Source organism: Tachyglossus aculeatus, chromosome 10 (assembly GCF_015852505.1).
Source record: "Tachyglossus aculeatus isolate mTacAcu1 chromosome 10, mTacAcu1.pri, whole genome shotgun sequence".
NCBI lineage: Eukaryota > Metazoa > Chordata > Mammalia > Monotremata > Tachyglossidae > Tachyglossus > Tachyglossus aculeatus.
In genome coordinates this window covers 53,158,415-53,294,601 of record NC_052075.1, presented here as the reverse complement: position 1 = coordinate 53,294,601, position 136,187 = coordinate 53,158,415, and the positions used below count along the sequence as shown (strand labels likewise).

The 136,187-nt window shown below is 52.2% G+C and overlaps 6 protein-coding genes across 7 annotated transcripts; 4 read left to right on the top strand and 2 right to left on the bottom strand.

The window, feature by feature from the left end:
* Positions 1-21,872: 21,872 nt before the first annotated feature.
* WNT1 (Wnt family member 1) lies at positions 21,873-25,928 on the bottom strand. Its single transcript, XM_038752036.1, has 4 exons — positions 25,804-25,928; positions 24,337-24,593; positions 23,025-23,290; positions 21,873-22,361 (listed from the first exon to the last, which is right to left on the bottom strand). Exons 1-4 carry the CDS (start codon positions 25,926-25,928, stop codon positions 21,873-21,875), a joined length of 1,137 nt encoding a protein of 378 aa, XP_038607964.1.
* Positions 25,929-43,136: 17,208 nt separating this feature from the next.
* On the top strand, positions 43,137-50,302 carry WNT10B (Wnt family member 10B). The gene is made up of 4 exons (XM_038752909.1): positions 43,137-43,233; positions 44,204-44,469; positions 47,157-47,503; positions 49,321-50,302. The coding sequence occupies exons 1-4, from the start codon at positions 43,148-43,150 to the stop codon at positions 49,777-49,779; spliced, it is 1,158 nt and encodes a 385-aa protein (XP_038608837.1). The 5' UTR covers positions 43,137-43,147; the 3' UTR covers positions 49,780-50,302.
* Positions 50,303-56,875: 6,573 nt separating this feature from the next.
* On the top strand, positions 56,876-65,663 carry ARF3 (ADP ribosylation factor 3). 2 transcript variants are annotated; one of them, XM_038752585.1, is made up of 5 exons: positions 56,876-56,935; positions 63,155-63,403; positions 64,395-64,505; positions 64,895-65,019; positions 65,502-65,663. In XM_038752585.1, exons 2-5 carry the CDS (start codon positions 63,256-63,258, stop codon positions 65,661-65,663), a joined length of 546 nt encoding a protein of 181 aa, XP_038608513.1. In that variant the 5' UTR covers positions 56,876-56,935; positions 63,155-63,255. The 2 variants fall into 2 exon arrangements, with proteins under 2 accessions (XP_038608513.1, XP_038608514.1); XM_038752586.1 differs by lacking the exon at positions 56,876-56,935 and adding an exon at positions 58,660-58,707.
* A 13,299-nt stretch (positions 65,664-78,962) lies between these two features.
* On the top strand, positions 78,963-83,161 carry FKBP11 (FKBP prolyl isomerase 11). Its single transcript, XM_038752990.1, has 6 exons — positions 78,963-79,162; positions 79,568-79,633; positions 79,860-79,947; positions 80,155-80,188; positions 81,472-81,542; positions 82,923-83,161. Exons 1-6 carry the CDS (start codon positions 79,007-79,009, stop codon positions 83,138-83,140), a joined length of 633 nt encoding a protein of 210 aa, XP_038608918.1. The 5' UTR covers positions 78,963-79,006; the 3' UTR covers positions 83,141-83,161.
* A 467-nt stretch (positions 83,162-83,628) lies between these two features.
* Positions 83,629-102,296, bottom strand: CCDC65 (coiled-coil domain containing 65). The gene is made up of 8 exons (XM_038752984.1): positions 102,063-102,296; positions 96,702-96,869; positions 93,328-93,497; positions 90,166-90,304; positions 88,051-88,248; positions 86,145-86,363; positions 85,196-85,348; positions 83,629-84,004 (listed from the first exon to the last, which is right to left on the bottom strand). The coding sequence occupies exons 1-8, from the start codon at positions 102,192-102,194 to the stop codon at positions 83,702-83,704; spliced, it is 1,482 nt and encodes a 493-aa protein (XP_038608912.1). The 5' UTR covers positions 102,195-102,296; the 3' UTR covers positions 83,629-83,701.
* Positions 102,297-123,783: 21,487 nt separating this feature from the next.
* On the top strand, positions 123,784-134,056 carry RND1 (Rho family GTPase 1). The gene is made up of 5 exons (XM_038752840.1): positions 123,784-124,020; positions 124,414-124,501; positions 126,656-126,765; positions 129,059-129,193; positions 133,137-134,056. Exons 1-5 carry the CDS (start codon positions 123,901-123,903, stop codon positions 133,380-133,382), a joined length of 699 nt encoding a protein of 232 aa, XP_038608768.1. The 5' UTR covers positions 123,784-123,900; the 3' UTR covers positions 133,383-134,056.
* Positions 134,057-136,187: the final 2,131 nt, after the last annotated feature.

The window sequence follows — 136,187 nt, the reverse complement described above, 5'->3', positions numbered from 1 at the left end:
AGCTAGAGGGAGGAGACGGCAGTGGGAGGCGGGGATCTGAGGTAAACTGGAGGGGAGGGAGAGAGGGTACAGTACTCGGGGAAGGCTACCCTCCTAAGGCCGAGCATGGAGGAGGGTAGGCGAGGGCAGAGGGAGCATTAGTACCGTGGCCTAGGGGAAAGATTAAGAACCTGGATTCTAATCCTGAATCCACCATTTGTCCGCCGAGTGACCCTGGGTAAATCACTTCTCTGTGCCTCAGTTACCTCATCTGCAAAATGGGGATTAAGGTTGTAGCCCAAGGTGGGACAGGGACCGTTTCCGACCCGATTATCTTGTATCTACCCAGGCGCTTGGTGTAGTGCCTAGCACATAATAAAGGCCTAACAAATACCGTAAATTATCAGCGGCCCAGTGCAGCACCCAATACTAGCCACCCTGGGGCCTTTGGGAAGAGGTAGGGAGCTAGGGGTGAGGTCCTCTCTGCCCTCAAGGGCAGACGTACACGGGACGCGAGAAGAGTGAAAACGCAAAACGCTGGAGAAATACATCGCTTCCAAATAAATAGAGAAGTAAGACTGGTGGGGTGACAGGGTGGCAAGACCAGCGTAGTCAGAGAAGACCTCCTGGAAGAGGTTCAGCATTGAGGGTAGGGGGGAGCGTTCGTTCATTAATTTAATCGTATTTAATGAGCGCTTACTGTATGCAGAGTACTGTGCTAAGCGCTCGGGAAGTACAAGTCGGCAACACACAGAGATGGTCCCTACCGGACAACGGGCTCATTCGAGACCTAGAAGTGAGGGACGAGGAAAAGCCATAAGAGAAGGAGGAAAGAGACAAGGTTGGGGTCAGAGAGATGTTGGGAGGGCTTAGGGTCAGAAGGGGGAAGTTGTGGACCGGAAAGTGGAAAGGGATTAATGTCTTAATGCGGGCTAAACTGGAAAGCGGAAGAGGAAGAGAAGCGGAGAGAAAGTAGGCGTTACTCAAGCTCGGGGATCGGACTCGATACACTGAGAAGGGGCCAGGGGAGGGCTAGAGCTGGAGGGGGAGCCAGGCAGACTCAGAGAAAGTTTTTCAGGCAAAGGAGGGCCTGGCCGGGAGACGCGGAAGAAGCCTGAGCTGGGAAAAGGGGCAAGGGAGAGGGCGGGGATAGATTAGGGGTTTGGAAAAGAGGGTTAGGGCGGGCCCGGTGATTTGGGAGAACAGAGAGGATGAAGTAGCAGAAAATCGGAAAATAGGGATTCAGCGCGACAGATGCAAGAGGGAAGAGGCCTTGGGGGCGCGTAGTCTCAGCTGGACCCTCTTCCCGGGGGCCGAATTAGGACTCAGGTGTCCAGGCTCCGAAAAAGGCCCACCCCGCCACCGTCAGAGCCTCCCTGGTGTTGCTGAGCGGCTGCCGAGCCCCCCCATTCCTCCCCACATATCGGGCTGCAGGTCCCGACACCCTCTCTCTTCCCAGGTCTGCAGGTCCCGGCCCCCTCTGTTCCCATTCCCTCGTGGAGCTGAACCCAGGGCGGGGAGGGGAAACCACAAACCAACCGAAAGCCAAAGGTTAGAGAGGTCGGGTGCGCTTCCCCTGGGTGGCCACAGGAGGGCGCGCCCGCACCGTGCATGTCAGCGGCGCCGAGCCGAGCTGGAGACCGGCGACCGCTGGCCAGGCCCGAGCTGGCCAGGCCCAAATCGTCCCGGTCCAAACTGTCCCCATCCGTGCTGTCCCTGCCCGAGCTGTCCCGACCCGTCAGCTCCTCTCTCTTCTTCCCAAACTGGCAGGGCCAGTGACAGCACGGGATCAGGGCACCTGGATTCCTGATCCTCTTTTGACCCCCGTGTTGTCCTTAAGGATAGGTGGGAGGGGTCAGTGCCCCTAAGGTTTTTCGGGGAGGGGGGGAAATGACCGGAGACTGACCTATGATCCCTCCCGGTATTGTACTTGTCAATCCGGGCTCCTGCGGGGTCGGGCCACTTCTTGGGGGAATCAGAAAGCAGAGGGGAGGGGGCGCCGAGGGGGACTCCTGTGGAGGGCTTCAGGCCTAAGGCCCTAACACCCACTTCCCGTCCTTTTTTTTTTTTTTAATGGTATTTGTTAAGCTCTTATTAGGTGCCAGGTACTGTTCTAAGTGCTGAAGTAGATTCATTCATTCATTCAATCGTATTTATTGAGCGCTTACTGTGTGCAGAGCACTGTACTAAGCGCTTGAGAAGTACAAGTTAGCAACATATAGAGATGGTCCCTACCCAACAGTGGGCTCACAGTCCAGAAGGGGGAGCTCAGTTATCTGCCAGAGCCTGAATCTAGTAATCAGGGTGGACACAGTGCCAGGTACTGTTCTAAGCGCTGAAGTAGATACAAAGTAATCAGGGTGGACACAGTCCAGGACCCATATGGGGCTCGCGGTCTCAATCCCCATTTTACAGATGAGGTCACTGAGGCCCAGAGAAGTTACGTGACTTGCCCAAGATCACACAACAGACAAGTGGCCGATTCAGGATTAGAACTCAGGTCCCTCTGACTCCCAAGCCTGTGCTTTCTCCACAAGGCCACACTGGTTCACTGTCCTCTCCCCAAAGAGCTCACCAGCCCCTGCCCTTCTCACCGGTCCCTGCCCCTGATAATAACAATAATAAATGTAGTATTTGTTAAGTTCTTACTATGTGCCTGGCAGGTAAGTTCACTAAACTCCGAGGTAGATACAAGGTAATTGAGTTAGACACAGTCCTACACAGGGCTCCCAGTCTTAATCTCCATTTTACAGATGAGGTAACTGAGTCCCAGAGAAGTTAAGTGACTTGCCCAAGGTCACACGGCAAAAAAGGGGCAGACTCGGGAATAGAACCCAGGTCCTTCTGACTCCCAAGCTTGTGGTGTCTCCATAAGGTCATGCTGCTTCACTGTCCTCCTCTCCCCCAGTGCCCCCGGCCCCTTCCCCTATGTTCATTCATTCATTCATTCATTCATTCATTCAATTGTATTTATTGAGCGCTTACTGTGTGCAGAGCACTGTACTAAGCGCTTGGGAAGTCCAAGTTGGCAACATATAGAGACGGTCCCTACCCAACAGTGGGCTCACAGTCTAGAAAGGGGAGACAGACAACAAAAGAAAGCATATTAATAAAATAAAATAAATAGAATAAATATGTACAAATAAAATAGAGTAATAAATACATACAAACATACATACATATATACAGGTGCTGTGGGGAGGGGAAGGAGGTGAGGCAGGGGAGATGGAGAGGGGAGGAAGGAAGGGGCTCAGTGTGGGAAGGCCTCCTGGAGGAAGTGAGCTCTCAGTAGGGCCTTGAAAGGAAGAAGAGAGCTAGCTTGGCAGATGATCTTCCCCATATTATTAGTGAAGCAGTGTGGCCTAATGGATAGAGTGTGGGACTGGCAGTCGAAGGTCCTGGGTTCTACTTTTCTGCTATGACCCTATGTCCACACCTTTTTTTGGGGGGGGGGGGGGCCTCTTCCTCTTTCCCCAGGCCCTCCCTCTCTCCCTCCAGCCCCTGTCACCCTGGGCCCACAGGAACCCAGCCGGTGCTTCCCTCTGCTCCCAGCTCAGCTGGCCTCTATCCAGATGAACTCTCCTTGCTCCGCTGCCCGGAGCCCCCCAAGGTCACCCCGCTGTCCTCCACGCTCCCCTCTCCTCTCCCCCCATTCCGGGCAGCGGGGCTGACTCAGCGCAGGTAAATTTAGCGGCCGTGGCGGGGGCTCCGCCCCTGCCCCCCGGGCCCAGCCGGCTCCGCCCCCGTCTCCCCTCTGGGCCCAACCGGCCCCTCCCCCGGTCCTTCCCCTCGCCGCCCCCGCCCCAAACCGCTTGTGGTTTTGGGCTCAAATTATGGCCTCGTCCCTCGCCCCGGCCGGGGGCACCCGGGAGCCCGAGTCGACGGGGGGCGGGGGGCGCCGGGGTCCGCAGGGGCACCGGGGGTCGGGAGCGGAACGGGCAGAGAGCCTGGGTGGCACCTCCGAGGGCCCAACTTATACTTCCCAATAATAATAATAATAATAATAATAATAATGACATTCATTAAGCGCTTACTATGTGCAGAGCACTGCTCTAAGCTCTGGGGAGGTTACAAGGAGCTCAGGTTGTCCCACGGGGGGCTCACAGTCTTAATTCCCCTTTTCCAGATGAGGGAACTGAGGACCAGAGAAGTGAAGTGACTTGCCCAAAGTCACCCAGCTGACAAGTGGCGGAGTTGGGATTTGAACCCATGACCTCTGGCTCCAAAGCCCGAGCTCGTTCCACTGAGCCACGCTGGCCACAAGCGCTTAGAACAGTGCTCTGCACACAGTAAGCGCTCAATAAATACTTCTAGACAGTGAGCCCACTGTTGGGTAGGGACCATCTCTAGATGTTGCCAACTTGTACTTCCCAAGCGCTTAGTACAGTGCTCTGCACACAGTAAGCGCACAATAAATACGATTGATTGATTGAATGAATGAGGGCAGCCTCGCTCTGGTTGGCAGAGGGGGCGGGGCTTCGCCCAGGAGCGGTCAAAGGGCAAAGAGGCCATGCCCCTGCCGCCCGGATCCCACCAGAGTGAGACTAATAATGAGGGTATTTGTTAAGCACTTACTACTAGGCGCTGGGGTAGATGATAACAAACCGATCATGTTGGATACAGTCCCCATCCCATGTCTACATGTTTTGTTTTGTCGTCTGTCTCCCCCTTCTAGACTGTGAGCCCATTGTTGGGAAGGGACCGTCCTCTATATGTTGCCAACTTGTACTTCCCAAGCGCTTAGTGCAGTGCTCTGCACACAGTAAGCACTCAATAAATACGATTGAATGAATGAATGAATGACTCACGGTCTTAATCCCCATTTTACAGATGAGGTGACTGAGGCCCAGAGAAGTGAAGTGACTTGCCCAAGGTCACCCAGCAGACAAGGGGCAGAGCCGGGATTAGAACCCGTGATCTTCTGAGTCCCGGGACCTTGCTCTATCCACTACGCCGTGCTGCTTCTACAGGAGAAGCAGCCAGCAGGGTTTCAAGTGAGTGCTTTTGGCCACCACTGGACCACCACTGGGGCCACTAGGGCTCTTCTGGGCTTAGCAGGGGGAGGGAGGCACCAGGATCCCAGTTGGGAGCATCCAGAAGCTACTTTTCCTCCTCATCCTCATGGGTCTTGCTCCAGGGTCTGGATCTGGGGAATAATAATAATAACTGGGGTATTTGTTAAGTGCTTACTGTAGAAGCAGCGTGGCACAATGGAAAGAGCACGGGCTTGGGAGTCAGGTCATCATCATCATCATCAATCATATTTATTGAGCGCTTACTGTGTGCAGAGCACTGTACTAAGCGCTTGTACTAAGCACTGTACTAAGGTCACGAGTTCTAATCTTGGCTCCACCACTTGTCAGCTGTGTGACTTTGGGCAAGTCACTTAACTTCTCGGTGCCTCAGTTACCTCATCTGTAAAATGGGGATTAAGACTGTAAGCCCCACGTGGGACAAACTGCTGATCACCTTGTATTCCCCAGCACTTAGACCAGTGCTTAACACATAGTAAGTGCTTAACAAATACCATTATTATTATTATTATCATTATTATTATGTGTCGAGCACTGCTGTAAGCACTGGGGTAGATACAAGGTAATCAGGTCAGACTCAGTCCCTGTCCCACTTGGGGCTCAAGGTCTCAATCCCCATTTTACAGATGAGGTAACTGAGGCACAGGAAAGTGAAATGACTTGCCCACGGTCACACAGCAGACAAGTGGCAAAGCCAGGATTCGAACCCAGATCCTTCTGACTCCCCGGCTCGTGCTCTATCATTCATTCAATCATACTTATCGAGGGCTTACTGTGTGCAGAGCACTGTATTAAGTGCTTGGGAGAGTACAATAGAACAATAAACAGACATATTTGCTTCCCACAATGAGTTTACAGTCTGCGGGGGGGCAGATATTAATATAAATAAATAAATGACAGATATGTACATAATAATAATGGCATTTATTAAGCGCTTACTATGTGCAAAGCACTGTTCTAAGCGCTGGGGAGGTTACAAGGTGATCAGGTTGTCCCACGGGGGGCTCATGGTCTTAATCCCCATTTTACAGATGAGGTAACTGAGGCACAGAGAAGTTAAGTGACTTGCCCAAAGTCACACAGCTGACAATTGCCAGAGTCAGGATTTGAACCCATGACCTCTGACTCCAAAACCCATTCTCTTTCCACTGAGCCACGTTGTTGCTGGCTGGGAAGGGGGATGAATAAAGGGAGCAAGCAAGTTAGGGTGATGCAGAAGGGAGTGGGGGCCTTAGGGAGAGGAAAGGGAAGAAAGAGGAAAGGGGGACTTAGGGAAGTCATCTTGGAGGAGAAGTGCCTTCATTAAGGTTTTGAAGAGGGGGAGAGTCACTGTCCCATATGAGGAGGGAGGGCGTGGGCAAGGGGAGGTGGCGGTGGCGAGATAGACTAGAGATGGAGGTACAGTGAGAAGCTTGGCATTAGAGGCAAGAAGTGAGCCCGCTGTTGGGTAGTCACCGTCTCTATATGTTGCCGACTTGGACTTCCCAAGCGCTTTGTACAGTGCTCTGCGCACATAAATTTATTTTATTTTGTTAGTATGTTTGGTTTTGTTCTCTGTCTCCCCCTTTTAGACTGTGAGCCCACTGTTGGGTAGGGACTGTCTCTAGATGTTGCCAACTTGTACTTCCCAAGCGCTTAGTACAGTGCTCTGCACATAGTAAGTGCTCAATAAATACGATTGATGATGATGAAGAAGTGTGTGGGTTGGGTTGTAACTAGGAGAGTAACAAGGCGAGGAAGCAAGGTGATTGGCCAGAGACCAGAGGCTCAGAAGAATGAGAGAACAAGAGAGAAGCCACCGGCCCTCGGGAGAAGGGAGTTGTGGGGGACAGTTCCCTGCCAAGAAAACAATTTCCAAATCCAGGGGGCCCATGACTCAAGGGCCCGTGGGAAGTCTTCCAGGAGGGCAGGAGTCAGGACAGATGGCCTGGGGGCGCTGGAGCCTGGAGGGAGTTTTTGTGAGAGGACCAGTGGTCTAGAGGTTAGGACTTCTGGGCTTAATTAATAATTAATTGTGGTATTTGTTAGGCATTTACTTAACAAAGAAGCAGCATGGCCTAGTGAAAAGAACATGGGCCTGGAAGTTAGAGGACCTGGGTACTAATCCTGGCTCTAACACTTGCTTGCTGTGTGGCCTTGGGCAAGTCACTTCACTTCTCCTTGCCTCACTTACCTCATCTGTAAAATGGGTATTGAATACCTATTCTCCCTCCTCCTTAAACTGTGAGTCCCATGTACACATGGGGGACTGTGTTCAACCTGATTAATTTGAATCTTCCCCTGTGCTTAGAACACATAGTAAGTGCTTAATTAATACCACCATCATCACTTACTATGTGCTAAACCCTGTACTAGAGTAGATATAAGATTATCAGGCCACATGCAGCCCCTGTCCCACTTGAGGCTTCACTGTCTAAATAGGAGAGAGAAGAGGTATTTAATCCCCATTTCACAGTTGAAGAAACTGAGACACTTAGAGGTTGTGACTTACCCCCCAACCCCCCTTCCCTCTGGCTTCTGGCTTATCTTGTGGGGGCTGGGTTAGGGGGCCAGGGCATGGGATTCCTTGGGATTCTGGTGGCAGAAACCTGGTGGGGAACCAGAGTGAGGCCCTAGGGAGAGGTAGTATTGATGCCTGTTTACTTGTTTTGATGCCTGCTTCCCCGCTTCTAGACTGTGAGCCTGTTGTGGGCAGGGTTTGTCTCTAGTTTTTGTTGAATTGTATTTTCCAAGCACTTAGTACGGTGCTCTGCACACAGTAAGTGCTCAATAAATATGATTGAATGAATGAAAGGGAGAGTTGTGAGTTGAGTGAGGAATTCTCTCGGGGTTTGGCTGGGGAGGAGGGGACAGGGAAGACTTCCCAACCTCAGAGGAATAGGGTTTGAGTCGGGGGTGCCTGGGGAGTATTTGGGCCTGAAGGGGATGCTGAGAGGGATAATTTGCACTGGGGTGTGTGTGGGTTTGTGGGGGTTTCCTGGAGTATTGGCTGACGGCAGGGGGTAGGGGTGGGGCTGAGTGGGGTCACAGCCAGGTTGGGTTTGGGAATGTTGCAACCTCTTTCCACTGGATGGGAGGAAGCAGAGAAATTGGGAGTGGGAATGGGGGCATGGCAGGAGGAGTCAGGCCATCAGTCAATGCTATTTATTGAGCATTTACTGTGTGCAGAGCACTATACTAAGTTCTCAGGAGGGTACAGTACAACACTATAGCAGGCATATTTCCTGCCAACAATGAGTTTACAGTCTAGAGAGGGAGAGACATTAATATAAATAAATTAATTGCGGTTATGGAAATAAGTGCTCTGGAGATGGGATGGGGGATGAATAAAGGATGCAAGTCAGGGCGATGCAGAAGAAAAGGAAAAGAGGGGTTAGTCAGGGAAGGCCTCTTGGAGGAGGTGGGCCTTCAATAAGGCTTTGAAGTGGGGGAGAGTAATTGTCTGTTGAATATGAGGAGGGAGGGCGTTCCAGGCCAGAAGCAGGACGTGGGCAAGAGGTTGGCGGTGAGATAGACAAGATCGAGGTACAGTGAGAAGGTTGGCATTAGAGGAGCGAAGTGTGCGGAGAGGAGGGGGAATGCAGTCTCAGAGAGGGGGTGGGTTCCGGAGTGAACATACGTACATGTGGGTGTGCCTGGGAGCGAGAATGTGCAGTAGGGAGATAAACAAGTCTGGACACATGATTCTAGAGCTGGAGCATATGGGCCCATGTGGAAACCCCGCAAGGAACAAGAGCCTCCACCCCACAAAGTGCTAACTCTCTCCTGTGGCCCTCTGTCAGCTCAGTGCAGCAGGTTTAAAACAAAACCAGCAAAGTAATCAATGGTATTTATCAATGGTATTGATCAATAGAAGAAGCGAAGCTCTTCTTCCCCAGAGCACGGAATCCATTCCTGGAGGAGGCTTTGCAGCTGGATTAAGTGGAAGCAGCGTGGGCTAGTGGTCAGAGAAGCAGCGTGGCTAAGTGGAAACAGCCCGAGCTTTGGGGTCAGGGCTCATGGGTTCAAATCCCGGCTCCGCCACTTGTCAGCTATGTGACTTTGGGCAAGTCACTTAACTTCTCTGGGCCTCAGTTCCCTCACCTGTAAAATGGGGATTAAGACTGTGAGCCCCCTTGGGACAACCTGATCACCTTGTAACCCCCCCAGCGCTTAGAACAGTGCTTTGCACATAGTAAGCGCTTAATAAATGCTATTATTATTATTATTATTAGAGCCCGGGCCTGGGAGTCAGAAGGACCTGGGTCCTAATCCTGGCTCCGCCACTTGACTGCTGTGTGATTTTGTGCAAGCGACTTCACTTCTCTGGGCCTCAGTGACCTTGTCAGTAAAATGGGAATTAAGACTGTGAGCCCCCCATGTGGGACATGGACTGTGTTGAACCTGATTACCTTGTACCTACCTCCATAATAATTGTGGTATTTGTTATGTGTTTACTATGCCAGGCACTGTACTAAGCATTGGGGTAAATACAAGGTAATTGCGTTGGACACACGGTCACGCAGCAGACAAATGGCGGAGCTGCAATTAGAACCCTGGTCCTTCAGACTCCCAGCCCTGTGCTTTATCTATGAAGACACGCCGCTTCCCTGGTAACCACCTAGGCACACATGCATGTGCGCACACACACACACACACACACACACACACACATACTTGCGTCTTTGAGATCCCCAGGGTTGGCGGGACATCCTGGTGAGACACTTGATTAGGACCCTGTCACCTTCCCATGGTGCTTCTATCAATCAATCAGTGGGATCAATCTGGTTGTGGAGGGGGAGACAGACTTGAAAATAAATTATTGATAGGGGGAGCAGCAGGGTATAAGGAACTGGGTCCTGCCCTGAGGGGACAGGCAGAGGGAGAGGCAGGACAGACAAAAAGACAATCCTGCCCATATAGAGACACAGGTCCCGTGACCTCAGCAGCGAGTTAAAAGGGGAGGCAAAGGGATAGCTGTTGGGGGTGAGGGAAAGACATGGGCAACCCCCCCTCCACCCCACAACAGAGTGAGCTATGGGGGTTCTACCCCCCTCACCCTCCTGCTAGTGTGAGCAACCTCTGGCCCCTGACAGGTGCCCTCCTCTCCCTGGCATTCATTCATTCATTCATTCAATCGTATTTATTGAGCGCTTACTGTGTGCAGAGCACTGTACTAAGCGCCTGGGAAGTACAAGGCACCATATAGAGACGGTCCCCACCCAACAACGGGCTCACAGTCTAGACCTCTTCTGAAGCACTTAGACAGTGCTTAGCACAAAATAAGTGTTCAAAGAATACCATTAATGGATAGATTGGCCCTGATTTACGGTGCTTAATTAGTCACTAGCATTTAGTACTGTATCATCTTTACACTTGGATCTGTGCGTGGCTCAGTGGAAAGAGCACGGGCTTTGGAGTCAGAGTTCATGGGTTATTATTATTACATGCTTACTGTGTACAAGATACTCAGGTTGATCACAGTTCCTGCCCCACATGGAGCTCACAGTCTAGGTAAAAGGGGGAAAAAGAGTGTAAGCTTATTACGGATAATGTTGGTGTCCACCATCTCAATTGTACTGCACTTTCCTTAGCACTTAGTTCTCTTTAACATAGTGAGGGCTTAATAAATTCCACTGATTGATTGATTGATTCTCATGTAATCCCTATCCTAAAAAGCCCCTCTCTTGACCCCCATGGCTCCCTCCAGTTATCACCTCATCTCCCTCCTACCATTCCTCTCCAAACTCCTCGAGCAAGTTGTCTACACCCGCTGTTTCAAGTTCCTCTCCTCTAATTCTCTCCTTGACCCCCTCTAATCTGGCTTCCATCACCTTCACTCCACAGAAACCACCTTCTCAGAGGTCACCAATGATCTCCTTCTTGCCAAATCCAACGGACTTTTGCTCCATCCTCGTCCTCCTCCACCTCTCGGCTGCCTTTGACACCGCCGACCAACCCCTTTTCCTGGAAACATTATCCAATTTAGGCTTCACTGACACTGTCCTCTCCTGGTTCTCCTCCTATCTCTCCACTAATTTACAGCCTCTTTCGTGGGATCCTCCTCTGCCTCCCAACTTCTAACTGTAGGAGCCCCTCAAGGCTCAATTCTAGGTCCCCTTCTATTCTCCATCAATAACCACTCCTTTGGAGAGCTCATTCGCTCCCACTACTTCAATTACCATCTCTTTGCGGGTGATTCCCAAATCTACCTCTCCAGCTCTGTCCTCTCTCCTTCCTTCTACCTGGATGCCCCACCAACAACTCAAACTTAACATGTTCAAAATGGAACTCTTCATCTTCCCACCCAAACCGTGCTCACCCCCTGACTTTCCCATCCTTGTCGACAGGACCACCATCCTCCCTATCTCACAAGCCTGTAACTTTGGCATTATCCTTGACTCGTCTCTCATTCCACCCACATGTTAAATCTGTCACCGAATCCTCTTGGTTCACAACATTGCTAAAATCCACCCTGTCCATCCAAACTGCTCCTACACTGATCCAACCACTTATCCTATCCTGACTCGACTACCACATCAGCCTTCCCTGCCTTCTGCCTCTCCCCATTCCAGTCCTTACTTCATTTTGCTGCCTGGATCATTTATCTAAAAAACCGCTCAGAAGCAGCATGGCCTAGTGTATAGAGCGTGGGCCTGGGAGTACAAAGAATCTGGGCTCTAATCCTGGCTCCGCCACTTGTCTGCTGTGTGATCTTGGGCAAGTCACTTCACTTCTCTGGGCCTCAGTTACTTCATCTGTAAAATGGGGATTAAGACTGTGAGCCCCATAAGGGACAGGGGCTGATGCAACTTGATTACCTTGTTTTATTTATTTATTTATTTATGGTATTTGTTAAGCCCTCACTATGTGCCAGGCTAACCCAGTGCTCAGAACAGTGCTTGGCACATAGTAAGCACTTAACAAATATCATTACTGTTATTATTATATTATGAGAAGCAGTGTGGCTATGAGAAGCAGCGTGGCTCAGTGGAAAGAGCACGGGCTTTGGAGTCAGAGGTCAGGGATTCAAATACTGGCTCCACCAATTGTCAGCTGTGTGACTGTGGGCAAGTCACGTAACTTCTCTGTGCCTCAGTTACCTCATCTGTAAAATGGGGATTAAGACCGTGAGCCCCCTGTGGGACAACCTGATCACCTTGTAACCTCCCCAGCGCTTAGAACAGTGCTTTGCACACAGTAAGCACTTTATAAATGCCATTGTTATTATTATTATTGTTATCATTATCAATAATAGTAATAAAAACGTTCAAGTCCAATCTCCCCACTCCTCAGGAACCTACAGTGGTTTCCCATTAACCTCCACTTCAAACGGAAACACCTTACTCCTTAGGCTTTAAAGTACTTAATCCCCTTGCCCCCTCCTACCTTACCTCACCGATTTCGTACTACAAACCAGCCTGCACACTTTGCTTTGCTTCGCCAACACAAACCTACTCATTGTACCTAGAACCCATCTCTCTCACCACCAACCCCTTGTCTATATCCTCTCTGTGGCTTGCAACTCCCTCCCACTTCATGCGCAACAGACTACCACACTCCTCATCTTCTAAGCCTTATTAAGCTCCTATCTCCTTCGAGGGGCCTTCTCTGACTAAGCCCTCATTTCACTTCCTCCTTCTCCCTTCTGCAATGCCTGAGCACTTGGATCTGTATCCTTTAAGCATTTGATGTTCACCGCATCACCAGCCCCACAGCTCTCGTGTATTTAATCCATAATTTATATTGTCGGTCTCCCCTTCTAAACTGTCAACCCCTGGTGGGCAGGGAACGTGCCTACCAACTCTGTAGCATCGTACTCTCTCAAACACTTAGTACAATACTCTGCACAAAGTAAGCGCTCAGTGAATACCATTGATTGATTGGTTGAGGTATTGAATCCCCATTTTAAAGATGAATAAATGGAGTCAGTCAGTCGATCGTATTTATGAAGGGCTACTGTGTGCAGAGCACTGTACTAAGCACTTGGGAGAGTACAATATAACAATTATCGGACATATTCCCTGCCCACGATGAGCTTACAGTCTAGAGTCGGGGACAGACATTAATATAAATAAATCAGTGACAGACATGTACATAAGTGCTGTGGGGCTGAGAGGGGGATGAATAAAGGAAGCAAGTCAGGGTGATGCAGAAGAGAGTGGGAGAAGACGAATGGAGGATTTAGTCAGGGAAGGCCTCTTGGAGGAGATGTGCCTTCAATAAGCTTTTAAATGAGGGGAGAGTAGTTGTCTGTTGGCTAAGAGGAGGTAGGGCGTTCCAGGCCAGAGGCAGGATGTAGGCAAAGGGTCGGCGGCGAGAAAGATGAGATCGAGGTACAGTGAGAAGGTTGGCATTAGAGGAGCCAAGTGTGTGGGCTGGGCTGTAGTAGGAGAGTAGCGGGGTGACGTAGGAGGGGGCAAGATGATTGAGTGCTTTAAAGTGAGTGAGAAGTTTCTGATGCAGAGGTAGATGGACAACCACTGGAGGTTCTTGAGAAGTAGGGAAACATGGCCTGAACGTTTTTGTAGCAAAATAATCTGGGCAGCAGACTGAAATATGGACTGGAGTGGGGAGAGACAGAAGGCTGGGAAGTCAGCAAGGACGTTGATGCAGTAATCAAGGCGGGATAGGATAAGTGACTGGATTAACATGGTAGCAGTTTGGAAGAGAAGGTGAGTTGCTTGCCCAAGGTCACCAAGCAGACAAGTAGTAGGCTGAGATCAGAACCCAGATCCTTTGACTCCTAGTCCCGTGACGATGGAGCAGTGGAGGGGGAAAGGGAGGGCAGTGTCCATTCCTTGTGGCCACTCTCAACTCTGGGATAGGATTGAGGGCATGAGCCCGGGGCTAGTATGGGTTCTGTTTGAAGCTGGGTCTACAACTGTCCCCCCTGCTTACACATACACACACACACAAACACACACACACATAGGGGTGAGGCCTGCAAGGGGCTCCACACAGATGCGGTCAGTGAATGTTTGTGTGTGTGTGTGCACGCGCGCACCGGTGTGTGGCCTCCAAGTGTGTGCCTATGGCAGGAGAGTGAACATACCAGGGGTGGTTGCGTTCCAGGTGTGTTCACAAGGCCGGGTGAATCCACGTGTGCACACATGTGAAGTCAGCGAGGTGCACAAGTGGGGATGGGATGTCTGGGAGTGTGAACCCACGTGTGACCTCATGGAGGGTGCACATACCAGCCCGTCTCGTGGGTGTGATGTTCTCAAGTGGTCACCACCTTCCTCAGGTTCCCGGTTCCTTCCCTCCCTCGGCCTGTCCCGTGCCAGACCCAGGGAGGCCCAGTGGGACCCCAGAGAGACGCACTAACCAGTGAGGAGGAGGAGGAGCCACGGCCTAACGGTGTGGATGCCCATGCTCCTCAGTGGCCTCCGTGGCCTGCCCGGTGGCCTGCCCGGCCCGAACTCCCGGCCACAGAATCCGGCCTTCTTCTGGCCCTGGGAGACGACCATGGGCTCCAGCTGGCACCCTCCAGGCCAGCCACCCCCGCCAACCCCTTCTCCTTCCTCCCTGGGCAGAGAGGCCACCCCAGCCCCACCCTGGTCCTCCGGTGGCCAAACAAGAGCCGGATGTACTGGGTGACCTGGCCCGCTCTCCCATGATGCTCCTGGTCCGTGGCGGGTTGAGGGGGGCGGTGGGAGCGCCCGACTCGAAGTCGGGGGAGAGAATGCCCCATTGTCGACGGGGCCCCGAGTCACAGATAATTACCTCAATTAGTGACAATGGGACAGTAATAAATACAGGCTTAGTGTCTCCTATCCCACCAGGGCTCCTCAGATTAATCCCGCCGCGCCGGCCGGGCCTGAAAGGCGTGATGGACAACTCATTAAACTCCCCAAATGCCACACAACCTAGGCGTGAAGGGCCGTGTTAGCCCCCCGCGGCCACCAGCTTTGTCCCGATTGTGTGTCTGAGCCGCCGGGGGGCTGAGCGTCCACCGTGCAGCCAGGAGGTGAGTGGGGCTCCCCCAGGCCACGCCCGGCGCAGGGGGGATTAGAACCGCAGTCTAACCGTGGTTGCCCCAGTGCCCCGGCCCCGCCGGCCTGGAATGTCCCCCCGGGGGAGCAGGAGAAGCGGAGGGGCGGGGCCGACAAGGTGGGGTAAGGGGGAGTTAATTAGAAGGCGGCCGGAGCGAGGGGGCCGGGATGGGGGGTGGGGGGGGCACCCGGGATGGCCTGATTGCTTCCGAGGATTAGGGGGGGACGGGGTCCCCGAGAGACCTCTCTCCCTCCCCAGGAGGGCCCGGGGACCCGAAGTGGCCTTTGGGACCGGTCATTCCCCCAAAATAGGCCCTGGCCAAGCAAGACCCCCTAGGGAGGTGTGTTGGTGGTGTCTCATTCAATCGATCGCATTTATTGAGCACTTATTGTTGGCCAAGCACTGTACTGAGCACTTGGGAGAGTGCAATATCATCATCATCATCAATCGTATTTATTGAGCGCTTACTATGTGCAGAGCACTGTACTAAGCGCTTGGGAAGTACAAATTGGCAACATGACAATAAAGAGACAAGTTCCCTGCCCATAACAAGCTCCTTGACCTACCTCAGTTCCCCCCCAGGAGAGGAGGCAAGGTCGGGAGGGATAAGGGCCTGTTGGTCCTAGGGGGCCTTGGGGAAAGGCCCGGGGGGAACAGAGCCAGGACCAGGGCCTGGGAAGTTCATTCATTCATTCAATCGTATTTATTGAGCGCTTACTGTGTGCAGAGCACTGTACTAAGCGCTTGGGAAGTACAAGTTGGCAACATATAGAGACGGCCCCTACCCAACAACGGGCTCACCGTCTAGAAACGGGCTAGCAGTCTAGAAGTTCCCAGCTGTCTGTCCACTCTGACGTTCAACTGGACAGGAGGCTCTGGGAAGCATGAGAAGTGATCCGGGAACACGTGTGTGAGTGTGTGTGTGTGTGTGTGTGTGTGTGTGCGTGCGTGCTTGTCTGTAAATGAGGATGAGCGTGGGAGCAAACGTGTGGGTCCATGTGCCTGACATACATCCATGCGTGGGTTCTCTGTGCACAACCGTGGACTTACATATATATCTGTCTGCAATATATATAGTGTATGTATGTATTCGTAGTATATTTATTGATTTATTGTAATGTCTGACTCCCCTTCTAGACCGTGAGCTCCTTGTGGGCAGGGAATGTGTCAGTTATATCGCAATACTGTACTCCCCCGTACCGTACTACTGTACTTGTGCTGTTATATTGTACTCTCACAAGGGCTTAGTACAGTGCTTCTACACACAGTAAGTGTTCAATAAATACGACCGAATGAATGAGGGGTTGCAAGGGGTTCTGTGGGTGTGAGCCCTTGCACGCCTGTGCCCGTGTGCCCGGGGAAGGTGTGTGCTTGCAGGTGGGCACTCTGATGTGTGTGTGTGTGTGTGTGTGTGTGTGTGTGTGTGTGTGTGTGGAGGGGTGTCTCTGGCGAACTCAATTGCCCCCTCCCAGCCCCCTGGGGTCTCCCCGCCAGCGTGGTGGGGAGGGGTCGGGTGGCCCAAGGGCCGGGGGCACGTTGGAGGATGACAGGACCGGCGGCCGCTGGCCCTGGGAGGCTCTCCCGGACTATTTATAACCCGGCGGCCGGCGCTCCCCCGGGTGCTGCTTTTAGCCCAGACGGGGACGGGGGTGGGGGGCCCCCGCTCTGTGTGTGTGTGTGTATGTGTGTGTGTGTATGGGTGTATGTGTGTGTATGCGTGTGCAGGTGTGTGTGTGTCTCTTTCTCCCTGTCTCTGTCTCTAGGCCCTGGGCGCTCCTGCCGTGGAAAGAGTGAGTAACCCGACTGCGTGACGGGAAGAGCCCATTAGGGATATTCCGGCTCCGCCACCACAGCCAAACAGCTCATTTTCTCCTGGTTTTGTTATTCTTCGCTCCAGGCAGGCCGGGCAGGCAGGCCGGCCCCACGGACGCCGGGCAGAATTTAGCCGGCGCGGGCCGCAGGGCCGGGGGAGGCCAGGCCTGGGGGAGGGGAGGGGAGGCCCACGCTCAGGGGTCCCGGGGGTTCGCAGGTGTGGGTGTGGGCGAGGGGACTGGCTCCCCCCACAACCAGGGTGGGGGGACCCCCGGCCCAACGCCACCTTCCCACTCCCCGGCGGCCCAGCCTTTCCGCTCAGGGCTTTCCCCAAGCCAGTCCGAAGGGAGCGGCCTCCGCCCCAACCCCTCCCCATCCTGGCTCCGACCCCAGCCCTGACACCTCCCAGACTCCTCCCGATCCCAGCCTTGACACCTTCTAGACCCCTCCCCATCCTGGCTCCAACCCTAGCCTTGACACTTCCAAGACCCCTACACTAGCCTTGACACTTCCAAGACCCCTCCCCATGTTGGCCCGACCCCAGCCCTGACATCTCCCCAGACCCCACTTCATCCCCTCCCCGTCCCTGGCCCCTCTGCTGCTTCCTCCAACTCCCCCTCTCCCACCCATACGTGGGTCAACCCTTTCCAGCACCTTCTTCCAATTACTGGTATTTACTGAGCACTTACTGTGTTCCGTGCACTGTACTAAGCGCTTGGGAAACTACTGAAGCACCGAGGCCTCGTGGAAAGAGCACGGGCCTGGGATTTAGAAGGTCATAGGTTCTAATCCCGGCTTTACCACTTGTCAATCAATCAATCAATCGTATTTATTGAGCGCTTACTGTGTGCAGAGCACTGTACTAAGCGCTTGGGAAGTACAAGGCGGCAACACATATAGACAGTCCCTACTCAACAGTGGGCTCACAGTCTAGAAGTCTTGTCTGCTGTGTGACCTTGGGCAAATCACTTAACTTCTCTAGGCCTCATTCACCTCACCTGGAAAATGGGGATTGAGACTCTGAGCCCCACGTGATTTGCTTATATCCACCCCAGCGCTTAATACAGTGACTGCACATAGTAAGCACTTAACAAATACTGTTATTATTATTATTATCATGCAATGCAGTTAGTAGACACGATTACTGAGTTTATCTAGTCTTCCCCTATCCTCAGCCCTCCCCAACTTACTCCAGGCCCTAGCGCTTCCCTAGCATGGCTCAGTGGAAAGAGCACGGGCTTGGGAGTCAGAGGTCATGGGTTCAAATGCAGACTCTGCCTCTTGTCAGCTGTGTGACTTTGGGCAAGTCACTTAACTTCTCTGTGCCTCAATTACCTCATCTGTAAAATGGGGATTAAGATTGTGAGCCCCACATGGGACAACCTGATCACCTTGTATCCTCCGCAGCGCTTAGAACAGTGCATTGCACATAGTAAGCGCTTAACAAATACCAAAATTATTATTATTATTATTACTCCCTTGGCTTTTTTAAATGATATTTGTAAAGTGCTTACCTTGTGCCAAACATGCTATGCACTGTGGTAGATGCAAGATAATCAGGCCAGACACAGTCCCTGTCCCACATGAGGCTCCTAGTCTAAGTAGGAGGGAGTAAGATTTAATCCTTTTTGCCATTGGGTACCACCCCCTCCTCGGTCTTTTCCCCCTTCACTTCTTCAAGCCGCTGGAAGATCACAGAATAATAATAATAATAATAATAATAATAATAATAATAATCGTGGTATTTAAGCACGTACTCTGTGCAAGTTATTTAACTTCTCCGTGCCTCAGTTATCTCAGTTGTAAAATGAGTATTAAAACTGTGAACCCCATGTGGAACAGGAACTGTGTCCAGCCTGAATAGCTTGTACCTACCCCAGGGCTTAGTACAGTGCTTGGCACATAGTAAGCGCTTAACAAATGTCATTTTTAAAAAAAGAGGTGGGGGAATGGACTGATGGATGGACAGGTCTTTTCTTGGGAAAGGAAAGACTCCTGGAAGGGACCAGGACTCAGGATCAGGTGGTTAAAGGCGGTGGTCTCCTCCACCACGCTGAGGAGGGATTGCGGGGTGGGGGCGGGAGGGGTGTTTCCACTAGGACAGGCTATTGTGGAGCTAGATCACGGTTGGCGGAGGGTAAATGGTTATCCATTAGGGTCAGAGTTAGGGCTAAGGTTCGATTCAAGGAACTGAGTTAGTGGCTATACGTTGGGATTGAGTTTAGGATTGGTAGGGTCTATTCTGGAATAAGGTTAGGGCTAAGGTGAGAGTTAGGAATGTTGTCAGAGTTGAGAATGGGAATAAATAGGGTTAATAATAGTAATAATAATAATAATAATGGCATTTATTAAGCGCTTACTATGTGCAAAGCACTGTTCTAAGCGCTGGGGTGGTTACAAGGTGATCAGATTGTCCCAGGGGGGGCTCACAGTCTTCATCTCCATTTTACAGATGAGGTAACTGAGGCACAGAGAAGTTAAGTGACTTGCCCAAAGTCACACAGCTGACAATTGGCGGAGCCGGCATTTGAACCCATGACCTCTGACTCCAAAGCCCATACTCTTAGTGTTGTGAGAGTTTTGTTTGGGTTGAATTAAGGTTAGAGCGAAGGATAGGGTTAGGGATGAAGGTGAGAATGGATGAACTGGTTGGGATTAGATTCGGCTTGGTAAAATAAAGCCTGAGCCAGGCCTGGGGCTATGATCGGGGCTTAAGCTATGACCAGAGCTGGAGCGATGACCGGGGCTGGGGCTATGGCCATTGCTGGGGCTGTGACCAAAGCTGGGGCTATTACAAGACCTGGGGCTATGACCAGGCCTGAGGCTATGACCAGTGGTAGGTCGATGACCAGGGCTGGGGCTATGGCCAGTGCTGGGGCTATGATGAAAGCTGGGGCTATTACAAGACCCGGGGCTATGACCAGGCCCGAGGCTATGACCAGGGGTGGGTGTATGACCAGGCCTGAGGCTATGACCAGGGGTGGGGCTGTGACCGGGCCTGAGGCTATGATCAGGGGTGGGGCTGTGACCAGAGCTTAGGGTTTTGACCAGAGCTGGAGTTGTGACCAGAGCTCGAACTATGACCAGGGTTGTAGTGGTGCTCAGCACTAGGGCTATGATCAAGGCTGAAGCTATGGTAAAGGTTGACATTTGGGCTCGGTGGATTATATCAGTAAGGGCTGAAATAGGACTTGGTATGCGTTAGGGTCTGGTTAGCATTAGGGTCTGGTTAGGGTTATAGTTGGGGTTTGATTAGGGGTTGATTAGGCTCTGGATTAGGGATTGGTTAGGTTTGGTTAGGGTCTGGGTTAGAGGTTGGTTAGGATTTGGTTGGAGTCTGGGTTAAGGTTTGGTTAGGGTTCCACTAAGAGATCAGTTAGAGTTTGGGTAAGGGTCACAATTAGGGCTTGTTCAGATTTTGTTTGGGGTTGATGTTGGGTTTGGGTTGATCCTATTATGGTTAGGGGTTGGCCGGGGTTAGGGATTGGGTAGGTTTGGGTTAGTATTATGGTTGGAGATTGGTTAAGTTTGGGTTAGTATTATGGTTAGAGATTGGTTAGGTCTGGGTGAGTATCTTGGTTAGGAATTGGTTAGGTTGCAGTTGGTGATTGGCTAGGGATTGGTTAGGTTTTTGGTTTAGACTTATGGTTAGGGATTGTTTAGATTTTGACTAATATTATGGTTAGGGATCGGTTAAGGTTGCCCTTTGGGATTGGTTAGGGTTACTGTTGGGGTTTTATTAGAGTCCCAGCTGGGGTGGAGTTGCACTTTTCTTACTTTACACTTAAGAATTGACAGCAAACCCTCTCATCCCTCTCTCGGTCCCTTGTCAACTTTCCCTCGGAGCCTGTCAGGACCGCGCCTGTGATGGACAGTTCCCAAGAGCCTCCAGCCGCGTCGGCCACACCGGTGTCGGCCACGGCCACGTCGCCCTGGCGATGGACGAGGGGAGAGTGGCAAGGGGAGGGTGGGGGGGGGGGGCTGAGGGCAACGGAGTGAAATGCTTCTTAGTGCTGCAGGCAGACCCGAGCAGAGCCGGCCTGGTTCTAAGCATTCCACACATTACCTGGGCCTGGGTCTGCCCCTCTTCTGGGCCGACAGAATCTGGAATGGTTGGGATTCTAGAAGGATGGAAACGAGATGGGTGGGGAGAGACAGGAGAAAAGACCAGGATCAGGAACTAAAGGGGAGGGGACGGTGTATAGGACGGTCAGTGCTGGCGGGGTCAGGATCCTGAGCTCACCAAAGCTGATCAGGGCTCTGCCCAGTAATCTGAGGGCTAAACTGGCCACTGACCCGTCCTCCCTCAGCTCATCCGGCCTCCCCTCCTTCCACAGGCCCTGGAGATGTAAAGGCAGCAGGGGGTCTGTGCGGGTTGAGGTGGGTCGCGGGGGCTGGATGGAGGGCGGGCGGGGGTGGGTGCCCAGAGACAGACAGTGGGCTTCAAGGAGAAGCTGAGAGATCATTGATAAAAAATAGACTTTATTCTGCCGTGGCTTTGCTCTACAGGACAATCATAACTTGAGCCAGGGGACCGGCAGCCCGGAGGCAGGGCTGGAGTGGAGAGAAATGGCCAGGGGCAATATTCATTCCCACGGCTCCAGGTGTCGGTGAGGACAGAAGGAAAGACGCGGAGGGGAGGCGGGCGGGAGATAGGCCGAAGGGGGCCCCGGGGACCGTGGGTGGCGCGCAGAGACCGGCGCAATAAATAGTTTTTATTTACAACAACCAAACCCGTGGCTCTGCATCCATATTTCAGTGCAAATTATTTCCACACTGAGGCGGGGAGGGGGGAGGGCGGGGAGGTCGCAAGGGAGCGTGGAGGCAGCCGTTCCGTGGCCCTGGGGGACGGGGCGCTGTGAATCCGTATCACATACACACACACACGCACGTCACTACAGCTGCCCCCTCCCCGGAGGGGGGCTGCTGCTGGCGAGGTGGGAGGGGGTGCCTGGGGCTTGGAGTCACGGGGGCGGGGGCAAGAACGCAAAGGAGCCGTCGGAGGAGGGGGGGAGGGAGGGCGAGGGTCTCCTCCGGGGTGGGCCTGGGGCGGGGGGGGGGGGTGTCCGGCCCTCACAAGCACTCGTGCAACACGTGGGTGTGGGTGCAGTTGAGGCAGCTGACGTGGCAGCACCAGTGGAAGGTACAGTTGCAGCGCTCGGTGACGCGCTGCGTGCGGGTACGGTGCCCGCGGCCGCAGCACAGCAGTTCGCAGCCGTCGAGGGCGGGCGAGGAGCTGTTGCACGTGCGGCCGGTGGTGCCCGCGCTGCCCGTCTTGCCGCTGTAGGTGCAGAAGTTGGGCGACTTCTCGAAGTAGACGAGGTCGCGGGGCGAGGGCGGCTTGTGGGCCGGGTTCTCGGGCTCCAGGTGACGCAGCTCGGCCCGCGAGGCCCGGTTGCTGCCCGTGTTCCCGTAGACCACGCGGGACGCGCCGTCGAAGCGGTCCTTCAGCACGTCGCCCACGGCCCGCAGCGTGGGCAGCCGCATCCAGCACGTGCGCACGGTGCACGACCCCGACATGCCGTGGCACTTGCACTCCTGCCGCATCTCCGACAGCACCGTCTGAAGGGAGAGGGGAGGAGGGGGGTCACACGCGGGGTCCCACGCCGCCCCTTCCCTGGCACGACCACCCCCCGCACCCTCCTCCGCTCTCGTCTCCGCCGTTCCTGGGGCCCCGGGGGAGCAGCGTGGCTCAGTGGAAAGAGCCCGGGCTTGAGAGTCCCTGGTCGTGGGTTCTAATTCCGGCTCCGCCACTTAGCAGCTATGTGCCTGTGGGCAAGTCACGTCACTTCTCTGCGCCTCTGTTCCCTCATCCGTCAGATGGGGAGGAAGACCATGGTAGCTCCACGTGGGACAACCTGATGACTTGGCGTCTCCCCCAGCGCTTAGAAAAGTGCTTGGCATGTAGTAAGCGCTTCACAAATAATAATAATAATGATGGCATTTATTAAGCGGTTACTATGTTCCAAGCACTGTTCTATGAGCTGGGGAGGTTACAAGGTGATCAGGTTGTCCCAAGGGGGGCTCACAGTCTGAATCCCCATTTTACAGATGAGGTAACTGAGGCACAAAGAAGTTAAGTGACTTGCCCAAAGTCACCCAGCTGACAACTGGGATTTGAACCCATGACCTCTGACTCCAAAGCCCGTGCTCTTTCCACTGAGCCACACTGCTTCTCTTCCATCATCCTCCTCAGACTCTGGCCCCTCGCCCCGGCTCCCTCACCGCGCGGCCCGCCTCGTTGTTGTGCAGGTTCATGAGGAAGCGCAGGTCGCGACCCTTCTCCCCGGAGTCCACGAACTCGCGGCCGAAGAGGCGCCCGAAGTCTATGTTGTCGCTGCAGCCTCCCCAGTGCCAGTCGGGGCCACCCGGGCCTCGCCGCCCGTAGTCGCACGTGCACGATTCGATGGAGCCCTCGGAGCAGGAGCGGGCCACCGAGTGCGTCACCCCCGCCGAAGTGATGGCGAAGATGAAGGCCGTCTCCCTGCAGCCTGGACGGCGCGGACACGGGAGGAGGAGGAGGAAGAGGAGGACGACGAGGAGGGTACTCGGTTAGCGCTTACTCTATGCCAAGCACAGCGTTCTAAGCGCTGGGGTAGAGACGAGGCAATCGACTTGTCCCACGTGGGCCTCGCGGGCTTAATCCCCGGTTTACGGACGAGGTAAGTGAGGGACAGACACGTGAAAGTCCCACAGTTGACAAGTGGCGGAGCCGGGATTAGACCTCTGATTCCCGAGCCCATGTTCTTGCCACTAAGCCACGGACGGGACGGGACGGGGGCGAGGGGCATCAGCCGGGGCCGGACTGGGGGAGCGGCCCGAGGGCTGAGGGTCCCGGGGGTGGGGGGGAGAGCACTCCTCCCCACCCCGCCCCCTACACCCACCTCCCCGCTCCTCTGCTGCCCTTCTCCTTCTCGAGCAGCTGTAAGCCCACTGTTGGGTAGGGACTGTCTCTATATGTTGCCAATTTGTACTTCCCAAGCGCTTAGTACAGTGCTCTGCACATAGTAAGCGCTCAATAAATACGATTGATGATGATGATGATGAGGGGAGACTGAGGCGGGCAAGGGAAAGGGGCAGGTTCGCCCGTCCGTGATGGGCGGCTCCGGGGCTCAGAGAAATCCCCCGGGCTGGGGGCGTCGTCGGGGCAAGAGGTGAAGCCACCTGTCGGCCTCAACGGTTCCTCTGCCATCTCCAGAGGCGGGACCATATTGGAGGGAGGGGGGAGAGGGTGTGTGTGTGTGTGTGTGTGTGTGTGTGTGTGTTTGTGTGTGTTGATTGTGGGGGCGCTTTGGACCTCTTCCCACTCCTCCCCTGGGGTCGCCTCTCTTTAGCGTGGGAACGGCGCTCGACTCCCTCCGACTCCCGGCCCTCGGCCCCAACTGTCCCCCGGCCCTGCGTCCCCCGACCCTCGACTCCCGGCCTCTCAAGCCCCGGCCCTCCGACCCCCAACCCTCGACCCCCGGTCCCTCAACACCTGCCCCGGCCCCCCGATCCTCGACCCCCGGCCTCCCCGCCCCCCCGTCGCCGGGCCCACCTCGGTTGACGATCTTTCCGAAGACGTGGGGTCCGGTGGCCGTGGGGCAGTTCCAGCGACGGTTCCGGAACTGCCACTTGCACTCGCGCACGGCGCCCTGCAGCCCGTCGCTGACGCTGTGCAGGACGCCCGGGTTCTGGCGGATGAGGCGCCGCTGCTTGCGGCTCAGCAGCTGCAGGCTCGGCTCCAGGACCAGCTGCAGGCTCTGCGAGTCCGTCAGCAGGTTGGACGAGGACGACGCCGCGTTCACGATGCCCCTGCAGCGGGCCGAGCAACAGAGGGTGAGCGGAGGGCCCCGGGACCCCCACGCGGAGGTGGACGAGGGGTCGCAGGAGGCGGAGAAAGCCCCGGGGGGCCCGGGCCGGGAAAGGAAGCAAGGGCCCTCCCCCTCCGGCCCTGGGCACGCGTGGGCAGCTGAGAGAGGAGACCCGCGGGGAGGGGCAGCAGGGAGGAGGGGCCGGGAACGGCTGTCCAGGCGCGGGCGGGGGCGGGCTGCCCGCCGGACGCATCTGCTTGACCGGAGCCCAGACTCCCCTCCCACGGGGCGGGAGGTGGGGAGGCCCCGCGGGAGTCGTGACCCGCGTGGGCCCCGGGCGGGGTCGAGCTGGGGACCCTTCCCGCCGCCCCTCCACCTCCAGCCTCGGACCCCCCGAGCCCGAACCCCGGGAGGAGGAGGAGGAGGAGAAGGAGGAGTGGGGAGGAGGAGGATTGGGAGCCCGTTGTTGGGTAGGGGCCGCCTCTCTCTGTCGCCGATTTGTACTTTCCAAGCGCTTAGTCCAGTGCTCTGCACACAGGGAGCGCTCAATAAATACGATTGAAAGAATAAATGAAGGAGGAGGAAGAGGAAGAGGAGGAGGAGTGGGGAGGAGGAGGACTGGGAGCCCGTTGTTGGGTAGGGACCGTCTCTCTCTGTTGCCGATCTGTACTCAGGCGCTTAGTCCAGTGCTCTGCACACAGGGAACGCTCAATAAATATGATTGAATGAATGAAGGAAGGAGGAGGAGGAGGAGGAGGAGGAGGAGGAGGAGGAGGAGGAGGAGGAGGAGGAGGAGGAGGAGGAGGAGCTCCGGACCGTCGGACAGCTCCCTCCAGCCGCGGACAGCTCCCTCCGGCCCTGCGGCGGGGGCTCCGGACCCCGGGCTCCGTCCCGCTGCGGGCCTCCGCTCCTCCCGCGCTCCTCCCGCGCTCCTCGCAGTCTCCCGAGGGGCAGAGGTCCGGGGATGCCCGGGGGCGGGGGCGCGCGGGGATGCCCGGGGGCGGGGGCGCGCGGGGATGCCCGGGGGCGGGGGCGCGCGGGGATGCCCGCCTCCCAAGGCGCGGAGCCCCCGCGCCCAGAAACGCGCGTGTCAGAGACGGAGACGGTCCGAGACGGAGAGAGACGAGAGGGAGAGAGAGGGAGAGGGGGAGAGGAAGAAGGAGAGGGGGAGAGGGGGGGTCCCAGGCTGCCCGGGGCCCGCACTCACTCACCACCACTTCCCGCTGCTGTTGGCGGCCAGTGCCCGGGGCAGAGCCGAGGGGGCCAGCAGCGCCAGCAGCGCCAGCAGCGCCAGCGGCGCGGCGGCCCGGCCCCGGAGCAGCGCGGCCGGGCGCATGGCGGGGCCCGGCTCCGCTCCTCACTGCCCTCGACGGCGCGGGACGGGGAGGCCCCGGCCAGCCGGCCCCGACCTACAGCCCCCGGGGGCGGAGGGCGGGGGGCGGCATGGCGGGCGGGAGGGCGGGCGGGCTGCGGACCTGGCGGCGCCGTCTCTTATAGCGGCGGGCAGAGGCCAGGAGGGTGCCCCCGGGGCCGGGCAGGGGCCGGACGGGGCCGGGGGCGCGGGCAGTGGCGGCGGGCCCGCGGCTCCCGCCCGTCTGCGCCGAGGGCTGGCGGGCGGGCGGACAGGCCGTCCATCGGGGCGCGCCCCCCCGCCCCCCGGCCCCCGGCCCCCGCCCCCCGGGCCCCCGGCTCCCCCGACCCCTCCCCTCGGGATTCCCTCCCACGCGCGCCCGCCGCGGAGCCCCCCGCCCCATCCCGCCCCATCCCGCCCCAAATGGCGGAGCTGAGCTTAGAACCCAAGTCCTCTGACTCCCTGGATTCTGCTCCGCACACACCCGGCCCACACCCTCCGCCCCTCTGCCGCCGCTAATCTCCTCACCGTTAGGCCTCCTTCTCCCCTGTCCCGCCGTCGACCCCCAGCCCACGTCATCCCCCGGGCCCGGAATGCTCTCCCTCCGCACATCCGCTAGCTCTCTTCCTCCCTTCAAGGCCCTTCTGAGAGCTCACCTCCTCCAGGAGGCCTTCCCAGACAGAGCCCCTTCCTTCCTCTTCCCCTCGTCCCCCTCTCCATCCCCCCATCTTACCTCCTTCCCTTCCCCACAGCACCTGTACATATTTATTACTCTATTTATTTATTTATTTATTTTACTTGTACATATCTATTCTATTTATTTTATTTTGTTAGTACGTTTGGTTTTGTTCTCTGTCTCCCCCTTTTAGACTGTGAGCCCACTGTTGGGTAGGGACTGTCTCTGTATGTTGCCAACTTGTACTTCCCAAGCGCTTAGTACAGTGCTCTGCACACAGTAAGGGCTCCATAAATACGATTGATGATGATGATCCGCCCAGCTAGCTCTGCTTCTTCCCTTCAAAGCCCTACTGAGAGCTCACCTCCTCCAGGAGGCCTTCCCAGACTGAGCCCCATCCTTCCTCTCCCCCTCCTCCCCTCCCCACCCCCCCGCCTTACCTCCTTCCCCTCCCCACACCACCTGTATATATGTTTGTACGTATTTATTACTTTGTTTAATTTCTACATATTCATTCTATTTATTTTATTTTGTTAATATGTTTTGTTTTGTTGTCTGTCTCCCCCTTCTAGACTGTGAGCCCGTTGTTGGGTAGGGACCGTCTCTATATGTTGCCAACTCGGACTTCCCAAGCGCTTAGTACAGTGCCCTGCACACAGTAAGCGCTCAATAAATACGATCGAATGAATGAATGAATGAATCCCACCCCATTCCGCTCCCCGACACCGCCGGGGCCGCCAGCAGGGGGCGCAGCGGGGGGGACCCCCCACCCCCCACCCCGGGCCCGCCACCAGGGGGCGCAACGATTTTGACACCTGTCTCCATGTTTTGTTTTGCTGTCTGTCTCCCCCTTCTAGACTGTGAGCCCGTTGTTGGGTAGGGACCGTCTCTCTATGTTGCCGACTTGTACTTCCCAAGCGCTTAGTACAGTGCTCTGCACACAGTAAGCGCTCAATAAATACGATTGAATGAATGACACCCCCACACACACCCGGGACCGCCAGCAGGGGGCGCAGCGGGGGACTCCCGGGCCCGCTGCCCACGCCGCTCCCGCCCGGCCCGGCCTGGGACCTCCTCATCATCATCGTCAATCGTATTTATTGAGCGCTTACTGTGTGCAGAGCACTGTACTAAGCGCTTGGGAAGTCCAAGTTGGCAACATATAGAGACAGTCCCTACCCAACAGTGGGCTCAGAGTCTAAAAGACCTCGACGTCACCGGGGCCTTAACCGGGCCTGGGGAGACACCGACCCGCCCGCCACGCCCACGGTCGGGGCCCGCACCAGCCGGGACGTCAGGGAGAACAGGAGCAGGAGCAGGAGGAAAGGGAGGGTTGGGGAGGGGGATCCCGCCCAGAGGTGCGGCCTAGTTGAGTGGGCAGAGAGACAGAGCACTCCGACTCACAACGAAAGAGACCCAAAGTGTGGGTGAGTGTGTGTGTGTGTCAGTCTGTGACACAGCGTGATTGGGGAGGCAGGACGCCAAGCCCCGGGCCGGAAGGACCATTGGCCTGGCCCGGGAATAGCACAGCTGGACGGTCAAGGTGTGACGGGGTTAGAAGCAGCGTGGTCTAGTGGATACAAGCCAGGCCGGGGAATCGGAAGGACCTGGGTTCTAATCCCGGCCCCGCCACCTGTCTGCTGGGAACCTTCGGGCAAGTCACACCACTTCTCTGGGCCTCATCTGTAAAATGGGGATTAGAGTGTGAGCCCCATGTGGGACAGGGACCGTGTCCAACCTGATTAACTTAGGACAGCTTTTAGAACAGTGCTTGGCACATAGTAAACACTTAAGAAGCACTGTTATTATTATTATCATGGAAATGTATGGTGCAGTGTGATCAAATGTGTGCTGGTGTGCCAATGGAGGGCGGGCTAAGGGGCTGTGTGATCCTGCATGAGCACATGTGACTGTGTGACAACATGTGTGCTTGGGACACTCCAACCATGTGGGTATAGGGGTGAGTGTGATTGTTTCTGTGCGGGGTGTGTGTGCCTGTATGACTGCCACAGTGGTAGTAGGACGGATGGTGACTGTGTGTCTGGAGGCTGTGTTTTCTACTTCTAGCAGTTGTGACAGTGTAAGCCTGAGTGTGACTAGGTGTGGCACTGTATGTGGGTAAACTAAGAAGCTGTGAAGGACAAGAAGGGTGAGAGCAGGAGAGACGGGGAGCCCGAAGTGGGAGGGGTAGGGGGTTCCGGTGGTAGGGAAAAGTCAGAGATGGGGTCGACCTGGCCTCCCGTCAGAGGGGGGTCGACCTGGCCTCCCATCAGAGAGGGGTCGACCTGGCCTCCCGGCTGGTCCTGGGATTGAGTCTGTGAAAGAAAATCCGCTCTCCTTGATCTCTCTGAGTCTTTTCCAGATTTCATTCAATCATTCATTCATTCGTATTTATTGAGCACTTACTGTGTGCAGAGCACTGTTTTAAGCGCTTGGGAGAGTACAATACAACAATAAACAGACACATTCCCTGCCTTAAACTAGCCTACAGTCTATAGCGGGGAAGACAGACATTAATAGAAATAAATACGTTACAGATGTGCGTGGCTCAGTGGAAAGAGCACGGGCTTTGGAGTCAGGGGTCATGGGTTCGAATCCCCACTCTGCCAATTGTCAGCTGTGTGACTTTGGGCAAGTCACTTAACTTCTCTGTGCCTCAGTTACCTCATCTGTAAAATGGGGATTAAGACTGTGAGCCCACCGTGGGACAACCTGATCTCCTTGTAACCTCCCCAGAGCTTAGAACAGTGCTTTGCACATAGTAAGCACTTAATAAACGCCATTATTATTATTATTATTATAAATGTTGTGGGGCTGGGAGGGGAGAAGAACAAAGGGAGAAAGGGTGACACAGAAGGGAGTGGGAGAAGAGGAAATGGGGGGCTTAGTCAGGGAAGGCCTACTGGAGAAGATGTGCCTTCAATAAGGCTTTGAAGTAGGGGAGAGTCATTGTCTGTCGGATTTGAGGAGGGAGGGAGTTCCAGGCCAGAGGCAGGACACGGACCAGGGGTCAGAGGTGAGACAGGAGAGATTGAGGCACAGTGAGAAGGTGAACATTAGAGGAGCCAAGTGTGCGGGCTGGGTTGGAGTAGGAGGGTAGCGAGGTGAGGTAGGAGTGGGCAAGGTGATGGACTGCTTTAAAGCCAATTTTTTTAATGGCATTTATTAAGCTCTTACTATGTGCAAAGCACTGTTCTAAGCGCTGGGGAGGTTACAAGGTACTCAGGTTGTCCCACGGGGGGCTCACAGCCTTAATCCCCATTTTACAGATGAGGGAACTGAAGCACAGAGAAGTTAAGTGACTTGCTCAAAGTCACACAGCAGCTGATTGGCAGAGCCGGAATAATAATAATAATGATGATGGCATTTATTAAGCACTTACTACGTGCAAAGCACAGTTCTAAATGCAGGGGAGGTTACAAGGTGACCAGGTTGTCCCACGGGGGGCTCACAGTCAATCCCCATTTTACAGATGAGGGAACTGAGGCACAGAGAAGTGAAGTGACTTGCCCATAGCCACACAACTGACAATTGGTGAGGAGGTTTTGTTTGATACGGAGGTGGATGAGAAACCACTGGAGTTTTTTGAGGATTAGGGTAAAATGTCCTGAACGCTTTTGTAGAAAAATGATCCAGGTAGCACAGTGAAATATGATGATGATGATGATGATGATGATGATAGCATTTGTTAAGTGCTCACTATGTGCCAAGCACTGTTCTAAGAGCTGGGGGGATACAAGGTAATCAGGATGTCCCACGTGGGGCTCACAGTATTAATCCCCATTTTCCAGATGAGGTAAACTGAGGCACAGAGAAGTGAAGTGACTTGTCCAAAGTCACACAGCTGACAAGTGGCAGAGCCAGGATTAGAACCCACGACCCCTGAATCTCAAGCCCGCGCTCTTTCCACTGAGCCACGCTGCTTCTCATATATGGACTGGAGTCCGTATATGGAAATATGGATTGGAGTGGGGAGAGGCAGGAGGCTGGGAGGTCAGCAAGGAGGCTGATGCAGTAATCCAGGCCGGATAGGATGAGAGATATTGGATTAGCGTGGTAGAAGTTCGGATGGAGAGGAAAGGGCAGATTTTAGCAATGTTGTGAAAGTGGGACCCACATTCATTCATTCATTCGTATTTATTGAGCGCTTACTGTGTGCAGAGCACTGTACTAAGCGCTTGTGAAGTACAAATTGGCAAAATAAAGAGACAGTCCCTACCCAACAATGGGCTTACAGTCTAGAAGGGGGAAACAGACAACAAAACAAAACAAGTAGATGGGTATCAATAGAATCAGAATAAATAGAATTATAGTCATATACACATAATTAACGAAATAGAGTAATAAATATGTACAAATATACACAAGTGCTGTGGGGAGGGAAAGGGGGTAGGGCAGAGGGAGGGAGGGGGGTGATAGGGGAAGAGGAGGAGAGGGAAAGTGTGGGGGGCTCAGTCTGGGAAGGCCTCCTGGAGGAGGTGAGCTCTCAGTAGGGCTTTGAAGGGAGAAAGAGAGCTAGTTTGGCAGATGTGTGGAGGGAGGGGGACAGTCCTCTCATTGGAACTGCCTTGCATATCTCTAACTTCCACAGAAGGGACCTTGGCGTATCTGCTAGGCATTGCTCCCAGGGGAATGGGAGGCAAGTGTCAAGACTGAGAGGGGATGAGTGTGTGTGTGTGTTTCTCTGTCTATCTGTCTTTCTGTCTCTAAGGTCTTGAAGCCTCGAGCCTGAGCCTTTGTAGGGAGCATAGAAAGATGTGGTTCTGGGCACTGCAGGCCTTGCCACTCCCCTGTTTAGTCTGCCATTACATTGGAGACCTCTTGCCCTTTGAGTCCAGCTCTCTCTCTCATTCTGGAAGTGTGGGGATCAAATGGCAGGGGTAGGGAAGAGTGGAGAATCCAGGGTGTCAGTGACTGGCCTCCCATGTATTTGAACAATAGGTTGATTTGGGGTGGGTGGAGCAATGTCCCTATTTTGGAGAAACTGCGTTCTTTGCATCTCCTCCCATTTGCTTCTCAACTTTCAGGAGCACTAACAGATCACTCATGCCAGGGAGCACGATTGGAGGGAATCCAGGCACTAGGCCCCCCTCAACCATCTCACAGCTGGTGAGAATGAATTTAACTTTGTGCTCAGCCAAAAAGATTCCCCTCCCTCGTTGACTCCCATGCCTATTTCCTTCATCCTCTGTTCTAGACTTTCAGCTAGTGTCAAAGGAAGAGCAACAGCAACTTTCTCCCTCAACCCCCTCCTTGTCATGGAGGCAACTGGCAGTGCTTAACCTGTGCTCTGTTGCTACTATTATTATTACTACTACTATGCCATTACTATCACCAAAGATTCTAGTAACTGAAGCCACTGGATTTGCCTGTCCCTAAATTTTCCTCATCCTTCCCAGCGGTCTCTCATCTGCCTGATTTCAAAATCAGTTCCCTCAAACTTGGCCTCTAATTTATCTTGCTTCTCACTGCCTGAACACTTCCACCCACTTTTCTTGCCTTCCTGATGACCAGTTAAACCAGTCCCTCTGCTGAATCAACTCCTTCCCCGCGGCTTTTCACACATGCACACACTTCAGCTAGTCTTAAGCAAAAAAAAAAAGAACCTGCCCTGTACCCCATAATGCCACCACACTGCTCACTCCATACCCTTCCTACCGTTCTTGACCAAAACTCTAGAATGGGTCGGCTGTGCCAGCTGCCTCTTGTTCCTTTTCAATCCCTCTAAAATGGAGCTCCACTCATTTGAGAGTGCATATTTCCTCCTCATACTTATCTTTGTCCTCTTTTACATCCATAATAGAATTATTAATAATAATGATGGTTTTTACTAAGTGCTTATGCTCTTGTCAAGCACGGTTCTAAGCACAGGGGTAGATAGAAGCTAATCAGATTGGACACAGTCCCTGTCCTCACTCTCTTTGCCTGGATAACTAAGGGGATGGAGTCACTGGCTGTTCAAGACACCTCCACGGTCTGAAGTCCTACTGTCATGCAGTGAGGCCATGCATGTTCAGATCTGGGGAGCAAGGGAGACCCCTGTCCCCATGGCAAGAAGGAGCTGAACTGCCACCCCAAAGAGAAGGATTGTTTGTGTAGGTGTGTGCATTCAAGTGAACAGTGGGGTTAAGTTTGAGGGGAAGAAGGATTAAGTGGAAGCTGGTTCTGGAAATGAGAGCCTGAGGTTTTGCACAGGCTGCTGCCTCAGTTTGACGTGACTGTGGTACCCAGAAGACCCAGGGCCATTAATTCTATGGATGGGTCCTTCCTTCCTTCATCCACAGTCCTGTCAGCGAGGTCACCCTGCACACCCTCAGCCCCCAAAGAAGGGACAGTCTGGGCCTGCCCATCGTGGCTTCTGGGGGGTCTGGTGTCAGGAGTAGGACAATTAGAAATAGGAGTAGGAGTAGGACCCACAGGATTTCGTGATGGATTGAAAATGTGGGTTGAATGAGAGAGGAGTCAAGGATATAGCCAAGGTTTGTGAGACAGGAAGGATAGTGGTGCCATCTACAGAGATGGGAATGTCAGGGGGAGGACAGGGCTTGGGTGAGAAGATAAGGAGCTTTGCTTTGGACGTGTTAAGCTTGAGATAGTGGGAAGACATCCAAGTAGGGATGTCTTGAAGGCAAGAGGAAATGTGAGACTGGAGAGAGGGAGAGAGATCAGGGCTGGAGATATAGATTTGGGTATCATTCGCATAGAGGTAGTAGTTGAAGTCATAGGAGTGAATAAACTCTCCAAGGTAGTGAATGTAGATGGAGAATAAAAGGGGCCCAGAACTGAATCTTGAGGGACCCTCACAATTAGGGGGTGGGAGGCAGAGGAGGAACCCGAGAAGAAGACTGAGACTGAACGGCCAGAGGGATAAGAGGAGAACCAGGAGAGGACAGAGTCAGCGAAGCCAAGGTGGGATAACATTTACTATTATGATAGTGTGGCTCAGTGGAAAGAGCACGGGCTTGGGAGCCGGAGGTCATGGGTTCTAATCCCAGCTCCACCACTTGTCAGCTGTGTGACTTTGGGCAAGTTACTTAACTTCTCTGTGCCTCAGTTACCTCATCTGTAAAATGTGGATTAAGACTGTGAGCCCCACGTGGGACAACCTGATCACCTTGTATCTCCGTATGAATGTATCTCCGTATCACCTTGTATGAAGGCTGTGAGCCCCGCGTGGGATGACCTTGTGCCTACCTCAGCGCTTAGAACAGTGCTTTGCACATCGTATGCGCTTAACAAATGCCATCATCATTATTATTATTTGTTTAGCGCTTACTATGTGCCAAGCACTGTTCTAAGCGCTGAGGTAGGCACAAGGTCATCCCACGCGGGGCTCACAGCCTTCATCCCCATTTTACAGATGAGGTCACTGAGGCCCAGAGAAGTGAAGCGACTTGCCCAAGGTCACACAGCAGACAAGTGGCAGAGTCGGGATTAGAACTCCCAAGCCCGGGCTTTTTCCACTAAACCACGCTGCCTCTCGGGGGTGGTCCACAGTGTCGAAGGCAACTGGGAGGTCGAGGGGGATTAGGATTCTGTCTCTCCCCGGGTCTCTATATCTCTCCCCGGGTCTCTATGTCTCCCCCGGGGGCCGAGCTCTCTCTCCCCTGGTTTCTCCGCTGTCTTTCGCTGCCGGAAGCCCTCAGGCGATTGGCCCCCAAATAACCCCCTTCTCTCCCAGGAGGGAACTATCTGGCTTGACTGCGACTGTGAGCCCACTGTTGGGTAGGGACTGTCTCTATATGTTGCCAACTTGTACTTCCCAAGCGCTTAGTACAGTGCTCTTCAGGGAGGCAGGATATCAGGACTGGAGGCTAAGTTGCAGAGAGTGGAACCGGTCTGTCAGTCAGCCAATCAGTGGTATTTATATGTATATATATGGTATATATGTATATATGTTTGTACATATTTATTACTCTATTTATTTATTTTACTTGTACATATCTATTCTATTTATTTTATTTTGTTAGTAGGTTTGGTTTTGTTCTCTGTCTCCCCCTTTTAGACTGTGAGCCCACTGCTGGGTAGGGACTGTCTCTATATGTTGCCAACTTGTACTTCCCAAGCGCTTAGTACAGTGCCCTGCACACAGTGAGCGCTCGATAAATACGATTGATGATGATGAGCCCCTTCCTTCCTCTCCCCCTCGTCCCCCTCTCCATCCCCCCATCTTACCTCCTTCCCTTCCCCACAGCACCTGTATATATGTATATATGTTTGTACATATTTATTACTCTATTTATTTATTTATTTTACTTGTACGTATCCTATTTATTTTATTTTGTTAGTATGTTTGGTTTTGTTCTCTGTCTCCCCCTTTTAGACTGTGAGCCCGCTGTTGGGTAGGGACTGTCTCTATATGTTGCCAACTTGTACTTCCCAAGCGCTTAGTACAGTGCTCTGCACACAGTAAGCGCTCAATAAGTACGATTGATGATGATGATGATGATGATGATGATGATTACAGTAAGAGCTCAATAAATACGATTGATTGATTGATTGATTGTGGCCTCCGTCAGTCTGGGGCGAGGAGTTGGGCTGCGGTTCCTGATTTTTCCGCCAGGGGCCGATGCTGACTCAATGATCGGCGCTTAGCTGTGGGCACCCAGGTGTTTAACCACGCACTCTTAAAGTCTTCACAGGCCCGCACAAAAAAAAAAACAAAACCCTCGGAAACGGGTGGAGATGATACTCCGAATCCACACCGAGATATATTCGGAAACTCAAATACAAAAGGGGCAGAGACCCATCCAGACTCACCCTGAAACATTCACCAGCGTGACCCACAGAAACACAGACAGAAGGAGGCATAAAAACAAAACACAGGCAGGCAGGCATCAGACTCACCACATCATCACACAGTTGGACTCACACAGATACATTAGTCTGATACTCTTAGTCAGATCCATCCGGACAGCTCACCTCCAAACACCCACATACCTTGTCCCTTTCTTCTTTCTTTTTCTCTCTCTTTTATATATAGATACATAGCTGTCACTGGTGGTGAAGTTCACTTATGACGGAAAAAGGTCAATGCTGAGACCACAGTCCCGACCACACCTTTTAGACACACACACACACACACACACACACACACACACACAGAGTCCTTTGTTATGCTTTCCTGAGGGATTCTGCACAAAAAGAGCCAGTCCTTCCTTGATACACCTAACCCTCCCTGCACACAAAAATATATAAGCATTTTTGCACATGCAGACCCTCATCTGCACACAATAAGCGCTCAATAAATACGATTGATTGGTTGATTGAGAGATACACATTACCATCGTCTTTATCGTCAATGGTATGTATTGAGCATCTACTAACGAATCAGTGATCTTTTGAGCACTTACTCTGGGAAGAGCACTGTACTAAGCACTTGGGAGAGTGAAATAAAGTAAGTAGGTGCGATTCCCTGCCCTCAACAGACTATAACCTCATTGTGGTCAGAGAACGTGTCTACCAACTCTATTATATTGTACTTTTCCAAGCGCTTAGTACAGTGCTCTGCACGCAGTAAGCACTCAATAAGTGCCATTGATTGATCGACTGATTGATTGATTGCCGGCTAGTCGGGGAGACTGTAGCTAAGTGCTGCGGGGGAGGGGACTCAAGTGCATAGATAATGCAGTAGGAAGGAAAAATAGGATGGCGAGATGAGAGATTAGTCAGGAAAGTCTTCCTGGAGGAGATGTGATTTTACTAAGCTTTGAAAATGGGGGAGAGTGGTGATCTGCTAGATGTGAAGGGGGAGGGGATTGTGAAACATTGCAATTTAGCACTTGGGAGAGTACAAAAAGATACACATTCCCTAACCTTCAGTAGTTTACAATGTAATAATAAAAAATTATGCTGCTTGTTAAATGCTTTCTATGTGCTAAGCACATAGAAGCAGCATGGCTCAGTGGAAAGAGCTTGGGCTTTGGAGTCAGAGGCCATGGGTTCAAATCCCGGCTCCACCAGTTGTCAGCTGTGTGACTTTGGACAAGTCACTTAACTTCTCTGGGCCTCAGTTACCTCATCTGTAAAATGGGGATGAAGACTGTGAGCCCCATGTCGGGAAATGGACTGTGTCCGACCTGACTATCTTGTACCTACCCAGCGCTTATAACAGCGTCTGGCACATCATAAGTGCTTAAGAAAAACCATATTTTTTTAAAAAAAAAGAATCGAGGGATGAAAGGTGTCTATTCCTTTCCTAGATCCTCTCACAAGCCATACATCCACACACAAACGTGTCACAAAATTCGGTGGAAGGGTATTTATTTATTTATTTTACTTGTACATATCTATTCTTTTTATTTTATTTTGTTAGTATGTTTGTTTTTGTTGTCTGTCTCCCCCTTTTAGACTGTGAGCCCACTGTTGGGTAGGGACTGTCTCTATATGTTGCCAACTTGTACTTCCCAAGCGCTTAGTACAGTGCTCTGAACACAGTAAGCACTCAATAAATACGATTGATTGATTGATTGATTGATTGGGAGCTGGGGACCTCTGGGTCCCCTCCCCGCGGGCACCAGAAGCTGCTGAACCGGGGAAGCGATGGTTACTCTCCTAAGCGCTTAGTACAGTGCTCTGCACACAGTAAGCAGAGAAGCAGCGTGGCTCAGTGGAAAGAGCCCGGGCTTTGGAGTCAGAGGTCGTGGGTTCAAATCCCGGCTCTGCCAATAGCCAGCTGTGTGACTTTGGGCAAGTCACTTAACTTCTCTGGGCCTCAGTTACCTCATCTGTAAAATGGGGATTAAGACTGTGAGCCCCCTGTGGGGCAACCTGATCACCTTGTAACCTCCCCAGCGCTTAGAACAGTGCTTTGCACATAGTAAGCGCTTAATAAATGCTATTATTATTATTAAGCGCTCAATAAATCCGATTGACCGTTCGACCGACTGATCCTCGCTGGCCGGGGGAGAGGTCTCTGCTGCCCTCTCGTGGTCGATCGGGGCGGCGCAGGCGCGGCGCAGCAATGATATGGGAGAGAAGGGAGAGCGGAGCTGTCCGCTCACAGCATTGCCCGCCCTCATAATAATAATAAATAATAATTTTAAACGTTTACTATGTGCCAGAAACTGTACTTAGCTCTGGGGTGGATACAAGCAAATCAAGTTGGACACAGTCCCTGGCTCATGTGGGGTTCTAGACTGCGAGCCCGTTGTGGGCAGGGGTGTTCTCTCTACATCGCCCAATTCTGCTTCCTAAGCGCATAGTACAGCGCTCTGCACACAGTCAGCGCTCAATAAATACGATTGAATGAATGGATGGGTTCACAGTGTCAAGCACCATTTTACATATGAGGTAACTGAGGCACAGAGAAGTGAAATGACTTGCCGAGGGTCACGCAGAAGATATGTGGGTTGTTGGGATTAGTACCCACGACCTTCTGTCTCCCAGGCCCGCGGTCTATCCACTACGCTGTGCTGCTTCTCCCTCCTTTCCTTTCCTTCTCTCTCCCTCCCTCCCCTCCTTTCCCTCCCTCTTTCCGGCCTCCCTCAGTACCTCCCTCGGTCCGTCGGTCCCTCCCGGGCCTATAATTTGGGTTCCCCGCGCCCTGGCCGGGCCTATCAGAGGAGGATGAGTCACCCGATCCTGGGGCCAAGAAAAACACTGCAGGCGGAGAGGCCCCGGCCCGGTCACGGTCACCGCCTGCCTCCCACCTCCCCTCCCTCCAAGAGACCCCCCGCCCCTCTGTCCCCCTCCCCCAGAAACCATCTGTCTCCCCGCCTCCTTCATCCAAGACCCCCCCTCCCCGCCCGCCCCCCACCTGCCTCCCGTTCCCTCCTCCTTCGCCCCCCTCCTCCCTCCCCTCCGAGATGCCCCTCGGCCCAGGGGCGTCCAGTCCAGTCCTCCTCTCCGCCTCATCCCGCCCCACCCGCCGCCGCCGTTCCTGCGGAGCCTCGCTGCGTGCTTGGGGCCTTAGACAATGGGCGTGGGGCCGTGCCGAGCCGAGCAGGGCCCCGAACGGGCCCCGACCGGAGACTCGGGAAACCGAGGCCAGAGGGTCCTCGCCCAAGCGCTTAGTTCAGCGGTCTGCGCACCGCAAGCGATTAATAAAAGCGATTGATTGATTAGCCACGACAGGAGGAGCCTGGCCCCGGCCTGACCCAAGGCAGAGACCCAAGAAGCGACAGAAAGGCGGAGAACAGTGAGAGCGAGGCCAGGGAGATAGAGATAATAATAATACATATTTTGTACATATTTACTCTTGTATTTATTTTGTTAATGATGCGCATGTAGCTTTAATTCTATTTGTTCTGACGACTCTGACACCTGTCTACATGTTTTGTTTTGTTGTCTGTCTCCCCCTTCTAGACTGTGAGCCCGTTGTTGGATAGGGACCGTCTCTAGATGTTGCCGACTTGTACTTCCCAAGCGCTTAGTCTAGTGCTCTGCACACAGTAAGCGCTCAATAAATACGACTGAATGAATGAATAATAATAATGGCATTTGTTACACGTTTACTATGTGCCAGGCACTTTACTGAGCGCTGGGGTGGATGAAGGCAAATCCGGTTGGACACAGAACCTGTCCCATGTGGGGCTCACAGTCTCAATCCCCATTTTACGGATGAGGGAACTGAGGCCCAGAGAAGTGAAGTGACTTGAGCGCTGGGGTGGATACAAGCAAATCCGGCTGGACTCAGTCCCTGTCCCGTGTGGGGCTCACAGTCTCAATCCCCATTTTCTGGATGAGGGAACTGAGGCCCAGAGAAGTGAAGTGACTTGATCAAGGTCACACAGCAGACACGTGACAGAGGCGAGATTAGGACCCATGACCTTCTGACCCCCAGGCCCGGGCTCTATCCATGGTGACAGGCTGTTTAGAGACGGAGCGGCCGGCCGGGGGAGCGAGGGCGGTAGAAACAGTGAGATGGAGAGACCCAAGAAGGGGCCGTGATGGAGACCCGAGAGGGGGCAAGGAAAGGCCGGGACAGGTGAATCAATCAATCAATCAATCGTATTTATTGAGCGCTTACTGTGTGCAGGGCACTGTACTAAGCGCTTGGGAAGTCCAAGTTGGCAACATATAGAGACAGTCCCTACCCAACAGTGGGCTCACGGTCTAGAAGGGGGAGACAGAGAACAGAGACGGACAAGGGGAAAGGGCGACGTCCGGGGGGACTCGTGCTGCTCGTGGGCGAGACCTCGGGGGTCGAGGAGGAGAGAGATGTAGAGTCCGCTCCCCTCGCCCGCCCCCCGCCCCTGACCCCCTACTCTCTCCGGGCAGCGGCCCGGGCTCCGTGCTGCCGTCGATGGTGGGCGATGCCCCGGGGGTGGGCGAGGCCAGAGGGCCAAGCAGCGTGGCATAGTGGAAAAGAGCCCGGGTTTGGGAGTCCGAGGTTGTGGGTTCGAATCCCGCCTCCGCCACTCATCGCCTGTGTGCCTCTGGGCAAGTCACTTCACTTCTCTGAGCCTCAGTGCCCTCATCTGTCAAATGGGGATGAAGACTGTGAGCCCCACGTGGGACAACCTGATGACCTTGTCTCTCCCCCAGCGCTTAGAACAGGGCTCGGCAGATGGTGAGCGCTTACCGGATGCCGTCGTTATTTATTATTTATTGATAACCGGGACTCCCGGGTCCCGCGGGACGGAAAGTGTCCGGCGGGAGTGGGATGGGGGGGCGGGGCAGGGACAGGCAGCTGGGCCTGGGGAGGAGCGGCGCGGAGCCCCGGCGGCCGGGGGAGTCACCGAGGAGGCGGAGGCGGTGGGCCGGGGCCCGGGGCCCGGGGCCGGCGGGCCGGTTCCCCCACGGTCCCCGGAGCTAACCGGCGTCTGACTCAACGGGCGGCGGGGCGCGGGCCCCGGCTGGGCCCCGGGCTGCGGTCTGGCCGGGGCCTGGTCTGGGGCCTGGGCCCGGGGCTGGGTCCGGGGCCCCCCTCGCCGGCAAAAATAGCCACGGTGGTTAGAGCCGGGAGGGTGAGTCAGGCGGGAGGGCGGCGCCTTAACCCCTTGGCTGCCTTCGGCCCCCCGGGACAGGAGAGGCCGGGCCTGCCCTGCCGGCCCCGGGGGCGGGGCGAGGACCTGGGGCGAAGCCGGGGCCGGACCCCGGGGTCGCTCTGGGGTCAGGGGGCGGGGTGGGGGGGTCCCTTGGCCCCAGGCGATCCCTCGCCGGCCCCGGAAGCGGCCGTGAGCGTGACCCGACGGCGACCCCCGTCGCCTCCGCAGGAGAGGACCGGCCCGGCCCGGGGAGCTCCGGGGGGGAGGGCGGGGCCGCTCCCACCCACCCCCGACCCCCCAGCCCCCGGGAGGACGCTCCTCGGGGGGCTGGGGGAGGGAAGGGACCCAGGGGACCCCACCTCGAGATGCCCGGGGCGCAGGTGACTGCCGGGGCGCGGCCCTTTCACCCTTGCAGCAGGGTCGGGGGGCTTGGGGCGGGGGGGACCCCGGGGAGAGGCCGCGGGTTGCCAGGTTGCAGCGGGGGAGGGATGCCCCGAGCGTGGGGAGGGGCCTGACTCCGACACAGCCGCCTCCGACAGCGGCGGGAGCGGAGCCCCAGGCCCCGACCTCCCTCCCGGCCGCGGAGCACAGAGACCCGCGAAGGATGCGGAGGCGCCGAGCGCTCCGACCGGGCCCCCGGCCCCGACCCCGGAGTCCCACGCTCTAGGAGAACGGCAGACCGGAGCCCACCGGCCCACCGGAGCCCAGGGAGGTAACGCCAACCGGGAGGGAGGACAGAAGACAGAGGCAGAAGCGCAGACGGAGAGAGAGACACTGGGACACGGAGATGGGGGGCGAAGGGGAAAGGGCAGAGATGCAGAGGGACACACAGAGACAGAGAGAGTCAGTCAGGGACCCAGAGAGACAAGAGACGTCGCAGGTTGAGACCCGGGAGGGGGGGGAGGGCGGGGGTCATCATCAATCGTATTTATTGAGCGCTTTACTGTGTGCAGAGCACTGGACTAAGCGCTTGGGAAGTACAAATTGACAACATACAGAGACAGTCCCTACCCAACAGTGGGCTCACAGTCTAAAAGGGGGAGACAAAACCAAACATACTAACAAAATAAAATAAATAGAATAGATATGGACAAGCAAAATAAATAAATAGAGCAATAAATATGTACAAACATATATACATATATACAGGTGCTGTAGGGAAGGGAAGGAGGTAAGATGGGGGGGATGGAGAGGGGGATGAGGGGGAGAGGAAGGAAGGGGCTCAGTCTGGGAAGGCCTCCTGGAGGAGCCCACTCTTTTAGACTGTGAGCCCACTGTTGGGTAGGGACTGTCTCGATATGTTGCCAATTTGTACTTCCCAAGCACTTAGTACAGTGCTCTGCACATAGTAAGCGCTCAATAAATACGATTGATGATGATGAGGAGGAGGTGAGCTCTCAGTAGGACGGAGAAACGCCTCCGGGGGGCGGGGCGTGAGCCGGACAGGAGCCAAAAGAGGAGATGGAGGCCGGGACCGGCCTGGGGGAGGGAGGAGGAGGAGGAGGAGGAGCAGGTGGCCGGCGGACCGCGGGGAGGACTGCCCCGATGGGGTGGGAAGGGCGGTGGGAAAGGTGCGAAATCCCGGCGGTCCCTTTAAGGAGACCCTCCCCCTTTGCGGTGGAGGTACCTGGATTCGGGGGGTGACCCCGAGACCTCGTGGGAGGGGAGAGGAGGGCAGTCGCGTCCCGACCCTCGCCCCTTTCCATCCCGCAAGAGGGGGAAGCCGAGGACCCAGGCGCCCTCCCGCCCCTCCTGCTTCCTGCGGGGAACCCCCGCCTCTCCGGGTCCTCCCTGCGGGAGACCCCAGACCCCGGCCGCTCCCGGAGGCGGAGACTCAGGTGGGCGACGGCTGCCTTTCGCCACAGCAGAGCCAGGACCGGCCGGGGCCCAGGGGACCCCCGTGTGTGTGAGTGTGTGTGGGTGTGGGTGGGTGGGTGGGCACACACATACGTACGTGAGACTGTCAGCATGTTAGGGAGACTGTGCCTGATTGTGTGTCTGTGAAGTGTCAAGTCGGAGTGTGTGATTATGTGTTTTTTGTGTGTGTGTACACACAGGGCTCTGTCTCGGAGAGAAAGGGAGATTGTGTGATTGATCGTGTGTCTGTGGGGTGTCTGAGGACAGAGTGTGTGTGATTGTGTGTTTGTGTGTGTGTACACGCAGGATCTGTCTCAGCGTGAGAGGGAGATTGTGCGAGCGATCGTATGCCTGTGGGGTGTCTGAGGACGGAGTGTGGGTGATGATGTGTAGACGCGTACGCAGGACTCTGTCTCGGCGTGTACGGGAGACTGGGTGTCTGCGATGTGTCTGAGGTCGGAGCGTGTGTGTGTGTGTGTGTGTCTGGGTGGGTTTCTGTGTGGTCCCGTCCCTCCCCACCCGTCTCCTCGCCCCGACCTGGCCGCTGAGGGTCAGCGCTAGGGGACCTCCTTGCCCCGCTGGGGGTCAGCATCCGCGGCCCCCCCCGGACCCAGGCGAAGGGGGCTCGGGGGCAGGGCCGGGCTCTGAGCCAAACCGGGCCCCCTCCGTCCCCGCAGATCGAGCCCGCCCCGCCCTCCCTGCCCGACACCGTCACCGGAGCCGCCCGGCCCAGGCAGGACATGACCGGAAAATCGCCGCCCCACCTGCGCCCTCGGCCTCGGCCCCTGGGCCTCGCCGGCCTCCTGTTCCTCTCCTTCAGCAGCCGGTAAACCGGGAGATGGCGGGCCGGTGGGCCACGGGACCATGCCGGGTGGAGGAGGGCCCCACAGCACTTATACCCCTAGCTCTCATTTATTCATCTCTCCTGCTGTCCGTCTCCCCCTCTAGACTGTAAGCCCCGTCGTGGGCAGGGAATGATGATGATGATGGGATTTGCTAAGCGCTTACTTTGTGCCCAGCACTGTTCTAAGCACTGGGATAGGTCATCAGGCTGTCCCACGTAGGGCTCACAGATTTTACGGATGAGGTCACTGAAGCCACGAGGAATGAAGTGACTTACCCAAGGTCACCCAGCTGAGAAGTGGCGGAGCCTGGATTAGAACCCACGACCTCTGACTCCCAAGCCGGGGCTCTTGCCACTAATCAATCAATCGATTTATTTATCGTATTTATTTTACCGTGTGCAGAGCACTGTACTAAGGGCTTATAACAATAATGATGGCATTTATTAAGCGCTTACTGTGTGCAAAGCACTGTTCTAAGCGCTGGGGAGGTTACAAGGCGATCAGGTTGTCCCACAGGGGGGCTCACAGTCTTAATCCCCATTTTACAGATGAGGTAAGTGAGGCCCAGAGAAGTGAAGTGACTTACCCAAAGTCACCCAGCTGACAATTGGCGGAGCGGCATTTGAACCCATGACCTCTGACTCCAAAGCCCGGGCTCTTTCCACTGAGCCACGCTGCTTCCCTGTGCTCTTCTGTTGTTCTCTGGTCTTCTTCATCATGGTCCTCTCCCCAGCGCTCAGGCCGGCGCTCACTAAATCCGACGGCTTCGGAGGGGAGGTGCGGGGCGGCTCCCCGTGCACAGCCGGGCCTGTCATCAATCGTATTTATTGAGCGCTTACTGTGTGCAGGGCACTGTACTAAGCGCTTGGGAAGTACAAAATTGGCAACATACAGAGACAGTCCCTACCCAACAGTGGGCTCACAGTCTAAAAGACTCCCCCTCCCCCGCAGGACCCTGGCCAACGAGATCCTGGGGCTGAAGCTGCCCGGGGAGCCCTCTCTGAGCCCCAACGCCGTGTGCCTGACTCTGCCCGGGCTGAGCAAGCGGCAGTTGGGCCTGTGCCTGCGGAGCCCGGACGGGACGGCCGCCGCGCTCCTGGGCCTGCGCCTGGCCGTCCACGAGTGTCAGCACCAGCTGCGTGACCAGCGCTGGAACTGCTCCACCCTCGAGGCCGGTGGCAACCGCCTGCCCCATCACAGCGCGATCCTCAAGCGCGGTAAGAATCCGACTTGGGGCTCGCTCCGTACCCAACGTCGGGCTGGACCACCAGGTAACCGGGCTGGGCACCGTCCTTGGCCCTCGTGGGGATCGCCGTCTTCCTCCCCCTTTGACAGGTGGGGTAACTGAGACACGGGGAAGAATCATCATCATCATCATCATCATCATGGTATTTGTCAAGCGCTTACTGCGTGTCAGGCACTGTACTAAGCGCTCGGGTAGATACAAACGAATCGGGGTGGACACAGTCCCTGTCGCATGTGGGGCTCACAGTCCCAATCTCCATTGTACGGATGAGGGAACTGAGGCGCAGAGAATAATAATAATGATGGTATTTGTTAAGCGCTTATGATGTGCAAAGCACTGTTCTAAGCGCTGGGGGGATACAAGGTGATCAGGTTGTCCCACATGGGGCTCACAGTCTTCATCCCCGTTTTATCATCATCATCATCAATCGTATTTATTGAGCGCTTACTATGTGCAGAGCACTGTACTAAGCGCTTGGGAAGTACAAATTGGCAACATATGGAGACAGTCCCTACCCAACAGTGGGCTCACAGTCTAAAAGGGGAAGGTTTTACAGATGAGGTCACTGAGGCCCAGAGAAGTGAAGTGACTTGCCCAAAGTCACGCAGCTGACACTTGGCAAAGCCGGGATTTGAACCCATGACTTCTGAGTCCAAAGCCCGGGCTCTTTCCACTGAGCCACGTTGCTTCTCTAAAGAAGTAAAGTGACTTGCCCAAGGTCACACGGCAGACGTGTGGCAGAGGTGGCCGGGAGCCGTGAGGGGTCAACGGGGCCGCGGCCTTATTATTATTATTATCATCATCATTATTATTGTAGTTGTAAGCGCTTACTATGTGTCAAGCACTGTTCGAAGCGCTGGGGTAGATGGAAGATAATCAAATCAGATTTCCATCGCTGTCCCACATGAGTCTTTTCTCCCCCCCACCTCCCTGCCGGGCATTCCCCCTCACCCCCCCAGCCGTATGGACTGGACGAGCCGTCCATCGATGGCGCTGATCGAAGGCCTACTCCGTGCAGAGCCCTGCCCTAAGCGCTGAGGCCTCCCAACCTCCCCCCCCATTCATTCATTCATTCAATGGTATTTATTGAGCGCTTACTGTGTGCAGCGCACTGTACTAAGCGCTTGGGAAGTACAATTCGGCAACAGAGGCAATCCCTACCCAGCAACGGGCTCACAGTCCAGAAGGGGGGGACACAGACAACAAAGCAAAGCAAGTAGACAGGCATCAGTAGCATCAAAATAGATAAACAGAATTATAGATGGATACACATCATTAATAAAATAAATAGAATAATAAATATGTACAAATATACACAAGTGCTGTGGGGCGGAGCTGAGAGTTTCCGAGCAGGTGACAGGATGTTTGGTTTTGTTCTCTGTCTCCCCCTTTTAGACTGTGAGCCCACTGTTGGGTAGGGACTGTCTCTATATGTTGCCAACTTGTACTTCCCAAGCGCTTAGTACAGTGCACTGCACACAGTAAGCGCTCAATAAATACGATTGATTGATTGATTGATTGATCCCCCCCCCCGCCTTACTCCTCGCGGATGAGGATTTTTGGGTCCGTTACCTCCGCCCAAGCCCCTCGGTCCTTCCCTCGGAGTCCCGCCCACCCCCCACTCCTTTTAATAATAATAATAATAATGATAATAATGGCATTTGTTAAGCGCTTACTATGTGCAGAGCACTGTTCTAAGCGCTGAGGGGGATACAAAGTGATTAAATTGTTCCACGTGGGGCTCACAGTCTTAATTCCCATTTTACAGATGAGGTAACTGAGGCTCAGAGAGGTTAAGTGACTAGCCCAAGGTCACACAGCAGACATGTGGTGGAGTCGGGATTCGAACCCATGACCTCTGACTCCGAAGCTTTTGGGGTGCCTACGGACGCCGGGATCGCCCCTCGGCCTCTAGGCCCCTCAGGATGCCCGCGATTGGAGGCGGGAAGGGAAGGGAAGGGGGAAGGGGAGCGGGGGAGCCCCGCGTGGGAATTCCCCCGGGAATTCCGCCTCGTCTGAGCCCCAGCGTCGCGCCGCGACCCTCCCCATCCACCTGCGCGCTCCCGGCGAGGCAGCTGGCCGGGCTGGGCCGGGCCCAAACCTGCACCTGTGCGCGGGGAGGGAGCCGCCCCCGGCCCTGACAGCTTCAAACGCCATCTAGCCCCCCTCCCCTTCCCTCCACACCCCCTCTGCCCCCGTCTGGGACAAGCCCGGGCCGCGCCCCCCGCAGCAGGGGAGGGGCGAGGCGCCACCCCGGCAGTGAAAGGGTTAAACCCGTCCCCCTCCCCTCCTCCCCTCTCCAAAAATTGCCGGGGAACAAAGAGCCGGGAGCCCCTCCCCGGACTCGGGGAGGAGGGCGGGAGGGAGGGATGGGGGGGGGGAGAATCCCGGGTTGAACGGCGGGGAGGAGAGGGTTAAAAGACAGCTGCGTCGCCGGGGGAATTCCCGGGACAAGTGGCAACAACTTCACCCCTTCAAGGGGGCGAAAAAAGAGGGGAACCGCAGCCCAGTCCCCCAACCGGAGGCGAGTCCGGCCTTGCCCTCACCATGACCCAGAGGGCAGCCTGGGCGGGTGGGCGGCCCGGGACCCCCCTCGCTGTGGTCCCCCTCTCTGCCCAATTCCCTCACCGTCTATCCGCCCCCTTGCCCCCCACGCAGGTTTCCGGGAGAGCGCCTTCTCTTTCTCTCTGCTGGCCGCAGGGGTCATGCACGCCGTGGCCACGGCCTGTAGCCTGGGCCGGCTGGGGAGCTGCGGGTGCGGCGGGCCGGAGCCCGAGAGGATGCCAGCCCAGCTGGTCCAGCTGCAGGCGCTGGCCCAAGGGAAGGGCTTCCCCTCGGCCCTGCCCGGCCCGGGCCCCGGCCCGCAGGACACCTGGGAGTGGGGCGGCTGCAGCCACGACCTGGATTTCGGGGAGAAGTTTTCCCAGGACTTCCTGGACTCGCGAGAGACTCCTCGGGACATCCAGGCCAGGATGCGGATCCATAACAACCGCGTGGGGCGACAGGTACGGCCAGGGGCAACGGGCACCGGGGCCTGTTGTGCTTGGAACCACCATCACAAGAATTGTGGCATTCGTTTCCAGTGCTCAGCGCTTAGAACAGTGCCTGGCACCGCTTAGAACTCTGCGCAGAGTAAGCACTTAACGAGTACCACAATTATTATTATTTAGCCCTTACTAGGTGCCCATCATCGTACTAAGCGCTGGAGAGATACGAGATCATCAAGCCTGTCCAACACGGGACTGGCGATCTAAGTGGGGGGGAGAAGAGGTACCTAATCCCCATTTTACAGATGAAGAAACTGAAACCTAGAGAGGTCACTCCCCCCGAATCACACGGCAGACAAGTGGCAGTGCCCAGATTAGAACCCAAGTTTAGAGGTTTGTGCTCTTCCCATGAGGTCACGCCACTTCTCACCTCCCCCCCACCGCAATTTAGTGTTCTGATTTCCCCCCACCCAATCACCTCAGGGCCTGGTGGATGGCAGAAAAGGGAGGGTGGAGCAGGACTCAATTAATGACTCAATTATTTAGTGAGCTCCAGCTCAGCACTGAACACTGTACTAAGCACTTGGAAGAGTATGATAGAATTATAAGACATGATCCCTGCTCTCAAGGAGCTTAGGAGTAATAATAATTATCATAATAGGGGTATTTGTTCAATGCTTATGTGCCAAGCATGGAACTAAACACTGGAGTAGATTCAAGATAATCAGTTTAGACACAGCCCCTGACCCACATGAGGATCCTAGTCCAAGTAGGAGGGAGAACAGGAATTTAATCCCCATGTGCAGCTGAGGAAACTGAGGCCCAGAGAAGTTGAAGTGACTTGACACTGTGCAAGTCACCTGGCAGGCTAGTGGTGGAGCTGGGATTAGAACCCAGGTCATCATCATCATCAATCGTATTTATTGAGCGCTTACTATGTGCAGAGCACTGTACTAAGCGCTTGGGAAGTACAAATTGGCAATATATAGAGACAGTCCCTACCCAACAGTGGGCTCACAGTCTAAAATGTCCTGGCTCTTCCACCAGTAGTATTAGTATTTATTAAGCTCTGACTGTGAGCAGAGCACTGTGCTAAATTCTGGGAGAAACTACACAGGTGGGAATTAAACATGATCCCTGCCCCTCCTGGGACTCCCAATCTACAAGCTTCTCCAAGTTTTTTTTTTTAATGATACCAGCTGTCCCACTTGGGGCTCACACTCTTAATCCCCTTCTACAGATGAGATCACTGAGGCACAGAGAAGTGACTTGCCCAAGATCGCATACCAGACAAGAGGAGGAGCTGGATTAGAACCCAGGTCCTTCTGATTCCCAGGCCCATGCTGTAACCACTTGACCACACTGCTTCCAGTCCAAGTCCACAACACTGGCCCAGCCACCCCAGCCTGAGACGGATGGTTTACAGGCCCCTTGCTAATCAGGAAGCAGCGTGGCCTGGTGGATAAGAGCACAGGCCTGGGAATCAGAAGGATGTGAGTTCTAATTCTGGCTCTGCCACTTGTCTGTTGTGTGATCTGGGGCAAGTCACTTCTCTGTGCTTCAGTTCCCTCATCTGTAAAATGGGGAGGAAGCCAGGGACAGGGACTGTGTCCAGCCTGATTTGCTTGATCCCAGCCCTTAGAACAGTGCCTGGCACATAGTAAGTGTTTACCAGGTACCATCATTATTAACCATCTCCTTCTCCACCTCCCTCGACCTTCCCCCTACTACTTTCCCCTCCTGTCCCCCGATCCCCTCACCACCTCTTTCCTTTCATTCATTCATTCATTCAATCATATTTATTGAGCACTTACTGCCTGCCCGCTTCTCTCTAGGTGGTGACGGAGAACCTGAAGCAGAAATGTAAATGCCACGGCCCTTCGGGCAGCTGCCAGTTCAAGACCTGCTGGCGGGCGGCACCGGAGTTCCGGGCAGTCGGTGCGGCCCTGCGGGACCGCCTGTCCCGCGCCGTCTTCATCGACGCCCACAACCGCAACTCGGGGGCCTTCCGGCCTCGCCTGCGGCCCCGCCAGCTGGCCGGCGAGCTCGTGTACTTTGAGAAGTCGCCCGATTTCTGCGAGCGGGAGCCGGCCCTGGGGTCCCCTGGCACGGGTGGCCGGGCCTGCAACAAGACCAGCGGCCTGATGGACGGCTGCGGGAGCCTCTGCTGCGGCCGCGGCCACAACGTCCTGCGCCAGACCCGCAGCGAGCGCTGCCGCTGCCGCTTCCACTGGTGCTGCTACGTGCTCTGCGAGGAGTGTCGGGTCACTGAGTGGGTCAACGTCTGCAAGTGACCCTTCGCCCCTCACCTCCACCGGCCCGGCTGGCTGGACGCTCCTCCCTCCCGGGACCCCGGGGAGGGGAGGTCTCTTCTCTGCACTGTTCTTCCCAACCACTGGAGAGTCCCTCCCTGACCCCTCCCCACAAAGATTTCGGTGGACTCTGATGAAATGTACTGTATTTCCCCTCCCTCTCCCCCTCCACTCGGGGGAGAGCTCACCCTTTTCCATAGAGCCTGGGAGAGCGGGCCCAGAGGTTGGGGGGTCGGGGATGGTGTGGACCTCAGACCCCAAAGGGAAGGGCCCCCCTCATCCTGGGGCAGGAGACTGGGTAGGGCAGCACCCCGGAATGGAAGCTCCTGAGACCCCAAGACCCCCCACCTCCGTCTCCAAAGGGAAAAGGGGGAGCATATCTCGCAGGGGCCCAGGGGCCAGGGACCCGGTCTTTCCTGAGCTCGGGGCGGTGGGGATGGCTAACTTATTGTGCTGAGGCTTGATCTTGGTTTCTCATTGTCATTAAATTAAACTAAATTAAGATCAAGTTGCCGGGCTGAAGCACCATCCCCACTTCTGCTACTCAATCGGACCCAGACCCTGCCCCACAGAGCGCTCGTAATCTAGAGGGGAGGGAGAATAAGAATTGAATCCCCATTTTATCGATGAGGAAACTGAGGCCCAGAGAAGTTGCAACTGGCCTAAGGTCACCCAGCAGGCAAGTGACAGAGCCGGGATTAGAACCCAGGTCTCAGGTCCATGCTCTTTCCAGGAGACCAGGCTGCTTCTGCAAGTTAATAATTGTGATATTCATTTAGCACTTACTATGTGTCAAGCAGTGGGGCAGATAGAACATGAGCAAATCAGACATAATCCCTGTTCCATACGAGGCTGACAGTCTATGGAAGAGAGGGAAAACTGGTATCTTCTCCCTATCTGATCCCCATTTTTATAGATGAGGAAACTGAGGCACAGAGAACCCGTGACTTGCTCCAGTTCATGCTGCTGGCCAAAGTAACACGGCCTGGATTAGAACTTGGGTCTCCTCTCTCCCAGTCCCGTGCTCTCTCTAAGGCCATGCTGCTTCTCAATTCTTCTATCTTTAAGGAGATGGAAGCAGAGTGGTAAAGGAGGCAGAAAGAGAGCAGAAAGAGAACTGAACGGAGCTGGGACAAGTGGAATAGTCTGTTTCCCTTCCTGGTCTGGTCTCTTTAAAGATAAACAATTATGTCACTAAGCCTGAATGCAGAAAAGTAAATCTCACTGCATAGCTCTATCAGGGTGAGCCTTGCAGGTGGCTGAGACTGTGGGGTCCTCACGCCCCCCTCAATCCTCCTGGCTCCTAACACTTAGGCGATCCAACTGGCTGGCCCCCTCTTTGCTGGAGATTGTGAAGAAACCGTTGGCACTGGGAAATGAGAGAAATTGGATCCTTGCATACCATCTCCCCTACTCCTCTTGTGGCAGGGCTGTGGTGAATCCCCCCGAGGGGCACCTCATGGGCTCCCGCTCGCCCCTCTATTCCTCACCAATCTGAGCCATCCGTCATTCCCTAGCTAGGAAGCTACTCCCTCTCTCTCTCTCTCTTTGGGGCTCTCTCCCTCCCTCCTCCAGACACACTTTGTGGCAGAGACAACCCAAACCGCAACCTTGAGAAATTCCAAGTGAATTTTGTCAGCCAGGCCACCGCCTCCCACCCTCTCCACCCTCCCCTCTCCGCCCCCCCCCGCTCCCTTGGGCCCCCCCAGGAACCCGGCACACGCGCTGGGCTCCAGCCCAGGCCTGGGGTCAGAGGTAGGAGCTGGGAGGGGCAGTGTACAGGGCCAGAGGCTTGTGACTGCAGCTTCAGTTCTGATGTGGGCCAGGAAGGATGTGGGGGTGGTATATATGTGCGTGCATGTGTGTGTGTGTGTGTGTGTGTATGGGGGGGGCGGATAGCACGGTGGAGCTGGGAGGTTGGAATGGATGGGAACGGCTACCCCACCCTGGGCTGAGGGCGAGAAAACTGGAGAGACAGTGGGGAGGGAAGCCAGCAGCTCCTCGGCAGATGGAGCCTGGAGCAGTACAACCGCGGCCTGCAAGCCGGCCCACTTCAGCTTCCCTCTACTCCCCACTCCCACCCCCCGGGGGATTCCCAGAAGTGAGGGCAGAGGAATTGGGGGGCTGGGGTCTCAGCCTGATCCTCCCCATCCGTTCTGGCCTGAGGGGCATCATTCATTCAATCGTATTTATTGAGTGCTTACTGCGAGCAGAGCACTGTACTAAGCACTTGCAAGAGTACAATACTTAGGGACCTTTGGGGCGGGGAGGAGTGGGGAGAGCCAGTCTTGTATACAACCTGGGGAGCTGAGAGGAGGGATCGAATTGCTTGAGGACAGTGGTCTGCACTCAGTAGGTGCATAATACCCTCAATAATAATAATAATGATAGCATTTATTAAGCACTTACTATCAGAGCACTGTTCTAAGCGCTGGGGAGGTTACAAGGTAATCAGGTTGTCCCACGCAGGGCTCACAGTCTTTATTCCCATTTTACAGATGAGGTAACTGAGGCCCAGAGAAGTGAAGTGACTTGCCCAAGGTCACACAGCTGGCAATTGGCAGAGCCGGGATTTGAACCCATGTCCTCTGACTCCAAAGCCCAGGCTCTTTCCACTGAGCCACGCTGCTTCTCAACATTTTGAATGATGATTGATTGAGGCCGAAGTAGACGTGAGCCAGGGAAAGGTGGAGCAAAGAGGTCCAGTGATGATGATGGGGGGTGGAGGGGGGCCTTTTAAATAATAATAATAATAATTGTGATATTTGCTAAGTGCTTACTATGTGCCAAGCACTGTTCTGGTGGGGGATACAAGGTGATCAGGTTGTCCCACGTGGGGCCCACAATCTAATTCCCATTTTACAGATGAGGGAACTCAGGCCCAGAGAAGTTAAGTGACTCGCCCAAAGTCACACAGCTGATGTGGCAGAGCTGGAATTAGAACCCACGACCTCTGACTCCCAAGCCCGTGCTCTTTCCACTGAGCCATGCTGCTTCTTTTTCATCCCAGACTCAGGCCTTCACTCCATCCCCATAGTCAATCGTATTTATTGAGCTTTTACCGTGTGCAGAGGACTGTACTAAAATGCTTGGGAGAGTACAACAATATACTAGACCCACTCCAGCGCTGATTACAGTGCCTGGCACATAGTAAGCGCTTAACAAACACCATCATTATCATTCCTTCCTCACATCGAGCTTCAGGGTCCCACCCCTTGGATCACTGGGTCTAACCGCCCGGGAGGGTGGTGGGGTCAATCTAGGCCCATGGCTCGGCACCCCACATCATGAGAAGCAGTGTGGCTCAATGGAAAGAGCCCGGGCTTGGGAGTCAGAAGTCATGGGTTCAAATCCCAACTCTGCCAATTGTCAGCTCTGTGTCCTTGGGCAAGTCGCTTAACTTCTCTGGGCCTCAGTTACCTCATCTGTAAAATGGGAATGAAGACTGTGAGCCCCACATGGGACAACCCGATCACCTTGTATCTACCCCAACGCTTAGAACAGTGCTTTGCACGTAGTAAGCGCTTAACAAATGCCATTATTATTATCATTATGAGAAGGAGCACAGTGTAGTGGATACAGCACGGGACCGGTAGTCAGAAGGTTATGGGATCTAATCTCAGCTCCGCCACTTGTCCGCTGTGTGACCTTGGGTAAATCACTTCACTTCTCTGGGCCTCAGTTACCTCATCTGTAAAATGGGGATGAAGACTGTGAGCCCCACGTGGGACAACCTGATCACCTTGTATCTACCCCAGCACTTAGAACAGTGCTTTGCACGTAGTAAGTGCTTAAAAATGCCATCGTTATTATTATTATTATTATGAGAAGCAGCATAGCGTAGTGGATACAGCACGGGACCGGGAGTCAGAAGGTTATGGGGTCTAATCCCAGCTCCAAGACTTGTCCGCTGTGTGACCTTGGGCAAATCACTTCACTTCTCTGGGCCTCAGTGACCACATCTGTAAAATGGGGATGAAGGCTGTGAGCCCCACGTGGGACAACCCGATCACCTTGTATCTACCCCAGCACTTAGAACACTGCTTTGCACGTAGTAAGTGCTTAACAAATGCCATTATTATCATTATTATTATTATTATGAGAAGCAGCATAGCGTAGTGGATACAGCACGGGATCGGGAGTCAGAAGGTTATGGGATCTAATCCCTGCTCCAAGACTTGTCCACTGTGTCACCTTGGGCAAATCACTTCACTTCTCTGTGCCTCAGTGACCTCATCTGTAAAATGGGGATGAAGACTGTGAGCCCCACGTGGGACAACCTGATCACGTTGTATCTACCCCAGCACTTAGAACTGTGCTTTGCACATAGTAAGTGCTTAACAAATGCCATTATATGCCACTGTAGAGAAGCAGTGTGGCTTGGCGGGAAGAGCCCGGGCTTTGGGGTCAGAGGTCATGGGTTCAAATCCCAGCTCCGCCAATTGTCAGCTGTGTGACTTTGGGACTTTACAAATACCATTATTATTATTATTACAGCACGGGACCGGGAGTCATTAGGTTATGGGATCTAATCCCAACTCCGCCACTTGTCCGCTGTGTGACCTTGGGTAAATCACTTTTTTTTAAATGGCATTTGTTAAGCGCTTACTATGTGCAAAGCACTTTTCTAAGCGCTGGGGGGATACAAGGTGATCAGGTTGTTCCACATGGGGCTCACAGTCATCATCCCCATTTTACAGATGAGGTAACTGAGGCTCTGAGAAGTGAAGTGACTTGCCCAAGGTCACACAGCAGACATGTGGCGGAGCCGGGATGCGAACCCATGACCTCTGACTCCAAAGCCCGGGCTCTTGCCACTGAGCCACGCTGCACTTCCCTTCTCTGGGCCTCAGTGACCTCATCTGGAAAATGGGGATGAAGACTGTGAGCCCCACGTGGGACCACCTGATCACCTTGTATCTACCCCATTGTTAATATGTTTGGTTTTGTTCTCTGTCTCCCCCTTCTAGACTGTGAGCCCACTGTTGGGTAGGGACCGTCTCTATATGTTGCCAACTTGTACTTCCCAAGCGCTTAGTACAGTGCTCTGCACACAGTAAGCGCTCAATAAATACGATTGAATGAATGAATGTTGCCAACTTGCACTTCCCAAGCGCTTAGTACAGTGCTCTGCACACAGTAAGTGCTCAATAAATGCGATTGATTGATTGATTACCCCAGCGCTTAGAATAATAATAATAATAGCATTTATTAAGCACTTACTATGTGCAAAGCACTGTTCTAAGTGCTGGGGAGATTACAGGGTGATCAGGTTGTCCCACGGGGGGCTCACAGTCTTCATCCTCAGTGGAAAGAGCATGGGCTTTGGAGTCAGAGGTCATGGGTTCGAATTTCGGCTCCGCCATATGTCTGCTGTGTGACCTTGGGCAAGTCACTTAACTTCTCTGAGCTTCAGTTACCTCATCTGTCAAATGGGGATTAAAACTGTGAGCCCCACATGGGACAACCTGATCACTTTGTATCCCCCCCCAGCACTTAGAACAGTGCTTTGCACATAGTAAGCGCTTAACAAATGCCAACATTCTTATTATTATTATTATCCCCATTTTACAGATGAGGGAACTGAGGCCCAGAGAATCAATCAATCAATCAATCAATCGTATTTATTGAGCGCTTACTGTGTGCAGAGCTCTGTACTAAGTGCTTGGGAAGTACAAGTTGGCAACATAAAGAGACAGTCCCTACCCAACAGTGGGCTCACAGTCTAGAAGGGGGAGACAGAGAATCAATCAATCAATTGTATTTATGGAGCGCTTACTGTGTGCACAGCACTGTACTAAGCACTTGGGAAGTCCAAGTTGGCAACGCACAGAGACAGTCCCTGCCCAACAGTGGGCTCACAGTCTAGAAGGGGGAGACAGAGAACAAAACCATACATATTAACAATGGGGTAGATACAAGGTGATCAGGTGGCCCCACGTGGGGCTCACAGTCTTCATCCCCATTTTCCAGATGAGGTCACTGAGGCCCAGAGAAGGGAAGTGCAGCGTGGCTCAGTGGAAAGAGCATGGGCTTTGGAGTCAGAGGTCATGGGTTCGCATCCTGGCTCCGCCACATGTCTGCTGTGTGACCTTGGGCAAGTCACTTAACTTCTCGGAGCCTCAGTTATGATGATGATGATGATCAATCAATCAATCAATCAATCGTATTTATTGAGCGCTTACTATGTGCAGAGCACTGTACTAAGCGCTTGGGAAGCACAAATTGGCAACATACAGAGACAGTCCCTACCCAACAGTGGGCTCACAGTCTAAAAGGGGGAGACAGAGAACAGAACCAAACATACTAACAAAATAAAATAAATAGAATAGATATGTACAAATATAATAAATACATAAATAGAGTAATAAATATGTGCAAACATATATACAGGTGCTGTGGGGAAGGGAAGGAGGTAAGAAGGGGGGATGGAGAGGGGGACGAGGGGGAGAGGAAGGAAGGGGCTCAGCCTGGGAAGGCCTCTTGGAGGAGGTGAGCTCTCAGCAGGGCCTTGAAGGGAGGAAGAGAGCTAGCTTGGCGGATGGGCGGATGATAGAAGGGGGAGACAGAGAATCAATCAATCAATCGAATTTATTGAGCGCTTACTGCGTGCAGAGCACTGGACTATGCGCTTGGGAAGTCCAAGTTGGCAACACATAGAGACGGTCCCTACCCAACAGTGGGCTTACAGTCTAGAAGGGGGAGACAGAGAAGAAAACCAAACATATTAACAAAATAAAACAGAACAGCGCTTTGCACGTAGTAAGTGCTTAACAGATACTAAAATGATGACTGTTATTATTACTATCTGAGGGAGGGCGGGCGCCTCGCGCCCTTCTCCTCGCCCTTTCCACCCCCGCTTCCCGCCCTTCGCTCGGTCGCCGGGCCCGGGCTGCTGCAGCCGCTGCCATGGCGACGCGTCTCGCGAGAGCTGCGGGGCGGCGGGCGGCGGTTCTCGCGAGGTCTGGGGCTCGCGGGCGGGTGGGAGGGGAGGGGGGGAGGGGAATCTCCTCAGAGCCGCCGCCGCCGCCGCTTCCGGTGCGAGGTGGTGGGGCCCGGGGGGGGAGGGAGGGGGGCGGTTGGCCGGCCGCGGGAGAAGCGGCTGAGGGAAACCCCACGGAAACCGGAGCAGGAGCAGGTGAAGGGCCCGCCTTCCCCTCTATTTATTTTACTTGGACATATTTATTCTATTTATTTCATTCTGTTAATATGCCTTGTTTTGTTCCTCTGTCTCCCCCTTCTAGACTCCTCCTCCAGGAGGCCTTCCCAGATTGAGCCCCTTCCTTCCTCTCCCCCTCGTCCCCCTCTCCATCCCCCCATCTTACCTCCTTCCCTACAGCACCTGCATATATGTCTGTACATATTTATTACTCTGATTTACTTGTACATATCTATTCTATTTTTTTATTTTGTTAATATGCTTGGTTTTGTTCTCTGTCTCCCCCTTCTAGACCGTGAGCCCACTGTTGGGTAGGGACTGTCTCTAGATGTTGCCAACTTGGACTGAGTCTCCCCCTCTCCATCCCCCCATCTTACCTCCTTCCCTTCCCCACAGCACCTGTATATATGTCTGTACATATTTATTACTCTGTTTATTTTACTTGTACATATCTATTCTATTTATTTTATTTTGTTAGTATGTTTGGTTTTGTTGTCTGTGTCCCCCTTCTAGACTGTAAGCCCACTGTTGGGTAGGGACGGTCTCTAGATGTTGCCCACTTGGACTGAGCCCCTTCCTTCCTCTCCCCCTCGCCCCCCCTCCATCCCCCCATCTTACCTCCTTCCCTTCCCCACAGCACCTGTATATATGTCTGTACGTATTTATTACTCTATTTATTTTACTTGTACATATCTATTCTATTTATTTTGTTAATATGCTTGGTTTTGTTCTCTCTCTCTCCCCCTTCTAGACTGTAAGCCCACTGTTGGGTAGGGACCGTCTCTAGATGTTGCCCACTTGGACTGAGCCCCTTCCTTCCTCTCCCCCTCGTCCCCCTCTCCATCCCGCCCATCTTACCTCCTTCCCTTCCCCACAGCACCTGTATATATGTTTGTACACATTTATTACTCCATTTATTTTACTTGTACATATCTATTCTATTTATTTTATTTTGTTAGTATGCTTGGTTTTGTTCTCTGTCTCCCCCTTCTAGACTGTGAGCCCACTGTTGGGTAGGGACTGTCTCTATATGTTGCCAACTTGTACTTCCCAAGCGCTCAGTACGGTGCTCTGCACACAGTAAGCGCTCAATAAATACGATTGATTGATTGGACTTCCCAAGCGCTTAGTACGGTGCTCTACACACAGTAAGCGCTCAATAAATACGATTGAATGAATGAATGAACCCGGGGGCCGGTGTCCCCATCGGGGATGGAGGCAAAGAACGGGGGAGGGGGAGGACGACGGCTCTGCAACCCCTTCAATCAACCAATCAATCAATCAGTGGTATTTATTGAGCGCTTACTGTGTGCAGAGCACTGTACTAAGCGCTTGGGAAGTTCAAGTTGGCAACATATAGAGACGGTCCCTACCCAACAGTGGGCTCACAGTCTAGAAGGCCCTTCCTTCCCCCCGCTCTTGGGGAAGGGGCGAGAGACCCCCGGGAAGGCGGTCGAAGGGGAATCGCGGGGGCTGGACGGGCTGGACTGCAGGGGTGATGGGGGAAGGGCCCCCCACCCCCCGGTGGGACCGCCTGAACCCCTTGCAACCTCCCCATTCATTCATTCAGTCGTATTTATTGAGCGCTTACTGTGTGCGGAGCACTGTACTAAGCGCTTGGGAAGTACAAGTCAGTGCTTTGCACATAGCGCTTAATAAATGCCATTATTATTCTTACAAGTCGGCAACATATAGAGACGGTCCCTACCCAACAACGGGCGCACAGCGCCTAGAACAGTGCTGTGCACAGAGTAAGTGCTTAATAAATGCCTTCATTATTAAGGGGCCGGGGTGGAGGGGACCCCCTTCTCTCTCCTCCCCCACACGACCTTCCTTCGGCCCCTTTCCTTCTCCTCCCCGCTTTCCCCGAGCGAGGTGGGAAGCAGCCCGGATACCGGCCGGGATGCGCTCGGGATGCTGGGCACGGGTGGGGGGACCCCCTCCCCCCGTTTTGGAAGGAGCAAAAGCGCTCCCGAGCAGAAAATGGAGCCCTTGCTTACGCCAGCCGGGCGGGGGAGGGGGACGGGGAGGAGGAGGGAAGGGAGCGCTTCGGTAAAAGGGGCCTTGGATGGAGGGAAGCAGCTGCTGTTGTTGGTGGGGGGGATCCCGGGGTGTTTTGGGGGGAGCCTGCAAACCCCCACCCCCCCCATCCCAGCTCTTCTCGCCCCACCTCCATTCCCCGCAGACCCCCCTCCCCTCGCTGGAGAATGGAAGGGGCAGGGGTTGGGGTGAAGAGGATGGCAGCGATGGAGAGGGCACTGCGGCGATTCTAGCCAGGGGAGAAATAGAAAACGTGCCCCCCACCCCGCTCCAGCCGCTCCCTACCCCCTCCCTCCCTCCCCGGCTGCTTTTTGGACCCGGCCGGATCTGCGCCATGAAAGTTTTATTGGACAGGCAGGCTCTGGTTGCTGAACCTGTCAGGCCTGGGCCTCCACCTCAGCTCACCTTTCAGCCTCTCCTCCCCCTCCTCGGGCCACCGTCCCACGCCCTCTGGCCACCTCCCTTCGGAAGGCTCAGCCGTTTGAGTCCAAGGTGGCCCGTTGGGCAGGGGGCAGGGTGAAACCTAGGCCTTGGGCCGTGTGCTTGGGCCTGTTTGTGGTGTGTGTTGTGTGTGTCGGTGGGCCTGGAACCCATCTGCGAATTGCAGCATGTGCAATAAGAATAATTATGGTGATTGTTAAGCGCTTACTGTGGGCCAAGCACCGTTCTATGCCCTGGGGTAAATAGAAGTTAGTCAGGTTGGACGCAGCCCCTGTCCTACATGGGGTTCACATTCTTAATCCCCATTTTCCGGATGAGGGAACTGAGGTCACACAGCAGACATGTGGCGGAGCCGGGATTAGAACCCAGGTCCTCCTGACTCCCAGGCTCGGGCTCTGTCCGCTAGGCCACACTGCTTCCAGTTGTGCAGGGTAGCCCTTCAGCGCCTGGCGGAGAGGGAGTGTGCGCTTGGCCAGGAGGGAGTTAAGTAGCAGGAGCCTGAGCCTGAGACATGGCCAGCTTTCTCCTCTCGATGGCTCAGAATCTTCCCCAGTTCTTTTTGTGTGTCCCCTAGCACAGGCTTTGGAATCAGAGGTCATGAATTCAAATCCCGGCTCTGCCAATTGGCAGCTGTGTGACTTTGGGCAAGTCACTTCACTTCTCTGTGCCTCAGTTACTTCATCTGTAAAATGGGGATTAAGACTGTGAGCCCCCCGTGGGACAACTTGATCACCTTGTAACCTCCCCAGCGCTTAGAACGGTGCTTTGCACGTCATAAGTGCTAAATAAATGCTATCATTATTATTATTATTTTTATGACATCATCCCCAGGAAGAAAGGTCGGGGAGACCGAGACACAGAGTGAGGCCTCCCCATCCCAAACCTGGTTGAATTAGAACCCAAGGCTCTGGGCTCCAAAGTCCTTGTCAGTTCTGGTCGCCAAAGCGGCCGTGGATGAGGACGAGGCCATTGTTTGCCCTCGCTGGAGATCTGGGTGTCATAGTGGACTTCAAGCTGAACCAGAAGAGAAGAGCCGTGAAGATGATTAGAGGGCTGGGAAGCAGGATGTTTGAGGAAAGGAGGAAAGAATTTGGGCCTGGGGCTTGAGTTTGTACAAGAGATGATCAAAGGTCAATGTTACAGTCTTCAGGTCAGAACAGGATCACTAGATCAGCTCATTTCCTCTCTCCTCTGAGGTCTGATTAAGAGAGGATGCATTTAAAGAGAAGCAGCAGTGGCCTAATGAGAAGTAGCATGTCCTAATGGATAGATCCCGGGCTTGGGAGTCAGAAGACCTGAATTCTAATCCCAGCTGTGCCGTTTGTCTGCTGTGTGACCTTGGACAAGTCATTTAACTTCTCTGGGCCTCAGTTACCTCATTTGTAAGATGGGGATTAAGACTGCGAGCCCCATGTGGGTTGTGGACTGTGCCCAACCTGATTAGCTCAGATCTACCCCAGCACTTAGTACAGTGCCTGGCACAGAGTACACACTTAGCAAATACCATTTTAAAAAATTGCAGTAGGAGGGATTTAAGTTAGGAGAAGGAACTTCCTGCCAGACTTCAGAACTTATATAGATTGTAAGCCCCTTGTGGGCAGGGATCACATCTACCGACTCTTTTATTGTTCTTTCCCAAGCGCTTAGTACAGTGCCCTGCACGCAATAAATGCTCAATAAATACCACTGATGGATTGAGAGGATGGGGAATCTCTTTATGGAGAGAATCAGTGGACTGGAGGCAGGGGAGTAGCCAGAATGACCTCTTGAGGTCCTCTCCAGCTGGGACTTTCACACCAAGCCATCTTGGATGGATTAGCAGAAGATTTAACATAGGCTGTCCTTGTTTCTGCCTCACTTGGCTCCCAGGGTCAGTTTGGGGCTCCCTGATATGAGGGGAATGGGGAGAATTAGGAGAGGATTCAGCAACTCCAGAGAAATTAGAACTTGGGAACTGGGCAGTTCCAGGGACGAGGAGGCCAGGGGCAGTCTGTGAGGGTCCCTAGGGGGGTTAAATGGAGATGGGGCACCCTGGTCTCCGACTCCACTGTGGGCAGAACCCTATGGGGGTAGGCTTCCATTGCAGCAGGAGAGTCCAAGGGTAGACAGCAGGAAGGACTTCCAGGCCCGGGTGGCTGGATGAAGGACCCTCTCTGGCCTTCCTGCCTAGCGATCTTTGTGGACAGCATGCCCTGGGGAGAGCCAGTGACGTGGAGACAGGCAGAGGGAGGAGATGACCTTTGGCGGAACCCTCCAGATGTTGGGGTGCACTGAGTTTGGATAGTGGGGACTTGCGGGGTGGGGGTGCCCGCTGGAAGGTGTAACAGAGGAAAGGTGAGGTCCACTGCCCCCAAATACAGGCCTGCCCCTCCAGGTTCACCGGCCTCTCCGTGGCTCGATTTTCTCCTTCTCCACTGGGGCTCTGGGGTCAGTGGGGCGGGTGGAGGGGGAGGTGGGTGGGTGGGTGATGTCTGGCAGGACCCCAAGCTTAAGCCTGGCCCTACCTGCCCCCCGGGGCTTGGGCTGCCCTCTGGCCCCACCTGCTTCTGCTCCCCGCTGGAGCCTTTGAAGATCAATTGAGTGTTTGTTGTTGCCGGTTTGGAGGATCAAGTCCGAGCTGGTGAGAGTCTCCAAGAGCAGGGGGGTGGGGCGGTCCCCGGAAAGGGATGACCCCCCCCCACCCTTAACCCAATGCCGGCTGTGTCCACTCTGCCCCCCGAACCCATTGGTACCTGGTCCTTTGGGGGGAAGGAGGGAGTGTGTGTGTGTGTGTGTGTGTGTGTGTGTGTCCCTCTTCCAGGCCCCGTAGAGGGTGCCAGCAGCTGGCATATGGGAACTGCTGAATAAGCTACCCACTGACGCATGGCTCCAGTGGGCGGGCCTGGTGGCCCGGCTGGCACGGGCAGTTCTGGCTCCCCTCCTCCTTTCAAGGTGGTGCCAGCGGGGCGTCTTCCGGGGGCTTTTGGGACCCTCCCCAGTGCCTGCTGGGACTTAGCCCCCAGCCTGCACTTCTGGTTGCAAGGAGGGAGGCCGGACCAGCAAGGGTGGCGGAGGCCTGGGTGGGCTCGGGCTCGGACAGGTGGGGACCGCCTTGTTCTGGGTGTGGGAGAAGGTGAGCGGGGGTCTCTGCTCTGCCTGTTTCTTGGCTTCAGGGGGCTCGATGGGGAGGGGGGTGACTGGGAGGCGGGGCTGCCCCACCCATTCCAGGGAGCTTCCCGCGGGGGCATTGGAGCAAGAGGTTCAGGGTCCAGGAGGACAAGTGGCTCCGGGGTTCCCCCACTGCCCATCTCAGCCTGGACCACGCTTTCTCCCCGCCGGGGACCACATATCCCACTTCCCTCCCCACCGGGGCTGGACCACATTCCCCACTTCTCTCCCCACCGGGGCTGGACCACATTCTCCACTTGTCTCCCCACTAAGGCTGGACCATGCTCCCTGTTTTTCTCCCTCCCGCTTCTCTCCCGACGAGGGCTATACCGTGCTCCTCTCTCTCCCCACCGGGGCTGTACCACGGTCCCTGCTTCTCTTCCTACCGGAGCTGGACCGTGTTCCCCCATCCTTTCCCTGCCAGGATTGGACCACATTTCCCCCCTTCTCTCCCTGCTGGGGATGAACCATACTTTCCCCCACTTCTCTCCCCGCCAGGGCCGGATCGCCCTCCTCCCTTCCCTTCTGTCTCACCCCACAGGGCTAGAACCCATTTCCTCCCCTCCACAGGAATCAGTCCTCCACGCCAGAGACGCCTCTGCCCTCGCTGCTCACTCGGCCCTATCTCCACTCAGCGGCCCTCCCGGGACCGCCCCCTCCCTGCCGTGGCCATGGGGAACATCTTTGGGAACCTTCTCAAGAGCCTCATCGGGAAGAAGGAGATGCGCATTCTGATGGTGGGGCTGGATGCAGCCGGCAAGACCACCATTCTCTACAAGCTGAAGCTAGGAGAGATCGTCACCACCATCCCCACCATCGGTACGGGCAGTGGGCTGTTCTGCTTCGGGTGTCCCAAGATGCCCCCTGCCTCTCTGGGACCGCCGGGGTTGGGCCTCCTCCCCACCACCCTGGCCGCCATGGGTACTCTGGGGCCTCCCACTGCCCCGGGAACTCTGGGCCCTGGGGGTAGCAGCGAGAGGCTCTTCCCCTATTTAACTTCCCACCTCCACAGGGTTGGCTCCATGGTGCCCCCCTCCCCGGCCCCATGGCCCTTCCTATGCCAGCCTCTCAGTTGGTACAGATCATCTACTTTGGCAGGCTTGGAGTAGAGGAGGCCCGGGTTGACATGGGTGGGGCGGTGGGGCAGGATTTGGGGGTAGAGGGGCGAGGCCTCTCCCAGGTATTAGCTTTCACTGAGGCTGGGTTGGAGCTGTCTGTCCCTTGGAGGCATCTAGTGGGCCCTGGGGTTCTGGGCTGTCCTAGGGCAGCGCTAAGACCAGTGGGGTTGTAGGTGGGGTTCCCCCTGACTCCCTGATTTTTCTGGCCACCCCAGCCCAGCCCCAAGTCCTCATGTCAAGGCCACACTCTGTCTGGAAGTTTCCCTGCACCCCTGCCCCCCAGCTCCTGCCTGCACATCCCCCCTCTCCAATCTGCTCTCCCTGCTTCCCCACGCCTGGCTGCCCCTCACCCTACTTCTTCCTGCCCCCTCCTTCATTTATTGTATACCTCCAGGGTCTACCACCACCTCCTTCTCTTCCTCCTCCTCTTGAAGCCTTCCCTAATTCATCGCTGCCTCAGCCTCCAACCCACCCTCCTGTCCCAATTCCGACTCCCCCCGTCCCCTCAACTCACCCCAGCCACCCTCATCTTGACTCCCTCCTGACATTTCTGGTCCTGGTCTGGGTCTCGATGGAAGGCCCTGGACCACCTGTGCATCCTGTGTCGCCGGACGGGCTAGGAGCTCTGTGAGGGCCTGGTCCGGCCCAGACTGATTTCTGATTCTGTGCCTCCCTGCTCCCTGACTCCATAGGCTTCAACGTGGAGACGGTCGAGTACAAGAATATCAGTTTCACGGTGTGGGACGTGGGCGGCCAGGACAAGATCCGGCCCCTGTGGAGGCACTACTTCCAGAACACCCAGGGTACGGCAGACCAGGGGGAGAGTGGGAGGGGCGTCTCTGGGGGTGGGGATGGAGTTGGGGGGCATCCCCGAAGGATGGGGGATGTCCCTGGGGGAGTCTCCCTGGGGGATGGGGATTTATCCCTGGGGGCTGGGGGTCATCCTAGGAATTTGGGGGGGTATGCCTGAGGGGAGCTTCCCTGGGGAATGGGGGGCTGTCCCTGGGGCGGGTCCTTGGGGAGAGCATCCCCAGGGGATGGGGGTGTGTCCCTGGTGGGGCACCCCTACAGGGCCGTGGTGGGGGGGGGTGTCCCCGGAGGGGAAGTCCCCTGGGGTCTGGCCTGTGGGGGATGGGGGCACACTCCCTTGCCCCTGTCGCACCCCCGTTCAGTCAGTGCTCCGGGCCTGCAGGGTTAATCTTCGTGGTGGACAGCAATGACCGGGAACGGGTGAACGAGGCCCGAGAAGAGCTGATGCGGATGCTGGCTGAGGACGAGCTGAGGGACGCTGTGCTCCTTGTCTTCGCCAACAAGCAGGTGCGGGGCCACCACACCCCCATGCCCGCCGCCTGCTCCTAAACACCCAGGGTCGATCAGGGTGCACTGCTTTAGGGGCACAACCCAGCCAGGCCACCCTGTCCTCGAGGGCCCTGGTCCTCGGAGGGCCCACCCACCCGACCCCTCAGTCCCGGGGCGGCCAGGAGGGGAGAGGCCGGGAGAGTGATCTGGGGCCGGGACGGGTGTGGGGGGCTTCTTCTGCTGCAGTCTGGGCTTGGGAGGCCGAGGGAACTCCGGCTCCTGGTCTCCTCCCCCGATCCTCTCCTCTGCTTCTGGGCCAGTACTGCTCCTCCTCCCCCAGGTATAGGGACCCCTGACCGGGCCTCCTTCCCCACTGAACTCCCCCTTAGTCGATCGAGCCATGGTGTTGTGTGTGTTTGCGGGGGGGACCCGCTCCTTTGAGAACCAGAGTGCGAGGTTGGGGTGTGACTGTCTCCCTCTCCCGCACCCACCCTCTCCAGGACCTCCCCAACGCCATGAATGCCGCCGAGATCACAGACAAACTGGGCCTGCATTCCCTGCGCCACCGCAACTGGTACATCCAGGCCACCTGTGCCACCAGCGGCGACGGGCTCTACGAGGGTCTGGACTGGCTCGCCAACCAGCTCAAGAACAAGAAGTGAGCCTCAAGCCCCCTACTACCCCTTCCCCCCCAACCGTACCGGCCCCCCTCCCTACACCCTGATGGCCAGGGTGACCAGGGTCCCCCCAGCCCCCCCCAACCCCCACCCTGCACCTTGCTGAGATGGCAAGGCCGTTCCTCCAGTCGCTGTTGTGGTTTGGATGACAATTCACTCCGGTTTACTGAGTTTTTTGAACTCTAGTTTCTCAGCACCTCCCTTTTCTCCCCTCCCCCCAAAACTCCCCAGCTGCTGGGGCTCCCGGGGTGAGGGTCTGTCCCCAACCCTGCCCCCCTGCTTGGTTTGGCTCTGGTTGCTGTGCACTTGGCATCTGAGTCCCCACTCTGGGCCTCCCCCCACCCCCCCCACCCCCAGTCTCCCCATTTCCGGTCTACCTGGATATTGCACGGTCTCTGTGTGTGCGTGGGTGCGTGTGTGTGTGTGTGTGTGTGTGTTTGGGGAGAGAAAAAGGTGGAAGAGGGCAGGGGAAGCCAGGGTCAGGAGCTGGTGGGCCAGGGGAATGTGGCTAGCAGCCGAGGTCCAGGGCTCATCTGCTGCAGTCTGGGCTTGGGAGTCCAAGGAGCCCCCCGCTTTCTGTACTCCCCTCCCCCGTCCCTCTTCCCCCCAGCCTTGACTACTGCCTGGCGGGGGACGGGGCCGATCCTGGTCCCCTCCCCCGAGTCCCCTCTCTGCTTCCTGGCCAGGACCCCTCCTCGCTCCCAGCTGTAATCCTCCAGCTGAAGAGCCCACTGACAGAGCCAGCTCCCCGCCTCCCCCCGCCTGGCTCCCGACAAGCCAGTTGAGCTATGGCATGGGCGGGTGGTGGGGGCGGTACCCGCTCCTTTGAGAACTAGAGTTAGAGACTGGAGGCCTGTGGGATAGGGGGACAGGGCAGGGCTCTGGGCTGCTCCGTCCTTTCCCTGTCACCCCAACCCCCCAAAAGTGAATATCCAGTTCAGAAGCTGCTGCTACTCCCCTCACCGACCCTCAGGACCCCATCAGGCAACCTGAGGCCGAGGCAGGTGCACCCCCTCCCTTGGCCCGCAGCGGTTTCTGGGAAGCCGCGGCCGCTCCCTTGGGCTCCTGTGTGTGCTGGCTGCGCCCCGAGTCCCCGAGCGGTCCCAGCCCCCTTCCCCCTTCCCCGGTACCCCTCCCCCAGAGTGAGGGTTGGTGTATGTGTGTGGGGGGACACCCCATTCTGCCTCCCAAGGGTCCCCTTTCCTAGCAGAGAGGGAGGCCCTTTCTCCTGGCTGCCTCTCAGTGTCTCTCCCCAGGATCAACTGTGAAGCCCCCTCCCTTCCTCCCTCCCTCCCCGCCAAGCCAGAACTCATTCCTGCTGCTGCTTGGTTGTTGCATCTTGCTCTTTGGGTTTCTGTGTGCGCATGGATGCATGCATAGGTACGGGTGGGCGTGTGCATAGATGGGTGTCTGTGGGTGTGCGCACGTGTGTGTAGGCGCATGGGTGTGCGTGTGTGCCTGCACACGCATATAGAAGGGGGCGAAGGCTGGGTTTCAGGTTTTCACATTTTAATTTCACTCCCAACGTACCGCCCCCTTCCCCTCCCTGAGCTTCCCCTTCCGCCCCACGGCCCTGGGGTTCAGGCCGGTTTCTGCCCCTCTTACTGTCTCGTTCCTTCTGCCCCGGGGGAGGCTCTTACCCAGACTGACCCCAGTCTGTTCCACAGAGGGGTCTGCTGACCCCCAGCTGGGCTCCAAGGCAGCTTGGCCTCTCGGCACCCATGCTGCTCCAGAAGGGGCTGGCAAGGGGCGGTGCCTGTGCTTGTGTCATCTTCCTCCTGCTCTTCCTCTCCCTCTCCTCCTCTTCCTCCTCCTGCTGCCTCTGCCCCCCATTGTCGGCCGGGAGGGGAGCAGAGCGGCAGGGTTGTTAGTCCTGGGTATCTGTCAGGCACAGGATCAGACATTTTTATTCTGGGCCCCTGCCTTCCTTCCCCTTCTGCCTCCCCCAACCCTGTAGTGTGTGTGGTGTGTAGTGGTATCTGCAGTTCTGAGCTGGTTTCTCCCCCTCTTCGCCCCCCCGCCCCCCGGAATGTGTTCTCAGTTCCTGTGTAATGCCCCATTTCCACCCCCGCCCCTCCTTCCCAGGGACTGTGACCCTGGTTGGATATTAAACATGTTTTATGTAGCCCTGGCCCGGCCTCTTCTCTTGCCTGCTGCAGGAAGGGGAGGAAATAGGGCTGTCGGAGGGTGGGGGGGTGACCCGGGGCCCCACCTCGTAGGCCTCCGGACTGTAAGCTCGTTGTGGGTAGGGAACGTGTTTATTGTTCTATTGTACTCTCCGAAGCACTTAGTACAGTACTCTGCACGCAGGAAGCGCTCAGTAAATACGCTGGACTGACTGACCGATGCTCATTCCTAGCTGGAGTTTGGCCTGAACTCCCTCCGGGCCCCAGGACAAACTCCGGGAGGTTGGGGGGGCCCTGGAACTCCTGACCCAGCTGAGGCATGACCCGCGGGCAGCTAAACTGACCTGTCTTGGCTTCCATTGGTGGCATCTGGGCGGTGGACATGCACGGGCTGTTTCCCACGTGTCCACTGGCATATGTGGTACACTCATGTGGTATATACAAGTGATCATCACACCAGACTGGGCTCTCTGGTGCCAGCAGTCAGAGTCCGTTTCCTCCCCACCCACCAAGCGCTGACTGGGGCAGGGGGCACAGCAGACCCTCCCCAGCACCCTGGGCAGAGGATGGATGGGGTGGGGCCGCGTGCCTGGCAGAAGGATTGGTGCTAGATTATATGGTATTTGTTAAGCGCTTACTACGCGTCAGGCACTGGGGTAGATAATCGAGTTGGACACAGTCCCTGTCCCACACAGGGCTCACAGTCCTAATCCCCACTGTTCAAGATGAGGGAACAGAGAAATCAGCATCATCATCATCAATCGTATTTATTGAGCGCTTACTGCGTGCAGAGCACTGTACTAAGCGCTTGGGAAGTACAAATTGGCAACATATAGAGACAGTCCCTACCCAACAGTGGGCTCACAGTCTAAAAGGGGGAGACAGAGGACAAAACCAAACATACTGACAAAATAAAATAAAAAGAATAGATATGTACAAGTAAAATAGAGTAATAAATACGTACAAACATATATACATATATAGAGACAACTCCTCTCCCGCCCTTCGCCTCAGTTCCCTCATCTGTAAAATGGGGATTAAGACCGTGAGTCTCACGTGGGACAACCTTGTCCAAGGTCACACAGCAGACATGTGGTGGAGTTGGAATTAGAACTGAGGTCCTGCTGAATCCCAGGCCCGTGCTCTGTCCGCTAGGCCATGCTAGATTTCCATCAGGGGAGAGACCAGATCTACGAAAGCCACCGGACCCAATTCAGGATTGCCGGTCGCTCGTGCAGGGAGAGCGTGGGATGTGAGGAGAAGACAGGCTGACGGGATTGGGGTCCCTGAGGATGGAGAGGGAGGTCCAAGGTGGACAGAGAGCCCAAAGGGCCCCCTCGGTTCCTTTCGGAGACCCCTAAGTCCTGCACTTCCAGCCAGTCATTCAGCCTCAATCAATCTCTGTCCTAACCCGTCCCTCCTGCAAAACAACCAACCAATCAATGCTATTTATTGAGCGGTTACCAAGTGCAGTGAACTGTACTAAGCCCTTGGGATCATTCGATGGAATTTATTGAGCCCTTACTATGTGCAGAGCACCGTAGTAGGGCTTGGGAGAGTACAACAGAATGAACAGACATGTTCCCTGCCCATAATGAGTTTGTGGTCTAGAAGGGGAGACAGACATTAATATAAATAAATAACATAAGTTAAAGATACGTGCATGAGTGCTGTGGAGTTGGGGGCGGAACGAATATCAAATGACCAAAGGCCGCAGATCCAAAGTGGACTGATGACTCAGAAGGGAGAATGAGCCGGGAAAAGAAGGCATAATCCGGAAGGCTTCTTGGAGGAGATGTGACTTTAATAATGCTTTGAAGATGGGGAGAGTGGTGGTCTGGAGTATTTGGAGGGGGAGGGACATTTCTTCTCCCCTGTCTCTCCCTGACCACGGGGGCCCTTCAGGACCCCAGGGGGGCTTCTTTCTTCCTCTCCTCCCCTCCCTCAGCCCAGGGGTCTTGGGTTGGTGGCGTCCCTTCCTAGTGGCCCTAAGTATAGACAAGGAGGGACCGCAGTTGTGTGTGCGTTGAATCTAGGCCGAGTCTCGGGGCGGGGGCGTTTGGGAGAGAGGAGGAGGAGGAGGCAATTGTGCTGAGTCAATCAATCAATCAATCGTATTTATTGAGCGCTTACTGTGAGCAGAGCACTGTACTATGCGCTTAAGAAGTACAAGTTGGCAATATATAGAAACAGTCCCTACCCAACAGTGGGCTCACAGTCTAGAAGGGGGAGACAGAGAACAAAACCAAACATACTAACAAAATAAAATAAATCGAATAGATATGTACAAGTAAAATAAATAGAGTAATAAATATGTGCAAACGTATATACAGGTGCTGTGGGGAAGGGAAGGAGGTAAGACAGGGGGGATGGAGAGAGGGGCGAGGGGGAGAGGAAGGAAGGGGCTCAGTCCAAGTGGGCAACATCTAGAGAGGGTCCCTACCCAACAGCAGGCTCACAGTCTAGAAGGGGGAGACAGACAACAAAACCAAACATACTAACAAAATAAAATAAATAGAATAGATATGTACAAGTAAAATAAATGGAGTAATAAATACGTGCAAACATATATACAGGTGCTGTGGGGAAGGGAAGGAGGTAAGACGGGGTGGGGGGAGAGTAAGGAAGGGGCTCAGTCAAAGTGGGCAACATCTAGAGACGGTCCCTACCCAACAATGGGCTCACAGTCTAGAAGGGGGAGACAGAGAACAAAACCAAACATACTAACAAAATAAAATAAATAGAATAGATATGTACAAGTAAAATAGAGTAATAAATATGTACAAACATATATACAGGTGCTGTGGGGAAGGGAAGGAGGTAAGACGGGGGGGATGGAGAGGGGGACAAGGGGGAGAGGAAGGAAGGGGCTCAATCTGGGAAGGCCTCCTGGAGGAGGAGTCTAGAAGGGGGAAACAGAGAACAAAACAAGGCATTAACAGAATGAAATAGATAGAATAAATATGTATAAGTAAAATAAATCAATAAATAGAGGGGAAGCCGGGCCCTTCACCTGCTCCGTCTCCGGTTTCGTCGGGCTTCCCTCAGTCGCTCCCCCCCCGGGGCCCCACGACCTCGCACTGGGGGAAGGGGGCTCAAGGATCTTGGGGGTGCGGGCTGAGAGCAGAGGTGGGTGAGGAGGGGGTTGCAGGGGGTGTCAGCCACCTGGGGAGGCCCCCAGAAGCTGCAGGGGCCTGGGGGCCTGGGTGGGAGAGCACCTGGGCCGCTGTACAGAGGTCACAGGCCTCAAACACCTCCTTAGAGGAAATCTGTGCAAACATTATTATTAATTGTAATAATAATAACATCAATTGTATTTATTGAGCACTTACTTCGTGCAAACCACTATACTAAGTGCTCGGGAGAGTACACCATTCATTCATAGAGAAGGAGTGTGGCTCAGTGGAAAGAGCCCGGGCTTTGGATTCAGAGGTCATGGGTTTAAATCCCGGCTCCGCCACTTGTCAGCTGTGGGACTTGGGGCAAGTCGCTTAACTTCTCTGGGCCTCAGTTCCCTCATCTGCAAAATGGGGATGAAGACTGTGAGCCCCCCGTGGGACAACCTGATCTCCTTGTAACCTCCCCCAGCGCTTAGAACAGTGCTTTGCATATGGTAAGCGCTTAATAAATGCCATTATTATTATTATTATTCATTCATTCAATCGTATTTATTGAGCGCTTACTGTGTGCAGAGCACTGTACTAAGCACTTGGGAAGTACAAGTTGGCAACATAATAGAGATGGTCCCTAGCCAACAGTGGGCTCACAGTTTAGAAGGGGGAGACAGAGAACAAAACAAAACACATTAACACAATAAAATAAATAGAATAAATATGTACAAGTAAAATAGAGTAATAAATACGTACAAACATATATACATATATGCAGGTGCTGTGGGGAAGGGAAGGAGGTAAGGCGAGGGGGATGGAGAGGGGGAGAGGAAGGAGGGGGCTCAATCTGGGAAGGCCTCCTGGAGGAGGTGAGCTCCCAGTAGGGCCTTGAAGGGAGGAAGAGAGCGAGCTTGGCGGATGGGCAGAGGGAGGGCATTCCAGGCCAGGGGGATGACATGGGCCGGGGGTCGACAGTGGGACAGGTGAGAACGAGGCACGGTGAGGAGATTAGGGGCAGAGGAGCAGAGGGTGCGGGGTGGGCTGGAGAAGGAGGCTGGGCTGTAGATAACAGTAAACACACACCTGCAATAATAATTGTGGTATTAAGTGCTTACTATATGCCAGGCACTGTACTAAGCGCTAGGGTAGATACAAACTATAATCAGGTTGGGCACAATCCACGTCCTCCGTGGGGCTCCAGGCTTAATCCCCATTTTACAGGTGAGAGAATTGAGGCCCAGAGAAGTGACTTGCCCCAGGTCACCCAGCAGACAAGGGGCAGAGCTGGGAGTCCCGCGCTCTAAGCCACGCTGCTTCTCACCTGGCTTTGTCACCTGATCCAGTGGGAAGAGCGTGAGAGATCACGAGTCAGGTAACCGCTGTTCCCGTCCCAGCCCTGCCACTGGGTGACCTTGGGCAAGTCACTTATCTGTAAAATGGGGATAACATTGATTGTGAGCCCCACGTCGGGAAGGGACTATTTCCAATCTCATAGCCTTTGTTCTACCTTAGCAGTTAGCACATTGTCAGTGCTTAATACATGCCATCATTCTTTTTAATTATCATTAATTTGAATAATATTAAGAATATGAAAAACTTAGCAGCCTCTGCTGCTCCCTGCCACGTATGGCCCCTCTCCTTAGCAGTTAGCACATTGTCAGTGCTTAGTGCATGCCATCATTCTTTTTTATTAATTATCATTAATTTGAATAATATGAAGAATATGTAGAACTTAGCAGCCTCTGCTGCTCCCTGCCACGTATGGCCCCTCTCCTTAGCAGTTAGCACACTGTCAGTGCTTAATACACGCCATCATTTTTTTAATTAATTATCATTAATTCGAATAATATTAAGAATATGTAGAACTTAGCAGCCTCTGCTGCTCCCTGCCACGTATGGCCCCTCTCCTTAGTAGTTAGCACAGTGTCAATGCTTAATACATGCCATCATTTTTTTTAATTAATTATCATTAATTTGAATAATATTAAGAATATGAAAAACTTGGCAGCCTCTGCTGCTCCCTTCCACGTATGGCCCCTCTCATTCTCTCCTCCAGAGTTTTAATTCTGATGCTTCATCATCATCATCAATCGTATTTATTGAGCGCTTACTATGTGCAGAGCACTGTACCAAGCGCTTGGGAAGTACAAATTGGCAACATATAGAGACGGTCCCTACCCAACAGTGGGCTCACAGTCTCAAAGGGGGAGACAGAGAACAAAACCAAAGATACTAACAAAATAAAATAAATAGAATAGATATGTACAAGTAAAATAAATAAATAGAGTAATCATCATCAATCGTATTTATTGAGCGCTTACTATGTGCAGAGCACTGTACTAAGCGCTTGGGAAGTACAAATTGGCAACATCTAGAGACAGTCCCTACCCAACAGTGGGCTCACAGTCTAAAAGAGTAATAAATATGTACAAACATATATACATATATACATTCAATAAATGTGACAACGAAAGCGCCGGACTTCGGGGTCCCTAGAGAAGGAAGGTGGGAAGGGATGAGGCCCCACAAGCTCCCTAACCCCTTCCCTTGGGGCCACCAGTTGCCCCTCCCTCAATGTGGGCAGAATCCCCCCATTCCGTAAACCCTGCTAATGCTCCAGTAAGGACCTGTTGCCTCCCTGGAGAACCTGGACGGTAGAGAAGCAGTGTGGCTTAGTGGCTAGAGCCCGGTCCTGGGAGTCGGAAGGACCTGGGTTCTAGTTCTGACCCCTCCACTTGTCCGCTGTGTGACCTCGGGCAAGTCACTTCACTTCCCTTGGTGACCTCATTCGCTCCCACGGCTTCAACTATCATCTCTACGCTGATGACACCCAGATCTACATCTCTGCCCCTGCTCTCTCCCCCTCCCTCCAGGCTCGCATCTCCTCCTGCCTTCAGGACATCTCCATCTGGATGTCCGCCCGCCACCTAAAGCTCAACATGTCGAAGACTGAGCTCCTTGTCTTCCCTCCCAAACCTTGTCCTCTCCCTGACTTTCCCATCTCTGTTGACGGCACTACCATCCTTCCCGTCTCACAAGCCCGCAACCTTGGTGTCATCCTCGACTCCGCTCTCTCATTCACCCCTCACATCCAAGCCGTCACCAAAACCTGCCGGTCTCAGCTCCGCAACATTGCCAAGATCCGCCCTTTCCTCTCCATCCAAACCGCTACCCTGCTAATTCAAGCTCTCATCCTATCCCGTCTGGACTACTGCACTAGCCTTCTCTCTGATCTCCCATCCTCGTGTCTCTCTCCACTTCAATCCATACTTCATGCTGCTGCCCGAATTATCTTTGTCCAGAAACGCTCTGGACATATTACTCCCCTCCTCAAAAACCTCCAATGGCTACCGATCAATCTGCGCATCAAGCAGAAACTCCTCACCCTGGGCTTCAAGGCTCTCCATCACCTCGCCCCCTCCTACCTCACCTCCCTTCTCTCCTTCTACTGCCCAGCCCGCACCCTCCGCTCCTCCACCACTAATCTCCTCACTGTACCTCGCTCTCGCCTGTCCCGCCATCGACCCCCGGCCCACGTCATCCCCCGGGCCTGGAATGCCCTCCCTCTGCCCATCCGCCAAGCTAGCTCTCTTCCTCCCTTCAAGGCCCTGCTGAGAGCTCACCTCCTCCAGGAGGCCTTCCCAGACTGAGCCCCTTCTTTCCTCTCCCCCTCGTCCCCCTCTCCATCCCCCCGTCTTACCTCCTTCCCTTCCCCACAGCACCTGTATATATGTATATATGGTTGTACATATTTATTACTCTATTTATCTATTTATTTATTTATTTTACTTGTACATTTCTATCCTACTTATTTTATTTTGTTGGTATGTTTGGTTCTGTTCTCTGTCTCCCCCTTTTAGACTGTGAGCCCACTGTTGGGTAGGGACTGTCTCTATGTGATGCCAATTTGTACTTCCCAAGCGCTTAGTACAGTGCTCTGCACATAGTAAGCGCTCAATAAATACGATTGATTGATTGATTGATTGATTCTCTGGGCCTCCGTTCCCTCATCTGTAAAATGGGGATTGAGACCGTGAGCCCCACGTGGGACAGGGACTGTGTCCAACCTGATTGGCTTGTGTCTACCCCAGTGCTTAGAACAGTGCCTGGCACACAGTACAGTAAGTGCTTAACCAACTCCAGAATTATTGTTATTAGTCCTGGCTCTGCCACTTATCTGCTGGGTGACCTCGGGCAAGTCACTTCACTTCTCTGGGCCTCAGTTCCCTCATCTGTAAAATGGGGATTGAGACCGTGAGCCCCACGTGGGACAGGGACTGTGTCCAACCTGATTGGCTTGTGTCTACCCCAGTGCTTAGAACAGTGCCTGGCACACAGTAAGCGCTTAACCAACTCCAGAATTATTGTTATTAGTCCTGGCTCCGCCACTTATCTGCTGGGTGACCTCGGGCAAGTCACTTCACTTGTCTGGGCCTCTGTTCTCTCATCTGTAAAATGGGGATTGAGACCGTGAGCCCCACGTGGGACAGGGACTGTGTCCGACCTGATTGGCTTGTGTCTACCCCAGTGCTTAGAACAGTGCCTGGCACACAGTAAGCGCTTAACCAACTCCAGAATTATTGTTATTAGTCCTGGCTCCGCCACTTATCTGCTGGGTGACCTCGGGCAAGTCACTTCACTTCTCTGGGCCTCCGTTCCCTCATCTGTAAAATGGGGATTGAGACCGTGAGCCCCACGTGGGACAGGGGCTGTGTCCAACCTGATAGGCTTGTGTCTACCCCAGTGCTTAGAACAGTGCTTGGCACACAGTAAGCGCTTAACCAACTCCAGAATTATTGTTATTAGTCCTGGCTCCGCCACTTATCTGCTGGGTGACCTCGGGCAAGTCACTTCACTTGTCTGGGCCTCTGTTCTCTCATCTGTAAAATGGGGATTGAGACCGTGAGCCCCACGTGGGACAGGGACTGTGTCCGACCTGATTGGCTTGTGTCTACCCCAGTGCTTAGAACAGTGCCTGGCACACAGTAAGCGCTTAACCAACTCCAGAATTATTGTTATTAGTCCTGGCTCCGCCACTTATATGCTGGGTGACCTCGGGCAAGTCACTTCACTTCTCTGGGCCTCAGTTCCCTCATCTGTAAAATGGGGATTGAGGCCGTGAGCCCCATGTGGGACAGGGACTGTGTCCAACCTCATTAGCTTGTATCTCCCCCAATTCTTAGAACACTGCTTGACACATAATAAGCACTTAACAAGTACCATCATCACTGTCGTCCCTGTCATCATTCCCGGGCACCCATGGGCCTGGAGGGTGGCGAGGCTGGTGGGGCCCGTCTGGGTACAGGAGGGCGGACACGGGAGGGGTAAGGCGAGGCGTCCATGGACCGAGGGTTCAGCCCGAAGCGTTGAACCCTGGCGCCTCGCCCTGGCTCCCAGACAGCGGGCCGGCCGGACCGGTTCTCTCCCTCAGGCTGGGGGAGAGCGAGGGGTTTCCCAGGCGTAAGGCCTGGAGGCCGTCAGGGGGCAACTGCTGTGGGCACCGTGGAATAATAATAATAATAATAATAATAATAATGGCATTTATTAAGCGCTTTCTATGTGCAAAGCACTGTTCTAAGCGCTGGGGGGGATACAGCGTGATCAAGTTGTCCCACGTGGAGCTCACAGTCTTAATCCCCATTTTTACAGATGAGGTCACTGAGGCTCAGAGAAGTTAAGTGACTTGCCCAAGGTCACACAGCAGACTTGTGGTAGAGCCTGGGATTCGAACCCATGACCTCTGACTCCAAAGCCCGGGCTCTTTCCACTGAGCCACGCTGCTTCTCAGGCTCTGGACTGAGCCCAGTGTCCCCTCTCCCCCAACCCGGCGCCCCCAGCCCCTCCTGCGCTGAGCAGGGCCGAGAGGAACCAGGGGTAGCTTGGATGGTGGGGAGCAGAGGCCAAGCTGGTGGCCCAAGGGGTCTCCAGAGGGGACTGACCTGCTTCCTTCCTTCCTTCCTTCCTTCCTTCCTTCCTTCCATCGTATTTATTGAGCACTTACTGTGTGCAGAGCACTGAACTAAACGCTTGGGTGGGCAACATATAGAGACAGTCCCTAACAACGGGCTCACAGTCTAGAAGGGGGAGACAGACAACAAAACAAAACATGTAGACAAGTGTCAAAATCGTCAGAACAAATAGAATTATGGCCATTCATTCAATCGTATTTACTGAGCGCTTACTGTGTGCAGAGCACTGTACTAAATGCTTGGGAAGTACAAGTGGGCAACATAGAGAAACGGTCCCTACCCAACAACGGGCTCACGGTCTAGAAGGGGGAGACTAGACAACAAAACATGGAGACAGGTGTCAAAATCGTCAGCACAAATAGAATTATGGCCATTCATTCAATCATATTTATTGAGCACTTACTGTGTGCAGAGCAGTGTACTAAATGCTTGGGAAGTACAAGTGGGCAACATAGAGAAATGGTCCCTACCCAACAATGGGCTCACGGCCTAGAAGGGGGAGACTAGACAACAAAACGAAACAAAACACGGAGACAAGTGTCAAAATCGTCAGAACAAATAGTATTATGGCCATTCATTCAATCGTATTTATTGAGCGCTTACTGTGTGCAGAGCACTGTACTAAGCGCTTGGGAAGTACAGGTGGGCAACATAGAGAAACCGTCCCTACCCAACAACGGGCTCACAGTCTAGAAGGGGGAGACTAGATGACAAAACAAAACGTGGAGACGTGTCAAAATCGTCAGAACAAATAGGATTATGGCTATATGCACATCATTAACAAAATAAATAGAATAGGAAATATGTACAAGTAAAATAGAGTAATAAATGTGTACAAATAGATACAAGTGCTGTGGGAAGGGGAAGGAGGTAGGGCGGGGATGGGGAGGAGGAGAGGAAGCCAGATGACTTGGCCAGGCTAGCTCTCTTCCTCCCTTCAAAGCCCTACTGAGAGCTCACCTCCTCCAGGAGGCCTTCCCAGACTGAGCCCCCTCCTTCCTCTCCCCATCAACCCCCGCCTTACCTCCTTCCCCTCCCCACAGCACCTGTATATATGTATATATGTTTGTACGTATTTATTACTCTATTTATTTTATTTGTACATATCTATTCCATTTATTTTATTTTGTTAATATGTTTTGTTTTGTTGTCCGTCTCCCCTTTCTAGACTGTGAGCCCGCTGTTGGGCCGGGACCGTCTCTCGATGTTGCCAACTTGGACTTCCCAAGCGCTTAGTCCGAGAAGCAGCGTGGCTCAGTGGAAAGAGCCCGGGCTTTGGAGTCAGAGGTCATGGGTTCGAACCCCGGCTCCACCACGTGCCTGCTGTGTGACCTTGGGCGAGTCACTTAACTTCTCGGAGCCTCAGTTACCTCATCCGTAAAACGGGGATGAAGCCCGTGAGCCCCATGCGGGGCAACCTGATCACCTTGTATCCCCCCCAGCGCTTAGAACAGTGCTTTGCCTCATCATCATCATCAATTGTATTGATTGAGTGCTTACTATGTGCAGAGCACTGTACTAAGCGCTTGGGAAGTACAAATTGGCAACATAGAGAGACAGTCCCTACCCAACAGTGGGCTCACAGTCTAAAAGGGGGAGACAGAGAACGAAACCAAACATACTAACAAAATAAAATAAATAGAATAGATATGTACAAGTAAAATCAATCAATAGAGTAATAAATCTGTACAAACATATATACATATATACAGGTGCTGTGGGGGATGGAGAGGGGGACGAGGGGGAGAGGAAGGAAGGGGCTCAGTCTGGGAAGGCCTCCTGGAGGAGGTGAGCTCTCAGCAGGGCATATACTTAACAAATGCCATCATCATCATCATTAGTCCAGTGCCCCGCACACAGTAAGCGCTCAGTCAATACGATTGAATGAATGAATTCAGTGTGGGAAGGCCTCCTGGAGGAGGTGAGCTCTCAGTAGGGCTTTGAAGGGAGGAAGAGGGGCTGGGGGAGAGGCTGCCACCGAGCCCTCCCCCTTTGTCAGGGCTGGGCCCCGGCTGGGGGAGGGGCCCGGAGGAGGTCCCCGGGGCCGCCCCGCCCCTTCCACCCCCCAGCCCGGGCTGGTCGACGCTGGGGTGGACGCCCCCCGGCCCTGTCCGCGCGCCGCCATGGCCCCAGGCCCCCGGTTGGCGCTGGGGTGGACGCCCCTGCTCCCGGGGCTGCTGCTGCTGCTGCTGCTGGTGCTGCTGGGCGGGCCGGGGGGCCGGGCCCAGCCCGGGACCGGAACCCAGGACCCCCTCCGGACCCTCCAGCTGGAGACTCTGGTGAGGACGCCCCCGGACCCCTCCCCACCCACAGTGGGACCCGCGGGGAGGAGGAGGAGGAAGAGGAGGAGGAGGAGGAGGGGGGGCCCGGGGCCGGGAGAGAAGCAGCGTGGCCCAGTGGCAAGAGCCCGGCCTTTGGAGTCAGACATCATGGGTTCGAATACAAGTCAGCTGTGTGACCTTGGGCAAGTCACTTCGCTTCTCTGAGCCTCAGTTCCCTCATCTGTAAAAATGGGGATGAAGACTGTGAGCCCCACGTGGGACAACTTGATCACACTGGATCCCCCCCAGCGCTTAGAGCAGTGCTCTGCACGTAGTAAGCGCTTAACAAATGCCATCATCATTATTATTATTATTATTATTGTTCTCCTCCTCCCCCCGTCCATCCCCGTTGTGGGGCCTTAGGTGGAGCCCCCCGAGCCGTGCGCCGAGCCCGCCGCCCTGGGCGACACGCTGCACATCCACTACACGGTGAGCGCCGGGGGGGTCGGGGGACCGGGGACCGAAGGACACGTCAGCACCGGTGGCTGCGGAGGCCACGTGGCACGGGGTGGGCACCGTCTCGAGGGTGTCATCATCATCATCCCATCATCATCATCAATCGTATTTCTTGAGCGCCTACTGTGTGCAGAGCACTGTACTAAGCGCTTGGGAAGTACAAGTTGGCAACATGTGCCCCCCGACCCCCCCCCCCCAGGGCAGCCTGGCCGACGGGCGCATCATTGACACCTCTCTGACCCGGGACCCCCTGGTCATCGAGCTGGGGCAGAAGCAGGTCATCCCTGGTACGTCGCCCCTTCCCCACCCCCTCGCCCAAGATGCCACAGGTGGGCACCCGTCGCCCACCAGGGATGCCCCACGGCTGGGGAGAGATGGGGAGAAGGGAGGGGGTCGTAGCCCCCCACCCCCAACTCCTCTAGGGTTGGGGGGCGGGAGGACCCACGGAGCGGCGCGCTCAAACGGGCTCTTCTTATTTTGCCGCCGCCGTCCAGGCCTGGAGCAGAGTCTGCTGGACATGTGTGTAGGGTGAGTCCGGCGGTGGGGCTGGAGCTGGGGCCTGGACGGGGAGTTCATCGTCATCATCATCATCATCAATCGTATTTATTGAGCGCTTACTGTGTGCAGAGCACTGGACTGAGCGCTTGGGAAGTCCAAGTTGGCAACATCTAGAGACAGTCCCTACCCAACAGTGGGCTCACAGTCTAAAAGGGGGAGACGGAGAACAAAACCAAACATACTAACAAAATAAAATAAATAGAATAGATATGGACAAGTAAAATAAATAAATAGAGTAATAAATATGTACAAACATAGATACATATACACAGGTGCTGTGGGGAAGGGAAGGAGATAAGATGGGGGGATGGAGAGGAAGGAAGGGGCTCAGTGTGGGAAGGCCTCCTGGAGGAGGTGAGCTCTCAGTAGGGCCTTGAAGGGAGGAAGAGAGCTGGCTTGGCGGATGGGCAGAGAGGGAGGCCATTCCAGGCCCGGGGGATGACGTGGGCCGGGGCTCGATGGCGGGACAGGCGAGAACGAGGTACGGTGAGTTCATGCTGCCTCAGGACCCCCAGGGCCTGGGCAGCCAGACCTAGCTCCTAATAATAATAATTGTTGTGTTTGTTAAGGCCTTACTATGTGCCAGGCACTGTACTAAGCACTGGGGTGGATACATGGTAATTGGGTTGGACACAGTCCCAGTCAATCAATCAATCAATCGCATTTATTGAGTGCTTACTGTGTGCAGAGCACTGTACTAAGCGCTTGGGAAGTACAAGTTTTAATCCCCATTTTCCAGGTGAGGTAACTGAGGTCCAGAGAAGCAAAGTGACTTGCCCGAAGTCACACGGCAGATGAGTGGCAGAGCTGGGATTAGAACCCAGGTCCTCAGACTGTGAGCCCGCTATTGGGTAGGGACCGTCTCTATATGTTGCCAACTTGGACTTCCCAAGGGCTTAGTACAGTGCTGTGCACACAGTAAACACTCAATAAATACGATTGAATGAATGTTGCCAACATATACTTCCCAAGTGCTTAGTACAGTGCTCTGCACACAGTATGCGCTCAATAAATACGATTGAATGAATGACACCCAGGCTTTAGCCACTTGGCCACGAGGTCGCCCAGTGTGGGAGGGGGGATGAACAAAGGGAGTTAGGGTGACGCAGAAGGGAGTGGGAAAAGAGGTAAAGGAGGGGGTTTAGTCAGGGAAGGCCTCCTGGAGGAGATGTGCCTTCAATAAGGTTTTGAAGCGGGGGAGAGTAATTGAGAACTGGTTTGCTTCTCTCATGTGTTCTCCCCGTGCCCTCCAGGGAGAAGCGCAGGGCGACCATCCCCCCTCACCTGGCCTATGGGAAGAGAGGATTCCCTCCCTCCATTCCAGGTAATTTCCCAATGCGTCCATCCCTGAAACCTCCCCAACTTACCCAAGTGATACCCTTCCCCAATCTATCCATCCATCCATCTATCTCTCCATCTTACCTAGATGTTTTCCCCTCCACCCCCCTTCCTAGGCAGATAGATCCATCCACTTGGGCCTGATGGGCAAAGCTTTCTGGTCAATGAGTTTATTATTATTATGTAATAATAATTATAATATTAATATAATACAATATAATATAATAATAATAATTATTATTATGTAATGGTAATGGTGGTATTTATTAAGCACTTAGTAATAATAATAACTGTGGTATTTGTTAAGCGCTTGCTGTGTGTCAACACTGTACTAAGTGCTGGATTAGATACAAGGTAATTGGGTTGGACACAGTCCCTGTCCCACAGTCCCAGTCTCAGTGCCAATCGGCTCCGCCAATTGTCAGCTGTGTGACTTTGGGCAAGTCACTTAACTTCTCTGGGCCTCAGTTACCTCATCTGTAAAATGGGGATGAAGACTGTGAGCCCCCCCGTGGGACAACCTGATCACCTTGTAACCTCCCCAGTGCTTAGAACAGTGCTTTGCACATAGTAAGCGCTTAATGAGTGCCATTTTAAAAAATGCCCATTTTACAGATGAGGCAACTGAGGCACAGAGAAGTGAAGTGACTCGCCCAAGGTCATACCGTAGGCAAGTGGAGGAGCCGGGGTTAGAAGCCAGGTCCTCAGGCTCCCAGGCCCGTACGAGGCCCGTTCCACCCGCCCCCCAGCCTTGTTCCCTCCACCTTTCCTTCACCCTCTCCCGTTTGGTTGCTTTTCTGTTACCCAACTCCCACCAGTTTGCCCCTGTCTTGTTCTCCCTCCTCCTGCGGTCCCACTGGGCCTGCTGTCTGTAACCGGGGCTCAGGTCCAGACCCAGTAGCTGCCATCTCCCCCGCCACTGGGGCGGAGGGGCCCAGCCTGGACCCCCGCTCCCACTGCCCAAGCTTTGACCCCCAACCTTCCTCTCCTCTGCTGTCCCATCATTCGTTCATTCAATCATTTTAGACTGTGAGCCCACTGTTGGGTAGGGACTGTCTCTAGATGTTGCCAACTTGTACTTCCCAAGCGCTTAGTCCAGTGCTCTGCACACAGTAAGCGCTCAATAAATACGATTGATGATGATGATGATGATTCAATCGTATTATTGAGCGCTTACTGCGTGCAGAGCACTGTACCAAGCGACGTGCTCCAGCCCGCAATGGATCAGTTTCCCGGTCTGGTCCCCCCCCCCGCAGGGGGCCGTCTGCTTGCTCCATTGACCCCCACCCCCCCGGGACATCCGTGAGGGACGGAGAGTCCTCAAGGCCCATGGTGGCCTTGACCCCCGACCCCATCTGCCCCTCAGGGGATGCCGTGCTCCAGTTTGAGGTGGAGCTCATCGCCCTGGTCCGGGCCAGCTACTGGCAGAAAGTGGCCAAGAGGGTGCTGCCCCTGGTTGGCATCGGCCTGGTGCCAGCCCTCCTGGGCCTCATCGGCTACCACCTGTACCACAAAGCCAGCAGCCCCAAAGTATCCAAGAGGAAACTCAAGGAGGAGAAGAGAAGCAAAAGCAAAAAGAAATAAACCCTTCCATCTCCATCTCTCGCCGCGGTGCCTCTTGCCTTGCTTTGCGGGAGGGGCGTTGGGCCTGGGTAGCGGTGTCCAGGTGCTCGTTGGGTGCCTCGTTGCTTCCACGGGGCCCTTCCTCCCCCGGCTCCTGGTGTGTGAACCAATCTGCCCTGGCACTGCCCCTAGCCACCCTGGGGGCCCAGATCCCGCTGTGGGAGGGCGACAAGGGGCCTATCCTATGGAGGAAGGGAGAGAATGGGGAAGAGGTCATCTCAGTTCAGGCCAAGATGGGCCTGGAGGACATCAGAGCAGGTGGCAGGAGGGGGCCTGGCCCTGGATTCACTCATTTTTAGACTGTGAGCCCACTGTTGGGTAGGGACTGTCTCTATATGTTGCCGACTTGTACTTCCCAAGCGCTTAGTACAATGCTCTGCACACAGTAAGTGCTCAATAAATACGATTGATGATGATGATTCATCCATTCAATCATCTTTATTGAGCGCTTACTGTGTGCAGAAGGTAGCAAGTACCACGATGACTAGGAGAAACTTTAATCGGGCGTTCGGCGGGGGCACATCACAGGATCCGGGAGGCGATGTGGGCGGCCTCGATGACGTTGTGCACGGGCTCGGGGGCCGGGGCGGGCCGGGGGGCTGGGGCCGGTGGGCGTCTGGGCCCCCGGATGATGAGGAGCGAGTTCTCATGGCGGAGCACGTCCTCGTTGACGGAGATGCCGTTGAGGTAGCAGCGCAGGACCTCCCGCAGCTGCCCGTTGGCCACCAGCAGTTCCTCCCGCCGCTGCGCCAGGCTCAGCTGCTCCAGTTTCACCTTGTTGTAGCGCTGCCAGAACCGCTCCAGCCCGCTGTAGTCCTCCATCAGCTGTGGGGGATGGGGAGGGCACAGCTCTTCATTCATTCAGTTGTATCTACTGAGCGCTTACTGGGTGCAGAGCACTGTACTAAGCTCTTGGGAGAGGACAATAGAACAATAAAAAGACACATTCCCTGCCCGCGACTAGCTTACAGACTAGAGGGGGAGACAGTAATGGAAATAAATAAATGACAGATATGGACAGAAGTGCCGTGGGTCTGTGATGGAGGGTGAATAAAGGGAGCAAGTGAGGGTGATGCAGGAAGGAGTGGGAGAAGAGGGAAGGGGAGCTTAGGGAAGGCCTCTTGGAGGAAATGGGCCTTAATAAGGCTTTGAAGTGGGGGACAGCCATTGTTGGATATAATAATTATGGTATTTGTTAAGCGCTACTATGTGCCAAGCATTGTTCTAAACACTGGATATGAGGAGGGAGGGCGTTCCATCATCATCATCATCATCAATCGTATTTATTGAGCGCGTACTATGTGCAGAGCACTGTACTAAGCGCTTGGGAAGTACAAATTGGCAACACATAGAGACAGTTCCTACCCAACAGTGGGCTCACAGTCTAAAAGGGGGAGACAGAGAACAAAACCAAACATACCAACAAAATAAAATAGGATAGATATGTACAAGTAAAATAAATAAATAGAGTAATAAATATGTACAACCATATATACATATATACAGGTGCTGTGGGGAAGGGAAGGAGGTAAGATGGGGGGATGGAGAGGGGGACGAGGGGGAGAGGAAGGAAGGGGCTCAGTCTGGGAAGGCCTCCTGGAGGAGGTGAGCTCTCAGCAGGGCCTTGAAGGGAGGAAGAGAGCTAGCTTGGCGGATGGGCAGAGGGAGGGCATTCCAGGCCCGGGGGATGACGTGGGCCGGGGGTCGATGGCGGGACAGGCGAGAACGAGGTACGGTGAGGAGAACGAGGTATGGTGAGGTTCCAGGCCAGAGGCAGGATGTAGAAGAGGGGGCGGTGGCGAGATAGACGAGATGGAGGTACAGTGAGAAGGTTGGCAGAAGATGAGCGAAGTGTGCTGGCTGGGGTGTAGTAGGAGAGTAGCAAGGTGAGGTGGGAGCGGGGGAGATAGTTGAGTGCTTTAAAGCCAGTGGTGAGGAGTTTCTGTTTGACACGGAGATGGAGGGACAACCACGAGCATCCTCTGTGCCCGTCCCCGCGCTCCTGAGGGTCCTCACCTTGGTCAGCTCCAGCGAGGGCTGTTCCCAGACCTCTTGCTCCACCTCCTCCTGCTCCTCGGCGTTCAGCTGGGTGGTGTAGAAGGGCAGGACCTTCTCCTCTTCCGTCTCCAGCTTCCGGCACAGCTCGGCCAACCGCAGGATCAGGTCGCCCTGGGGGACGAGGGATGGGAAGCGGCTACCGTCCCTCCCTAGACCGTAAGCCCCTTGATGGCGGGGATCAAATTGTTATTAATGATTATGGTATTTAAGTGCTTACTATGAGCAAGGCAATGAACTAAGCACGGCCGAGGATACAAGCAAATCGGTTTGGACACAGTCCCCCTCCCATGTGGGGCTCTCAGTCTCAATCCCTGTTTTACAGATGAGGAGACAGGCCCAGAGAAGTAAAGTGACTTCCCCAAGTTCACCCAGCAGGCAAGGGACAGAATGAGGATTAGAACCCGTGACCTTCTGGCTCTGCTCCATCCACTTCGCCATGCTGCTCCCGTAAAGTTGGGGATGTGGGAATCGACCCCGCTTCCTCTAGCATGCTACGGGAGCGCGCTACCGTCTGAGCTAATTCCCCAGCATTAGTCACTAGTGAGGTAATTTGTCCAAGTTCACAGCAGACCAAGCGGCGAAGCGGGAATTAGAACCCAGGTGCTCTGATTCCCAGACACATGCTCTACCCACTAGGCCACAATGCTCTGCCAATTGTCAGCTGTGTAACTCTGGGCAAGTCACTTCACTTCTCTGGGCCTCAGTTCCCTCGTCTGTAAAATGGGGATGAAGACTGTGAGCCCCCACGTGGGACAACCTGATCACCTTGTAACCTCCCCAGTGCTTAGAACAGTGCTTTGCACGGAGTAAGCGCTTAATAAATGCCATTATTATTATTATTCTCACGGGGCTTGGGGGGGGGGTGGGTCTGATAAGGAAGGGAGATGGGGTGGGGCAGGCCCCACACCTTGGCGACCAGCTTCCTGAGCGCCTGGAGGGCGGCACTGCTCTCCAGGGTCAGCTTGGCCAGGGAGTTCCGGCCCTTCGCCCGGGCCTGGTTCATCTGGCTCTTGAGCCTCCTTAGCTGCCGGAGGACCATGTCCTTGTCCTCGCGGATGTGCCGGTTTTGCTCCTCGCACTCCCGCGTGTGCACCGCAATCTTGTTCTTCAGGATGGCGATGGAGTCCTGGGGGACAGTGGAGGGGCAGAGGTTTATTAGTATGATTATTTAGGGCTTTGGAGTCAGAGGTCACGGGTTCAAATCCCAGCTCCGCCAATTGCCAGCTGTGTGACTTTGGGCAAGTCACTTCACTTCTCTGTGCCTCTGTTACCTGATCTGTAAAATGACGATTAAGACTGTGGGCTCCCCCGTGGGACAACCTGATCACCTTGTAACCTCCCCAATCAATCGTATTTATTGAGCGCTTACTGTGTGCAGAGCACTGTACTAAGCGCTTGGGAAGTACAGGTTGGCAACATATGGAGACAGTCCCTACCCAACAGTGGGCTCACAGTCTAAAAGGGGAGACAGAGAAAAAAACCAAACATACTAACAAAATAAAACAGAAATGTAACAAAATAGAACAAATAGAACAAAATAGAACAGATATGTACAAGTAAAATGAATAGAGTAATAAATATGTACAAACATATATACATATATACAGGTGCTGTGGGGAAGGGAAGGAGGTAAGATGGGGGATGGAGAGCAATTAGAACAGTACTTTGCACATAGTAAGCGCTTAATAAATGCCATTATTATTATTATTATGGAGGGGATGGAGGCGGAAAAGCACCGGACCGCGGCGCCTTGGGGGGCCCCCTGGTGGCTAGCAGCGGAATGGCCGGTCCTCAGCGCCGTGGCGCCCCCTGGTGCCTGGCAGCGGAATGACAGGTCCCCAGCACCACGGGGCCCCCTGGTGGCTGAAAGCGGAATGGCCGGTCCCAGATCAATGGGGCCCCCTGGTGGCTAAAGGCGGAATGGCCGGTCCCCAGTTCCATCGGGCCCCCTGGTGGCTAAACAGCAGAATGGCCGATCGGGCCCGGTACCCATACATTTCATCAATCAATCAATCAATCGTATTTATTGAGCGCTTACTGTGTGCAGAGCACTGTACTAAGCGCTTGGGAAGTACAAGTTGGCAACATATAGAGCCAGTCCCTACCCAACAGTGGGCTCATAGTCTAAAAGGGGGAGACAGAGAACAAAACCAACCATACTAACAAAACAAAATAACAAAGTAAAATAATTTATTTTAAAAATTTCATCGTATTTGTTAAGCGCTTACCCGCGTCCAGCGACCTAGAAGACAAGGATGCCCGCTGGGGGTTTGGGCTCAGACCAGCTCTGATTTGGGGTGTATGAGTGCTGGGGGGGCCGGGGCCGCTCTGTGACCCTCATCCCCGGACCCACACTCCTTGACCAAAGAACAGGGTGTCACGCTGTGCCACCAAAGCATGAGTTTTGGAGTCAGAGGTCATGGGTTCAAATCCCGGCTCCGCCAATTTTCAGCTGTGTGACTTTGGGCAAGTCACTTCTCTGTGCCGCAGTTACCTCATCTGTGAAATAGGGATTGACGTGTGAGCCCTCCGTGGGACAACCTGATCACCTTGTAACTTCTCCAGCGCTTAGAACAGTGCTTGGCACATAGTAGCACTTAATAAATGCCATCATCATCATCATTATTGTTATTATTAGAACTACGCCAGGGAATAGCCGCTGAGCATTGGCGGATGGGCTTGGGGGGTGGGGAGGGGCGTCACTGTCTCCTGATGGGGCAGTTGCATCTGGGGGTAGCCCGGAGCATAAAGGGAGAGGACTGCTCCCCTTTTCCCCCATCCTAACACCCCCCACCCCGCCCTCCAACACCAACCTGGAGTTTCTGCAGCTTCTTCATCTGCATGTCGATCTCCCGGGAGCTCTTCTCATCTTTGACCTTGAGGGCTTCAAAGGCCATCTTGCGATCCTCAGTGGCATCGGTGTAGCTCTTGAGGGCCTGCTGGAACCTCCTCCACAGGTCCTCCACCACGTTCTCCAGCTGCATCCGCAGGTAATGCTTCTCCTCCACGTTCTGGGGGGGACAGGGGCCATTGCCCCGGGCCCAGGAGGAGGTGATTAGGAGGGGCAGAGCTGAGGGGACCTCCCTGGCTCCTTTCCCCGTGGGGCCCGGCGGCCTGAGGGGCAAGAGAGGGTGGGGAAGAGGCCGGGGTTCCCAAATGGAGGGCAGCGGGAGACTCACTTATTGAGGGGAGAGGCTGACTTTCCTGTATTACTGCCACTCGTCTGCTATGTGACCCTGGGCAAGTCATTTCATTTCTCTGGGCTTCAGTTATCTCATGTGTAAAATGAGGATCAATCAATCAATCGTATTTATTGAGCGCTTACTGTGTGCAGAGCACTGTACTAAGCGCTTGGGAAGTACAAGCTGGCAACATATAGAGACGGTCCCTACCCAACAGTGGGCTCACAGTCTAGAAGGGGGATTGAGGATTGAGGCTGTGAGCCCCACGTGGGACAGGGACTGTGTCCAACCTGATTTGCTTGGATCCACCCAGTGCTTAGTGCAGTGCCTGACTAGTAAGAACTTAGCAAATACCACAATTATTATTATGACCCCAGTCTCCTCATGCTGAATGACCGCTTCCAGTGGGCAGGGCCTTGGCTCCTCCTGTCCATCCCCCCGCCCCCTTTGAGACTGTCACCAGGTGCCCTCAGGGGGCTGGCCCTGAATTCTGGGGTCCTTTTGCCATTTCCTGACCTGATCCTCTTGTATTAACCCGATCACTTAGTACAGTGCTTAGCACAAAGTAAGCGCTTACCAAATAACACACGTGGTTTCCTCCACCCTGGCTTTGTTCCTCCTGATATTTCACCTTTACACAGTCTGTCACACCCTGGCTAGGTAGGGTGATTTCCTGGGGTGGGGACACAGCTGTGGAGGTGGGCTGCAGATGCCACAGACCACCACTCTACCCATCTTCAGAGCCCTCTAGAAATCACATCTCCTCCAGGAAGCCTTCCATGACTAACCTTATTCCTCCCTTCTGCATCCTCTGTGTACTTGGTATTCCCTCCACCACTGTCCCTAGGTCCATATCCTTATCCTGTGTTGCTTCCCCTACCTCTAATTTATTCTATCTGTCTCCCCTGGTAGACTGTAAGCTCCTTAAGGGCAGGGACTGTGCCTACCAACTCTAATGTACTGTCCTACGTGATGAACAAATGATAAATAATACGTTTGAGAATCGGCATAGCCTAGCGGAAAGAGCACGGTCCTGGGAGTCAGTGGGCCCGTGTTCTAATTTTGGCTCCACCACTTGTCTGACTTTGGGCAAGTATTAACTTCTCTGTGCCTCAGTTACCTCATCTGTAAAATGGGGATTAAGACAGGGAGCCCCACATGGGACAGGGACTGCATCCAACCTGATCACCTTGTATCTACCTCAGTGCTTAGAACGTTGCTTGGCATATAGTGAGCGCTTAACAAATGCCATCATCATTACTATTATTATATTAAATGCTTACTGAGCCCCTTCCTTCCTCTCCCCCTCATCCCCCTCTCCATCCCCCTCATTTTACCTCCTTCCCTTCCCCACAGCACCTGTATATATGTATATATGTTTGTACATATTTATTACTCTATTTGTTTATTTATTTTACTTGTACATATCTATTCTATTTATTTTATTTTCTTAATATGTTTGGTTTTGTTCTCTGTCTCCCCCTTTTAGACTGTGAGCCCACTGTTGGGTAGGGACTGTATATGTTGCCAACCTGTACTTCCCAAGCGCTTAGTCCAGTGCTCTGCACACAGTAAGCGCTCAATAAATACGATTGATTGATTGATGAAAAAAATAGCATTGCTTGATTGATGGCTGCTCCTATCCAAGGGTAGGGTCCAAGCCTGGAACGGAGGAAGGCCACCCTCCAGCAGGTCTTGTCTCTCCTCTCTGGACCCTCCCCAGTGCCCCTCATCCACAGCCCCTACCTTGTTTTTGAGGTCATCCCTCATGCTCTGGAACTCCAGTTTGCCTTCGTACTCGGTGTCGGTGAAGGTCTGCTCCATGGCCAGGAAGACGTCCTGGAGGTAACGGCTCTCCTTCTCGTGGTGGTCAATGATCATCTTCCTGGGGGCAGGGGAGGCCCAAGCAGGGGGTAAGGCGGGGGGAGCGTGCAGTACCCCAGGTTGGGACCGTTAGGGGAGCCTCTGCCATAGCCACCACGAACAGGGAGAACTTAAGACATCACAGGGCTGACTAGACCGGCCCCCCACCCCGGGGCCACTTAGCCCAGCCTCCGCTACCCCAATCCCAGCCCGGGCCAGGGGGGACACCTAACCTCTTCATAAGGTCCATCCCCTCCTTCTGCTTCCCATTTCAGCACCTAGCTAAGCTTAAATCCCTCCAGCTGCTGTTTTGGTCCATTTACTCTCACATGTTTAATAATAATAACAATAATAATAATAATTATTATTATTATTACCGTACCTTGTTCTCGCCTGTCCCACCATCGACCCCCGGCCCACGTCATCCCCCGGGCCTGGAATGCCCTCCCTCTGCCCATCCGCCAAGCTAGCTCTCTTCCTCCCTTCAAGGCCCTGATGAGAGCTCACCTCCTCCAGGAGGCCTTCCCAGACTGAGCCCCTTCCTTCCTCTCCCCCTCGTCCCCCTCTCCATCCCCCCATCTTACCTCCTTCCCTTTCCCACAGCACCTGTATATATGTATATATGTGTGTACATATTTATTACCCTATTTATTTATTTATTTATTTTACTTGTACATATCTATTCTATTTATTTTATTTTGTTAGTATGTTTGGTTTTGTTCTCTGTCTCCCCCATTTAGACTGTGAGCCCACTGTTGGGTAGGGACTGTCTCTATATGTTGCCAACTTGTACTTCCCAAGCGCTTAGTACAGTGCTCTGCACATAGTAAGTGCTCAATAAATACAATTGATGATGATGATGATGATAATAATAACAAGAGAGTGTTAGTGTTACAGAATCAGCATGGCCTAATTTAAGCTAAGCACCTAGCTTAAATCCCTCCAGCTGCTGTTTTGGTCCACTTACTCTCACATGTTTAACAATAATAACAATGATAATAATAATAAGAACAAGAGAGTGTTAGTATTACAGAATCAGCATGGCCTAATGGATAGAGCGTGGCTCTGGGAGTCAGAGGTCGTGGGTTCTAATCCCAACTCTGCCACTTGTCTGCTGTGTGACCTTAGACGAGTCACTTCCCTTCTCTGTGCCTCAGTTACCTCATCTGTAAAATGGGGACTAAGTCTGTGAGTCCCATGTGGGACAGGGACTGTGTCCAATCTGATTAGCTTGTATCTACTCCAGAGCTTAGAACAGTGCTCTAACAGTACTTTGAAGAACATTCATTCATTCAGTCACACTTGAGAAGCAGTGTGGCTCAGTGGAAAGAGCGTGGGCTTTGGCATCAGAGGTCATGGGTTCAAATCCCGGCTCCGCCAACTGTCAGCTGTGTGACTTTGGGCAAGTCACTTACACTTTTCTGTGCCTCAGTTACCTCATCTGTAAAATGGGGATTAAAACTGTGAGCCCCCCGTGGGACAACCTGATCACCTTGTAACCTCCCCAGCGCTTAGATCAGTGCTTTGCACATAGTAAGCACTTAACAAATACCATCATTATTATATTTATTGAGCGCTTACTGTGTGCAAAGCATTGTAAGCGCTTAACAAATACCACCACCACCTTCATCATCATCATTACTGATGGCCCTTCAGTTCCCTGCTCCCAGCCTCCCCATCCCCATGTTCAGCGCTTAGAACAGTGCTTTGCACATAGTAAGCGCTTAACAAATACCATCATCATCCCCCTTCACTCAGGATTTCCTTGAGGGTCCGTGGGCAGTGTGAGCTCACTGTGGATGGGGAACGTAACTGTTTATTGTTGTCTTGTAACAATAATAATAATATATGTATGTATGTTCGTACGTATTTATTACTCTATTTATTTATTTTACTTGTACATATCTATTCTATTTATTTTATTTTGTTAATATGTTTGGTTTTGTTCTCTGTCTCCCCCTTCTAGACTGGGAGCCCACTGTTGGGTAGGGACCGTCTCTATATGTTGCCAACTTGTACCTCCCAAGTGCTTAGTACAGTGCTCTGCACACAGTAAGCGCTCAATAAATACGATTGATTGATTGATTGAATGCCCTCCCTCCGCACATTTTATTTTGTTAACATGTTTTGTTTTGTTGTCTGTCTCCCCCTTCTAGACTGTGAGCCCGCTGTTGGGTAGGGACCGTCTCCATATGTTGCCAACTTGGACTTCCCAAGCGCTTAGTATCAATCGTATTTATTGAGCGCTTACTGTGTGCAGAGCAATGGACTAAGCGCTTGGGAAGTCCAAGTCGGCAACATATAGAGACAGTCCCTACCCAACAGTGGGCTCACAGTCTAAAAGGGGGAGACGGAGAACAAAACCAAACATACTAACAGAATAAAATAAATAGAATAGATATGTACAAGCAAAATAGAGTAATAAATATGTACAGACATATATACAGGTGCTGTGGGGAAGGAAAGGAGGTAAGATGCGGGGATGGAGAAGGGGACGAGGGGGAGAGGAAGGAAGGGGCTCAGTCTGGGAAGGCCTCCTGGAGGAGGTGAGCTCTCAGTAGGGCCTTGAAGGGAGGAAGAGAGCTAGCTTGGCGGATGGGCAGAGGGAGGGCATTCCAGGCCCGGGGGATGATGTGGACCGGGGGTCGATGGCGGGACAGGCGAGAACGAGGCCTAACGGTGAGGAGATTAGCGGTGGCAGAGGAGCGGAGGGTGCGGGCTGGGCTGGAGAAGGAGAGAAGGGAGGTGAGGTAGGAGGGGGCCAGGGGATGGACAGCCTTGAAGCCCAGGGTGAGGAGTTTCTGCCTGATGCGCAGAAGAGCAGATGACACAGAACTGGGAGTCAGGAAGTCTCCTGTCCTCCATCGTATTCAATAAATACGACTGAATGAATGACTCCAAAGCCCGTGCTTTTTCCAGTGAGCCATGCTGCTTCTCAGGGCTCTTTTCCTGTACCTTCCCAAGCGCTTAGGACAGTGCTAGGCTCATAGTAAGCGCCCAAGCAGTACGATAGACTGAGTGGAGGAGGGCCAGACCGAGCCCCACCTCTCGCGGTCGAACTCCCTGCTGAGGGCCTCCAGCTCCGACGCGTACGACTCCTCCAGGTAGGCCAGGCGGTGGCGCTGCAGGTCCAGCAGCTGGTCGATGTTGTGCAGGTGGCTGCGCAGCGCATGCGCGTACTGCTCCTCCGCTTCCGACAGGTCCTGGGCGAGGGACTGGGCGGGGCGGGAGAGGGAGGGGGAGGAGGGCGGGGCCTGGGCTCGCGCTCGCGCGGGCGGAGCATGCGCGCGGAGGGGGGGGGGCGCTGTGCGCGAGTGGGCGTGGCCTGTACGCGGAGGGGCGGGGCTGTGCGTAAGTGGGTGTGGCCTGTGCGTGGTCCCGCCCCCTCATCGTCCTCCCCGTGCCCCGACGGTGCGCACGGACAGGCCTCCAAGAAGCCTTCCCTGACTAACCCCCCGCCCTTGCCTCTTGTCCCACTCCCCTCTGAGTCGCCCTGACTTGCTCCCTTTGTTCATCATAATAATAATGATTAATAATAACGGTATTTGTTGAGCTCTTACTATGATAATAACAATGATAATGTTGGTATTTGTTAAGTGCTGACTATGTTTAAAGCACTGTTCTGAGCGCTGGGGTAGATACAAGATAATCAGGTTGTCCTGACTTGCTCCTTTTGTTCATAATAATTAATAATAATGGTATTTGTTGAGCGCTTACTATAATAATAATAATGATAATGTTGGTATTTGTTAAGTGCTGACTATGTGCAAAGCACTGTTCTAAGCGCTGGGGTAGATACAAGATAATCAGGTTGTCCTGACTTGCTCCTTTTGTTCATAATAATAATAATGGTATTTGTTGAGTGCTTACTATAATAATAGTAATGATAATGTTGGTATTTGTTAAGTGCTGACTATGTGCAGAGCATTGTTCTAAGCGCTGGGGTACATACAAGATAATCAGGTTGTCCTGACTTGCTCCTTTTGTTCATAATAATTAATAATAATGGTATTTGTTGAGCGCTTACTATAATAATAGTAATGATAATGTTGGTATTTGTTAAGCGCTTACTATGTGCAAAGGACTGTTCTAAGCGCTGGGGTACATACAAGGTAATCAGGTTGTCCTGACTTGTTCCTTTTGTTCATAATAATAATAATAATTAATAATAATGGTATTTGTTGAGCGCTTACTATAATAATAATAATGATAATATTGGTATTTGTTAAGCGCTTACTATGTGCAAAGCACTGTTCTAACCGCTGGGGTAGATACAAAGTAATCAGGTTGTCCTGACTTGCTCCTTTTGTTCATAATAATAATAATAATTAATAATAACGGTATTTGTTGAGTGCTTACTATAATAATAATAAAAATAATGTTGGTATTTGTTAAGCGCTTACTACATGTAAAGCACTATTCTAAGTGCTGGGATAAATACAAGGTAATCAGGTTGTCCCACGAGGAGCTCACAGTCTTCATCCCCATTTTACCGATGAGGGAACTGAGGCCCAGAGAAGTGAAGTGACTTGCCCAAAGTCACACAGCTGACAAGTGGCGGAGCCGGGATTTGAACCCATGACCTCTGACTCCAAAGCCCGGGCTCTTTCCACTGAGCCACGCTGCTTCCTACTATGTGCCAGGCACCATACTAAGCGCTGGAATAGATACAAGCAAATTGGGTTGGACACAGTCCCTGCCCCACATAGGGCTTAATCCTCATTAGAGAAGCAGCGTCGCTCAATGGAAAGAGCACAGGCTTGGGAGTCAGAGGTCATGGGTTCAAATCCCAGCTCCACCACTTGTCAGCTGTGTGACTTTGGGCAAGTCACTTCACTTCTCTGGGCCTCAGTTACCTCGCCTGTGAAATGGGGATTAAGATTGTGAGCCCTACGTGGGACAACCTTTCATTCATTCATTCAATCGTATTTATTGAGCGCTTTTTGTGTGCAGAGCACTGTACTAAGCGCTTGGGAAGTACAAGTTGGCAACATATAGAGACGGTCCCTACCCAACAGTGGGCTCACAGTCTAGAAGGGGGACCAAAATAATCACCTTATATCCTCCCCAGCGCTTAGAACCGTGCTTGGCACATAGTAACAAATGCCATCATTATTATTATTATTATTTTACAGATGAGGAAACTGAGGCCCAGAGAAGTGAAGTGACTTACCCAAGGCCACACAGCTGAGAAGCCTCCCAGCCCAACAGCGCTTAATATTATTATTACTATGGCATTTGTTAAGTACCAAGCACTGTTCTAAGCACTGGGGTAGATACCAGGTAAATAGGATGGACGCAGTCCCTGTTCCACTGGGGCTCACAGTCTTCATCTCCATTTTACAGATGAGGTAACAGGCACAGAGAAGTGAAGTGACTTGCTCAAGGTCACACAGCAGACTAGACTGTGAGCCCACTGTTGGGTAAGGACCGTCTCTATATGTTGCCAACTTGTACTTCCCAAGCACTTAGTACAGTGCTCTACACACAGTAAGTGCTCAATAAATACAATTGAATGAATGAATGAATGAATGAATGAAAGTGGCAGAGCTGAGATTAGAACCCAGGTCCTCTGACTCCCAAGCTCGTGATCTTGCCACGAGGCATGCACGTTTAAGCTTCTTCCCAATATACCTTCTTGAGGGTAGTGTACACATCCATTTCCACTTGTATTACGAAGTACTTGGGAGAGTACTATACATTAGAGCTGGTACACACCATCCTCACCCTCAAAGAGCTTACAAACTAGGGATGGACTCTCTGTGTGGGCAGGAAATATGTCACTCCTTCATTTGCACACAATAAGCACTCAGCAAATTCAACTGGCTGATGTCGTTGTCATTACCATCTTACCTCCTTCCCTCCCCCACAACACCTGTAAATATGTATATATGTTTGTACATATTTATTACTCTATTTATTTTACTTGTACCTATCTATTCTATTTATTTATTTTGTTAGTATGGTTATGTTCTCTGTCTCCCCCTTCTAGACTGTGAGCCCACTGTTGGGTAGGGACTGTCTCTATATGTTGCCAGCTTATACTTCCCAAGCGCTTAGTACAGTGCTCTGCACACAGTAAGCGCTCAATAAATACGATTGATTGATTGACTGATTTTCTTCCTTCCAAATGCCCGGTCAATCAATCAATCGTATTTCCCCCTTTTAGACTGTGAGCCCACTGTTGGGTAGGGACTGTCTCTATATGCTGCCAACTTGTACTTCCCAAGCACTTAGTACAGTGTTCACACAGTAAGCGCTCAATAAATACAATTGATTGATTGACTGATTGATTGATTGAGCACTTATTAAGTGCAGGGCCCTGGTCCTACCTTGGTAATAATTATGGTACTTTTTAAGGGCTTACTGTGTGCCTAGCACGTTCTAAGCACTGGGTTAGCTGCAAGAGAACCGGGTACCTTGATGACGCTGTCTTTGCAGTCGACCACCCGCTCGAACGTCTGGCACAGGATCTCGATGTCTTTGCGCAGCTCGGTGGCCTTAACCTCCCTCAGCACCGACCTCCACTGTGTGTTGATTTTATTGAGGTTCAGGGCGCTGTGGTGCTCCTCCTTCGCCAGCTTGTCCTGCGGGGTGAGATACACGGCCCCCACTCAATCCATCCGCCTTCAAGGCCTCACTAAACTCCCATCTCCCCCAAGAGACCTTCCCCTCATCTCCCCTCTTCATTCCATCATATTTATTGAGCGCTTACTGTGTGCAGAGCACTGTACTAAGCGCTTGGGAAGTACAAGTTGGCAACATATAGAGACGGTCCCTACCCAACAGCGGGCTCACAGTCTAGAAAGGGGTGACAGACTACAAAACAAATTAACAAAATAAAATAAATAGAATAGTAAATATGTACAAGCAAAATACAGTAGTAAATATGTACAAACATATATACAGGTGCTGTGGGGAGGGGAAGGAGGTGGGGGGAGAGGGGAAGGAGGGGGCTCAGTCTGGGAAGGCCTCCAGGAGGAGGTGAGCTCTCAGTAGGGCTTTGAAGGGAGGAAGAACCCAACTTTGCCACTTGCCTACCGTGTGACCTTAGACAAGTCACTTCACTTCTCTGGGCCTCAGTTTCCTCATCTGTAAAATGGGGATGAGGACTGTGAGCCCTATGTGAGATAGGGACTGTGTCCAACCTAATTATGTTGCATTTACCTCAGTGCTCAGAACAGTGCTTGGCACACCTTAAGTGCTTAGACCATTATTATTATTATGAGTCTCTCATCCTTCTCCCTCCAGCATCTCCTATGCACTTGGATCTTTCCCCTTAAGCATGTGATGTTCACTCCTCCCTCAGCCTCATAGCTCTTTATGTATTCATTGATTCAATCGTATTTATTGAGCGCTTACTGTGTGCAGAGCACTGTACTAAGTGCTTGGGAAGTACAAGTTGGCAACATATAGAGACGGTCCCCACCCAACAGCGGGCTCACAGTCTAGAAGGGGGAGACAGAAAACAAAACAAAACAAGTAGACAGGTGTCAATACCATCAGAATAAATCTGTAATTTGTTTTCACGTCTGCCTCCCCCTTTAGACTGTAAACTTGTTGTGGGCAGGGAATGTGGCTAACTCTATTGTACTGCATTCATTCATTCAATCGTATTTATTGAGCGCTTACTGTGTGCAGAGCACTGTACTAAGCGCTTGGGAAGTACAAGTTGGCAACATATAGAGACGGCTCCTACCCAACAGCGGGCTCACAGTCTAGATGGGGAGACACAACAAAACAAAGCAAGCAGACAGGTGTCAATACCATCAGAATAAATCTGTAATTTGTTTTCATGTCTGCCTCCCCCTTTAGACTGTAAGCTTGTTGTGGGCAGGTAGCCTGGCTACCAACTCTATTGTACTGTAATCTCCCAAACGCTTTGTGAAGTGCTCTGCGCTCAGTAAATACCATTGCTCGACTGAGTGAATGGAACTTATTGAGATTTCTGCAAGCAGAGCCCCGTTGTAAACTCTTGGGAGAGTAGAGTAATTGCCAAACACAGATTCCCTGCCCTCAGGGACCTTACAATCAATCAATTGTATTTATCGAGCGCTTACTGTGTGTAGAACACTATACTAAGCACTTGGGAGAGTACAGTATAACAGAGTTGGTATACACGTTTCCTGCCTATGACGAGTTTACAGTCTAGAGGGGGAGATAGATGATGTAAATAAATGCATTATGGATATGTACATGAGTGTTTGTACATGAGTACAAGCACTTAGTGAGTGCTCTGCACACAGTAAGTGCTCAATAAATACAATTTAATGAATGAGTGCTGTAGGGCTGAGGGAGAGTTGCAAATCCAAGTGCAAGGGTGACTAATAGGGTGTGGAGGAGAGACAAAACAAATTTACAAATGATGAGGGGAGGAGGAGGAAAAATACAGATTGATTCATTCAATCCTATTTATTGAACGCTTACTGTGTGCAGAGCACTGTACTAAGCACTTGGGAGAGAACACTAGAACACTGAACAGAGAAGCAGCGTGGCTCAATGGAAAGAGCACGGACTTTGGAGTCAGAGGTCATGGGTTCAAATCCCGGCTCCACCACTTGTCAGCTGTGTGACTTTGGGCAAGTCACTTAAAACTTCTCTGGACCTCAGTTACCTGTAAAATGGGGATGAAGACTGTGAGCCCCTTTGGGACAACCTGATCACCCTGTAACCTCCCCAGTGCTTAGAACAGTGCTTTGCACATAGTAAGTGCTTAATAAATGCCATTATTATTATTATTATTATAAAATGGTAGTGTGGACATGACACCAAGTGGACCATCACCCACTCCACACTTCCAACTCCCGGATGTTCTGAACAGCTGTCCATTCTCTGGGCACTTTAATTCCCTGAGGCTGCTTGGAGTGTATGTGGGTGTGGGGGGTAGAGGAGGGCAAGGGGAGTGCATGGTTTCCTGGGGAAGACAGAAACCAGAATGAGCTGAATCAATCAATCGTATTTATTAGAATTATTATTAGAATTATGATGGTATTGGTTAAGCGCTTACTATGTGCAAAGCACTGTTCTAAGCACTGGGGAGGTTACAAGGTGATCAGGTTGGCCCACGGTGGGCTCACACATTTTACAGAGGAGGTAACTGAGGCCCAGAGAAGTGAAGTGACTTGCCCGAAGTCACACCGCTGACAATTGGCGGAGCTGGGATTTGAACCCGTGACCTCTGACTCCAAAGCCCTTGCTCTTTCCACTGAGCTACAGCCCGGGCCTGGAAGTCGGAAGGTCATGGGTTCTAATCCTGGCTCCACCACTAGTCTGCTGGGTGACCTTGGGCAAGTCACTTATCCCCCTCATCTTACCTCCTTCCCTTCCCCACAGCACCTGTATATATGTTTGTACATATTTATTACTCTATTTATTTTACTTGTACATATCTATTCTATTTATTTTATTTTGTTAGTATGTTTGGTTTTGTTCTCTGTCTCCCCCTTTTAGACTGTGAGCCCACTGTTGGGTAGCGACTGTCTCTATACGTTGCCAACTTGTACTTCCCAAGCGCTTAGTCCAGCGCTCTGCACACAGTAAGCGCTCAATAAATACGATCGATGGATTGATTCTCTGGGCCTCGGTTACCCCATCTGTAAAACGGGGATTGAGACTGTGAGCCCCACATGGGGCAGGAACTCAATTTGCTTGTATCCAGCGCTTTGTACAGTGCCTGGCACGTAGTAAACGCTTTACAAATACCATCCTTAGTAGTTGAAGTCCAGCGCTCTGCACACAGTAAACGCTCAATAAATACGATCGATGGATTGATTCTCTGGGCCTCGGTTACCCCATCTGTAAAATGGGGATTGAGACTGTGAGCCCCACATGGGGCAGGAACTCAATTTGCTTGTATCCAGCGCTTCATACAGTGCCTGGCATGTAGTAAACGCTTCACAAATACCATCCTTAGTAGTGGAAGTCCAGCGCTCTGCACACAGTAAGTGCTCAATAAATACGACTGATTGATTGATTCTCTGGGCCTCGGTCACTCCATCTGTAAAATGGGGATTGAGACTGTGAGCCCCACATGGGGCAGGAACTCAATTTGCTTGTATCCAGCGCTTCGTACAGTGCCTGGCACGTAGTAAACGCTTCACAAATACCATCATTAGTAGTTGAAGTCCAGCGCTCTGCACACAGTAAAAGCTCAATAAATACGATTGACTGATTGATTGATTCTCTGGGCCTCGGTTACCCCATCTGTAAAATGGGGATTGAGACTGTGAGCCCCACATGGGGCAGGAACTCAATTTGCTTGTATCCAGCGCTTCGTACAGTGCCTGGCACGTAGTGAACGCTTCACAAATACCATCCTTAGTAGTAGAAGTCCAGCGCTCTGCACACAGTAAGCGCTCAATAAACACGATTGATTGACTGATTCTCTGGGCCTCGGTTACCCCATCTGTAAAACGGGGATTGAGACTGTGAGCCCCACATGGGGCAGGAACTCAATTTGCTTGTATCCAGCGCTTCGTACAGTGCCTGGCACGTAGTAAACGCTTCACAAATACCATCCTTAGTAGTTGAAGTCCAGCGCTCTGCACACAGTAAGCGCTCAATAAATATGATTGATTGATTCTCTGGGCCTCGGTTACCCCATCTGTAAAACGGGGATTGAGACTGTGAGCCCCACATGGGGCAGGAACTCAATTTGCTTGTATCCAGCGCTTCGTACAGTGCCTGGCACGTACTGAACGCTTCACAAATACCATCCTTAGTAGTTGAAGTCCAGCGCTCTGCACACAGTAAGTGCTCAATAAATACGACTGATTGATTGATTCTCTGGGCCTCAGTTACCCCATCTGTAAAATGGGGATTGAGACTGTGAGCCCCACATGGGGCAGGAACTCAATGTGCTTGTATCCAGCGCTTCATACAGTGCCTGGCACGTAGTGAACGCTTCACAAATACCATCCTTAGTAGTTGAAGTCCAGCGCTCTGCACACAGTAAGTGCTCAATAAATACGACTGATGGATTGATTCTCTGGGCCTCGGTTACCCCATCTGTAAAATGGGGATTGAGACTGAGCCCAACATGGGGCAGGAACTCAATTTGCTTGTATCCAGCGCTTCGTACAGTGCCTGGCACGTAGTGAACGCTTCACAAGTACCATCCTTAGTAGTTGAAGTCCAGCGCTCTGCACACAGTAAGCGCTCAATAAATACGATTGATGGATTGATTCTCTGGGTCTCGGTTACCCCATCTGTAAAACGGGGATTGAGACTGTGAGCCCCACATGGGGCAGGAACTCAATTTGCTTGTATCCAGCGCTTCGTACAGTGCCTGGCACGTAGTGAACGCTTCACAAATACCATCCTTAGTAGTTGAAGTCCAGCGCTCTGCACACAGTAAGTGCTCAATAAATACGACTGATGGATTGATTCTCTGGGCCTCGGTTACCCCATCTGTAAAATGGGGATTGAGACTGAGCCCCACATGGGGCAGGAACTCAATTTGCTTGTATCCAGCGCTTCGTACAGTGCCTGGCACGTAGTGAACGCTTCACAAGTACCATCCTTAGTAGTTGAAGTCCAGCGCTCTGCACACAGTAAGCGCTCAATAAATACGATTGTTTGATTGATTCTCTGGGCCTCGGTTACCCCATCTGTAAAATGGGGATTGAGACTGTGAGCCCCACATGGGGCAGGAACTCAATGTGCTTGTATCCAGCGCTTCATACAGTGCCTGGCACGTAGTAAACGCTTCACAAGTACCATCATTAGTAGTAGAAGCCCAGCGCTCAGCACACAGTAAGCGCTCAATAAATCCGATATACCTTGAGGAACTGGCTCAGCAGATCCTCCCTCTTCTTAACCCGTTCCTCCTCGGCCAGCAGCTGCTGCTGCAGCAGGAGGACCTTCTCCTCCTCACTGAGGGGGGCTTTGAGCTTCTTGCCTCTCCGGGGCATGCTCGGTGGTCGCGGGGGTTGTGGCCGAACTGACCCCTACCGACTGGCAGGACTGGCAAAGGCGACAGTAGCCCCCGGCCTCGCCTGGCACCTTAGGCGACGCTTCCACCTGTCACTAGGCCGCGTCCCCGTCTCCTAGCAACCCGCCGGGCCAGCGAGACGGCTCCCGGCAGGAAGGAGAGCAGAGCGCCCTCGGGGGTCTGCGCCCCCTGCCGTCAGGAGGACCGCATAGCGGGAGGAAATCGAACCCAACTGTTTTTTATGGTTCGTTCGTTCGTTCATTCATTCATTCATTCATTCATTTATTCAATCAATCAATCGTATTTATTCATTCATTCAATCGTATTTATTCACTCATTCAATCGTATTTATTGAGCGCTTACTGTATGCAGAGCACTGTACTAAGCGCTGGGGAAGTATGAGTTGGCAACATATTCATTTTTTATGGTGCTTTCGTTCGTTCATTCATTCGTTCGTTCATTCATTCATTCATTCAATCGTATTTATTCATTCATTCATTCAACCGTATTTATTCATTCAATCGTATTTATTGAGCGCTTACTGTGTGCAGAGCACTGTACTAAGCGCTGGGGAAGTACAAGTTGGCAACGTATTCATTTTTTATGGTTCGTTCATTCATTCGTTCGTTCGTTCATTCATTCAATCGTATTTATTCATTCATTCAATCGTATTTATTCATTCATTCATTCAATCGTATTTATTGAGCGCTTACTGTGTGCAGAGCACTGTACTAAGTGCTGGGGAAGTACAAGTTGGCAACATATTTATTCAGTCATTCATTCAATCGTATTCATTCATTCAATCGTATTTATTGAGCGCTTACTGTGTGCAGAGCACTGTACTCAGCGCTGGGGAAGTACAAGTTGGCAACATATTCATTCATTCATTCAATCGTATTTATTGAGCGCTTACTGTGGGTAGAGCACTAGTACTAAGCGCTTGGGAAGTACAAATTGGCAACATATTCATTTTCTATGGTGCTTTCGTTCATTCATTCGTTCATTCATTCATTCAATCGTATTTATTCATTCATTCATTCAATCGTATTTATTGAGCGCTTACTGTGTGCAGAGCACTGTACTAAGCGCTGGGGAAGTACAAGCTGGCAACATATTCATTTTTATGGTACTTTCGTTCATTCATTTGTTTGTTTGTTAATTCATTCATTCAATCGTATTTATTCATTCATTCAATCGTATTTATTGAGCGCTTACTGTGTGCAGAGCACTGTACTAAGCGCTGGGAAAGTACAAGTTGGCAACATATTCATTTTTTATGGTACTTTCGTTCGTTCATTCATTCATTCGTTCATTCATTCAATTGTATTTATTCATTCATTCATTCAATCATATTTATTGAGCGCTTACTGTGTGCAGAGCACTGTACTAAGAGCTGGGGAAGTACAAGTTGGCAACATATTCATTTTTTATGGTACTTTCGTTCATTCATTCATTCATTCGTATTTATTTATTCATTCATTCATTCATTCGCATTTATTCATTCATTCAGTCATATTTATTGAGCGCTTACTGTGGGCAGAGCACTGTACTAAGCGCTGGGAAAGTACAAGTTGGCAACATATGCATTCATTCATTCATTCATTCAATCGTATTTATTGAGCGCTTACTGTGTGCAGAGCACTGTACTAAGCGCTTGGGAAGTACAAGTTGGCAACGTATAGAGACGGTCCCTACCCAACAGCGGGCTCACAGTCTAGAAGGGGGAGACAGACAACAAAACAAAACATGTGGACAGGTGTCAAGTCATCAGAATAAATAGAAGTAAAGCTAGATGCACATCATTAACAAAATAAAATAAATAGAATAGTAAATATGTACTGAGCGCTTACTGTGTGCAAAGCACTATACTAAGCGCTTGGGAAGTCCAGGTCGGCAACATACAGAGACGGTCCCTACCCAACAACGGGCTTACAGTCTGGAAGGGGTACTGGCTAAAGAGAGGACGTTCTGGAGAAATACATCCATACGTTGCTATTCATTAATTCGATAATATTTACTGAGCGCTTACAATGTGCAAAGCACTATACTTAGCGCTTGGGAGAGTAGTGTGGCTCAGTGGAAATGTTGGGTAGGGACCGTCTCTATATGTTGCCAACTTGGACTTCCCAAGTGCTTAGTACAGGGCTCTGCACACAGTAAGCGCTCAATAAATACGATTGAATGAATGAATGACTGGAAAGAGCCCAGGCTTGGGAGTCTGAGGTCATGAGTTCTAATCCCGGCTCTGCCAATTGTCAGCTGTGTGACTTTGGGCAAGTCACTTCACTTCTCTGGGCCTCAGTTCCCTCATCTGTAAAATCAGGATGGAGATTGGAGCCCCACTTGGAACAACCTGATTACCTTGTATCTACCCCAGTGCTTAGAACAGTGCATGGCACATAGTAAGCGCTTAACAAATATTAGCATTATTATCATTATTATTACAATATAACAACGAGTAGACACATTCCTGCCCACAACGAGCTCATAGTCTAGAGGGGGGAAAAGGATATTAATGATGATTTTGATACCTGTCTCCATGTTTTTTGTTGTCTGTCTCCCCCTTCTAGACTGTGAGCCTGTTGTTGGGGAGGGACCGTCTCTATAAGTTGCCGACTTGTACTTCCTAAGAGCTTAGTACAGTCCTCTGCACACAGTAAGCGCTCAATAAATACGAATGAATGAATGAATGAATGAATGAATGAATGAAATGAATTACACATATATACATATGTGCTGCAGGGATGGGAGGGAGGATGAATGAAGGAGCAAGTAGGAGCCCCGCAGAAGAAAGTGGGAGAAGAGGATAGAAGGGGTTAGTCAGGGAAGGCTTCATGAAGGAGATGTTCCTTCAATAAGATCGCTATAAATTGGAAATGACACGAGGGCATTTGATAATAATAATAAGCGCTTACTATGTGCTAGGCACTGGACTATGCTATGGGATAGATACAGGATAACCAGATTGGACACAGACCGTGTCCCACATGGGGCTCACAGTCCAAGTCGGAGGGAGGAGGAATTAATCCCCATTTTACAGATGAGATAACTGAGGCACAGAGAAGGTAAGTGGCTTGCTCAAGGGCAGAGCTGGGATTAGAACCCAGGTCTACTGACTCCTAGATCCATGCCCTTTCCACTAGGCCACATTGTTTCCTGAAAGCTGACTCCTTTCCCCAAAGCCGTCCGGCTCTAATCCCGGCTCCGCCACTTGTTTGCTGTGTGACCTTGCATAAGTCACTTACTTCTCTGTGGTTCAGTTACCTTAACGGTAAAATGGGGATTAAGACTGGGAGCCCCATGTGGGGCCTGTACTGTGTCGAAGAGGATGAGGATGGCGTAGAAGCTGTTTGATTTAGGAAGGAAAAGGCGACTGGTGACGTTAGAGAGGGCAGTTTCTGTGTAGTGAAGGGGGTGGGAGTTGGATTGGAGATGGGGCGAAAAGAGAATTGGAGGAGAGGAAGTGGAGGCGGCAGGAATAGACAAATTAATCAAGGAGTTTTGAGAGGAATGGTGAGGGGGAGATGGGGTGATAACTGGAGGGAGCCATGGGGTGAGGAAGGGGTTTTTTTAGGGTAAGGGATGATGGGCATGTTTGAAAGAAGTGAGGAGGATGCTACAGCCCTTTCAGGGTAGGAAAGGGCCGGGGTTAGGAGGGTCCCTTGTCTCTCCCCCTTGGTGCCCAGTCCCCAGTGGATTCTGCTCCCTCCTTCAGCCTTCCAGAGCCAGCGGTCAGCTGCGGCGCCTCTAGACCAAGGGCCGGACCCCGAGTCCAACGCCTCTGCGGCGGCATGTGCCGGCACTGCGTTGCTGCTCCCCTTCCCGAATCCAGTCCTGTCCCCATGGCATTCCGAAATGGAGACGTCGAGATTCCAGTTTCCATGGTGATGCCAGGAGTCCCCAGTGCAGGCATCCCAGGGCTCTGAGGACCTGCGCCCGGGAGAACTGGCCGTGTGTGTGTGTGTGTGTGTGTGTGTGTGTGTGTGTGTGTGTGTGTGTTACAAGGCCCTGCTGAGAGCTCACCTCCTCCAGGAGGCCTTCCCAGACTGAGCCCCTTCCTTCCTCTCCCCCTCGTCCCCCTCTCCATCCCCCCATCTTACCTCCTTCCCTTCCCCACAGCACCTGTATATATGTATATATGTTTGTACATATTTATTACTCTATTTATTTATTTATTTATTTTACTTGTACATATCTATTCTATTTATTTTATTTTGTTAGTATGTTTGGTTTTTTTTTTCTGTCTCCCCCTTTTAGACTGTGAGCCCAATGTTGGGTAGGGACTGTCTCTATATGTTGCCAATTTGTACTTCCCAAGCGCTTAGTACAGTGCTCTGCACGTAGTAAGCGCTCAGTAAATATGATTGATTGATTGATTGATTGTTACTGTGTGTTTACAGCATGACGTAGTGGATAGAACACAGGGTTCTAATCCCGGCTCTGCCACTTGCCTGCTGTGTGACCTTGCCACAAGTCGCTTCACTTCTCTGGGCCTCAGTTACCTCATCTGTAAAATAGGGATCGAGACTGTGAGCCCCATGTGGGACAGGGACTGTGTCCAACCTGATTACCGTGTAACTACCCCAGTGCTTAGATGAGTGCTTGGCACATACTCACAGTCCGAATCCCAATTTTTCTGATGAGTTAACTGAGGCCCAGAGAAGTGAAGTGACTTGCCCAAGTTAGCACAGCAAAGAGGCAGAGTCGGGGTGAGAACCCAGGTCCCTCTGAATCCCAGTCCCAGGTTCATTGTGCCACACTGCTCCTGTTTGGATCTGGGGCTGTGTGTGTGTGAGTGTGTATGTAGGCCTACTGCAGTGGATATGATGTGATATTGTGTGTGCATGCATGTCCCATTTCATGTAATAATAATAATAATAATGGCATTTATTAAGCGCTTACTATGTGCAAAGCACTGTTCTAAGTGCTGGAGGGCTACAAGGTGATCAGGTTGTCCCATGTGGGGCTTACCGTCTTCATCCCCATTTTACAGATGATTGCAGCCCCCTGTCTAGGGCAGGGGCAGACTGGAGGGTATTCTTTCTGGGTAGGGTCCTATTGGACACAGCTCACTTTTCAGTCAGCCGGGCCTGGCCCCAAATGTCCGTCGGAAATGGGACGGAAAGGCCCCGGGGAGAGCAGCGGCCTGAGCCAGACACCACTTGCTTTGTGTCATCTGGTCCCTGCCTCGTGTCCAGGCACCACCCAGAGAGACCCACAGGCCGGATCTCTCTCAGTGGCGCCGAATACGTGTGTGGGGGTGAGCCGGTTACTATGGCTGGATGTGTGTCTGTGGTCGTGTGTGTATGTGAGGCTGTGTATATCTGGAACTCTGTGTATATGTCTATTTTTAGACTGTGAGCCCACTGTTGCGTAGGGACTGTCTCTATATGTTGCCAACTTGTACTTCCCAAGCGCTTAGTACAGTGCTGTGCACACAGTAAGCACTCAATAAATACGATTGATGATGATGATGATGAGGTGTGACTGCCCCAAGTGTGGCTGCACTTTTTTTTCTTTCGTTTTTTGGCTTCTTTTTTTTTTATGGTATTTGTTAAGTGCGTAGGAGGTGCCAGGCACTTTTCTAAGCTCTGGGGTAGATACAAGATAATTGGGTTGAACACAGTCCCTGTCCCACACGGGGCTCATAACCTTAATCCCCATTTTACAGGTGAGGTAATTGAGGCACAGGGAAGTGAAGTGACTTGTCCAAGGTCACATAGCAGACAAATGATAGAGCTAAATCATTAGAACCCGGGTCGCTCTTACTCCCTGGCCTGTGCTCTATCCATTATGCCGCACTGCTCCTGTTTAGATCTGGGGCTGTGTGTGTGTGTGAGTGTGTATGTATGCCTACTGCAGTGGGTATGATGTGATATTGTGTGTGCATGCATGTCCCATTTCATGTAATAATAATAATAATAATAATAATAATGGCATTTATTAAGCGCTTACTATGTGCAAAGCACTTTTCTAAGTGCTGTAGGGATACAAGGTGATCAGGTTGTCCCACGTGGGGCTTACAGTCTTCATCCTCATTTTACAGATGAGGTAACTGAGGCACATAGAAGTGAAGTGACTTACCCAAAGTCACACAGCTGACAATTGGTGGACAATTGGCGGAGTCACATTTGAACCCACGACTTCTGACTCCAAAGCCCGGGATCTTTCCACTGAGCCACGCTGCTTCTTCTACTATCCCTTCCTGGGCTCCCCAGAAACAGGGACTCTCTCCCGACTCCCCCCGACCCCTGAGCTGGCAGAAACGGTTGCAGCAGCCTGGCTTTTAGTTCAGGACCTTAAACCCTGAAGTACCTACTGCTCCTGATGATGAAGATAAATGTAATAATATTAATGACAATCATCATCAACATGAGAATAATATAGCATTTGTTAAGTTCTTGTGTGCCAAGCATGTCCCCCTAAAAAAAAAACCCAACCAAGAATCAACCCTGGCTTGGTCCTGACCCTGAGTTGACCCTGACCCTAGCCCTCCTATCAATCAATCAAGCAATCAATCGTATTTATTGAGCGCTTCCTGTGTGCAGAGCACTGTACTAAGTGCTTGGGAAGTACAGGTTGGCAACCTATAGAGACAGTCCCTACCCAACAGTGGGCTCACAGTCTAGAAGGGGGAGACAGAGAACAAAACCAAACATATTAATAATAATAATAATGATGGCATTTATTAAGTGCTTACTATGTGCAAAGCACTTTTCTAAGTGCTGGAGGGATACAAGGTGATCAGGTTGTCCCATGTGGGGCTTACAGTCTTCATCCCCATTTTACAGATGATTGCAGCCCCCTGTCTAGGGCAGGGGCAGGCTGGAGGGTATTCTTTTTGGGTAGGGTCCTATTGGACACAGCTCATTTTTCAGTCAGCCGGGCCTGGCCCCGAATGTCCGTCGGAAATGGGACGGAAAGGCCCCGGGGAGAGCAGCGGCCTGAGCCAGACACCACTTGCTTTGTGTCATCTGGTCCCTGCCTCGTGTCCAGGCACCACCCAGAGAGACCCACAGGCCGGATCTCTCTCAGTGGCGCCGAATACGTGTGTGGGGGTGAGCCGGTTACTATGGCTGGATGTGTGCCTGTGGTCGTGTGTGTATGTGAGGCTGTGTATATCTGGAACTCTGTGTATATGTCTATTTTTAGACTGTGAGCCCACTGTTGCGTAGGGACTGTCTCTATATGTTGCCAACTTGTACTTCCCAAGCGCTTAGTACAGTGCTGTGCACACAGTAAGCACTCAATAAATACGATTGATGATGATGATGATGAGGTGTGACTGCCCCAAGTGTGGCTGCACTTTTTTTTCTTTCGTTTTTTGGCTTCTTTTTTTTTTATGGTATTTGTTAAGTGCGTAGGAGGTGCCAGGCACTTTTCTAAGCTCTGGGGTAGATACAAGATAATTGGGTTGAACACAGTCCCTGTCCCACACGGGGCTCATAACCTTAATCCCCATTTTACAGGTGAGGTAATTGAGGCACAGGGAAGTGAAGTGACTTGTCCAAGGTCACATAGCAGACAAATGATAGAGCTAAATCATTAGAACCCGGGTCGCTCTTACTCCCTGGCCTGTGCTCTATCCATTATGCCGCACTGCTCCTGTTTAGATCTGGGGCTGTGTGTGTGTGTGAGTGTGTATGTATGCCTACTGCAGTGGGTATGATGTGATATTGTGTGTGCATGCATGTCCCATTTCATGTAATAATAATAATAATAATAATAATAATGGCATTTATTAAGCGCTTACTATGTGCAAAGCACTTTTCTAAGTGCTGTAGGGATACAAGGTGATCAGGTTGTCCCACGTGGGGCTTACAGTCTTCATCCTCATTTTACAGATGAGGTAACTGAGGCACATAGAAGTGAAGTGACTTACCCAAAGTCACACAGCTGACAATTGGTGGACAATTGGCGGAGTCACATTTGAACCCACGACTTCTGACTCCAAAGCCCGGGATCTTTCCACTGAGCCACGCTGCTTCTTCTACTATCCCTTCCTGGGCTCCCCAGAAACAGGGACTCTCTCCCGACTCCCCCCGACCCCTGAGCTGGCAGAAACGGTTGCAGCAGCCTGGCTTTTAGTTCAGGACCTTAAACCCTGAAGTACCTACTGCTCCTGATGATGAAGATAAATGTAATAATATTAATGACAATCATCATCAACATGAGAATAATATAGCATTTGTTAAGTTCTTGTGTGCCAAGCATGTCCCCCTAAAAAAAAAACCCAACCAAGAATCAACCCTGGCTTGGTCCTGACCCTGAGTTGACCCTGACCCTAGCCCTCCTATCAATCAATCAAGCAATCAATCATATTTATTGAGCGCTTACTGTGTGCAGAGCACTGTACTAAGCGTTTGGGAAGTACAGGTTGGCAACCTATAGAGACAGTCCCTACCCAACAGTGGGCTCACAGTCTAGAAGGGGGAGACAGAGAACAAAACCAAACATATTAATAATAATAATAATGATGGCATTTATTAAGTGCTTACTATGTGCAAAGCACTTTTCTAAGTGCTGGAGGGATACAAGGTGATCAGGTTGTCCCATGTGGGGCTTACAGTCTTCACCCCCATTTTACAGATGATTGCAGCCCCCTGTCTAGGGCAGGGGCAGGCTGGAGGGTATTCTTTTTGGGTAGGGTCCTATTGGACACAGCTCATTTTTCAGTCAGCCGGGCCTGGCCCCGAATGTCCGTCGGAAATGGGACGGAAAGGCCCCGGGGAGAGCAGCGGCCTGAGCCAGACACCACTTGCTTTGTGTCATCTGGTCCCTGCCTCGTGTCCAGGCACCACCCAGAGAGACCCACAGGCCGGATCTCTCTCAGTGGCGCCGAATACGTGTGTGGGGGTGAGCCGGTTACTATGGCTGGATGTGTGCCTGTGGTCGTGTGTGTATGTGAGGCTGTGTATATCTGGAACTCTGTGTATATGTCTATTTTTAGACTGTGAGCCCACTGTTGGGTAGGGACTGTATATGTTGCCAACTTGTACTTCCCAAGCGCTTAGTACAGTGCTCTGCACACAGTAAGCGCTCAATAAATACGATTGATGATGATGATGATATTAACGAAATAAAATAAATAGAATAGATCTGTACAAGTAAAATAAATAAATAAATAGAGTAATAAATATGTATAAACATATATATATAGTCTTGTAGGAAACTGCCCTCCTGCCCTTCCCAGCTTGGGCCACCCTGCTCCCACCTCCCCCAATCCCCTGATGGGAAACTGCGTCTCCTGAGCATCGGTGGGAATGTCCCAGCCGGGCGGGAGCCTGGCCAGCCCCAGAGTCCCTGTGAGCTTCCTGGAATTCTCCTTCCCCCACCGCCCGGCCCAGCCAACCTATTTCCTTTCCCTCCTCCACAGGCCGGGGGTTTCCCCTTTGCAGGTTATTTCTCCACTGGCGCAATCCACAAGCTCCCACAGCGGGCACCTCCCAGCCTTTTCATCCCCACCCCTGCCCCTCAACATCCCCTGGGAGGGCATTGCCCCCAGCCCCTCATTCCCGAGGTGAGGAGAATTTGGGGCGCCTGGACTCCATAAAGGAGCAGGAATGACTTCTCCAAAAAAATCAATGGTATTTCCTGAGCAGCTACTGTTTCTTTTTGTTTTTTTTTTTAATGGTATTTTTGAAGTGCTTACTATGGGCCAACACCGTACTAAGTGCTGGGGTAGAATCAATCTACCCCAACCTGACACAGTCCCTGGCCCACATGGGGCTCACGGTCTTAATTCCCATTTTACAGATGAGGGAACCGAGGCACAGAGAAGTGGAATGATTTGGGGAAGCAGCGTGGCTCTTTTAGACTGTGAGCCCACTGTTGGGTAGGGACTGTCTCTATATGTTGCCAATTTGTACTTCCCAAGCGCTTAGTACAGTGCTCTGCACATAGTAAGCGCTCAATAAATACGATTGATAATGATGATGATGATGGAAAGAGCCCGGGCTTTGGAGTCAGAGTTCATGGGTTCGAATCCCGGCTCCGCCAGTGGTCAGCTGTGTGACTTTGGGCAAGTCACTTAACTTCTCTGTGCCTCAGTTACCTCATCTGTAAAATGGGGATGAAGATTGTGAGCCCCCCGTGGGACAACCTGATCACCTTGTAACCTCCCCAGTGCTTAGAACAGTGCTTTGCACATAGTAAGCGCTTAATAAATGCCATTATTATTATTATTATTTGCCCAAGGTCACACAGCAGACAAGCGGCAGAGCCCGGAATTGAACCCAGGCTCTTCTGACCCCCAGACCCGTGCTCTATCAACAAGGACACACTGCTTCTGTGTGCAAAGCACTGTGCTAAGTGCTTGTGCCAAGTAAAATAGAATTAGCAGGCAAGATCTCTGCCCTCAAGGAGCTTAAAATCTGTTGTATGAGAGCACTGTGTTCAGTGCTTGGGTAAATACAATAGAGTTAGTCTCAATGAATCAATTTATTATTTGTTTATTTATTTATTGAATAAATTTATTGAATGCTTACTGTGTGCAAAACGCTGTACTAAGTGCTTAGGAGAGAATACTAAAACAAAGTAAGTAGTCAGCTCCTTGAGCTTTTTCTATATCCTTATATTTTGGGGTTTCCCTTATCTGTAATTTATTTTATTGTCTGTTTCCTCCACTAGATTGTAAGCTCCTTTAGGTAGATCATGACTGCCAACTCTATTGTATTCATTCAAATGTACTTACTGAGCACTGACTGTGTGCAAAGCATTGTGCTAAGCACTTGGAAAGTACAATTCGGCAACAAATAGAGACAATCCCTACCCAACAAGGGGCTCACAGTCTTGTCCTCTGGAGTGTGAGCCCACTGTTGGGTAGCGACTGTCTCTATATGTTGCCAACTTGTACTTCCCAAGCGCTTAGTACAGTGCTCTGCACACAATAAGCGCTCAATAAATACGATTGATTGATTGATTGTCCTCTCCCAAGTGCTTAGTTCGGTGCTCTACACATGGTAAGTGCTCAATTAGTACCATGGAATGATGCAATCTAGTGGGGGGAGACAGACACTAAATTGTAGAGAGGAGGAAGCACTCGAGTTTGTAAAATTCGGAATTTCCATGCCCCGGAAGGTCAGTGTGATCTTGGCAGAGACCAGAGACCAACCTCAGGATGGAAGAGGCAGACTGGTCCTGGAAGAGGGCCAGAGGGTGACCTCACGGCTCTCAGCTCACCGTGTTGGGGGTGTGTGTGTGTCAGGAATCCCCTGCTGTGAAGAGGGAGGAAGAGGGAAGTTGACTAGGGTCATGAATGGAGCAGATAGAAAGCTCACCCAGGGGTAATTCCAGGTAGTGGTTAGTGGTCAGGGCAAGAGAGGGCATTGGCCGAGGCAATGGGGGCGAGACCTGCCTATCTGGGGAGGGGGGAAGGGTCAGTTGGTTCCAGATCGGTCATTCTGACTCCTTAGCCCCACCATGGCCTTCCTGTCCTTGGCCTTTGGAACTTTCCACCCCCTCTTCAATTTGCCTGCTCTCCCGCACATCCTCCTGCCTGCCCCTCTTCCTCTTTTTTTTCTAATGGTATTTGTTATTATTATTATTAATAATAATAGTCAATATTCAATTGTAGAAATCACCCAGTGGTAATTCCAGGTAGTGGTCAGGGCAAGAGAGGGCATTGGCCGAGGCAATGGGGGCAAGACCTGCCTATCTGGGGAGGAGGAGGGGTCAGTTGGTTCCAGATCGGTCATTCTAACTCCTTAGCCCCACCACGGCCTTCCTGTCCTTGGCCTTTGGAACTTTCCACCCCCTCTTCAATTTGCCTGCTCTCCCGCACATCCTCCTGGCTGCCCCTCCTCCTCTTTTTTTTCCAATGGTATTTGTTATTATTATTATTAATAATAATATTCAATATTCAATTGTAGAAATCACCCAGGGGTAATTCCATGTAGTGGTCAGTGGTCAGGGCAAGAGAGGGCATTGGCCGAGGCAATGGGGGCGAGACCTGCCTATCTGGGGAGGGGGGAAGGGTCAGTTGGTTCCAGATCGGTCATTCTGACTCCTTAGCCCCACCATGGCCTTCCTGTCCTTGGCCTTTGGAACTTTCCACCCCCTCTTCAATTTGCCTGCTCTCCCGCACATCCTCCTGCCTGCCCCTCTTCCTCTTTTTTTTCTAATGGTATTTGTTATTATTATTATTAATAATAATAGTCAATATTCAATTGTAGAAATCACCCAGTGGTAATTCCAGGTAGTGGTCAGGGCAAGAGAGGGCATTGGCCGAGGCAATGGGGGCGAGACCTGCCTATCTGGGGAGGAGGAGGGGTCAGTTGGTTCCAGATCGGTCATTCTAACTCCTTAGCCCCACCACGGCCTTCCTGTCCTTGGCCTTTGGAACTTTCCACCCCCTCTTCAATTTGCCTGCTCTCCCGCACATCCTCCTGGCTGCCCCTCCTCCTCTTTTTTTTCCAATGGTATTTGTTATTATTATTATTAATAATAATATTCAATATTCAATTGTAGAAATCACCCAGGGGTAATTCCATGTAGTGGTCAGTGGTCAGGGCAAGAGAGGGCATTGGCCGAGGCAATGGGGGCGAGACCTGCCTATCTGGGGAGGGGGAAGGGTCAGTTGGTTCCAGATGGGTCATTCTGACTCCTTAGCCCCACCATGGCCTTCCTGTCCTTGGCCTTTGGAACTTTCCACCCCCTCTCCAATTTGCCTGCTCTTCCGCACATCCTCCTGCCTGCCCCTCCTCCTCTTTTTTTTCTAATGGTGTTTGTTATTGTTATTATTATTAATAATATTCAATATTCAATTGTAGAAATCACCCAGGGGTAATTCCAGGTAGTGGTCAGGGCAAGAGAGGGCATTGGCCGAGGCAGAGGGGGCGAGACCTGCCTATCTGGGGAGGGGGAAGGGTCAGTTGGTTCCAGATGGGTCATTCTGGCTCCTTAGCCCCACCATGGCCTTCCTGTCCATGGCCTTTGGAACTTTCCACCCCCTCTTCAATTTGCCTGCTCTCCCGCACATCCTCCTGCCTGCCCCTCCTCCTCTTTTTTTCTAATGGTGTTTGTTATTATTATTATTAATAATAATATTCAATATTCAATTGTAGAAATCACCCAGGGGTAATTCCAGGTAGTGGTCAGTGGTCAGAGCAAGAGAGGGCATTGGCCGAGGCAAGAGAGAGCAGTGTGGCTCAGTGGAAAAAGCACGGGCTTTGGAGTCAGAGGTCATGGGTTCAAATCCCGGCTCTGCCACTTGTCAGCTGTGTGACTGTGGGCAAGTCACTTCACTTCTCTGTGCCTCAGTTACCTCATCTGTAAAATGGGGATTAAGACTGTGAGCCCCCGGTGGGACAACCTGATTACCTTGTAACCTCCCCAGCACTTAGAACAGTGCTTTGCACATAGTAAGTGCTTAATAAATGCCATTATTAATGCGGGCAAGACCTGCCTATCTGGGGAGGGGGAAGGGTCAGTTGGTTCCAGATGGGTCATTCTGGCTCCTCAACCCCACCATGGCCTTCCTGTCCTTGGCCTTTGGAACTTTCCACCCCCTCTCCAATTTGCCTGCTCTCCCGCACGTCCTCCTGCCTGCCCCTCCTCCTCTTTTTTTTCTAATGGTATTTGTTATTATTATTATCAATAATAATATTCAATATTCAATTGTACTTACTGAGCACCTGCTGTGTGCAAAGCATTGTGCTAAGCACTTGGAAAGTACAGTTCGGCAACAGAGACAATCCCTACCCAACAACGGGCTCACAGTCTTGTCCTCTCCCAAGTGCTTAGTTCAGTGCTCTGCACATGGTAAGTGCTCAATAAATACCATGGATTGATGCAATCTAGTGGGGGGAGACAGACACTAAATCCCCTTCCTCTCCCCCTCCCCATCCCCCCTGCCCTACCTCCTTCCCCTCCCCACAGCACCTGTATATATGTTTGTACAGATTTATTACTCTATTTATTTTACTTGTACATATTTACTATTCTATTTATTTTATTTTGTTAATTCATTCATTCAACCATATTTATTGAGCGCTTACTGTGTGCAGAGCACTGTACTAAGTGCTTGGGAAGTACAAGTTGGCAACATACAGAGACGGTCCCTACCCAACAGTGGGCTTACAGTCTAGAAGACTAATATGATTTGTTTTGTTGTCTGTCTCCCGCTTCTAGACTGTGAGCCCGCTGTTGGGTAGGGACCGTCTGTATGTGTTGCCAACTTGTACTTCCTAATCGCTTAGTACAGTGCTCTGCACTCAGTAAGTGCTCAATAAATATGATCGAATGAATGAATGAAAGTTAAGTGCTTACTATGTGCAAAGCACTGTTCTAAGCACTGGGGTATATACAAGTTAATCAAGTTCATTCATTCATTCATTCATTCAATCATATTTATTTATTCATTCATTCATTCAATCGTATTTATTGAGCGCTTACTGTGTGCAGAGCACTGTACTAAGCACTTGGGAAGTACAAGTTGGCAACATATAGAGACGGTCCCTACCCACCAGTAGGCTCACAGTCTAGAAGGGGGAGACAGACAACAAAACAAAACAAAACATATTAACAAAATAAAATAAATAGAGTAAATATGTACAAGTAAAATAAATAGAGTAATAAATATGTACAAACATATACGCATAGTGACTTGAATATGAATAGCACACCCCTCTAAACGTTTATCACAACCAAAAATTTGGTAACCCAGTTTTCTGGATATGCATATGCTAGGTATCTAAGCATGGGGACTTTCCTTTTTTCAGAGTAGTAGTTGCCCAAAATCAATCAATTAATCAATGGTATTTATGATAATAAGAATAAGAATGGCATGTATTAAGCGGTTTCTATGTGCCGAGCACTGTTATAAGCGCTTGGGAGGTTACAAGGTGATCAGGTTGTCCCACGTGGGACTCACAGTCTTAATATCCATTTTACGGATGAGGTAACTGAGGCACAGAGAAGTTAAGTGCCTTGTCCAAAGACACACAGCTGACAAGTGGCGGAGCTGGGATTTGAACCCATGACCTCTGACTCCAGAGCCTGTGCTCTTTCCATTGAGCCATGCTGCTTCCCCTAATTGAGTACTGACTGTGCAGAGGTCTGTACTAAACTCTAGGAGAGAACAATATAACAGAGTTGGTAGACACAAGCATAAAATCTTTTAGATTGTGAGCCCACTGTTGGGTAGGGACTGTCTCTCTATGTTGCCAATTTGTACTTCCCAAGCGCTTAGTACAGTGCTCTGCACACAGTAAGCACTCAATAAATACGATTGATGATGATGATAAAATCTAGAGATGAGTTTACAGTTTAGAGAGCAGTTTACCGTCTACCCTAATTTGAAACTCCTGGTGCTCCCCTATCGCCCCTGCAGTGACATTGGGATCATTTGAGATGAGTTTGTTCAATCCCAGAGAGATAATTTGGATTCTTCAAAGGGCTGGAGAGATGTGTGGCCTAGTGGGAAGAGCACAGGCCCGGGAGTCAGAAGGACTTGGGTTCTAATCCCGGCTCCATCACTTTCCTGATGTGTGACCTTGGGCAAATCACTTAACTTCTCTGTGCCTCAGTTACGACATCTGCAAAATGGGGATTAAGACTCTGAACCCTGCGTGGGTCAGGTAACTGTGTCCAACCTGATTAGCCTGTATCTATCCCAGCGCTTAGTAGAGTGCCTGGCACATAATATGTGCTTAAGAAATACCATTTTTTTTTAAAAAAAACCTTTGGGGTTCCAGGAGTTGTTCTCCTGCTGCTCCTATAACACACCTGCATCCTCTCTATCAAAGAATGACAGACCTGTTAAATTAGTGTGCCATGTCCAATAAAAAGAGAAAATTCAATTATCCAAAATATTCACGTATTTTAATGGTATTTTAAAGCGCTTACTATGCAACTCTGTGCCTCAGTTCCTCCATATGTAAAATGGGGATAAAATACTTTCCCTTCTTACCCCTCTGACTGAGGCTCATTTGGGTTAAGGTAATGTGTCCATTCTGATTATCCTGTATCTGCCTCAACCCATGGCACTGTTGAGGTACCACTGTTAGTAAGGTGCCATTTGTGGAAACAGTCAAAAGCAGTATCTAGGTCAACAGGATTTATTGAATACCTGCAGTGTGCACATGACTATTCTAGGTGCCCGGGGAACATGTGAAACAAGGAGGAGATGTGATTTCTGTCCTCAATTAATTTCCAATCTAATGATGGAGACGTTTATATAAATTGACAAAAGGTGCCATAGTAAGCATGAGATAACAGACATAAGAAACTGTGAATAAATGATGATGATGGTATTTGTTAAGTGCTTACTATGTGCCAAGCACTGTTCTAAGCACTGGGGTAGATACAAGGTCATCAGGTTTTCCCACATAGGGCTCACAGTCTTAATCCCCATTTTACAGATGGGGTAACTGAGACACAGAGAAGTTAAGTGACTTGTCCAAAGTCACACAGCTGATAAGTGGCAGAGCAGGGATTAGAACCCACAACCTCTGACACCAAGGCCTGGGCTCTTTCCACTGAACCACGCTACTTCTCAATGACAAATAATAAATGACAAATTAGTCACCAAATAAGTACAATGAGCACCGAGGTGGCTGAGGAAATGGCCTGTCTGGGAAATTAGGAGGTTAGTTAGGGAATGCATCTGGAGAAGATGATTTTTTTTTGAGGGAGTTTTTGAAGCTTGTGGTTTGGCAAAACTGAAAGGGAAGGGTATTTCAGGCAGTGACATTCATTCAGTCGTATTTATTGAGCGCTTACTGTGTGCAGAGCTCACAGTACAAGTTGGCAACATATAGAGATGGTCCCTACCCCTCAACGGGCTCACACAGTCCCTGTCCCACAGAGAGCCCCCCATTTTACAGATGAGGGCATTGAGGCACAGAGAAGTTAAGAAGTTGTAGTTATGGAGCTTCTAAGGTGTGTGTGCAGAGAACTGTACTAAGTTCTTGGGAGGGTACAAAAGAGTTAGTAGACATGATCCCCACCCTCAAGGAGCTTACAAACTAGCAGGCGAGTTCCACCCTCCTGGGACCCTTGGGTGGGCTTGCCATGCCCCCAGCCCGGCCCGGAACTCCTGGCAATGAAATGTGAGAGAGAAATGCCAAGGGGCTCCCAGCTGAGCCAGGGGGCAGAGGGGGGTGGGGGTTTCACTCATTCAATCGTATTTATTGAGCGCTTACTGTGTGCAGAGCACTGTACTAAGTGCTTACTACTACTCACTACTCAGCTTGATGGAGTCATTCCAGAACCCCACCCCTGGGCAAGCGGCTAGTACAGTCTCACTCCAGAGGCCTCCGGGTGTCTGGGGAAAAGTCCCTCAAACAAGCCTCCCACTCCCGGGGCCCAAGGCTTTGGACTTCAGCCCGGGTGACACGGCCGCTGCCGCTGCTGTCATTTTTGGGAGCCAAAAGCCAAGTCCTGTCACCCCTCCCTGTCCCAGTTTCCCGCTCCCTGGGCTGCAGGGGAGCCGCTCCAGAGACAGAGACTGTGGTTGATGCCTTGTTCAATCAATCAATCAATCAATCAATCAATCGTACTTATTGAGCACTTACTGTGCACAGAGCACTGTACTAAGCACTTGGGAAGTACAAATTGGCAACATATAGAGACAGTCCCTACCCAACAGTGGGCTCACAGTCTAGAAGGGGGGAAACAGAGAACAAAACCAAACATATCAATCAGGCGACAGAATTGACTGAGCACTTACTCTGAGCAGAGCACTTTAATCAGCAGCATGAGAAACAACGTGGCCTAACAGAAAGAGCCTGGGCCCGGGAGACAGAGGACCAGGGTTCTAAACCTGGCTTTGACACTTCTCTGCTGTGTGATCTTAGGCAAGTCACTTTACTTCTCTGGGCCCCAGTTTCCTCGTCTGTAAAATGGGGATCCAATACCTGTTTTCCCTCCTACTTAGACTGGTGGCCCCATGTGGGACAGGGACTGTGTCAGACCTGATTATGTTGCATCTACTAGAGTGCTAGACACAGAGTAAGCACTCAACAAATACTACTATTATTATTAATAACAATATTAATAACAATGACCATAAGAATAAGTGTGTTTGAGAGTGCAATGGAATTAGTAGACATGATCCTTGCCCTTGAGGAACTTCCAGTAGAGCAAGAGAGACAGACATTGATATTAAATTTTTTAAAAGCATTTAAGCACTTACTGTGTGTCAGGCACTGTACTAAGTGCTGGGGCAGATACAAGACAATCTGGTTGATTGTCCTGCTGAATCTTCTCTCTGTAATGTATTTTATTGTCTGTCTGCCCAAGAAGACCGAAGGGTCCTTGAGGTCAGGGACCGTGTCTACCAACTGTTGTATTGTAATTTCCCAAGCCCTCAATACAGTGCTCTGCACACAGTAGGAGCTCAAAAAATGCTATTAATTGGTTGATCGATTGACTTGGCAGGGGTGGGGACTGAACATTGTCCAGATCGTTCTTCTCATATGCCATGTTCCCCTCTCGTCCTGCTCTGCCTGGGACAGGATCATCTGGGGTTTTAGGGTAGAAGAATCCAGGGGTTCTTCCTGGAGAAACTTGGTTTGGGAAAGGGTTAGAGGCAGAGCACTCAATTTATTTGGGCCTCATCTGTAAAATGAAGATCTGCAAAATGGAGATTAAATACCTCTTCGCCCTCTCCCTTGGACTGTGAGTCTCATGTAGGACAGCGATTGTGCCCTATCTGATTGTTTTGCATTTTTACCAGCACTTAGCATTGTGTTCAGCACATGGTAAGCCCTTAATGAATACCACAATTATTATGATCTTTATTATTAGCAAGGAGACAGATCCAGACAGCTGGGAGAGGGGAGAGAGTTGAGAAGGGCCGGGCCAGAGCCTGGAAATGAGAAGAGGAACAGGGATTCCATGGTCATCAATGGCATTTACTGAGCTCATACTATGTGCAGAGCACTGCACTGAGCACTTCTGAGAGGACAACACAACAAAGTTGTTAGACACGTTCTCTGCCCACAACGAGCTCACAGTCTAGAGGTTGGTAGTCTAGGAATAGGGGGTTGGAGAAGGGCAAGTCATTTCTCCGTGCCTCAGTTACCTCCTCTGTAAAACGGGGATTGAGACTGTGATTCCCATGTGGGGCAGGGACTGTGTCCAACCCGATTTCCTTGTAATCCCCCCAACCCAGCGCTCAGTACATTGCCCAGCAAGTGTTAACAAGCACCACAATTATTACTCATGCAATCATATTTATTGGGCGCAGAGTGCTGTCCCAAGCACTTGGGAGAGTACAATACACAGCGTGGCTTAGTGGAAAGAGCCCGGACTTGGAAGTCAGAGGTCATGGGTTCAAATCCCGGCTCTGCCAACTGTGTGACTTTGGGCAAGTCACTTAACTTCTCTGTGCCTGTTACCTTATCTGTAAAATGGGGATTAAAACTGTGAGCCCCCCGTGGGACAACCTGTTCGCCTTGTAACCTCTCCAGCGCTTAGAACAGTGCTTTGCACATAATAAGCGCTTAACAAATACCATCATCATCATTATTATTACAATACAGCAATAACTTCTCTGTGCCTCAGTTCCCTCATCTGTAAAAGGGGGATTAAAACTGTGAGCCCCCCGTGGGACAACCTGATTGCCTTGTAACCTCCCCAGCGCTTAGAACACTGCTTTGCACATAATAAGCACTTAACAAATACCATCATCATCATTATTATTATTACAATACAGCAATAACTTCTCTGTGCCTAAGTTCCCTCATCTGTAAAATGGGGATTAAAAACGTGAGCTCCCCGTGGGACAACCTGATCGCCTTGTAACCTCCCCAGCGCTTAGAACAGTGCTTTGCACATAATAAGCGCTTAACAAATACCATCATTATTATTATTATTACAATACAGCAATAACTTCTCTGTGCCTAAGTTCCCTCATCTGTAAAATGGGGATTAAAACCGTGAGCTCCCCGTGGGACAACCTGATCGCCTTGTAACCTCCCCAGCGCTTAGAACAGTGCTTTGCACATAATAAGCGCTTAACAAATACCACCATCATCATTATTATTACAATACAGCAATAACTTCCCTGTGCCTCAGTTCCCTCATCTGTAAAAGGGGGATTAAAACCGTGAGCCCCCCGTGGGACAACCTGATCGCCTTGTAACCTCCCCAGCGCTTAGAATGGTGCTTCGCACATAATAAGCGCTTAACAAATACCATCATCATCATTATTATTATTACAATACAGCAATAACTTCTCTGTGCCTCAGTTCCCTCACCTGTAAAAGGGGGATTAAAACCGTGAGCCCCCCGTGGGACAACCTGATCGCCTTGTAACCTCCCCAGCGTTTGCACATAATAAGCGCTTAACAAATACCATCATCATCATTATTATTACAATACAGCAATAACTTCCCTGTGCCTCAGTTCCCTCATCTGTAAAAGGGGGATTAAAACCGTGAGCCCCCCGTGGGACAACCTGATCGCCTTGTAACCTCCCCAGCGCTTAGAATGGTGCTTCGCACATAATAAGCGCTTAACAAATACCATCATCATCATTATTATTATTACAATACAGCAATAACTTCTCTGTGCCTCAGTTCCCTCACCTGTAAAAGGGGGATTAAAACCGTGAGCCCCCCGTGGGACAACCTGATCGCCTTGTAACCTCCCCAGCGTTTGCACATAATAAGCGCTTAACAAATACCATCATCATCATTATTATTACAATACAGCAATAACTTCCCTGTGCCTCAGTTCCCTCATCTGTAAAAGGGGGATTAAAACCGTGAGCCCCCCGTGGGACAACCTGATCGCCTTGTAACCTCCCCAGCGCTTAGAATGGTGCTTCGCACATAATAAGCGCTTAACAAATACCATCATCATCATTATTATTATTACAATACAGCAATAACTTCTCTGTGCCTCAGTTCCCTCACCTGTAAAAGGGGGATTAAAACCGTGAGCCCCCCGTGGGACAACCTGATCGCCTTGTAACCTCCCCAGCGTTTGCACATAATAAGCGCTTAACAAATACCATCATCATCATTATTATTACAATACAGCAATAACTTCTCTGTGCCTCAGTTCCCTCACCTGTAAAAGGGGGATTAAAACCGTGAGCCCCCCGTGGGACAGCCTGATCGCCTTGTAACCTCCCCAGCGCCTAGTACAGTGCTCCGCACCCAGTAAACGCTCAATAAACACGACTGTGTTTAGACCGTGAGCCCACTGTTGGGTAGGGACTGTCTCTAGATGTTGCCAATTTGTACTTCCCAAGCGCTTAGTCCAGTGCTCTGCACATAGTAAGCGCTCAATAAATACGCTTGATGATGGCTGAATGAATGAGCAATAAACAGACACATTTGCCGTCCACAAGGAGCTAACGATGATGACGGTGATGATGATGGTAACTGCCTCCCTGGGGGCCTTTTCGGGAAGGAGAGGTTCTTGCTTTAAGAGGAAACTAGGAGAGAAAGGAGTCCCGACCCGCCCCCTCCGCCATTGGCTGCTGAGGGGATTCCTCTCTTCCGATTGGCTGTGAGAGAGTCTGCCTCCCTCTGTGATTGGCTGGCTGCTACTATAAAGATACAGCTCTTTTTCTCCCTGCTTGCTGTCATCACCCGGCCTGGCGGCTGTTAGGGAGCTATTTGAGGACGGGGGGCGGGTGGGCAAGGCAGGTTGGGGTGCGGTAGCCGGGTGTCCCCCCCCTCCTGCCCCGTGTCCCCAACCTCGGTCCCCCGGAGGAGGCCACAGTGACCATGAAGGAGAGACGGACCCCCCAGCCAGCTGTGGCCAGATGTAAGTTGGTCCTGGTGGGGGACGTGCAAGGCGGGAAGACGGCTATGCTCCAGGTGTTGGCTAAGGACTGCTACCCGGAGGTGAGCCCCCAACACCCCCCTCCCCCGTTGCCACCCTCAAATCCCCTCCCTCCCTCTCCCCTAGAAAAGATCCTCTGCCCCCCCCCCCCCCCGCGCCCTGCCCCTAATGAGGGTCTCAGGGCCAACTTTGAACTCCCCCTGTGCCCTGCCAGGAAGTATTTCCCAAGCGCTTAGTGGTGCAGGGCTCGGCACAGGGAAGCGCTTAATAAATGCGCTTGAATGGAGGGAGGGTTCCGTGGAGAGGGCACTGCCCCGGGGAGGGGGGAAGCCTGTTTGGCCCTGCCCATGCCCACCGTCTGGGCAGACCGCGCCAGCCCCGGAGGGAGGGTTTGGGCACCGGGGGAGCGGGCCCCGCCGAGTCCCTGACCGCCGCCCGGGGTCGTCGGCCCGCAGACTTATGTCCCCACCGTGTTTGAGAATTACACGGCCTGTCTGGAGTCCGAGGAGCAGCGCGTCGAGCTGAGTCTCTGGGATACCTCGGGTAAGGGGCGTTGGGGGGCAGGGAGTGGGTCCTGACCATCCTGGGGTGGGGGGGGGAGGAGGGGGTCCTGCCCATTCTGAGGGGGGAAGGGAGAGGGGGCGTCCTGGCCATCCCAGGGGGGAGGGAGGAGGGGGTCCTGCCCATCCTGGTGGGGTGGGGGGAAAGGGGGTCCTGTCCATCCCTGGGGGGAAAGAGAGAGGAGTCCTGCCCATCCCGGGGGGGAAGAAAGGGGGTCGTGCCCATCCCGGGGGAGGAAGGAAGGGAGTCCTGCCCATCCTGGTGGGAGGTGGGGGGTCCCTGAGTGTCTCTTCCCCCCCATCCCACCCTCTGGTTTCCATGGCAATGGTGGGTACCGGGAGGGTCCGGCCCCCTGCCTTAGTCCGAGCGCCCAGGGGGTCACCGGTACCAGATGGGCAGGAGCCAGGGGCCAGCCTGGCCCAGGGGTGGGGAGGGGAGCCGACCTGGGGGTTCAGGGACGGGCTGCCGGCTGGACCCCCTTCTGCGGCCACTCACCTCCTTCCCCTTGCCCCCCCCCCCCCCGTGCCGCCCACTGGCCCCCTCTCCCGCCCACCGGCAGGGTGGGCCAGGGCAGCTTCCGTGCCAACCGTGGCCGGGTTGGTCCGCAGTCCTCCCCTGTCCTCCTTCCAGTCCCCTCCGGCCTCCCCCCCCCCCCCGCCCCCTTACTGCGGCTCTGGCCTCGGACCGCAGCCCCGGCCCCCCATCTGCGGGGGCTGGAGCCAGGCAGGACCCGGGATCCCGCCCTCCCAGCCCACCACTGCCCCATCCACCTCTCAGGCCGGGGGCCGAGGGGTGGGGGGCGAGTTGGAGCTGTAATGGACCCCCCCAACCCATCCCCTCCAATGCTGCAGTGCCCCCCTCCCTTGCCCGTCTCTGCAGGGGAAGAGACAGCGCCGGAGGGGGAAGGGGCTACGTTGGGGGGGTCCCTGAATGTCTCTTTTTCCCCCCCATCCCACCCTCTGGTTTCCATGGCGATGGCGGGTGCTGGAAAAAGGGATGCTTGCTATTCTGAGCACGGAGCGTCTGGGATCTGGGAATCACGGCGGCTCCCTCCCCTGTGGGTGGGAGGGGAGGGGGCTTGGTGGCCGGGACCCCAGCCCCCCTCGGCCGAGCAGTCCTCTCCGCTTTCCTCCGCGGGAACGGACGAGGTTGGCTCGACTAGTCTATTTCTGCTGAGACGCAGAGAGGGAGGGAATCTCTGAATGATTTGGTTTGGGCGCTGGAGACGGGGGAGACGAAGAGGGAGGGAATCTCTGAATGATTTGGTTTGGGGGCTGGGAGGGAAATGAAGGGGGAGGGAATCTCTGAATGATTAGGTTTGGGGGCTGGTGGGGGGGGAATAATTTACCTCCTCTTGTTCAGCTGCCCCAGCAGGGCCTTAAAACCAGCCGGGCCCGAGGTAGGGGATGGTAAAAACCCCACGTCTGGCTTGGGGGGGGGGGGGTTATATAAATATCTTGAAATGGTATTTATTGAACACCTACATTATGCAGAGCATTCATTCAGTCGTATTGAGCGCTTACTGTGTACAGAGCACTGTACTAAGTACTTGGGAGAGAACGATGCAATGAACAGACATGTTCCCTGCCCACAATGTGCTTACTGTATTAAGTGCCTGGGAGAATATAATGCAACAGAATTAGCAGATACGCTTCCTGCTCATAATGAGCTTATATTAATTCATACTTTAACAATTTATAATATAACAGGATCATATGCTCTTATATAATATTATAGTTGTTGTATTATAAAGTATTCATATTAATGTCTGCCTCCTCCTCTAGACTGTAAGCTTGTTATGGGCGGGAGCATGTCTGCTAATTCTGTTGTATTGGACTCTCCCAATTGCTTAATACAGTGCTCTGCACATATTAAGTGCTCAATACATGCCATTGATTAGGGGCCCAAGGCAGAGACAAGAGGGTGACCCGAGAGTGCCCCCCACACTTCCAAGCCACTGGCAACCTGGACTGCGCAGCTCTGGGGTCCTGGGAGGAGAGCAGACTGGTTTCCAAGCCAGGAGTGCCCGAGGAAAGCGGGGGGCTCTTCCCATCAATCGTATTTCAAGGAAGCCTTTCTTGGGGTACCAGGGTTTGGGGTACCTGCCTGATGTTTTCTTCCTGCTCCCCTCCCCAGGGTCCCCTTATTACGACAACGTCCGGCCGCTCTGCTACAGCGACTCAGACGCTGTGCTGCTCTGCTTCGACGTCAGCCGCCCCGAGACCCTGGACAGTGCCCTCAAGAAGGTCAGCTCCGGGTGGGGAACCCTGCGGCCCAGGAAGGGAGGCAGAGCACCCCCTTCCCGCACCCCTCCTTCCTCCTGAGGCCTTCGTAGTAGTAATTATTATTACTATTATTATGGTATTAAGCGCTTACTCCTGCGTCAAGCACTGTTCTGAGCGCTGGGGTAGATGCAAGTTAATCAGGTCGGACAAAGTCCCTGCCCCACACGGGGCTCACGGTCTAAGTAGGAGGGAGAACAGGGATTTGTGTGATGCTTTGAGACGTAGGATCAATCCACCCTGGGCCTGGGGGTGGATTGGGTGGGGAGGGAGGGGCCCAAGTTTGGACTCTTTCTCCCCCCCACCCCGCTTCTCTAGAAGCAGTTCTTGTTTTTGTTTATTTTTTAATGGTCATCAGTCACTGTTCTCAGCATTGGGGTAGATACAACTTAATCTGGTTGGACCCAGTCCCTGCCCCAAATAGGCTTCACAGTCTAAGTAGGAGGGAGAACAGGTATTTAATCTCCATTTTACAGTTGAGGTAACTGAGGCCAAGAGAAGTTTAATGACTTGCCCAAGGTCACCTAACACCTCCTCTAAGAGGCCTTCCCAGACTAAGCCTCCCTTTTCCTCAGCTCCCCCTCCCTTCAGCATCACCTCAACTCACTCCCTTTGCTCTCCCCCCCACCCCACAGCACTTATGCATATATGTATATATCTATAATTCTATTTATTTATAATGATGCCTGCTTACTTCTTTTGATGTGTTTATCTATAATTCTATTTATATTGCCTGTTTTCTTGTTTGGATGTCTGTCTTCCTCCTTCTAGACTGTAAGCCCAGTGTGGGCAGGGATGGTCCCTCTTTATTGCTGAGTTGTACTGTCCAAGCGCTTAGTACAGTGCTCTTCACATAGTCAGCACTCAATAAATACGGTTGAATGAGTGAACCCAGCAGGCAAGTGGCAGAACCAAGTGGTCCAACTCCCAGGCCTGGGCTCTTTCTGGTAGACCATGCTCTTCTCTGTGCCCCTGTCCAGGGTTGTAACCTGCTTTCGTGGGCCATGCAGGGCACTTGCACTCCAGGAAGGGAAGGGTCTATACAGAGGAACAAGATGCCTGGGACGGTAACAGAGAAGCTAAGAACCTAGGCTGCTTTCAGCTCAGGACTCCTGCAGTGGTCTGAGAACCCACCCATCTCTATAATAATAATAATAATAATAATAATAATGGTGGCATTTATTAAGCACTTACTATGTGCAAAGCACTGTTCTAAGTGCTGGGGAGATTACAAGGTGATCAGGTCCCACGTGGGGCTCACAGTCTTCATCCTCATTTTACAGATGAGAGAACTGAGGCATAGAGAAGGTAAGTGGCTTGCCCAAAGTCACACAGCTGACAAGTGGTGGAGCCGGAATTTGAACTCTAGACTGTAAGCTCATTGTGGGCAGGGAATGTGTCTGTTTATTGTTGTATTGTACTCTCCCAAGCGCTTACTACAGTGCTCTACCCAGACTAAGTGCTCGATAAATATGACTGAATAAATGAACGAATGAATGGACTAAACAAGCAGGAGGCCCAGGGGATACCGGCTGGGGGAAGGAGGGGAAACTGAGGGATGGGGGCAGGGGGGAGACCTCCTATCAGTCAGTCAATTGTACTTATTGAGCACTTACTGTGTGCAGAACACTGTAATAATAATAATGGTATTTATTAAGCATGTACTGCGTGCTAGGCACTGGACTAAGCTCTGGGGTGGATATAAGCAAACAGGGACACAGTCCCTGTCCCACATGAAGCTCACAGTCTCAATCCCCGTTTTACAGATGAGGTAACTGAGGCCCAGAGAAGTGAAATGACTTGCCTAAGGTCACACAGCAGACAAGTGGCAGAGTTGGGATTAGAACCCACGACCTTCTGACTCCAAGGCCCGTGCTCTATCCCCTACATCAGAAGCGCTTGGGAGAGTACAATATAGCAGACACATCTTCTAGACTGTGAGCCCACTGTTGGGTAGGGACCGTCTCTATATGTTGCCAACTTGTACTTCCCAAGCGCTTGGTGCTATGCACGCAGTAAGCGCTCAATAAATACGATTGAATCCCTCGCCCACAACGAGCTTATAGCCTAGAGGGGGACCAACTGTTGGCACCAACAGTCCCATTTTCTACCTCCTGGCAAGTCAGCGAGGCCGAGGGTACCGGTTGGGCCCGATTTGGGAGGAAGGGGAAGGGTGCCCGGGGGAAGCCTGGGGCTGGATTCATCCCTTTCCAAGAGTGGGAGAGTCACTCCCTCACGTCGCACTCTGTCCACCCAGTGGAAGACTGAGATCCTGGATTACTGCCCCAGCACCCGGGTCCTGCTGGTCGGCTGCAAGACGGATCTGCGGACAGACTTGAGCACCCTGATGGAGCTGTCCCACCAGAAACAGGCCCCCATCTCCTACGAGCAGGTGAGGGGCTGGCAGGGCTGAGGCCGGGAGCACGGTGGGCTCGGTTAGGACTAACAACGATGATGGCATTGATTAAGCGCTTACTATGTGCAAAGCACTGTTCTGAGCGCTGGGGAGGTTACAGGGTGATCAGGTTGTCCCGCGGGGCGCTCACAGTCTTCATCCCCATTTTACAGATGAGGTAACTGAGGTCCGGAGAAGTTAAGTGACTTGCCCAAAGTCACACAGCACACTCACGGTCTAGAGGGGGAAGCAGTCATCAGTAAATAAATGACGGATATGGACATATGTGCAGTGGGGCTGAGGGGGATGAATCAAGGGAGCAAATCAGGGTGACAAAAAAGGGAGTGGGAGACAGCTGACAAGTGGCGGAGCCGGGATTAGACCCCATGACCCCTGACTCCCAAGCTCAGGCTCTTTCCACTGAGCCACACTGCTTCTCTATAGCCACACTGCTTCTCTGTATATATTATAATATAGAGACTCTATAGTCTCTATAGAGACTAATAATAGCAATAACTGGTATTTGTTAAGCACTTACTATGTAGCTGACATTGTACTAATTGCTGGGGTGGATACAAGTAGATCAGGTTGGACACACTCCCTGTCCCACATGGGGTTTACAGCCTCCATCCCCGCTTTACAGATGAGGTAACTGAGGCCCCGAGAAGTGACGTGACCTTCCCAGGGTCACACAGCAGACAAGTGGTGGAGCCGGGATTAGAACCCATGACCTTCTGGCACCCAGGCCCGGGCTCTATCCACTATGGGGACTAGTGATTCTACCTCCCTAGTGCTTTCTCTCTTCTACTGATCGTATTTAGAAAGTGCCTACTATCTGTAAACTCATGGTGGGCAGGGAATATGCCTGTTCTATTGTTCTAGCGTATTCTCCCAAGTGCTTAGTACAGTGCTCTGCGCACAGTAAGAACTCAGTAAATACAATTGACTGTGTACTAAGCACTTGGGAGAATGCACTATGACAGACACATTCCCTGGTCACAACACACTCACAGTCTAGAGGGGGAAGCAGTCATCAATAAATAAAAGACGGATTTGGACATATCATCATCAATCGTATTTATTGAGCGCTTACTATGTGCAGAGCACTGTACTAAGCGTTTGGGAAGTACAAATTGGCAACAAATTGGCACATATGTTTCAGTGGGGCTGGGGGGGATGAACTAAGGAAGCAAATCAGGGTGACACAAAAGGGAGTGGGAGAAAAGAGGATACCTGTGAGGCAGGGATTCATACCTCCATTGTACAGGTGAGGAAACTGAGGCCCAGAGATATCAGCGGACTTCAATCAGTAGTATTTATTGAGTGCTTACTGTGTGCAGAGCACTGTACTGAGCATTCGGGAGAATACAATGCAATAGAATCAGCAGACATGCTCTCTTCCCACAAATGGATTACAGTCTGAAAGGGGAGACAGACTTCCCCATACTCTTCCCGCTAGACCACATTGCCTCCAATAATAATGTTTGTAGTATTAAGAGCTTAGTATGTACAAAGCACAGGGGTAGATGCAACACACTCAGATCAGACATGGTCCCTGTCCCATGTGAGACTGACAGTCTAAGAAGGAGAGAGAACAGGAATTGTATTGCCATTTTACAGGTGAGGAAGCTGAGGTACAGAACAGTTAAGTGATTACCTAAGGTCGCACAGCAGTCAAGTGGCAGAGCTGGAATTAGAACCCAGCTTCCCTGACGCTCAGGCCTGGGCTTTTTCCACTAGGCTACACTGCTTTTGGTAATCAATTGTAATCAATCGTATTTATTGAGCGCTTACTGTGTGCAGAGCACTGTACTAAGCGCTTTTATTGATTCATCCTTCCCCAAGTGCAGGGACAGGGCGAACAGCCTTAAATCTGAGGCAGAAAATAGGTTGTAACTTACGTGAGGGAAAGGATTGTGACTCCTTTGAACTCTTCATTTTCCCAAGTCTTGTGCTCAGCCCAGAGTAAGCACTCAATAAATATTTGCTAGTGGACCCAAGTGCCCACCTTCGAAGAGCAGCATCCGGGGCAAGCCTTTTCTTTCTTTCTTTCTTTTCTTTTCTTTTCTTTTCTTTCTTTTCTTTTTCTCTTTTCTTTCTTTCTTTTCTTTCTTTTCTTTCTTTCTCTCTCTCTCTCTCTCTCTTTCTCTCTTTCCTCTCTCCCTCTCTCTCTTTCTCTCTTCCTTTCTCTCTTTCTCTCTTTCTCTCTCTCTCTATCTCTCTCTTTCCTTCCTTTCCTTTTCTTTCTTTCTTTCTTTCCTTCTTTCTTTCTTTTTTTCTTTCTTTCTTCTTTCCTTTCCTTCCTTTCCTTCCTTTCTTCCTTCCTTCCTTTCTTTCTTTCTTTCTTTCTTTCTTTCTTTCTTTCCTTTCTTTCCTTTCTTTCCTTTCTTTCCTTTCTTTCTTTCCTTTCCTTTCTTTCTTTCTTTCTTTCTTTCTTTCTTTCCTTTCTTTCTTTCTTTAGGTCTGCTAAATATGTACAAATAAAATAAATAGAGTAATAAATACATACAAACATATATACAGGTAAATATTGAAGTATTTACCATATGCGAAGCACTGGGGTAGACACAAATTAGGCCAGAGGCAGTTCCTTTCCCAAGGGGGCCTCACAGTTGTCATTAAAAATGATGGTATTTGTTAGGCGCTCACTATGGGACAGGCACTATACTGAGCGCTGGGGTGGGTACAATCTAGTTAGACACAGTCCCAGTCCTTTGTGGGGCTCACAGTCTCAATCCCCCTCTTACAGACGAGGTAGCTTGGGCACAGAGAAGTGAAGTGACTTGCCCAAGGTCACACAGCAGTCGGGATTAGAACCCATGATAATAATAATAATAATGATGGTATTTATTAAGCGCTTACTATGTGCAAAGCACTGTTCTCAGCGCTGGGGAGATTACAAGGCGATCAGGTTGTCCCATGGGGGGCTCACAGTCTTCAATCAATCAATCAATCAATCAATCGTATTTATTGAGCGCTTACTGTGTGCAGAGCACTGTACTAAGCGCTTGGGAAATACAAGTTGGCAACATATAGAGACAGTCCCTACCCAACAGTGGGCTCACAGTCTAAAATCAATCATATTTATTGAGCGCTTACTGTGTGCAGAGCACTGTACTAAGCGCTTGGGAAGTACAAGTTGGCAACATATAGAGACAGTCCCTACCCAACAGTGGGCTCACAGTCTAAAAGGGGGAGACAGAGAACAAAACCAAACATACAACAAAATAAAATAAATAGAATAGATATGTACAGGTAAAATAGAGTAATAAATATGTACAAACATATATACAGGTCTTCACCCCCATTTTACAGATGAGGTAACTGAGGCACAGAGAATCAATCAATCAATCGTATTTATTGAGCGCTTACTATGTGCAGAGCACTGTACTAAGCGCTTGGGAAGTACAAGTTGGCAGCATCTAGAGACAGTCCCTACCCAACAGTGGGCTCACAGTCTGAAAGGGGGAGACAGAGAACAAAACCAAACATACTAACGAAATAAAATAAATAGGATAGATATGTACAAGTAAAATAAATGGAGTAATAAGTACAAATATATATACATACATACATATACAGAAGTTAAGTGACTTGCCCAAAGTCACACAGCTGACAACTGGTAGAGCAGGTCTTCATCCCCATTTTCCAGATGAGGTAACTGAGGCACAGAGAAGTGAAGTGACTTGCCCAAAGTCACACAGGTAGAGCCGGGATTTGAACCCAGGAATTCTGACTCCAAAGCCCGGGCTCTTTCCAGTGAGCCACGTTGTTCCTCTTCCTCCCTGCATGGGTCAAGTGATCCTAGTTGGGCCTTGGGTCAGAGGTGGAAGGGGCTCAGGCAGCGTCGGGGAGGGGGCCAGCTGGTGTGTTGGGGTGGCTGGGTGGGACGGGACTCAGGCCGGTACTAACGGGGCCCGGGTTCCCCCCGCCTGGCCAGGGCTGCGCGGTGGCCAAGCAGCTGGGGGCCGAGATCTACCTGGAATGTTCGGCCTTCACGTCGGAGAAGAGCGTCCACAGCGTCTTCCGGACGGCCTCTCTGGTCTGCCTCAACAAGGGCGGCCCCCTGCCCCCGAAGAGCCCAACCCGCAGCCTGTCCAAGAGGCTGCTGCACCTGCCCAGCCGGGCGGAACTCATCTCCTCCGCCTTCAAGAAGGAAAAGGCCAAAAGCTGCTCCGTCATGTGAAGTGGGGAGAGGGGCCGGGCAGAGGGAGGGGAAGAGGCACCAGCCCCTTTCACACCCGGGACCCGGCCCGTCGGCGGAAGGCCGCGGGACCCGACGGGGGCGAGGGGCTGGGGTGCCCTGGGACGCCCCAGCCCCTCACAGGGAGGGGGTCCGGGGGGTCCGGGAGCCTCCACCTTCTTCAGCATCACGACTCTTCCATGCCACATCTCCACGCGGGCCTGTGCGGGGTGTGAAGGCGGGTGTCCGCTCTCTCCCGCCAACTCCGAGGAGAGGGCCCGGGGCTGGGGGAAGGGGGCCGGAGGAGACGGCGGGTCGGCCGAGGGCCGGCGGGGTTGTGTTGTGTGCGTGGGGCCCGTCCGTGTGTCTTTGCATCGTCCGTGACTCACCGGGCCACGATGGCCAGCACTCATTCGTTTCTCACCCCAGATCCGGGAGCATCCCGTCGCCCTTCCCCACCCTCGCTCCGTCTGAGGGCGGGGGGCTGGTGGTCCGGGCTCCTTCGGCCCCCCAAGGGGGTAGCGCAGGTGGACTCGGTGGTTTGTTTTATGGACTTTGTCTTTGAGCTGGGGGGCGGCGGGGAGGGGGCGGCCCACCGGGAGTGGGTGTGTTTCAATATGTCATATGTTCTGTGTTTAAAGAAAAGTTATTTATTAATGAAAATATAACAAATACCCAGAGGCTGCCTCGATTTCCTCGTTTACCTTTTTTCTGCCCTACAGGTGACCTGGAAGGAAGGGAGGCTTCGGGGGTGGGAGGCTGCTGTTCTAGAGAAACATGGCAGGGAAGCAGAGTGGCGTAATGGACAGAGCACAGGCCTGGGACTCAGAAGTTCATTCATTCATTCAATCGTATTTATTGAGCGCTTACTGTGTGCTGCGCACTGGACTAAGCGCTTGGGAAGTCCAAGTTGGCAACATATAGAGACGGTCCCTACCCAACAGTGGGCTCACAGTCTAGAAGGGGGAGACAGACAACAAAACATATTAACAAAATAAAATAAATAGAATAAATATGTATAAATAAAATAAATAAATAAATAGAGTAATAAATTTTAAACAAAGTATGTTCTATGTATGTTAGTAGAAGTTCTAATCCCAGCTCCGCTGCTTGTCTGCTGTGTGACCTTGGGCAAGTCGCTTCACTTTTCTGGGGCTCAGTTCCTCATCTGTAAAATGGGGATTGAGACTATAAGCCCCACATGGGACAGTGAGCCCGTTGTTGGGTAGGGACCCTCTCTATATGTTGCCGACTTGTACTTCCCAAGCGCTTAGTACAGTGCTCTGCACACAGTAAGCTCTCAATAAATGCGATTGAATGAATGAATGAATGAATGAATGAATGAATGAATGACAGGGACTGTGTCCAGCCTTCTTTGCTTGGATCCACCCAGCACTTAGTACAGTGCCTTATGCACAGTAAGTGCTTAACAAATACCACAGTTTATTATCATTATTATTATTAAATGTAGCTGGAGAAGCTGGGTGAGTATAATAATGTTCGGAGGCAAGGATCCCTGTCCTCAAGAAGTTTACAATCAAATAGCTGAGCTACCTGAGTTGTATTAATTTTGTTTAAAATTACGAAGATATAATCAGTGACCTCATGAAGTCCTAATAACCCTATCCCACAGAAGAATAATACTAATAATAATGGTAAAGATGGTATGTGTTAAACACTTACTATAGGCCAAGCGCTGGAGTAGATACTAGATAATCAGGTCCTACAGCAGACTCACATTCTAAGTAGGAGACAGACTAATATAGCCTTAGTGGTATTTATTAAGGATCTACTGTGTGCAATGCACTTACTAATACTGTTGAGGAAACCCAACAATAATTCTGGCATTTCTGAAGCTCCTACTATGTGCCAAAGATTGCAGCAGAAGCCTTGGATTTCATTCTTCCTCTCAAGGATCTTATAATCTAATAAAAGTTAATTCTTATCTCGTCACCCTTTATGACCCCAGCCCCCACAAGCCACTGTAGCACTTGTGGATATGTCATTAAGCCCTCTTCCTTCCTCTCACCTGTAATTTATTTCAGTGCCTGTCTCCTATTAGATTGTAAAGTCCTTTAGGGCAAGGGTCATGTCAGTTCTCTATTATATTTTCTATTCTCCCAAGCCCTTCGTCTAGTGTTCTGATGTGTACAGTGCTCTGGATGATAAGTGTGTTGTCCTCTCCCAAGTGCTTAGCACAGTGCCTTGCCCACAGTAAATGCTCAATAAATATGATTGAATGAATCATAATCCCCATCAGTCTTAATCCCCATTTTGCAGATGAGGGAACTGAGGCCCAGAGAAGTGAAGTGACTTGCCCAAAGTCACACAGCTAAGTGGCGGAGCTGGGATTTGAACCTATGACCTCTGACTCCAAAGCCCGTGCTCTTTCCACTGAGCATCACTGCTTCTCTTACTTGTACGTATCTATTCTATTTATTTTATTTTGTTAATATGTTTGGTTTTGTTCTCTGTCTCCCCCTTCTAGACTGTGAGCCCACTGTTGGGTAGGGACCGTCTCTATATGTTGCCAACTTGTACTTCCCAAGCGCTTAGTACAGTGCTCTGCACAAGTAAGCGCTCAATAAATACGATTGATTGATTGATTGAATGTACTAAGCTCTTGGGAGAGTACAATAAAACCGACACATTCCCTGCCCACAAGGAGCTTAGTGTGTTACTTGTTAATCAATCAATGGTATTTACTGAGCACTTACTAGGTGCAGAACACTGTACTAAGTGCTTGACAACAAAGGTAGCAGTCCTGTTCCCTGCCCACAAATGTTTACTATGTGCAAGGCACTGTGC

Bases quoted from the DNA above. Each gene is read 5' to 3' on its own strand.
- CCDC65 (XM_038752984.1), bottom strand. From the start codon at position 102,194: ATGCCCCGGAGAGGCAAGAAGCTCAAAGCCCCCCTCAGTGAGGAGGAG. The intron at 90,305-93,327 runs GTGGGGCTCGGT...CCCTGCCCCCAG, and splicing joins AGGGAGTTCGACCGCGAGAG to GAAGATGATCATTGACCACC. The intron at 86,364-88,050 runs GTTGGTGTTGGA...ACTGTCCCCCAG, and splicing joins AGAAGCTGCAGAAACTCCAG to GACTCCATCGCCATCCTGAA.
- RND1 (XM_038752840.1), top strand. From the start codon at position 123,901: ATGAAGGAGAGACGGACCCCCCAGCCAGCTGTGGCCAGATGTAAGTTG. The intron at 126,766-129,058 runs GTCAGCTCCGGG...CTGTCCACCCAG, and splicing joins TGGACAGTGCCCTCAAGAAG to TGGAAGACTGAGATCCTGGA. The intron at 129,194-133,136 runs GTGAGGGGCTGG...CCGCCTGGCCAG, and splicing joins CCCCCATCTCCTACGAGCAG to GGCTGCGCGGTGGCCAAGCA.
- WNT1 (XM_038752036.1), bottom strand. From the start codon at position 25,928: ATGCGCCCGGCCGCGCTGCTCCGGGGCCGGGCCGCCGCGCCGCTGGCG. The intron at 24,594-25,803 runs GTGAGTGAGTGC...GGCCCGCTGCAG, and splicing joins AACAGCAGCGGGAAGTGGTG to GGGCATCGTGAACGCGGCGT. The intron at 23,291-24,336 runs GTGGGCCCGGCG...CGCGCCGTCCAG, and splicing joins CGGAAAGATCGTCAACCGAG to GCTGCAGGGAGACGGCCTTC.
- ARF3 (XM_038752585.1), top strand. From the start codon at position 63,256: ATGGGGAACATCTTTGGGAACCTTCTCAAGAGCCTCATCGGGAAGAAG. The intron at 63,404-64,394 runs GTACGGGCAGTG...CTGACTCCATAG, and splicing joins CACCACCATCCCCACCATCG to GCTTCAACGTGGAGACGGTC. The intron at 64,506-64,894 runs GTACGGCAGACC...CCGGGCCTGCAG, and splicing joins CTACTTCCAGAACACCCAGG to GGTTAATCTTCGTGGTGGAC.
- WNT10B (XM_038752909.1), top strand. From the start codon at position 43,148: ATGACCGGAAAATCGCCGCCCCACCTGCGCCCTCGGCCTCGGCCCCTG. The intron at 44,470-47,156 runs GTAAGAATCCGA...CCCCCCACGCAG, and splicing joins CAGCGCGATCCTCAAGCGCG to GTTTCCGGGAGAGCGCCTTC. The intron at 47,504-49,320 runs GTACGGCCAGGG...GCTTCTCTCTAG, and splicing joins ACAACCGCGTGGGGCGACAG to GTGGTGACGGAGAACCTGAA.
- FKBP11 (XM_038752990.1), top strand. From the start codon at position 79,007: ATGGCCCCAGGCCCCCGGTTGGCGCTGGGGTGGACGCCCCTGCTCCCG. The intron at 80,189-81,471 runs GTGAGTCCGGCG...CGTGCCCTCCAG, and splicing joins CTGCTGGACATGTGTGTAGG to GGAGAAGCGCAGGGCGACCA. The intron at 81,543-82,922 runs GTAATTTCCCAA...TCTGCCCCTCAG, and splicing joins ATTCCCTCCCTCCATTCCAG to GGGATGCCGTGCTCCAGTTT.